Source organism: Microcaecilia unicolor, chromosome 2, assembly GCF_901765095.1.
Source record: "Microcaecilia unicolor chromosome 2, aMicUni1.1, whole genome shotgun sequence".
In the NCBI taxonomy this organism is placed as follows: domain Eukaryota; kingdom Metazoa; phylum Chordata; class Amphibia; order Gymnophiona; family Siphonopidae; genus Microcaecilia; species Microcaecilia unicolor.
In genome coordinates this window covers 292865793-293008735 of record NC_044032.1, presented here as the reverse complement: position 1 = coordinate 293008735, position 142943 = coordinate 292865793, and the positions used below count along the sequence as shown (strand labels likewise).

Sequence of the window (142943 nt, the reverse complement as noted above, 5' to 3'; positions counted from 1 at the left end):
GTCCTTACGGGTTCAGCTTTTCCGCATGGAAGCTCTCTAATCGATTATCGCAGTGTTACAGCCAGGGGAGTTTTTGACCTCTCTTGATCTCAAAGAGGCCTATTTACACATTCCAATCTGGCCTCCCCACAGGCGCTTTCTTCGCTTTGCAGTGATCAGTCATCATTTTCAATTCAAAGCGGTGCCCATCGGCCTAGCCACAGCGCCTCGGACCTTTTCCAAGGTCCTGGTAGTAGTGGCGGCCTATCTCAGGAAGGAAGGGCTTCAGGTCCATCCCTATCTAGACGACTGGCTTGTGCAGGCGCCTTCTTTTGAGGAGAGTCGGCGGGCAACCGACAAAGTGGTCGGGTTGCTTCAGTCGCTTGGTTGGGTGATCAGCTTCCCAAAGTGCAGCCTAACGCCTTCCCAAAAGCTGGAATACTTGGGGGTGTGCTTCGTTACCCGAACAGAGATAGGTTCTCTTCCTTCAGCTCGAGCACAGCAGTTACAGGCTCAGTTACGAGCGCTGTTTCAAACTCCGAACCCGCGGGCTTAGGACTATGTACAAGTTCTAGGTTCCATGTCCTTCACCTTGGGCGTGGTAATGTGGGCCAGAGCTCACATGCGCCCTCTCCAGTGGCACCTTCTGAGCCATTGGTCTCCGCTCTCGGAGAATTACGAGGTTTGGGTGCCATGTTCGGCCCGTTTTTACACAATCATGCACTGGTGGTTCAGTCAAAAGAATCTGGTGTCGAGCATTCCCCTGGCAACCCTGGACTGGAAGATAGTGACCACGGATGTATCACTGGCTGGGGGGCTCATTGCCTGCAACACACGGCCCAGGGCGTTTGGACTTCGACAGAGGCGTCATGGTCCATCAACCGCTTGGAGTTACGGGCGATTTGTCTGGCCCTTTGAGAGTCTCTGTCTCTTCTCCGCGGTTGCCCAGTTCGAGTACTTTCAGACAATGCGACGGCGGTCAGCTACGTAAACCGTCAGGGGGGGCACCAGGAGTGCACTCCTAGTGCGCGAGACGGCTCTGATCTGCCGTTAGGCAGAGACTCATCTCTCGTTCTTGACAGCAGCTCATATAGCGGGGTCACAGAATGTGCAGGTGGACTTTCTCAGTCACCACCAGTTGGAGCCGGGGGAGTGGACGTTCTCCCCTCTGACCTTCGATCATATAACTGCCTGTTGGGGGATGCCTGTGATGGACTTAATGGCCACCGCATTCATTGAGAAGGTTCCCCGTTTCTTCAGCAGGGGACGAGAGCTGGGCTCAGAAGGCATCGATGCCCTTCTTCAACCTTGGCCCAGGGGCCTGCTCTATGCCTTTCCCCCGTGGCCAATGGTGGGCAGGTTACTGACTCGAATTGCCAGTCATCCAGGTCGAGTGATCCTAGTGGCCCCAGATTGGCCATTTGACCCTGGTATGCAGATGTGATCAGGCTTCTGTTTGATCGTCCTTTTCTGCTACCGGCGCAGGACGGTCTCCTGTTGCAGGGGCCAGTCACGATGGAGGATGCCTCCCCCTTTGGTCTTACGGCCTGGCCCTTGAAAGGGTGAGGTTGAGAAGAAAAGGGTAGCTGGACGCAGTTATCGCTACGATGCTGTAGGCTCAGGAAAGATCCACCTCGATAGCTTACCTTTGATTCGTGGTGTACAAGTTTGGGATTGTCAGCGGCTTCGGCTTCAGTGTCGGTTATCCTCGCGTTTCTTTAGGAGGCTATACAAAAATCACTCTTGTTGAGTTCTCTTAAGGTGCAGGTGGCAGCTCTGGCATGTTTTAGAGGCCGGCTTCAGGGGGCATCCATCGCCTCCCACCCGGATGTGGTTCGTTTCTTGAGGGGCGTAAATCGTTTGCGCCCTCCTCACATGCCAGTTCTGCCATCCTGGAACCTTAATCTAGTTCTCAAAGTGCTTCAGCGTCCTCCTTTTGAACCCTTATCGGGGATTACGATTAAGGATCTCACCTTGAAGGCGATTTTCCTAGTAGCCATTACTTCCGCTCGGAGAATTTCAGAGTTGCAGGCCCTTTCTTGCAGAGACCCCTTCTTGCATTTTACAGAGGCGGGGGTATCGATTAGGACAGTTCCTTCGATTTTGCCCAAGGTGGTTTCTCGTTTCCACTTGGGGCAATCCCTGCATTTGCCAGCCTTCCGCCGGGAAGATTACCCTGAGCAATTCCGGGCTCTTCGCTGCCTCAACGTGAGACGGGCTGTTCTCAGGTATTTGGAGGTGACAAATGGATTTTGTCTTTCTGACCATCTCTTCGTCCTTTTTGGAGGCAGTAAGAAGAGTCATATGGCGTCCAAGGACACCATAGCCCGTTGTTTGCGGGAGGCCTTCTCTTCGGCATACGTGGCATTGGGCAAGCAAGCCCCTTTGCACATTTGTGCTCATTCTACGCAAGCTCAAGCTTCCTCCTATGCAGAGTCCCGTTTGGTTTCTCTGGAAGATATCTGCAGGGCAGCTACATGGGCTTCGGTCCATACATTCACTCGTCATTATCGGGTGGATGTGGCAGCTCGTCAAGATGCGGTGTTTGGCTCGTCGGTGATTTCTGCCGGGTTGGGGATGTCCCACCCTACTTGAGGACTGCTTAGGTACATCCCACAAGTCTCTGGATTGATCTGTGGGACGCCGTGGAAGGAAAAGTTAATTCTTACCTGATAATTTTCTTTCCATTAGTCCCAACAAATTAATCCAGAGACCCCCCCCCCCCTGGGTTTACTGTCTGTGGTTTTGTTGCAGTTGGTTAGTTTTTTTTCGGGTTCCATTCTGAATGTTCCTTCGTTTAATTAAAAAAAATAAAATAAATATAGAAGTGGTGGAAGTATGTTGGTCAATTGGTCTGACAATGTCAGGAGAGTTTTCTATTGTTTCCATTCCACTGCTTTGGTATTGTTCATACTGAGGTTCAGTTGGCTGCACAGGTCCACATATAGCAAACCTTGAAGGTTCTCTCTATCTTCACCTGCTGGTAGAGGGACACAACCCACAAGTCTCTGGATTGATCTGTTGGGACTAATGGAAAGAAAATTATCAGGTAAGAATTAATTTTTCCATATTCTAGGATAAGCAGCATAAAATTGGTTTTACTGTTCTGGAATCTTGCCAGGTTTTTGTGACCTGGATTGGCCACTGTTAGAAACAGAATACTGGGTTTGATAGATCTTCGGTCTGTCCAAGTATGGCAATGCTTATGTTCTTATGAATGAATAGACTTGAATTTCTTGTTTACTCTTTTCAAAAAAGGACTAGGGGGCATGCAATGAAGCTACTAAGTAGTAAATTTAAAACAAATCATAGAAAACATTTCTTCACTCATAGTGCAATTAAACTCTGGAATTCAATGCCAGAGAATGTGGTAAAAGCAGTTAGCAAGGTTTTAAAAAAGGTCTGGATAATTTCCTACAAGAAAAGTCCATAAACCATTGTTAAGATGGATTTAGGATATCCTTCTTATTTCTAGAATAAGCAGCATAAAATCTGTTTTACTCTTTTGAGATCTTGCCAGGTACTTGTGACCTGGATTATCCCTTTTTGGAAATAGGATACTGAGCTTGACAGACCTTTGGTCTCAGTATGGCAAAGCTTATGTTCTTACAGTAGAAGTCCGGAAATACGGGATACCTGAGAATCCAGACCCTTTAAATTTACAAGCTGACCACCTGAGAATCTAGCCTCCCACCCTCACATGGTCCAGTGTCTTCCCCCTCCCCTGTTCTACAGCACCAGCCTTTCCTGAATTTTCGGTGCGGCAGCAGCAGCCTTACTTACTGCCTATCTCCGGCATGCAGTAGGCCTTTCCCTTCTGACCTGTCCTTCCTTTCTGACAACAGGAAGTTACATCAGAAGGGGTGGGATTGAAAACCCCACTTCCTTCCTGCAAGGTCCTGATTTTTGGTTTCATTCTCGGTCAGGATGAACAAACAGGAACGTAAATTGGAGCACCAGACATTGATCAAGTTTGCATTAGTCTATAATAAGTACATAAGTAAGTACATAAGTAATGCCACACTGGGAAAAGACCAACAAGCTCATTTTCAAAGCGCTTAGCCTCCCAAAGTTCCATAGAAACCTATGGAACTTAGCCTCCCAAAGTGCTTTGAAAATATGCCTCCAAGGGTCCATCGAGCCCAGCATCCTGTCCACGACAGCGGCCAATCCAGACCAAGGGCACCTGGCAAGCTTCCCAAACGTACAAACATTCTATACATGTTATTCCTGGAATTGTGGATTTTTCCCAAGTCCATTTAGTAGCGGTTTATGGACTTTTCCTTTAGGAAACCGTCTAACCCCCTTTTAAACTCTGCCAAGCTAACCGCCTTCACCACATTCTCCGCGTTGGGTGAAGAAAAATTTTCTCCGATTTGTTTTAAATTTACTACACTGTAGTTTCATCGCATGCCCCCTAGTCCTAGTATTTTTGGAAAGCGTGAACAGACGCTTCACATCCACCTGTTCCACTCCACTCATTATTTTATATACCTCTATCATGTCTCCCCTCAGCCGTCTCTTCTCCAAGCTGAAAAGCCCTAGCCTCCTTAGTCTTTCTTCATAGGGAAGTCGTCCCATCCCCGCTATCATTTTAGTCGCCCTTCGCTGCACCTTTTCCAATTCCACTATATCTTTCTTGAGATGCGGCAACCAGAATTGAACACAATGCTCAAGGTGCGGTCACACCGTGGAGCGATATAACGGCATTATAACATCCTCACACCTGTTTTCCATACCTTTCCTAATAATACCCAACATTCAATTCGCTTTCCGAGCCGCAGCAGCACACTGAGCAGAAGGTTTCAGTGTATTATCGACGACGACACCCAGATCCCTTTCTTGGTCCGTAACTCCTAACGTGGAACCTTGCATGACGTAGCTATAATTCGGATTCTTTTTTCCCACATGCATCACCTTGCACTTGCTCACATTAAATGTCATCTGCCATTTAGCCGCCCAGTCTCCCAGTCTCGTAAGATCCTTCTGTAATTTTTCACAATCCTGTCGCAAGTTAACGACTTCAAATAACTTTGTGTCATCAGCAAATTTAATTACCTCGCTAGTTACTCCCAGCTCAAAATCATTTATAAATATATTAAAAAGCAGCGGTCCTAGCACAGACCCCTGAGGAACCCCACTAACTACCCTTCTCCATTGTGAATACTGTCCATTTAACCCCACTCTCTGTTTCCTATCCTTCAACCAGTTTTTAATCCACAATAGGACATTTCCTCCTATCCCATGACCCTCCAATTTCCTTTGTAGCCTTTCATGAGGTACCTTGTCAAACGCCTTTTGAAAATCCAGATACACAATATCAACCGGCTCCCCTTTGTCCACATGTTTGTTTACTCCTTCAAAGAATTGAAGTAAATTGGTCAGGCAAGATTTCCCCACACAAAAGCCGTGCTGACTTGGTCTCAGTAATCCATGTCCTCGGATGTGCTCTGTAATTTTGTTTTTAATAATAGCCTCTACCATTTTCCCCGGCACCGACGTCAGACTCACCGGTCTATGTCAACTGCAGTCTGGATCACTCTCAAAAATAGTCATAATCTAAGGGTTTGAATAGCACACACAGTATATACAAATGCAATCCAATCCTTTGGTGCCCATCTCAGGGCTTCTCAGAGCTCTGCTATTCTCATCCAAACATAAAGAAATAAAGTCCTTACTGTTGTTTTACTCTGGTGGGGCACTTTATACCCCTCTCAGTCCTTATTGTGGTTTGAGGTGTTTCCCAATTTGAGTAGTCCTGAGACCCCTGACAGCATCTCCCCTTGGGATAGTTTCCCTCACCCACTAGGCACTATCCCCCACCCACTTAGCTGTGATCAACAAAGTAGCAAGTAAGACCTTATCCACAGCTGGGATTTAGTCTATTCCCTTCAAATTTCCATACCTTGTTCCCCTAGAGCTGCTGCATTGGTGCAGTCCATATATTCAGAATCAGACAATGGCTGATCCCTCAAATTGCTATTTCCATACTCTCTTCAAGCTGTTCAGGGAAAATAGCTCCAGACTGCCCTCCTTCTCCCTGGGTGAAGGCTTTTAACCAATTTTGCATGTGGGCATTCCTCCCCCTTCCAGCCTTACTTTGGTTCTAGCACATATTGCTTGGTAAACCAGGGAAACTGGCTCATCTGAATTCCACCTCCTTCTAGACGACTAAGGGCTGTGCTTCCTTAGAATCCTGACTTGCTACCCCCCCCCCCCCCCCCCCCCCCCCCCGAATCTTACTCTGAGGTGAAGGCAAGTATTCTGATCTTTCTTGCATACTGGCTTGTGTTTGCAGCAAAGTAGTGCACTCCCTACTAGTGCTATCCGATTCAGTCAAAAATGTTTTGATTCGATTTTTTTTAAATTGGTTTTTCAGTTCAATTTGATTCGATTTTTTTAAAAGAAATTGGTTTTTCGGTTCAATTTGCTTTTATTAGAATGAAATAGCGAGGCCCACATGCTAATATTATAACACAACGGGTAAAAACAAACAAACCAGGCAGCAGCAATTGAACAAAGGCAAACGTTAATATGAGCATGCCATGCTGTGTTACATCATGTGAAAAGTGAAGTTTGGTCAAGTCCTACATCTTCCAGTTTTTATTAAGAAAAATAATTTTGTCCACTTTGATTGGATTAAGACAACTGCGTCTTGCAGCTATAATTTGTCCAGCAGCAGAAACATGTTAAAAAACAGAATAACCCATTTGTGTATCTAAAAGGTAAACGTCTACAAAACAGATGAAGATGTGATTCCATGTGCCCCAATGAAAGGAGAGTTTAATTCTACTTCCATTTAATTTCAATATATTCTATCACCTTTATAACACCAGGCTTCCCAAGGCAGATTACAACAACAGTTAAGATGAACCCATCAGGAAACAAGTTAGCCTCACTGAAATCTGAACATCTGTATTGTATAGAACAGTGAAGAAAAATGAGCACAACCAACAGAGTTTATAATTGCGGTTTCTACCAGCTACAATAAATTTTTAATTTGTTTTAGTGATATTTAATTGTTATTTCTTTTCTCCTCCAAATGTAAGGCACTGCCTATCCAACTGAAACAGCTTTAGACTTCTCCACTCCCCCCCCTCGAGTCTTACATCTTTTGCCCTCTTTCTCCCGTCCGCGTGGTCATTTTCACTGCCCTGAAGTGTTCTCCCTCCAGCACCAGCGATTCACATAGCCTTCTGCCAGCGTCGGAGCCTCTTCTCAGGCACGTCCCACCTACTCTATTGCAACTTCCTGTTTTCCGCAGAGGTGGGACACTTCTGAGGAGAGGCTTTGAGCTGGCAGAAGGCTGTGAATCGCCTGTGCCAGAGGGAGAATGCTTCAGAGCAGTGAAAATGACCATGCAGAAATGAGAGAGCAGCGAAAGATGTAAGAGACCTCGGTCACTGCTATGGTAAGCGACAGCGGCTTGGGTGACAGCAGGAGGGAGGGAAGCAGTTGCTTGGGTGACAGTGGGAGGGAGGGAGGTGGGGAAATCCCGAATCAAGAATCCCGATTTATTTACAAAATAAATAGATTCAAATCGATTCTTCCAAAACGAATCGATGAATCGATTTGAATCATGAATTGGACAGCACTACTCCCTACTACTCTGGAAGTCACCTCTCCGGTTATTACAGGTGCCAGCCTACTAGGAATGCTGGCCTCCCAGATGTCCCAATAGCTTGTTTTTGTGCGGTTTTCCCTTGAATTTTTTTTTTTTTACTTGGTCACAAAAGAAAAATGCACTGAGCACAAATGGAAATGGCCATTTTCGAAACAAAAAGATAGACGTTTTCAAGTTCAGTAATGGCCATGTTCACCACTTGATTTTTGAACATCTTAAGCAAAACATCCAAAGTTGGATTTAGATGTCATATCGAAAATGCCCCTCTTAATCGGGCAGAAAACAAAACAGGATAAAAAGGTGCTGTTGGATAGGGGAGACAATGTTCAAGTCAAAAACAGACAAAAAGTTAAAAAGATGGGAAATCTGGGTGCATTTGAATAGAACACTTTTTATGGTGTTCCCCACAATAAGCTTATGGGGGATAATTTGGTTTAAGAAGGCAAGTACACCCTATGGACTTTATAGAATACCACGTAGCATTGGGATCCAAGCCCAGTTTTTGGCACAAGGATTTACACCAACTGAAACCTGGTGTAAATCTTCACGTGGATTCTCCAAATTCTATAATAGAGTGCGCATCTTTAGTGAATGCCCCTGACACACCCATGCTCCTCCCGTGACCATGCCCCATTTCAGTTGCGCTGTAAAAGATTTACGCGCGCATCTTTATAGATGCACTTAGCAAGATGCACATGTAAAATTAATGTTGCCAATTAATATCAATTATTGATTTTAGCACCCAATTATTGGCATTAATTGGCTCATTACTCTATTGTGCACACAATTTGGGTGTGTGCCTAAATTTGCATGCACAATTTTGATCCCCATATATAGAATCGGGGAGTATGTGTCTTCATAAGTAGCAGAAATCATGCCAAGATTTAATTAACTGAAAACACAACCCTGCACTCTTCAGTTCTCCAGTCACTTTAAAACAGTGGGTAAGTCCAATTATGTAGGAGCCTCAGCACCAGCTCATTTCACACAGGAATAAAATCCAGTGACTTGTCTGCATCGTAAAATATAATGTTTTGAAACCAAAAAGATAAGTTTTAAAGTTTATACTAATTTTTGCAGATTGAGGAGTTCAGATCCCAAGTGATCTAGAATAAAGATATGCTGCTGAAATCAGTCACAGAGAAGAGAAGTACCTGGGACTCCAGCTGTTTGGAAAGAATTAGAAAGAGAACTCAGAAAAGTAAGTGAACCTTTATCTTAGGTGCACCCCAATTCCACATCTCTCTTTCTCTCAAGAGACCTGTGCAAAGCAATAATACAGAGTGAACCCTTCAGTTATATAGGCTATTTAAAACTTCAAAATAATCTATTATTATTTGTCAAGGCAGAAAACTCTTTCAGGGGCCCTTTTACTAAGCCGTGTATGCGTCAAAGCATTCCCAACGTGCCAAAATGGAGTTTCCACATGGCTACTGTGTGGCTCTTGCGGTAATTTCATTTTTAGTGCGCGTCCGAAAAATAATTGGCGGCACCAATGAAAGCGGAGGGAGGCCACCTCCCTCCTCCACCGAAGGCAGGGAGTGGGGAAGGGCCGCTAAGACCACCAGGGGTGGGGTGAGGATGGGATTGATTCGTGGCCCACTGGGCAACCAGGGCTCCATTCATGGGAGGAAAAGCCGGGGGGAGTTAGGGGGGCTGTCATGGGGACTGGAGTCCCCCATGTTGACTCGGGGTGGGGGTACTTGGGGGTCTGGTGGTCCCATGGACCTTCAGCCTCTGTGTTTGACAGGTCTTGGCTTTTAACAGCCTAGACCTGTCAAACAAGTGCGGGAGGATTGTGCCACGTAAGATTTTGCTTTTGGGGGGGGGGAGGGAACTGCCAAAACGATAAAAAAACCTTCTCTCTCCCCTGATAGACTCTCCTCAACCAAGGTTCTTTTATAGCAAGCTTTACCAACATTTTTCCACTGTGGACCACATTTTATATTTTGTAACATTTGGAGGGCCAAAACATGTGTTTGCACATGCACTCATGCTCTTTTTCTAAGAATCACATACGTGCTGTCTCTGAGAACACCCAGAACAAAATTATAATTATGCATTATTTACTTGTAAAAATTTATATATTTAATGCTATACAATAACACTGAAAGAAATACATAATAAACAATCCTAAATTGAACATTTAGGAAATAAATAACATTTCAATGACTAACAACAAGAACAGACATCTTCCTGATCTCATGTGGCAGATTATTACAGTCCTCTTCTTAACAATACATTATCAAAGTGCTTTCATGCCCTTTCTTTTCTTACTAAAATCCATTTTATTTGGAAACAAACCAAAAACTCACATTTATTGTTAACTATTTGTATGTGTCTCATTCATGAGTTTAGCCAAGTTAATATCTGGCATTGCTTCTGTTTTCACAAGTGATCTATATCTGCTCCTTCTGATAAGCTAGCAATTCTAAGTATGCCAGATAAATGTTTATCTGAAAAAAGGGATCTTGATTTACATTTGACATGCTTCATTCATGTTCACAGCTAAGTACTCTAATAAGGACAAAAAATTCACTCAAGCTTAATCAAAGTAAATCAGATAATCAAACAAAATAGAAAATACAATGACCCAGGGACTCACAGACACCAGTACGTTAAAAGCACAGTTACAAAGTGGTGAAAAACCTCAGTTGAACCACCCAGCCAACCAGAGTTATAAGGAGAGAACGAACAGCAAAGGGTATAACTTACTCTATAATTTACTCTTATCATGTATGAACTTTGTATTTCTCACTCCGGGAATGGCGATCGCCACTACGGCATAATGTAAGCCACATTGAGCCTGCAAATAGGTGGGAAAATGTGGGATACAAATGCAACAAATAAATAAATATCAGTGAATATTTAATTAAAAGAAAAAGGCTAATATCTAGCACATTCTTTCTTACATACATCATTTTTTCTCACATATACAGTGGCCTTTCAGGGGCGTAGCCAGACAGCAGATTTTGGGTGGGCCTAAGCAAGAAGTGGGTGGGCACCAAGTGTTCTCCCCCCCTCCCCCACAAAACCAAAAGAATATCTCAGCTGGTGGGAATAGGCTTCTCTCCAATTTGGCAGTCTGCAGCAGGCATGTGCTAAAAACTGAGCATGCACTCACTTTATACTTCAACAATACAAAAATTAGTATTAGACTTCCCCTGATGGTAATAAAGCTCTCCACGATACTGGACCTGCGAATGCTCAGTTTTTAGCCAGATATTAACTTGGCTAAACTCATGAATGAGACACGTAGAAATAGTTAACAATGTTATTTATTTCCTAAATGTTCAGTTTAGGATTGTTTATTATGTATTTCTTTCAGTGTTATTGTATAGCATTAAATATATAAATTTTTACAAGTAAATAATGCATAATTATAATTTTGTTCTGGGTGTTCTCAGAAACAGCACGTATGTGATTCTTAGAAAAAGAGCATGAGTGCATGTGCAAACACATGTTTTGGCCCTCCAAATGTTACAAAATATAAAATGTGGTCCACAGTGGAAAAATGTTGGTAAAGCTTGCTATAAAAGAACCTTGGTTGAGGAGAGTCTATCAGGGGAGAGAGAAGGGTTTTTTATCGTTTTGGCAGTTCCCTCCACCCCAAAAAAACAAAATCTTACGTGGCACAATCCTCCCGCACTTGTTTGACAGGTCTAGGCTGTTAAAAGCCAAGACCTGTCAAACACAGAGGCTGAAGGTCCATGGGACCACCAGACCCCCAAGTACCCCCACCCCGAGTCAACATGGGGGGCTCCAGTCCCCATGACAGCCCCCCTAACTCCCCCCGGCTTTTCTTCCCATGAATGGAGCCCTGGTTGCCCAGTGGGCCACGAATCAATCCCATCCTCACCCCACCCCTGGTAGTCTTAGCGGCCCTTCCCCACTCCCTGCCTTCGGTGGAAGAGGGAGGTGGTCTCCCTCCGCTTCCATCGGTGCCGCCAATTATTTTTCGGATGCGCACTAAAAATGAAATTACCGCAAGAGCCACACAGTAGCCATGTGGTAACTCCATTTTGGCACGTTGGGCATGCGTTGACGCTTACGCGGCTTAGTAAAGGGGCCCCTGAAAGAGTTTTCTGCCTTGACAAATAATAATAGATTATTTTGAAGTTTTAAATAGCCTATATAACTGAAGGGTTCACTCTGTATTATTGCTTTGCACAGGTCTCTTGAGAGAAAGAGAGATGTGGAATTGGGGTGCACCTAAGATAAAGGTTCACTTACTTTTCTGAGTTCTCTTTCTAATTCTTTCCGAACAGCTGGAGTCCCAGGTACTTCTCTTCTCTGTGACTGATTTCAGCAGCATATCTTTATTCTAGATCACTTGTGATCTGAACTCTTCAATCTGCCTTTACTAATCTTACAGCTTGATAAAAGCCTAACTAATTTATAAATGGAAGCACTCCATGCTGGTGGCCTAAAAAATTTCACAAACTCGTCCTCAAAAATTGGCACACTTTAGACGCCCATCCTTGTTTTCAAAATATATGACCAGTGATAGCTTTCTTTAGGAGCAAAAAGTTAAGAGACAAACTAGTACCGCCCACACTACCAGATATGGACATTCAGGACCTGGAGAGACCAGGACATAATATACGTGGCAAATGTTCTGTTTGCATGCTCTCACTATGGATGTGTTTATACACCTGGTCACCCATAGGAGTTACACTCTGAGGAGTAAGACTGCAATTCCTCACATGTAATATGTATTATCTTTAGCCCTTGTAATCTTCTTTACATAGGTAAAACAAAGCGTATGATGCGGACAAGGATCATAGAACATAGGAGTTGTATAAGCAGAAATATACAAACGGCACCACTAGTCTCACATTGGTAACCATACAAAATAAGTACCTGAATATATGTAAACCACTTTGATTGTAGTTGCAAAAACCTCAGAAAGGCGGTATATCAAGTCCCATTTCCCATACCATTACATAAGTATTGCCATACTGGGAAAGACCAAAGGTCCATCAAGCCCAGCATCCTGTTTCCAACAGTGGCCAATCCAGGTCACACATACCTGGCAAGATCCCAAAAAAGTACAAAACATTCTATACTGCTTATCCCAGAAACAGTGGATTTTCCCCAAGTCCATTTAATAATGGTCTATGGACTTTTCCTTTAGGAAGCTGTCCAAACCTTTTTTAAACTCCGCTAAGCTAACCGCCTTTACCACATTCTCTAGCAAGGAATTCCAGAGTTTAATTACACGTTGAGTGATGAAACATTTTCTCTGAATTGTTTTTAATTTACTACATTGTAGCTTCATTGCATGCTCCCTAGTCCTAGTATTTTTGGAAAGTGTAAACAGACGCTTCACATCTACCCGTTCAACTCCACTCATTATTTTATATAAATCATGTTTATTAAAGATCAATAACCTGTACAAGTATCAACATAAAAATTGTAACAAATCATCACATCAAATTGCCATGCTCTTCTTGTACAGAGGTCCTCAACGCAAGTCAACAAGTTTTAACATAATTCTCCCTTACTAACACCCCTTCCCTACCCTCCCTCCCTCCCCTATAACTCCCCCCTCCCCACCCCCCACCCTTTGTCATCAGGTATAAACAAGACACCTCTAAAAATTTAACAGTTTGCTCCTGGCAGCTGGGGTCAGTGTATTTAAAAGTGGGCTCCAGGTATTTTGGAAGGTCCGTCCAGTTTTGGATTTAAAGTCTCTCACTCCCATTCTTTCAGTTCGCATGAGCGTTATCATACGAATCCGCCACTGAGCGTAAGATGGATAGTGATGTGATATCCACTCCGATAAAATCACTTGCTTAGTCACTATGATTGTTTTTTGTACAAATGCTGTAAATCCAGATGGTATGGGGTGGACAAATATTGGATGGCCTAACAACAATCCGGAATTATATTTCCACCTGGTCTGCCAAATGTCAGAGACGTATTGTATTATCTGTTTCCAGTATCGTACTATTCCTCTATATTTCCAAAGCATGTGTCCCAGGGTGGCCCCAGGTTCTCTACACTTGGGGCATTCTCCCCATGATGAAAGTCCTATGTGAAAAGCTCTTCTCGGTGAGATATATAGCCAAAGCGCCACTTTGTACTGCATCTCCCAATGTGAAATCATAACTGATTGTTTCCTCAAAGTTAATACGTGTGCTGTAAACTGAGGCAATGTAAGATCTATCGATATGTCTTGCTTCCATTGGGACAGTAGTTTAACATAGTCCAACTCCTGAGCAGTATCTCTGATGTGTCTGTGGTGGAATTTAAGTGGCACCCGTTGTTGCGCCGTTAAAGAATACGCCAAGGCCAATTCTTCTTGGACGTCTTCAGCCAGATCTTCCCAGGATAAGGATTGTATATAATGCCTGAGCTGACAGTAATGGAATTCATCTAAGGGGGATAGTCCATACTCTCCTTGGAGCTCCCGGAAAGGTTTTATCCGCCCCTCGAGATTGACAGCTTGTAGTAAGTACACCATTCCTTTTCGTTTCCAACGTTGGAATGCTGGGTATAGGGTCCCGGGAGGGAAAGCCGGATTCCCACAGATTGATTGGAACGGAGTAGTTTTTGCAGAAAAGTTATGCAATTTACAAATCCATTTCCACACAGCTTTCGCCGAGCCCATTATTCCTGTTCTTTTTAATATGTATGGTATAGGGGGCCCAGACGCGTGTAGGTAGCTGCTAAAATGTACTTCTGGGTACAAGCCCAACTCTATTGATGTATCAGTGTAATCCTGAGTTCCCCGGAACCAATCATTGATGTGGCGCATTCCACTAGCCACTGTCATGTGTTTTATGTTTAGCAAGCCCAAGCCGCCATACTCCACTGGGACACACAATGTAGCATAAGGGAGACGAGGCCTTTTTTTCTTCCACAAGAAATTTTGCACCATTTTAATCAGTTTCCGCTCATCCTTCCTCTTTAAATATAATGGAAGAGATTGAAAGGTGTATAACCATCTGGGGGCTATGACCATATTGTATAGGGCAATTCTACCCAAGAGAGAAAGTGGAAGGGGCCCCCAGGCCTCCAGTTGCTTGTTACTGTCTTGCAGCAGCCTTTGCATATTATGTTCATAAAGCTTTGACAAGTCCATAGTAATATATACTCCCAAGTATTTTAAGAAAGTTTGTGTCCATTGGAAAGGAAAGTTTCCTGACCATGTTGTCTGCACCTCCGGGGTCACCGGAAGGGCCATAGATTTGTGCAAGTTTAATCTGAAGCCAGAGTACTTCCCGTATCGCTCAATTATTTGTAGCAGAATCTTTAGAGTTTTAGAGGGCTCTCTCAAAATTACTAATAAATTATCTGCATAAGCTAAGATTCTAACATCCTGTCCTGCCAGACTAACCCCCCGGAGATCTGGAGCCGAGGAGACCCTTCGCAACAGGGGTTCCAGAGACAACAAAAATAATAGGGGAGACAAGGGGCATCCCTGTCTTGTACCACGATGGATCTCAAACTCCGGCTCTCTGGAGCCATTTATCAGCACAGCTGCCCTGGGTTGATCATATAGTGTTTGGGCCGCCCGACTAAACCACCCCTCTATGCCCATGGCTGCCAAAGTCTGAAACATAAACACCCACCCAACCTGATCAAAAGCCTTTTCAGCATCCAAGCTCAGTATCAGGGTGGGTGCCCCAGTCTGTTGGCTAGCAGCCATGGCCATCAGGGTCTTCCTAATATTGTGGCCCGATTGGCGACCTTTCACAAACCCAACCTGCTCTGAACCTATTAGTGATGGAAGGCATTCCGCTAACCGTTCAGCCATTATCTTTGCCAGGATCTTCGTGTCAACATTTAGTAATGATATCGGCCGATAAGATTCTACTTTATCTAAAGGTTTTCCGGGCTTTGGAATTAAGGTTATGAGCGCTGAATTGGCATAACTCGGGAATTCCCTCCTCTCCACCACCTCCCGGTAATATTCTAACAAAGAAGCCAGGGCCTCCCCTGTCAATAGTTTATAGTATTCCCCGGAAAATCCATCTGGTCCAGGAGCAGACCACAACTTCAACGTTTTAATCACGTGCTGTAACTCTGTCATTGTTAAGGGTTTGTTCAAATTCTCTAGCTGTACCTCTGTTACCCTCGGTAGCCCCACCTGGGATAGATATTCTCGTATTTCCGAATCGGGGAGAGGTGAGTTCTTTTGATAAAGTGTTGCAAAATATTTTGTGAATGCCTGTCCAATCTTTTGGCTATCAGTTAGTAGATTCCCGTTAACATCTGTCAGTGTGGTAACCGTCCTTGGGGCTCCCGTATTTTTAATCAGGCGTCCCAGCATTCTACCTGCCCGGTTACCATGCCTCTGTAGTTTATATTTATAAAAGAGAGCTGATTTCATTTCTTTTTCATGTAGGAGACTATTCAACGCCACCTGAGCAACTTTTAGGTTTTCTAGAGTTATTGCCGTCGGGTGGTGCAGGTGAATTCTTTTTGCCTTTTGCAATTGGCGTTCTAAACTCAGGATGGCTGCCGTTCTCTTTTTATTTTTAATGGTACAATAAGCTATAATAGCCCCCCCTTACAACTGCTTTAGAGGCGGTCCAAAACAGTTCAGGCTGGTGCATAGCATGCCAGTTATTGTATGTCATGTATTGTTCCCAACTTTTCCGTATGTGTACCCGCAGGCGTGAGTCCTGGTATAGGTGTGCTGGGAATCTCCACCCCCTGCTCCCCCTAGCCTCTGTGTTAATGTTAAGATCCATCCACACCAACGCATGGTCTGCCACTTCCTCTGGGCCTATTGATGTTTTTTCTACCAGGTGAAATAGAGAGCGTGTCAGCAAAATATAGTCTATTCGAGCAAATGTACCATGAGCTCTCGACCTGTGCGTGTAGTCTTTCTCTCCTGGGTGGTGTATTCTCCAAGGGTCTACCAGGTCAAGGGTCTTATTAAATGACTGAAATTCTCTAGCCCTTGTTCCCCTATATTGTGATTCTTTTGTACTTGAGCAATCTTGCCGAGGGTCAATCACCGCATTAAAATCTCCCACTACAATCATATTCCCATTCCTATTTTGCAAGCATTTCCCTGCTAGTTTTGGGAGGAAAGATGCATCATGATTATTAGGACCATAAAGAACCAAAAGTAGCAATTCCTTACCCTGCAACCATATATTTAACAATATGTAATCTCCCTTGGTTCCCTTATCTATCACAGTTGCTTTATATGGGAGTCCTTTCCTAAACAATACCGCCACCCCTCCTTTGCGGCTTTGAGATGATGCCGCAAATACCTCACCAACCCAATATTTTTGCAGTTTAGAATGTTCTAGGTCAGTAAGGCGTGTTTCTTGAAGGCAAGCAATATCGGCCTTATGCCTCTTTAACGCTGAGAGAATCTTAGATCTCTTGATTGGGGAACTAATACCCCCAACATTCCATGATATTATCCTAGTGGACATCTCCCAGGGCTTCTGTTTTCAGTGACCATTCTCCTCATTCCCAGCTTACTATGAGTACCCCCCAGCTCCAAGATCTCAGTCCCAAAACTTACCACTAGAAATCTCTTTAGTTCAAACAACTCCCCCAATCTGCCCTGCCTAAGTGTATTCCTACCCCACTGGTGCCCTGCTATTACTTTCATGTTTTTAACCCCTGTATCCCAACCTCCCTTCATATCCAACCCTATAGCCATGCTCCTAGGTCCAAGCCTGGAGCTGGCAAGAGATCACCTGAAGTGCTACGAGCCCTCAACTCCAATAAAACAATAACTTTAACATTATCTGCTCACCACTGCCATTATAGATTATAGTCTTATGGTCAGTAAAGTTACCATGCACTCTAGTCTCCTGCCAGGGCGTCCTGATCACGGAGACCAATTTTTGCTGCATCTGGTGTGTTGAATGACCGCCATTGTCCTTGGATTTGTACTTTCAAAGTTGCTGGGTATTGGAGAACAAAGCGGATTTGTTTTTGAACTAGCGTGGAACACAGAGAGTGAAATTTACGTCTCCGCTCCTGAACTCCTGTTGAATAGTCCTGGAACATCAGAATTTGTCGTCCTTCATGCTTTAACTCTCCTCTGCGGATCTTGAATCCTTGCAGTACTTCCATTTTGTGTCGATAATTTAACAGCTTTGCTATAATCACTCGTGGTCTTCCCTGGGGTTCTCTGCTGCGGCCCACCCTATGCGCTCTTTCAATGATCAGGGGCCCAAAGGAGTCTGATAGCGCCAGTTCTTTTGATAGCCATCCGGTAAGCCACTCCACCAAATTTTTATCAGGTATGTTTTCCGATAGACCTACAATCCGCACGTTGTTCCTGCGGGAGCGGTTTTCAAGATCCTCTAACTTGTCCGCATGTTCTTGGAGTTGTTGTTTGATATCATGTAAATCTACGCCATAGCCGCGGGAATCATCTTCCAGAGCAGATGCCCTGGTCTCAAGGTCCTCCGTTCGTGTCTCTAAGCCTTCCAGTTTTGTGTGGAAAACGTCCAGCTTTTGATCTAGTGCATCCCATTTGGGTTGCCAAGCCTTTGCCACCGCCATAGTTAGCTGCTCAAGTTGCGACGCCGAAAAAGTCTGGCCTGCTGAAAGCGGGTCCTCCGCCATCTTGGATTCCAGAGTGGGCGCTTTAGTCTTGTCTTTTTCTTTTTTCCCCGTTCGTAGCGCCATTCCAGGGGGAGATTGCTTAAGATATTTGTCCATACAGGTATATTTCGCCCGATTTCGGTCTCCGGATTTTATGCTTTGCAGTGGTTATATAGATTTAGGAGCGAGGGCTCTCGAGCTGCAGCAGAACACGTCTGTTCAGCTCATCGCGTCACGTGATCTCCTCCACTCATTATTTTATAGACCTCTATCATATCTCCCCTCAGCCGCCTTTTCTCCAAGTTGAAGAGCCCTAGCTGCTTTAGCCTTTCCTCATAGGGAATTCGTCCTATCCCCTTTTTCATTTTCATCGCCCTTCTCTGTAACTTTTCTAATTCTACTCTATCTGTTTTGAGATGCGGCGACCAGAATTGAACACAATATTCGAGATGCAGTTGCACCATGGAGCAATACAAAGGCATTATAACATCCTCATTTTTGTTTTCCATTCCTTTCCTAATAATACCTAACATTCTATTTGCTTTCTTAGCCGCAGCAGCACACTGAGCAGAAGGTTTCAACTTATCATCATCAACGACGACACCTAGATCCCTTTCTTGGTCTGTGACTCCTAACGTGGAACCTTGCATGATGTAGCTATAATTCGGGTTCCTCTTTCCCACATGCATCACTTTGCACTTGCTCACATTAAACGTCATCTGCCATTTAGACACCCAGTCTCCCAGTCTTGTAAGGTCCTCTTGTAATTTTCACAATCCTCCTACGATTTAACTACTTTGAATAAGTTTGTGTCATCAGCAAATTTAATTACCTCACTAGTTACTCCCATCTCTAGGTCATTTATAAATATGTTAAAAAGCAGCGGTCCCAGCTGGGGAACCCGACTAACTACCCTTCTCCATTGAGAATACTGACCATTTAACCCTACTCTCCGTTTTCTATCTTTTAACCAGTTTTTAATCCACAATAGAACACTACCTTATATCCCATGACTCTCCAATTTCCTCTGGAGTCTTTCATGAGGTACTTAGTCAAACGCCTTCTGAAAATCCAGATACACAGTTTCAACTGGCTCACCTTTATCCACCTGTTTGTTCACCCCTTCAAAGAAATGTAGTAGATTGGTGAGGCATGATTTACCTTCACTAAATCCATGTTGATTTTGTCTCATTGATCCATGCTTTTGAATATGCTCTGTAATTTTGTTCTTTATAACAGTCTCTACCATTTTGCCTGGCACAGACATCAGACTCACCGGTCTATAATTTCCTAGATCTCCTCTGGAACCTTTTTTAAAAATTGGCGTTACATTGGCCACCCTCCAATCTTCTGGCACCATGCTCAATTTTAAGGATAAATTACATATTACTAACAATAACTCCGCAAGTTCATTTTTCAGTTCTATCCTATCAGTACTCTGGGATGAATACCATGCGGTCCAGGAAATTTGCTACTCTTCAGTTTGTAGAACTGCCCCATTACATCCTCCAGGTTTATAGAGAATTAATTAAGTTTCTCCAACTCAGCTTTGAATACCATTTCTGGCACCGGTATCCCATCCAAATCTTCCTTCGTGAAGACCAAAGCAAAGAATTCATTTAATCTGTCCGCTATGGCTTTGTCTTCCCTGATCGCCCGTTTTACCCCTGGGTCATCTAGTGGTCCAACAGATTCTTTTGCCGGCTTCCTGCCTTTAATATGCCTAAAACATTTTTTACTATCGGGCTCATTTTCGAAAGAGAAGGATGCCCATCTTTCGACACAAATCGTAAGATGGGCGTCCTCACAGTGTCGCCCAAATCGGTATAATCAAAAGCCAATTTTGGGCGTCCCCAACTACTTTCCATCACAGGGATGACCAAAGTTCACGGGGGCATGTCAGAGGCGTAGCGAAGGCGGGACTTGGGCGTGCCTAACACATGGACGTCCTCGACCCATAATGGAAAAAAAAGGGCGTCCCTGATGAGCACTTGGACAACTTTACCTGGTCCTGGTTTTTTTACGACCAATGCACAAAAAGGTGCCTGAACTGACCAGATGACCACCGTAGAGAATCGGGGATGACCTCCCCTTACTCCTCCATTGGTCACTAACCCCCTCCCACCCTCACAAAAAAATCTTTCAAAATATTTTTTGCCAGCCTCAAATGTCATACTCAGGTCCATCACAGCAGTTTGCAGGTCCCTGGAGCAGTTTTAGTGGGTGCAGTGCACTTCAGGCAGGTGGACCCAGGCCCATCCCCCCCTACCTGTTACACTTTTGGTGGTAAATGTGAGCCCTCCAAAACCCACCGGAAACCCACTGTACCCACATCTAGGTGTCCCCTTCACCCATAAGGGCTATGGTAGTGGTGTACAGTTGTGGGGAGTGGGTTTTGGGGGGCTCAGCACACAAGGTAAGGGAGCTATGTACCTGGGAGCAATTTATGAAGTCCACTGTAGTGCCCCCTAGAGTGCCCGGTTGGTGTCCTGGCATGTCAGGGGGACCAGTGCAGTACGAATGCTGGCTCCTCCCAAGACCAACGGGCTTGCATTTGGTCGTTTCTGAGATGGGCATCCTTGGTTATCATTATCGCCAAAAATCAGAAACGACCAAGTCTAAGGATGACCTAAATTTCAGGATTTGGGCGTCCCCGACCGTATTATCGAAACGAAAGATGGATGTCCATCTTGTTTTGATAATACGGGTTTCCCCGCCCCTCCACCGGGACGTTTTGCAAGGAAGTCCTCAGCAAAACTTGGGCGTCCCTTTCGATTATGCCCTTCACGTGTTTTTGCCTCCAACACAATTTTTTTTCGAAGTCCCTCTTAGCCTTCCTTATCAGCGCTTTGCATTTGAGTTCTGGAGCAGTGCAAAGGCAGCATGTGTACGCTGCCGGGAGCCCAGATAGATTGAAGAGTGCAGCGCCGGAGGAAGGGAGGGGGTAGACAGAATCTCGATCGGCAATACAGGTGGTGGCATGCCCCCTTTACCCCCCAAACTACGCCCATGAGAAAGGATAATAGATGTCTGGGTCTCCAGAAGAAGCAGTCATGAAATGGGTCCCCGTCGGGACCTCCGCACAATAGATGACTCGGTAAACTGGCGAGTAAAGCAACTGTGCACCGCTTATTAAGTACGCTCTATCTGCCTGTTTAGTGGATGTCAATTTAGAGAATAAAGTTGTTAAAAGTTTTTTTGGGATCCATTAAATGATACATTACTTTGGGAGGTTTTTCTGACCTATGATTATTTATGGACCGACCACATGTTAAAATGGCTGCAATTCAACAGGAGTGATTGTGGATTCTGGTTGTTATGAGGTCTTTTCCTCCCTATTTTTGAAGAACTATATCTTTGAAGAACCCTATTTTGTCCCTGCACTTCTACAGTACATTGTTTATACCATTGTTCACTTTAGATAAGCTCTTTTTTTATTGATGGTATATTGATCCTTGATGTTTAGTGGAGGGCTAAATCACCCAATTAAGAGGAAGCAGATACTGAAATGTGTATGTGATAAGCAGTTGGATATTGCTGTACTACAAGAAGTTAAATTGGAACCAGGGGAAATGCAAGAATTAAAATACAGGTATTGGAATAGAATATACTACTCTTCAGGCAGTTCCAAAACAAAGGGAGTTGTCATACTGACAAATAAAAATATTCCCTTAGTAGAATATGATACTGGGAAGGATGATATGGGAAGATACGTTTGGTTGGTGGGCAGAATCAATCAGTGGAAATTTATGATAATTAGGCCCCTGTTTACTAAGGCACATTAGCATTTTTAATGCATCTACAATTAGCGTGCGCACTAATGTATGCACCTATAGGGATATTATAGGTGTGTACATGGTTAACGTGCGTTAAAAACGCTAACGCGGCTTAGTAAACAGGGCCCTTAATGTTTATGATCCAACAGGTAATAAGGGTTCTTTATTTTCTGACTTGTTAAAAATTATTCAACAGAAAGGGAAACAAGATATTATTGGGGGGATAACAATGTGACTGGGGAAATTTGACAGGCCTAAAAGTAGGAGTAGAGATGAGATTAGGGAAGGGAAGCATTTAAAAAGATGCCTTCACTTATTTGCTTTGGAATATGTATGGAGAGTACACAATTCGTTAGAGAAGCAATTGGCATATTACTCTGGTACACATTACTCCTATTCTAGGATTGATGACTTCTTTGTGGACAAAAAATCTGTAGGCCTGTGGTCCAACCTATGTATTTATTGATTATTATCTCAGATCATATAATTCTTACAGGAGAGGTGGTGGTAGGGAAGGGAAGAACGGTTCATTTATTAAATAACCCTGCTACACAAAAGGTTATGATAGAAAAATGGAGAGAATATCTGACACTAAGGGGCTCATTTTCGAAACAGAAAAAGCGGCACAAAGTGGCATTTGGATGTTTTATTTGGAAAAATGTCCAAATCACTATTTTTGAAACACATTGTTAAGACTATTTTCTATGCAATTCATCTGCAGTGTATCCAAATCACAAGGGGGCATGTCTGGGGTGGGATTTGTGCATTCCCAGAACTTGGACATTTTTCTGCCATAATGGAACAAAACAAAAATATCCAGGGCTACAATTTAGATGTTTTGGTCTAGACTTGTTTTTAGTTCTGCAAACTGAAGAGTAGCAAATCTCCTGGACCGGATGGTATTCACCCTAGGGTACTGATAGAACTAAAAAAATGAGCTGATAGACCTACTGTTATTGATTTGTAATTTATCCTTAAAATCAAGCATGGTACCGGAAGATTGGAGGGTGGCCAATGTAACGCCGATATTTTAAAAAGGTTCCAGAGGAGATCTGGGAAATTATAGACCGGTGAGTCTGACGTTGGTACCGGGCAAAATGGTAGAGACTATAATCAAGAACAAAATTACAGAGCATATTCAAAAGCATGGACAAATGGGACAAAGTCAACATGGATTTAGTGAAGGGAAGTCTTGCCTCACCAATCTGCTGCATTTGTTTGAAGGGTTGAAGAAACGTGGACAGGGCCGGTCTTAGCAAGTGCGGGACCCCATCCAGCTTATAATCGAACGAGAATAACGCCCAAGTTCCGACCTAAATCGGGAGATGGGCGTTCTTCTCACAAAAACAAATAAAGCGGTATAATCGAAAGCCGAACTTTGGACGCTTTCAACTGCACTCCGTCGCGGGTGCGGACAAAGTTGACGGGGGCGTGTCGGAGGCGTGGTGAAGGCGGAACTGGGGCGTGGTTATCGGGCGAACAGAGATGGGCGCCCTTCGCCGATAATGGAACAGTTTTGAGCTAGAATTTAGGACACTTTTCCTGGACCCTGTTTTTTCACGAATAAGGCCCCCAAAAGTGCCCTAAATGACCAGATGACCCCCAGAGGGAGTCGGGGATGACCTCCCCTGACTCCCCCAGTGGTCACTAACCCCCTCCCACCACAACAAATGATGTTTCACAACTTTTTACTTTCACCCTCAAATGTCATACCCTCCTCCCAAGCAGCAGTATGCAGGTCCCTGGAGCAGTTGTTAGGGGGTGCAGTGGACGTCAGGCAGGTGGACCCAGGCCCATCCCCCCCCTACCTGTTACAATTGTGCTGCTTAATGCTACTAGTCGTCCAACCCCCCCAAACCCACTGTACCCACATGTAGGTGCCACCCTTCACCTCTTAGGGCTATAGTAATGGTGTAGACTTGTGGGCAGTGGGTTTTGAGGGGGATTTGGGGGGCTCAACACCCAAGGGAAGGGTGCTATGCACCTGGGAGCTCTTTTACCTGTTTTTTTTGGTTTTGTAAAAGTGCCCCCTAGGGTGCCCGGTTGGTGTCCTGGCATGTGAGGGGGACCAGTGCACTATGAATCCTGGCCCCTCCCACGAATAAATGTCTTGGATTTATTCGTTTTTGAGCTGGGCGATTTCATTTTCCATTATCGCTGAAAAGCAAAAACGCCCAGCTCACACCTTGACGAATAAAACATGGGCGTCTTTTTCTTTTAAAAAATACGATCCGCCCCGCCCCTTCACGGACCCGTTCTCGGAGATAAACGCCCATGGAGATAGGCGTTTCTGTTCGATTATGCCCCTCCATGCAGACCAATTTGGTGGGGCCCCATCCTAGCCCAGCCCTGCCCATTGATAAGATTATTCCATTTTTAGAAAATTTTTTATTTATGAAATTTCAAATAAAGACAAATGAAGCTAAACTTGTACAGAAAAACTGATTTAAATAATAAGCACAATGCTATCATGAAACCCCCCCTCCCAAGAAATTATTCAGTTCAAGTCCACAATTAGTAGTTCAAATTCTCATAACCCCGGGGGGTCAGAGGTGCGGACACACAATCTCTCCACTGCAAAACACTATACACAAACTTGTGCAAAAACACAGAACCTTACCAAACCATAACAGCACTAATTCCAAGGACAGGACGAGCTACAACCTTATGCATGGAAAGGCAGAACTGTAATTACACCAGGCTCTATAACACCAATACACTACCTTGTGAAAAAAAAAAAAAAAAAGGGCTGCAAATACTACACGCTAGCAGGATACTGTACCTTGATCACACATGAAAAACACATGACACAACAAATATGAAGGCAAAATACTGAATGGAAAGTTACCTCAAGAAGTCAGACTCAGCATGCAGCAATACTAGAAAAATTGAAACTTACATGCAAAATATCACAGATGCACATTTCTAAAAGCTGACATATTCCAATTAATAAATTCTGAATAAATACTTTTTTTCTACCTTTGTTGTCTGATCATTTAGTTTTTCTATTCGCTTTGGTCCCAGTGTCTTCTGTTTTATGCAGTCTTCTTTCCGTTTGATATTTTTTCTCTCACCATGTCCAGCATCCTCCTGTGTCCTTATGTGTTCTGTCTACCATCTGTAGCCCCCTGTCCCTATCCTTTCTCCAGTTTCAGCATCTGCCTTCAAAGTGTTCCGATCCAGCCCTTAAATTCAACAATAAGTACATAAGTAATGCCATACTGGGAAAAGACCAAGGGTCCATCGAGCCCAGCATCCTGTCCACGACAGCGGCCAATCCAGGCCAAGGGCACCTGGCAAGCTTCCCAAATGTACAAACATTCTATACATGTTATTCCTGGAATTTTGGAGTTTTCCAAGTCCGTTTAGTAGCGGTTTATGGACTTGTCCTTTAGGAAACCGTCCAACCCCTTTTTAAACTCTGCTAAGCTAACCACCTTCACCACTTTCTCCGGCAACGAATTCCAGAGTTTAATTACACGTTGGGTGAAGAAAACTTTTCTCCGATTTGTTTTAAATTTACTATACATCCACATCCAGCATTTCTCCTCTCTCCCCTCCACTCCATTTCCAGCAATTTCTCCTCTCCCTGGGCCCTGCCATCCCATCCAAGTCCATCCTTGGCCCTCTCTACCCTTCCCTCCTCCATCCACATCCAGCAATTATCCCCTCTCCTCCATTTCCAGCAATTTCTCCTCTCCCTGAGCACTGCCATCCCATCCAAGTCCATCCTTGGCCCTCTCTGCCCTTCCCTCCTCCATCCACATCCAGCAATTCTCCTCTCTCCCCTCCCCTCCATTTCCAGCAATTTCTCCTCTCCCTGGGCCCTGCCCTCCCATCTGTTCCTCTCTCCCCTGCCCCCCTCCATTCACCCATGTATCCAGCAATTCCCCTCTCTCCCTGGGCCCTGCCATCCCATCCAAGTCCATCCTTGGCCCTCTCTGCCCTTCCCTCCTCCATCCACATCCAGTAATTGTCCCCTCTCCCTTCCCCTCCATTTCCAGCAATTTCTCCTCTCCCTGGGCCCTGCCCTCCCATCTGTTCCTCTCTCCCCTGCCCCCCTCCATTCACCCATGTATCCAGCAATTCCCCTCTCTCCCTGGGCCCTGCCATCCCATCCATGTCTCTCTTTCCCCTGCCCGCCCTCTTCTCTCCCCCACGATGCACAATCGATCATCGATCCCTTTCCTTTTTTGCTTTTACATTTACCTCCAGTCCGGCAGCGTCAGTGAAAGCGCTCCCAGCCAGTAAAAGCGCTTCTCTTCGCTGTGTCCCGCCTTCTTCTGACGACGTGGACAAAGGGGAGCTGGTTGATATTGTGTATCTAGATTTTCAGAAGGCATTTGATAAGGTCCCTCATGAAAGACTACAGAGGAAATTAGAGGAACATGGGATTGGAGGTAGTGTCTTACTGTAGATTAAAAACTGGTTGAAACATAGGAAACAGAGAGTAGGGTTAAAAGGTCAATATTCGCAATGGAGAAGGGTAGTTAGTGGGGTCCCTCAGGGATCGGTGCTGGGACCTCTGCTTTTTAACATATTTATAAATGACCTAGAGATGGGGGTAACTAGTGAGGTAATCAAATTTGCCGATGACACAAAGTTATTCAAAGTAGTCAAATCGCGGGAAGATTGTGAAAAACTACAAGAAGACCTTACGAGACTGGAAGACTGGGCATCTAAATGGCAGATGACGTTTAATGTGAACAAGTGCAAAGTGATGCATGTGGGAAAGAGGAACCCAAACTATAACTACGTCATGCAAGGTTCAGCGTTGGGAGTCACGGACCGAGAAAGGGATCTAGGTGTTATCGTTGATAATGTGCTGCTGCAGCTAGGAAAGCGAATAGAATGTTAGGTATCATTAGGAAAGGGATTGAAAACAAAAATAAGGTTATTATTCTGCCGTTGTATCGCTCCATGGTGCAACCGCACCTCGAATATTGTGTTCAATTCTGGTCGCCGCACCTCACAAAAGACATAGTGGAATTGGAAAAGGTGCAGAGAAGGGCAACAAAGATGATACAGGGGATGGGACGACTTCCCTATCAGGATAGGCTGAAGAGGCTGGAGCTCTTCAGCTTGGAGAAAAGGCGGCTGAGGGGAGATATGATAGAGGTCTATAAGATAATGAGTGGAATGGAACAGGTCGATGTGGAGCGTCTGTTTATGCTTTCCAAAAATACTAGGACAAGGGGGCATGCGATGAAGCTGCAGTGTGGTAAATTTAAAACGAATCGGAGGAAATATTTCTTCACTCAACGCGTAGTTAAACTCTGGAATTCGCTGCCAGAAAAGGTGGTTAAGGCGGTTAACTTAGCGGACTTCAAAAAAGGGTTGGACGGCTTCCTGGAGGAAAAAGCCATAGAATGTTATTGAATGGACGAGCGAATAATACAGTATTTCTAGGATGGGCAGGACAAATTGCTGGTTCTTTTGGCCGCTGTCGGTGACAGGGTTCTGGGCTCGATGGACCCTTGGTCTGTCCCAGCATGGCGATGCTTATGTACTTATATACTTATGACTGAGTCAGAAAAAGGGGCCCTAAATGACCAGATGACCACTGGAGAGATTAAGGCATGACCTCCCTTACTCCCTTACTGACCCCCTCGTACACCCAAAGATGTGAAAGAAACAGTACATTCCAGGCTCTGTGAGAACATCAGATGTTATGGCCAGTCCTATTAGAGCATCAACCAGGTCCCTGGAGTAGCCTAGTGGTTGGTGCAGTGCACTGTAGAGAAGGGGACCCAGGTCCATATCCCACTCTAACTGGTACACTTGTGGTGGAAAGTGTGAGCCCTCCAAAACCCACTAAAAATACACTGTACCTACAATACAGGTGACACCTGAAGGCAAAAGGGCTATTGTATTGTGTAAAGTAGATGTTTTGGAGGGCTTACCACACAATATAAGGGGTAATGGTGAGTTGCGTATCTGGGACCTTTTATGTTAAATCCACTGCAGTGCCCCACTGCTCTGCTGGAATGTCTGTGTGGCCAGTCTACTAAGAATACCAGCCCCTTCTACATCCCAATAGCTTAATTTTGTGCATTTTTCACTTGGATTTTTTTTAATGGTCCAAAAAGGTAGACACACTGAGCACAACAACATCTAGCAAATGGCCTTTTGGGGGAAAAAAAAAGTTGGATATTTTTCTGTTTTGAAACTCGCCATGTTTGCTACTGAATTTTTGAGTGTTTTCCACAAAATGTCCAAAGTCGGATTTTGACATGGTATCAAAAATGGCCCTCTAAATGTTACAGCTGAAGTCTCCTTGGGAGTGATATGGGATGCTGGGAAAGCATACATAAAACGAGTTCACAATATCAATGTCTCTGGTAACATTCAACTGCTAATAAACACAAACCAGGACTCCAAAGCCACCTACTGCGAGTAAGTGTAGTAATAAACAGTTATTTCACCCGTATGTGATCAATAATTTTTATGTGTAGACATGTGTAGACCATGACAGGTATATTAATTCAACTTGCCTCCAGAGCTCGAAAAGTGCAAATGCAAAAAAGACAGACTCTTGTAGAAAATGTAGTGTTTCTTCAAAGAGTTCATGAGAGGCACCACTTGGAGCTACTTATGAAAAGAATAAAATCCCTTAAACACTGGACTGACAAACTGAACACTAATCAGATTGAATATCTGCCGCAGAAGACCAAAATACATTATTTAGAACATGGTAATAATTTGGAGAAATTATTAACATGGCAGCTGAAAAGACAACAAACTGATAAGTAGGTTAACAGAATCATTTCTAAAATGGGGGAGGGTAAGACTGCTCATGAAGACATTGCAAAAGACTTTAGATGTTTTTATGAACAATTATGTACTTTGGAACTTACCTGTCCCAGAGAAGAAATTTAAAACTATGTGGAAGGTTTGGGTTTCCCCAAGATAGGTGAGAAAGATCAAGAGACATTGATTCTCCCATATTAGAGCAAGAAGTAGTCCAAGTGATGCAGGATCTTCTGTCAGGCAAAGCCCCAGGATAAAATAGGTTCCCAATGGAATATTATAAAGTTATGAATCACAGAGTCTCATGGGTTCTTGCTAACCTCTTTAATGATGTTTTGCTAGGTGTCCCACTTCCCAAATCTATGTATAAGGCAAATGTGGTTGTCCTACCAAAGCCAGGAAAAGACCCATCCTCATGCGTTAGCTATAGACCAATAGCTCTGCTAAACAAGAATATTAACATTTTTGCAAAGATACTAGCCAACAGATTGGGTAGAATTCTCCCAAAACTTATTCATAGCGTTCAAACTGGGTTTGTTCAAGGAAGGCAACTAGGAGATAATGTTAGAAGGGCTATAAATGTAATTTGATATCATTGCTAAAAGACAAGAAAAAGCCCTCTACGTCACTACAGATGCGGAAAAAGCATTTGACAGGATGGAGTGGCCATACTTATTTGAAGTTATGAATCAAATGGGATTGGAGTGGGGGAGAATTATTGTATGTGGGTCAAATCCCTCTATGCAAGACCAAAGAGTGCTACCCTGGTTAATGGTTGTAGGTCAGAGGAATTTCCCCTTACCAGAGGAACTAGGCAAGGTTGTCCTATGTCCCCACTCTTATTCACCATTGCAATTGAACCCTTGGCTATTAGAATTAGATCCTCGATTCATACTGCCCCTATAGAAGTTAACAGAAGACAACATAAGATTCTATTATAAGAACATAAGAATATCCATACTGGGTCAGACCAATGGTCCATCTAGCACATTATCCTGTTTCCAGCAGTGGCCAATCCAGGTCACGGGTACCTGGCAGAAACCCAAATAGCAGCAAGCAAGATTCCATGCTATCAAGCCAGGGCAAGCAGTGGCTTCCCCCATGTCTATCTCGATAACAGACTATGGATTTTTCCTCCAGAAACTTCTCCAAACCCTTTTTAAACCCAGATTGAGTTCCAGAGTTTAACTATTCTTTGCATGAAAAAAAAATATTTCCTCCTATTTGTTGTAAAAGTATTTCCCTGTAATTTTGTTAAGTGTCCCCTAGTCTTTGTACTTTTTGAAAGAGTGAAAATTTGATTTACTATTACCCATTCTACACCACTCAGGATTTTACAGACCTCAATCATATCCCCCCTCAGCTGAATCTTTTCCAAGCTGAAGAGCCCTAATCTCTTTAGCCTTTCCATATGAGGAGGAGTTCCATCCCCTTTATCATTTTGGGCGCTCCTTTGAACTTTTTCTAATTCCGCTATACCTTGTTTGAGATATGGCAACCAGAATTGAACGCAGTACTCAAGGTGAAGTTGTACCATGGAGCGATACAGAGGCATTATAATATTCTTGGTCTTATTTTGCATTCCTTTCCTAATAACTCCTAGCATCCTTTTTGCTTTTTTGGCCGCCACCACACACTGGGCATAAGATTTCAGTGTATTGTCTACAATGACACCTAGATCTTTTTCCTGAGTGCTGACTCCTAAGGCCACCTAGCATCAGGTGACTATGATTCGGATTATTTTTCCCAATGTGCATCACTTTGCATTTGTCCACATTAAATTTCATTTGCCATTTAGATGCCCAGTCATCCAAATCCTGCGATTTTTCACAATCTGCATACGTTTTTACAACTTTTAATAGTATTGTGACATCTGCAAATGTAGTCACCTCACTAGTGATTCTGTTTTCCAGATCATTTATAAATATGTAAAATAGCATCTGTCCCAGTGCAGATCCCTGCGGCACTCCACTATTCACCCTCCTCCACTGAGAAAAATGGCAATTTAACCCTACCGGTGAAGTAGCCACGGGAAGCCTTGGGAGCCTGGGCCCCCCAATTTGGGTTCTGGTCTCCCAAAATCTACTGGTTTGGCTGTCAGGGGTCCCCAAGCCCTGACAGCAGACATTTTCCTGCGGCGATATTTGACACCACTTGCCTGTCCTGCTTTCCCCCTCCCCGTGCACATGCTCATTTTTAGTGAAACTGAGCAAGCACGAGCTTCACACATGTTCAATTTCACTAAAAATAAGCATGTGCACTGGGGCGGGAAAGCAGGCCAGACAATGGAGTGGTAAATATCACCACAGAAAAGCTTCAGCTGACAGGGCTTGGGGACCCCTGCCTGCCCAGGTATGTGGGGTTATAGTGGGGTTCAGAGCAGCAGGGAAGCAGGGCAAAATGTGCCCCCCCCCCACTTTGGGCTCATGCCCCCTCCCAAATCGAGGTCTGGCTACACCTCTGAACACTTCCCTCCGATTTCTGTCCAATAACCAATTCCTAATCCATAGAAGGACATTGCTTCCTATCCCATGACATTTTACATTTTCTCAGGAGTCTCTCACAAAGAACTTCGTCAAAAGCTTTCTGAAAATCTAGATACACTACTTCAACTGGCTCACCTTTATCCACATGTTTATTTACACCTTCAAAGAAATGAAGCTAATTGGTGAGGTAAGACTTCTCTTGGCTGAACCATGCTGACTCTGTCCCATTAAACCATATTTATCTATGTATTCTGTAATTGTATTCTTTATAATAGTTTCCACTATTTTCCCTGGTATTAAAGTCAGGCTTACCAGTCTGTAATTTCCAGAATCACCCCTGGAACTCTTTTTTAAAATTGGTGTTGCATTAGCCACCCTCCAATCTTCAGGTATTACGAACGATTCTAACAAAGGGTTACAGATCACTAACAGATCAGCAATTTCATGCTTGAGTTCTTTCAGTACCCTGGAGTGTATACCATCTAGTCCAGGTGATAGACAAGTAAAATAATAATAATTCACCTGGACTAGATGGTATACACCCCAGGGTACTGAAAGACATTTGACTCAGTACATCTTCCAGTTTCACACAGATTTCTTTCAGTTCCTCTGCATCATCACGCTTGAAAACCATTTCCGATACAGGTAGATCTCTTACATCTTCTTCCATAAAGACAGAAAAAAAGAATTAATTCAATCTCTCCATTATGGCCTTTTCCTCTCTGAGAGCCCCTTTTGATTCTTCATGATCTAACAGTGCCACAGATTCCTTCACAGGCTTTCTGCTTCTGATGTATCTGAAAAAGGTGCTACTAGGAATTTCTGTCTCAATGGCAAGTTTTTCTTCATACTTTCTTTTAGCCTAGCTTGACAGTGCTTATGTTGCTTCTTATTTTTATTTATTTATTGCACTTGTATCCCACATTTTCCCACTATTAGCAGGCTCAATGTGGCTTACAAAGACCTGTTATGGCATCACCATTCCAGGTTAAATAATACAGTTGGTGTTACAAAGAAGTCAATGAAGGTAAGAGGATTTGGTCAATCAGCTGTAGAAATCTTCATTTGGATCTTTTTCCATTATTTGAAGGATGCTCTTTTGGCTCTAATAGCCTCTTTCACTTCACCTTTTAACCATGCTGGCTGTTGTTTGCCCTTCTTTCCATCTTTGTTAGTACGTGGCATACATCTGGTCTGGGCTTCCACGATGGTATTTTTAAGCTAAATGCCGATGCCAGCAGCCTGGTCCCACCCTGGGTGAGGTGGAGCCCATCCCAGTTCATTATAAATCTAAAACCCTCCTCCTTGCACCATTGCCTCATCCAAGCATTGAGACTCCAGAGCTCTGCCTATCTCTGGGGACCTGCGTGTGGAATGGGTAGCACTTCAGAAAATGCTACCCTAGAGGTTCTGGATTTGAGCTTTCTACCTAAGAACTTAAATTTGACTTCCAGAACCTCTCTCCCATATTTTCCTATGTCATTGGAACCCACATGTACCAATACAGCCGGCTCCTCCCAGCACTATCTAAAATCCTATCTAGATGACACGTGAAGTCCACCACCTTTACACCAGGCAGGAAAGTGACCAGGCAATCCTCACATCCACCCACCACCCAGCTATTTACATGCCTAATAATTGATTCACCAACTACAACAGCCATCCTAACCCTTCCCTCCTGGGCAGTAGCTCCTGCAGACACATCCTTGGTGCGAGAGGATATTGTATCTTCTGGTGTGGTGGTCCTTTCTACAGGATTACTTCCAGCTGCACCAGGGTGATGCTCTCCTTTTAGAACACCTCTGTCCTCCAAGGCAGCACAGGGGCTGCCAGATTGGAGATGAGACTTCTCTACAACGTCCCTGTAGGCCTCCTCTATGTACCTCTCTGTCTTCCTCAGCTCCTCCAAGTCTACTACTCTTACCTCAAGAGAACGGACTCGTTCTCTGAGAGCTAGGAGCTCTTTGCATCGAGCACACACATTTGACCTCTCACCAACTGGGAGATAATTATACATATGACACTCAATGCTTACACAATATCCCATTGATTGTCCTCCTTCCACCAGGTCTCTGAGATGCCTATTATATCTACCTCTTCATTTAGTGCTATATACTCCAACTTGGCATTTGTATATAGACAGTTCAAATTGTGTCTTTTCCTAGCATCTACAAGCTGCTTTGAAGTTGACTTTGATCATTTGCATCCTATACTCTATTCTCCCATTAAACACTCTTGGCTCTCTTTCAGCATTATTGAAACTTCTCTATTGGGATTCCTTAAAGACACTGTTTCAATAGTATCCTTTGAGGATACTCCACATCGAACCATGCGTTCCTGGGCAATGGCAATGGCTCCCCACCCCACCCCCACACACATATTTTAGTTTAAAAGATGCTCTATCTCCTTTTTAAAAGTTAGCACCAGCAGCCTGGTTCCGTTCCTGTTAAGGTGGAGCTCATCTGTTCGGAACAAGCTCCCCCTTTCCCAGAATGTTGCCCAGTTCCTAACAAATTTAAATCCCTCATTCCTGCACCATTGTCTCAGCCATGCACTGAGACTGCGGAGCGCTGCCTGCCTCTTGGGTCCTGTGCGTGGAACAGGAAGCATTTCTGAAAATGCTATCTTGGAGAATCTGGATTATATGCAGACGACACTCTTATATTTATGTCTAATCCGCAGCAGTCATTACCTTTTTTGTTGTCTGAATTGTCTTGGTCTGGCTTTAAAGTTAACAACAACAAAACGTAAGCTTTACCCTTTAATATTAAAATTACAGGCCTTCCTACATTCCCCTTTAAAGTAGCTGATAGGGAGTTCAGATACTTAGGTATCACTATATTTGGTAACACAAAAGACTTGTTCCATCTTAATTATGACAAACTTACTGAACAAATTCAAGCGGACTTGGGCCAGTGGCAAACTCTTACATTAAAATGGTAGGGTAGAACAGAAACACTTTGAGATGATGATCCTCCACAAATATTTTTTTTTTTGTTACATTTGTACCCCGCACTTTTTCCCACTCATGGCAGGCTCAATGCAGCAGGCAATGGAGAGTTAAGTGACTTGCCCAGAGTCACAAGGAGCTGCCTGGGCTGGGAATCGAACTCAGTTCCTCAGGACCAAAGTCCACCACCATAACCACTAGGCCACTCCTCCATTCTTATTCACACAATAACCAACAGCTATTCCATCTAATCAATTCAAACAATGGGCCAAACTACTGAGAGGCTTTGGGGAAGGAAAAGACACAAAGCATGGTGGGCCACATTACAACAGGATAAACTGTCAGGCAGTTTGGGAGTTCCTAATCTTAGGAGGTACTACCAACCTGCCATTATAAAGGCTGTTAGAGATCACTATGTAGAATGTCCCTCTACACAATGGGTTCAGCTGGAGAAACACTGCATACATCCCTACTCTATATTTGACTTTAATAAAGGACATGAGTGACAAAGTTGACTGGATCAGTGAACACATGTTTCTTCAACCTCTGTGGGACACTTGGGACCAGGTAAAAAGGGCTTATCAGATGGCAGGTAGAATGCACCCATTCTGTGCACTGAAAGACTATCATCCATAGTCAGTTACACCTTAAGAAATCCTGCAGTGGAAGATCCCATTTTATCAGTACTTCCAAGGCAGGGATTTTCTACTGAGCAGAGATACTAAAGACAATTTGGAAAGGGTTCCCACTAGAGTAGAAATGATTCTGTTCAAATCAATACAGCAAAAGAAATTGATTTTTTTAAGGTAAATGCATCATTAGACAACTTGTATCCTATTACCCAATCTCCTGTAAAGAAAATCTGGGAAGAGTGGTTGGGCAACCCTCTGAGTGATGATGAATGGGTATGCATACCAATATGCCCCAAAATGCACTACTGTTACAAATTATAATCAATTACAATATCAAATTATACAGAGAAACTTATGGGGCAGAAAGTAGGAGATGGAGGTAAGGGACAATGCTGGAAACAACATGGACAGAAAGGTACATTTCAACATTTATTGTAGGACTGCCAAAAAAAATCTAAAAATATTGTTTTTGTATGTGAAAAAATAAGAGCTTAGACTGGTGAGGATTAGACTTTGAGTAAACATGCATGTTTGCTAAGGGGATGTTTTACGTAGGCGCGCTGGCGTTTCTAGCATGCTTTAAAAATAGGCGCGCACTAAATGCTAAAGACGCCAATGCATTCCTATGGGCACCTTTAGCGTTTAGTGTGTGCCTATTTTTAACGTGCGCTAAAAACGCCAGTGCGCCTACGTTAAAGACCCCCTTAGTTTGTTACCAAATTGGTCTATCAATGCTTGGCCACCCAAAGGAGTGTCTCATCTACTCATACTGACTGCAAAAATTGAAACTGCCCGAAAATGGAAAAATTACTGCGGTTCATTGCTGATACCGTGGCAAGGGATCATAAAAGAAATCCAGTTACTTGACAAGTTATCTTTGTAAATCCGTTGTTGTGGGCATGAAAACACTAAGACATGTGAAGCTGTGCAGTTTTGACCATGTTTCTGAGAGATAAGAGAATAAACTACTGACTTGTATGAAGTACATTAGTGCACACAGGGTTACCTAACCAGAGATAATTCAGACGTGGAAACTGTTCTTGTTAGTGACCCCTCTGTATATAACTTTATTTTATTATTGTTACTATTACTTTGAACATTATCTCCTTCTGTCTTTTTTTTTCTCTTTATCTACCAGTAAATGTATTACTTTGATAACACGTTTGGTAATACTTTGATGTAAAATTGGCATGGATTGCATACAGTGCAGTGAGAGACTGATAGGATCTTGCAAAGTGCAGTTTGGAAAGGAAGAACAGCCCCTCTCTCAGTAATGTCTGTTAAGTGGAAAATGGGTATGGGGCTTCTGGGAAATAAGTTTTGAGTATTTAAGTCCTGCTAATGGGGGGTTACATTTTCAAGAGCGGAACCATGCCAAAGGCACAGGGCCAGTACAAGAGTATCAGATGCCCTAGGCAAACCTTCAGCCTTATACATCCCTCAATATTCAGGTGCCAAGCCCATCATTTTCCCCCTTCTCAATTATATTTAAACTTAAACTCTATATAATCCCCATTATAATGGGGATTACTAAAGATCAGAAGAGAACTCTCCAGAGTTACTGAGGGGAGGGCTCTGAGATTGTGAGTGGTAAAGGATCCAGCCCAAGAGGGTGGGTTCCTAGGCAAGTTGCAGAGGAAAATGTTTCTGGTTGTTGAATGACAGTAGGGGATGAGTTAGGAGTTAATAAATGTGATGGTTGGAGACAGCACAAGGTCTTTGGTTAGGTCAGCTGTTGTAGTTGGTAATTTGATCATGAGGCATGTAGATAGCTGGGTGGCTGGTGGACGTCAGGATCGCCTGGTCACTTGCCTGCCTGGTGAGAAGATGACGGAACTCATGCGTTACCTAGATAGGATCTTAGATAGTGTTGGGGAGGAGCTGACTGTCTTGGTACATGTGGGTACCAACGACATAGGAAAATGTGAGAAGGAGGTTCTGGAAGCCAAATTTACGATCATAGGTAGAAAGCTGAAATCCAGATCTTCCAGGGTAGCATTTTCAGAAATGCTCCCCGTTTCATGTGCAGGACCCAAGAGGCAGGCAATGTGTGGTTGAGACAATGGTGCAGGGATGAGGGATTTAGATTTGTTAGGAACTGGGCAACATTCTGGGAAAAGGGGAGACTGTTCCAAAAGGATGGACTCCACCTTAACCAGGATGGAACCAGGCTACTGGCGCTAATTTTTAAAAAGGAGCAGCTTTCAATAAACAGATTTAAACATAAACTAGAATGGGGGAGAAAGCCGACAGTCACCCAGGAGTGCATAGTTCGGTGTGGAGTGTCGTTGAAGGATACTATTGAACCTGGACATTTAGGGAATCCCAGTAGAGAGGTTTTAACAATGCTGAAAGTAAGCCAGGTGTGCTTAATGAGAGAGCAGGATAAAAGATGCACATTATCCCCTTCAACTTCTAAGCAGATTGTAGATCAAAGGAAAAAAACACAATTTGAAGTGCCTGTATACAAATGCTAGAAGCCTAAAAAATAAGATGGGAGAGTTAGAGTATATAGCACTAAATGATGAGGAAGATATAATAGGCATCTCGTAGACTTGGTGGAAAGAGGACAATCAATGAGACACTATCAGGTGAAATTTTAAAAGAGAAGGGTGCCCATCATTCGACACAAATTGGGAGATGGGCGTCCTGCTCGCAAGGTTGCCCAAATTGGCATAATCAAAAGCCGATTTTGGGTGCCCTCAACTGCTTTCTATCATGGGGACAACCAAAGTTCACGGGGGCATGTCGGCAGTGTAGCGAAGGCGGGACTGGGGCGTGCTTAGGAGATGGGTGTCCTCGGCCGATAATAGAAAAAAGAAGGGCGTCCCTGACGAACACTTGGCTGACTCCTAGACCTGATTACTCAAGTGACCCTGAATTACCCTAGGCTGGTGATAATGGGAGACTTCAATCTACACATCAAAACCCCAGATACCACCACAGCTGCCTTTCTGGACATGATGACAGCACTAGGATTTACACAGGTGATCAATTCTCCAACCCACAGAAAGGGTCACATACTAGACCTGGTATTCTACAAAGGGGTGGATATCCCAGAATTCTGGGTTAACAGTATTGAAATAACACCCCTATCATGGTCAGACCATTTTCTAATTAAAATTCTCCCTAAGTGACCACCTGAAACAAATGGCACCTCCCAGAGTTTGGAAGGAGATCAGAGACAAAAAAAAGCTGACTGCTGAGAATTTCCTAGAGGCCTTGGACTATCCACATGTAGATGAAAAGACAACAGTGTCAAAACAAGTTGACATCTGGAATACACATTTAGCCAAAACCTTAGAGAAAACAGCACCACTAAAAAAGGGCTTATGCCTCACTCACAAATGCTCACCTTGGTTTTCTCCAGAACTTCGGATCCTTAAACGCGAAGGATGAAAACTGGAAAGGAGATGGAGCAAATCTCACCTGGATGAAGACAGGCTAAACTGCAGGAAGCACATGGCAAAGTACCGCCAAGCCTTAACAGCAACAAAAAAAAAACCACAGTATTTCTCTCAATGCATCGCACAGGCTGCCAATTCAACCAAGCAGCTGTTCAGTATAGTAAACAGCCTTCTGCAACCCCCACAACAAAACCAGCCTGCCCAGTCTAAACTAAACTGCAATGATTTTGCTGCATACTTTGCCAACAAAATTAAAAGTCTCCACCAGGAGTTACAGGCAATTCCACCCAGTGCCCAACCAGTCAACCAGGGGTGCACAAACTGGCCCCTCCTAACAGAGATAGATGGAACACTTTTAACCTAATGACAGAGGAGAGCCTTGACAAAATCCTAAGAGACCTTCGACCAACTACCTGCTCCCTTGATCCCTGCCCATCAAAGATAGTGTAGCAGGCAAGTATGGGCCTTATAGAAGGCGCCACAAAAATTGTGAACACCTCCCTTTCTAATGGGCAACTACCAACAGAATTAAAAAGGGCAGTGGTTCGCCGTCTGCTGAAGAAAAACAACCTTGACCAGGACAAACTTTGAAAGTTACAGGCCAGTATCCAACATCCCGTTTCTAGGGAAACTCATAGAACAAACAGTCTGTGTTGAACTTAATGAATGGCTAGAAAAGAGTAACTGGCTGGATCCATATCAATCTGGATTCAGACCCGGTTATGGAACAGAAACGGTCCTTGTATCCCTGCTAGATGATCTTCACAGAAACCGAGACAAGGGATTCGCCTCGATGTTAGTACTGCTAGATTTCTCAGCAGCTTTTGACACTGTGGATCATGATATCTTGCTAGCATGACTGACAGAAACAGGTATCTATGGTACTTGCTTGGTTCAGATCCTATCTATCAGACAGGCAACAATCCATAATGTTTGGCAGCAACTCATCACCACCATGGACACTGACCTGTGGGGTTCCACAAGGATCAATACTATTCTGTTCAATATCTACCTCAAGACACTAGCTGAGCTGATTCGGTCAATGGACACTCAGTTCTACATCTATGCGGATGATGTGCAGCTACTCATACCCATTGAACCTGACTTACATACAGCCTTGAATTAACTGATTACTTGTCTAACATCAATTCAAGAATGGGCTAAACACAACAAACTTTGCCTGAACCCAAGTAAAACCAAGCTTCTCTGGGTCCCTAACACAAGTGGACATTAAAATCCCTTTTGGGAAGTATGAACTTCCCCTCAAATCACAAGTCAGGAACGTTGGAATATGTCAGCAATCATTGTCTAGGGTTGGTCCTGGATCTAGTTCGCAAAGGCAGTGGGTTCTCAAAGAATGCACAATCCACACGGGGTTGGATATGTAAAGTATATTATATTTGCATATAGGTATAGGCTCACAAAGGGTACAAGACTGTCTCTGTGTGTGTGTTTAGAGAAAGAAAAAGAAAGTTCAGCCAGCAGAGCCATGTGCTCTGGTGGCCAAAGATGGAGGTGTGCAGAGAGAAAGAAAGAGAGAGAAGCTGCCAGCCCCCCAGAGCCCTGTACTCTGGGGCTCAAGATGGTGGTGGGCAGAGGGAAAGAGAGAGACGTAGTGCCCTGGACAGAGAGAGAAGTGCCCTGAGCATGTGCTCTGCATTTATACCTCAAGAACAGAAAGAGATCAAAACTATCTTTCTTCCTAGCCAAAACTCCATTTGCTTTCTTTGAAGCCAGGAAAGGTGAGCAATTTCACAGGTTGTCCTTTTTGAAGTCACTAGTCATGGAGCCTCAATGTCTGACCTCCTTTGTTCTTAGAGAGAGCCCTGCTCTCAAATGGAACAAAAGGTATGCTGATCAAGAGCAATTAAACACAGGGCTAGCAGGCCCTCAACACAATTTGTTCCATTTCATCCTCAGTGATTCCTGAGGGAAGGGGGAGAGTTCTCAGAGGTCAGAAGCTGGTTTAATATTATGTCAAGCTGGTTTCATATTAATATAAGTATGTCCAGCAATAATTTTGACTTCCAGCAATCCTGACAGAATACAGTTAGATTCAACACTTACTCTGATTCCCCAAATCCAAGCAACCTTCAAGAGCTGCTTCTACTATTTGCGACAGCTATGCTGCCTCTCTCCTTACATTGAGAAAGTAAATCTTATCCCAGTTGTGCATTCCACGGTAACATCAAGACTGGATTCTGGATTACTGCAATGCACTATACAATGGTCTGACTACAAAGGGCCTGCATCAGCTCCAGTTGATTCAGAATGCAGCAGCAAGACTCATAGAAGGTTGCAAGCGACGTGACCACATCACACCATTTTTGCAAAAACTTCATTGGCTACCAGTATAATACAGGGCTAAATTTAAAACTATATGTCTGATCTTCAAGGTCCTGAAAGGAAATGGCCCCGAGTATCTGAAGAATAGGATGATCCTCCACACACCGCCAAGGACACTAAGGTCCTCCCAAGGACTTTCACTGACTACACCCTCTCCAAAAGACATTACACGATTTGATACCGACAAGCAAGCCTTCTCCAGAGTAGCCCCCACACTCTGAAATGCATTGCTTGAAAGGCTGCGCTTAGTACAAGACTATCTGTACTTCAGGAAGCAGGTGAAAGCTTGGCTCTTCAACCAAGCCTTTAATGGAAGAAGTAACTAACTTGTTAGTCTTACTCACTCACACAAGGATTGACTCGGGCTGCACATACTGCAGCGGGACATGTTTATCCACTCCTACCCTAGCTGAGATGATATTTAACCATCTCCCTGATCTCATGTGCAACTTTCTTCAAATCAGTCACCTTACTTTCTAATTCTTCCTACTTTTTTACTCATCTGTATGTTACAACTTTGCCTTACCCTTCACTACCAATTATAATGTTCTATACTTGAAAATCTAAAGGTGGGACCGGACGGGATCCACCCCAGGATATTGAGGGAGCTCAGAGAGGTTCTGGCGGGTCCTCTTAAAGATTTCTTTAATAAATCCTTGGAGACGGGAGAGGTTCCGTGGGATTGGAGAACAGCGGATATGGTCCCTCTTCACAAAAGTGGTGATACGGAAGAAGCTTGAAACTACAGGCCGGTAAGCCTCACTTTGGTTATTGGAAAAGTAATTGAAGCGATGCTGAAAGAAAGGATAGTGAATTTCCTGGAAACCAATAAGTTGCAAGATCCGAGACAACATGGTTTTACCAAAGGTAAATCGTGCCAAATGAATGTCATTGAATTCTTTGACTGGGTGACTGGAGAATTGAATCATGGACGTGCTATAGACGTAATCTACTTAGATTTCAGCAAAGCTGTTGACACGGTTCCCCACAGGAGGCTCTTGAATAAACTTGATAGGCTGAAGATAGGGCCTGACGTGGTGAACTGGATTAGGAACTGGTTGACGGACAGACGCCAGAGGGTGGTGGTTAATGGAATTTGCTCGGATGAGGGAAAGGTGAGTAGTGGAGTGCCTCAGGGATCGGTGCTGGGGCCAATTCTGTTCAATATATTTGTGAGTGACATTGCTGAAGGGTTAGAAGGTAAAGTTTGCCTTTTTGCGGATGATACTAAGATTTGTAGCAGAGTGGACACGCAGGAGGGAGTGGAAAACATGAAAAAGGATCTGCAGAAGCTAGAAGAATGGTCTAAGGTTTGGCAATTAAAATTCAATGCGAAGAAATGCAAAGTGATGCACTTAGGGAGTAGAAATCCACGGGAGACGTATGTGTTAGGCGGTGAGAGTCTGATATGTACAGACAGGGAGAGGGATCTTGGGGTGATAGTATCTGAGGATCTGAAGGTGACGAAACAGTGTGACAAGGTGGTGGCCATAGCTAGAAGGTTGCTGGGCTGTACAGAGAGAAGTGTGACCAGCAGAAGAAAAGAGGTTTTAATGCCCCTGTATAAGTCGTTGGTGAGGCCCCACCTGGAGTATTGTGTTCAGTTTTGGAGGCCGTGTCTTGCTAAGGATGTAAAAAGAATTGAAGCGGTGCAAAGAACAGCTACAAGAATGGTATGAGATTTGCGTTACAAGATGTATGAGGAGAGACTTGCTGACCTGAACATGTATACCCTGGAGGAAAGGAGAAACAGGGATGATATAATACAGATGTTCAAATATTTGAAAGGTATTAATCCACAAACAAACCTTTTCTGTAGATGGGAAGGCGGTAGAACTAGAGGAAATGAGATTGAAGGGGGGCAGAATCAAGAAAAATGTCAGGAAGTATTTTTTCACAGAGAGAGTGGTGGATACTTGGAATGCTTCCCCGCGGGAGGTGGTGGAGATGAAAACAGTAACGGAATTCAAAAATGCGTGGGATAAACATAAAGGAATCCTGTTCAGAAGGAATTAATCCTCAGAAGCTTAGCGGAGATTGGGTGGCAGAGCTGGTGGTGGGAGGCAGGGCTAGTACTGGGCAGACTTCTACGGTCTGTGGCCTGAAATGGCAGATACAAATCAAGGTCAGGTATACACATAAAGTAGCACATACGAGTTTATCTTGTTGGGTAGACTGGATGGACCGTGCAGGTCTTTCTCTGTCGTCATCTACTATGTTACAATGTTACATATTGTGTAGTCATTGCATGTAGTATGCCATGCCATACTTTGTATTGTTACTTTAATATTTTTACTGCTGTAATTGCCTATTGCTCATGTTTGATCTATTCTTACTGTACACTGCCTTGAGTGAATTCCTTCAAAAAGGCAGTAAATAAATCCTAATAAATAAATAAATAGTACAAGAGGTAATGGTGGTAGGTTACAGTGCTCATAACATGATCAACTTGAGCTACTATCTGGAATGAAGCCACAAAGGACATCTACTGTAGCTGCATTTAATTTTCGAAATGGTGACTATAATGAAATGAGGAAAATGGTTAAAAAGAAGCTAAAAGGATCAGCTGCAAAGGTTAGACCACTAAGAGGGGCATTTTCGAAAGAAACGTCTGTCAGAATTTGGACGTTTTACAAAAACGTCCAAATTCCAAGGCGGGGAGAAGGTCATTTTTGAAAAAGATGGATGTCCATCTTTTGTGTTTGAAAATACCATGGACGTCCTTGAATTTGGACGTTTTGGACGTCTTTGATTTTCAGCCATTTTTGAAACAAACACGTCCAAGTCTAAAACGTCCAAAGTCAAGCCATTTGGACATGGGAGAAGCCAGCACTTTTTAGTAGACTGGTCCCCCTGACATGCCAGGACAGCAACCGGGCACCCTAGGGGGCACTGCATTGAAATTCATAAAATGCTCCCAGGTACACAGCTCCCTTACCTTGTGTGCTGAGCCCCCCAAAACTCACTACCCCCAACTGTACACCACTACCATAGCCCTTACGGGTGAAGCGGGCACCTATATGTGGGTACAGTGGGTTTATGGTGGGTTTTGGAGTGCTCACAGTTTCCTGCACAAGTGTAACAGGTAGTGGGGGGATGGGCCTGGGTCCACCTGTCTGAAGTGCACTAAACTACTCCAGGGACCTGCATGCTGCTGTCATGGATCTGAATATGACATCTGAGGCTGTCATGGAGGCTGGCAAGTAATGTTCTTCAAACCTATATAAATGGAAGCACACACCTAAATACCCCAAGTCTAACAAATCAGCTCATACAACTCCTTAGGCTCAAACAAATAATATTTTTTTTAATTTTCTCTTAATGCAATTTAAAAACAGTTCTACACAAAAAATTTTTGTATATCAAAATGTGCTCAGTCCATGCCTGGTGCAACCATTATATCCCAGGGAGATTATGTGGTCATGTCACAGTTGGAACCATCACTGCACATTCAATGTTCCACCTCCTTAAATGTATGTACATACACCCAGACCAGATATAAGGCCTTCACCATATATAAGATAGTATAATAAATTTAAATTATCACATTTTCATATTTGTTGACAAAACATTGACCAACCTTCTTAGACCCTACTGGCTCACTCCTGCACTAAATATATGGAGGTACATGCATATTCAGTGACACTGATATAACTGTCCCCACAAACAAAACAAACAAATCTGTAAAAAAAAAAAAAATCTACAGCAAATATTATTATAATCACTTCCCTTAAGGATATCTCGTGCTCTTGTTGGTGCTCAAAACATACTCATACATTCATCCATTCTTTCTCTCACTTTCAGTACTTGTTCCCTTGTTTGAGCCTAAGGAGTTGTATGAAGTAATGTTCTTCACCACATTTTTTGGGGGTGGGAGGGGGTTAGTGACCACTGGGGGAGTAAGAGGAGGTCATCTCTGATTCCCTCCAGTGGTCATCTGGTCATCTGGGGCAACTTTTTGTGCCTTATTCGTAAGAAAAACAGGTCCAGCTCAAAACGTCCATGTTTTAGTGCTGGATGTTTTTGCTTTGTTCCATTATGACTCAAAGACGTCCAAGTCTTAGGAATGCCCACATCCTGCCTTGAACATGCCTCCGATATGCCCCCTTGAGATTTGGACGTCCTTCCGACGGACTTCCAAGAAAGACGTCCAAAATGCGGTTTTGATTATACCAATTTGGACGTTTCTGTGAGATGGATGTCCAAGTGCCGATTGATGTCACTTTTTGGACATCCATCTCTTTCGAAAATGAGCCTGTAAATCAGGCAGGCATGGACGTTGTTCATAAACACCATCTTGAAAGCCTAGACCAGATGCATTCCACGTATTTACAAAGGTGGAATTTGTACAGCGCTGCGTAACCCTAGTAGCGCTCTAGAAATGTTAAGTAGTAGTAGTAGTAAGAGAAAACGACAGCCAGCATAGTTAAAAGGTGAAGTGAAAGAGGCTATTACAGAGAAAAGAATGCCCTTCAAAGAATGGAAAAAGGACCCAAATGAAGAACATAAGAAGCAACATAAGCACTGGCAAGTCAAATGCAAAGCATTGATAAATAAGGCTAAAAGAGAATATGAAGATAAACTTTCCGCAAAGGCTAAAACTCATAGTAACAACTTTTTCAGGTACATCAGAAGCAGAAAGCTTGCAAAGGAATCTTTGGGACCATTAGATCATGAAGGAGCAAAAGGGGCACGCAGAGAGGACAAGACCATAGTGGAGAAACTGAATGAATTCTTTGCTTCAGTCTTTACAGAAGAAGGTGTAAGAGATCTACCTGTACTGGAAATGGTTTTAAAGGGAGATGATGTGGAGAAACTGAAAGAAACCTTGATGAACCTAGAAGACGTACTGAGCCAAATCAACAAATTAAAGAGTAGTAAATCACCTGGACTAGATGGCATACATCCAAGGGTACTCAAAGAACTCAAGCATGAAATTGCTGATCTGCTGTTAGTAATCTGTAACCTGTCATTAAAATTGTCCATTGTACCTGAAGACTGGTGGGTGGCCAATGTAAAACCGATTTTTAAAAAGGGTTCCAGTGCTGAACCGGGAAATTACAGACCAATAAGCCCGATGTCAGTGCCAGGTAAAATAGTGGAAACTATCATAAATAATACAATTATGGAACACATACATAAACATGGTTTAATGGGACAGAGTCAGCATGGGTTCAGCCAAAAGAAGTCTTGCCTTACTAATTTGCTTCATTTCTTTGAAGGCTTGAATAGACTTGTGGATAAAGGCGAGCCAGTTGATGTAATGTATCTAGATTTTCAGAAAGTTTTTGACTAAGTTCCTCATGAGACTCATGAGAAAATTAATGAGTCATGGGATAGGAGGCAATGTTCTGGTGTGGATTAGGAATTGGTTATTGGACAGAAAACAGAGGGTAGGGTTAAATGGCCATTTTTCTCAATGGAGGAGGGTGAATAGAAGAGTGCCACAGCGATCAGTACTGGGACTGGTGCAGTTTAACATATTTATAAATTATATGGAAATTGGAATGAGGAGTGAGGTGATTACATTTACAGATGACATAAAAGTATTCAAGGTTGTTAAAAACACATGCAGAATGTGAAAAATTATATGACGAACTTAGAAGACTGGAAGATTGGGCATTCAAATGGCAGATGAAATTTAATGTGGACAAATGCAAAGGGATGTACATTGGAAAGAATAATACGAATCATAGTTACATGATGCTAGGGTCCACCTTGGGGGTCAGCATCCAAGAAAAAGATCTAGGTGTAGTTGTAGATAATACGCTGAAATCTTCTGCTCAGTGTGTGGCGGCTGCCAAAAAAAGCAAACAGGATGCTAGGAATTATTAGGAAAGGGATGGTAAATAAGACTGAAAATACTATAATGTCTCTGTATCGCTCCATGGTGCGACCTCACCTTGAGTATTGTGTTCAGTTCTGGTCAACGTATCTCAAAAAAGATATAGCGGAATTAGAAAAGGTTCAAAGAAGAGTGACCAAAATGATAAAGAGGATGGAATGCCTCTCATATGAGGAAAGGCTAAAGAGATTAGAGCTGTTCAATATGGAAAAGAGACGGATGAGGGGAGATATAATTTAGGTCTACAAAATCCTGAGTGGAGTAGAATGAGTAGAAGTGAATCCATTTTTTACTCGTTCCAAAAGTACAAAGATAGGGGACACTCAAAGAAGTTACATGAAAATACTTTTAAAACAAATAGGAGGAAATATTGTTTTACTCAACAAATAGTTAAGCTCTGGAACTCTTTGCCAGAGGTTGTAGAATGTTAATGTATCTGGGTTTAAAAAAGGTTTGGATAGGTTCCTGGAGGATAAGTCCATAGTCTGCTATCGAGACAGACTTGAGGGAAGCCTCTGCTTGCCCTGGGATTGGTGGCATGGAATGTTGTCACTATTTGGGTTTCTGACAGGTACTTGTGACCTGGTTTAGCCACTGCTGGAAACAGGATACTGGGCTAGAAGAACCACTGGTCTGACCCTGTATGGCTATTCTTATGTTCCCCCGCCAGGACCCTTGAGAAGAGGGGGTTGTCCTGGATGGGTTCAAGAAACTAAGGCTGACCAAAGAGGAGTGCTCCAGGTGGGAAGTAGGGGATTCCAGCCTGGGAGCAGGAACAGGAGAGAGCCTGTTTGGAGCCAAAGGTGGTAGCCCAGAGAAGTAAGCCTTTTGCGGAGAGTGTGGACAGACATGGAGGTTTGATCCAAAGAAAGATCTGCTTGCTGAACATGCTGCAGTCACAGCCTTAGATTGTTGCACCCAGAAGGGATGGGTCTGGACAGGAGGACCTGTAAATATGTACAAACTGTACGAAAATAAATTGCATTGAAGAAGATACACCATATCCCTAAGTTTGCTCTGGATTTATAGTTTGCATCTGCTATCAAGCTGGATTACAAATTGACTGTTTCAGAGAGGATTTGAACTGTCTATTGCAGAATTTTCAGTAAAGTTTGGTTATTTTGCATAACTTTCTGGACTAAAGTATTTTCTTTGACTGAGAGTGAAGCTTATCTACTCCCAGACTGGTAAGGGAAAAGAGATCAGAGAGTAAAGACAAAAGAGAAATAAAGCCCAAGCTCAAAATCCTATGGCCTTCTGGATTTTGATCCAGCCATGGCCTCTGCCCAGCTCATTCATTGTAACCAAGGGAGGTTCTTGGTTTGGAAATATCTTTGTGGCTCTAGTCTCGGGTGCTGACCTGCGATGAGTTGCTGGCACCTGCACTGTGTGTGGCGAAACCAGGGTTACATCTACAATTATGATTAGTCTACAACAGTTCTATATAAAGGCAGAACTGGATATCATGCTTTTAAATATTAAACTTTGTGTTGCAATTAAACAATGCTGATGGGTCTTTAATTTTGATGATTTTGCTGTCTCTTGGAAGCTGCTGCCCTAGGCCAATGCTTAGTCTCAACTAATGGTTAGGCCAGCCATGAAAGGCAACATCGCTGTGGATTCTGTGGATGCTTGATGACATCTCAGATCCAGGACCATACCAAGCTGGAATCGTGCCCTGTGTGGCATGTTCCGCCCACTATACCACAGCCAAGAGAAGACATTGGACGGGGAGCAATTTTGGTGCCCTGTGCCTCCCTTGTGCCCTGTGCAGCCTCAGCGCTCACATAGCCTTCGGTACATCCCTGATCAGATATGCCTCCCATTTCACCTTCACAGTTTCCTGGGCCCACAGCAACTGAGTAAAAGAGCTGAAACCATGTGTTGGTAAGCCCATACTGCTGAGAAAAGCAACAAAAATGGTATGGGGTTTGTGTCACAAGACATATGAGCAAAGAGTTGAAGACCTGAAGATATATAACCTAGAGGAAAGGAGAGGAGAGGTATTAATCTTTTCCAGAGACAGGAAGGTAGTAAAACTAGAGGACATGAATTGAAGTTGCAGAGGGGAATAACCTCAGGAAGTACTTTTTCACGGCGAGAGTGGTAGATACCTGGAATGTCCTCCCACAGGAGGTAGTGGAGACAAATTCCCTTTAAAAAATGTGTAGGATAAACAGAAAGGAATCCTGTATGGAAGGAATGGAACCAAACAAACTTAGTGATGCTTAGCTGGCAACTTCTGTAATTGGGAAACAAAGGTTAGTGCTGGACAGACTTCTATGGTCTGTGCCCTGATTATAGCTGGACAGATTTGGATGGGATGGAGTGGGGCTTCAATTACAGCTTCAGTAGTTAGGGAACAAGGCCAGAATCAGGCAGACTTCTAGTCTGTGCCCTGAAATGGAAAGGACAAATCAAGATCAAGTATGCATATGTACTATCACATCATACCTTATGCTATGAGTTTATCATGTTGGGCAGACTGGATGGACCGTACAGGTCTTTAACTGCCATCATCTACTATGTTACTATACTGTATTTCTGGGCTTAGGTAGTGATACAGAAGGAGCTGATCCCTTGTGGTGACCCTACCTCACTTCTGCACTGGCAAAGCAGCTGTCTTATATAAAATGTTATTTGTGAACGTTCACTGCATTCCTGTTGCATTTTTTTGTCATACATGTTACTTATTTCAAAATAAAAGAGAAGGAAGTGGAATTCTGTTATGCCTTTTTGCCAGCTGGTTGTGAAATTGTACCAAAAAAAAAGTATGTGTTTGTGGTAGTGCTTATATTTTATTAGGGTAGAGGAATAGATAGTTAACGGGAAGGAAGACTGTAAGACCGGGAAAGAGAATGTGCAGTCATGGGATTTAGGAATGTCTCCTGGTGGTTGTGCAACAGCTCTGGGAGCTAGTAGCAGCAGAGCTTTGCCAAAGATTGCTGCAATTGCTCTCAGGACAGTTAGACAGGAATGAGGGTTGTTTTCCCAAAGAGGAGGATAAAAACAAATAATGCATACAGAAATAGTTTGGGTTGTTGGCCAACGCAACCGTTTTTATTCATAAAGCATCACCAGCTGGCTCACCCAGCAATGAACATCACTTAGATTGCAGCACCTAACCGTAAAATGTTCGATTCCTTCTACAAGCTGACATCTCAAGGGACAAAATATTAAGGAAAGCAGAGCGTAAGTGCTAAGCATAGCTAGGGCTGGCAGAAGACTCCCGGTTATGAACTACAAGCTGAAAGCCAGTGCTAGGTTTGGGTGGTTGCACGCTGGGAGTTGTAGTTTGATTTCCCCTTTAATAAAAGCCTGGGACGCCATCTCCCAACATGCAGCGGAGGTAAAGCCGGGGTCGCTTCAGCGTGTTAGTTCTGGGCTGGGGGTATCATACCCGCCTCCTCTTCTGACGTCAGCCGGTGGGGGATGGGAGGGAGGTATTGCCTACAGCAAGGTTAGGTGATAGAGAGCTTTGCCGGACCCCCTGTCCAGGAGGTGCCCTGAATCTGGGAGTGTGAAGACGAAGCTGCGATGAAGGGATTCCGGGGCCGGGCAGCAGCGATCCGGCGGGGTCCGAGCTTTCGCTGACCTCCAGGGTGCTCGGGGGGCGGGGGAGGGGAAGCCGAGACTCGGGAAGCGCAGGGCTGGCAACTCCCCGCCCCGGGCCGGGAGCAGAGCTGCACAGCACCGAAGAGCAGACAGCCCCTGATAGCAGCAGCTCCCTCTCACCCCATCTGGCCGGGCTCCTTCATGGAGTGCGAAACACAGCAGAGCTTCGGCAGCGCCGTGAACTCTGAGCTGGCATCAGCTTTGCAAGATTCTGGCTCCTCCCAGCACCCGCCGTCGGGATGCAGCTGAACCGGCCGAAAGGAGCCGCCACCACCCCAGGTGCTGGGGGGCCCTACTCGCAGCAGTTCGGAGCCCGGCGCTTCTCCTACCACATGGGGGCCTCTGGTGAGTGATCGGCTTCCTCCTGCATGTCTAGAAACTGTAGCTGCTCTCTCGATCCTGTCGCTAAACCGGATTACCCCCTGCATCCCATACCTTTACTTCTCTGTTCCCTGCATTTTTTGCTGCAGTCTTTGCATATCTAGCTGGTGTTTAGTACCCGAGCATTCTGCTCAGTGCTGAGTTACTGCAGAGGGATATTTGTCTATACATTTATGTTCTGCACAGCTGGCCATTCAGCGATGGTGGGAAGGAAGGTTCCCTGGTGAGCTAATGCGAACTTGTCTTGAACAGATCTTCCTCTGGAGCCCAGTGTGTGTAAATGGGCTGCGAGTTTATGTATTGGCTGCAGTTTTGCTGTGCTGATGCCATGGCTCCACTAGACTAGGTCTGTCCTTTTAGTTTCAGTACTGCAAAGGGTTTTCTTAGGGGCTCCAGCAGCTGGACAGACTACAGCCCTGGGCTTGAAGACATCTGCTTTGGGTTGGTTTTTTTTTTTTTGGGGGGGGGGGGGGGGGAGCGGGGAGGTCCTTCTCCTTCTCCTTAGAATGATTCCTTAGTGCTGTAGGAAGAATTAACAAGGATTCTTTGGTATTTTTTTTTATCATTTGGAGATGCAGGTAGTTTCTGGGTGTCTTGTAGTGAGTTTACACCAGCTCTCACCTAGTGCAGCAGCCTGAGAAGCCTGAGGAACAGGGTTTGAGACCCACTGCAGCTCCTTGTGACTCCGGGCAACTCGCTTAACCCTCCATTGCCCCAGGTACAAAATAAGTACCTATATATAATATGTAAACAGCGTGCTGTGGGTGGGATAAAACAAGAATTCTTACCTGTTCCTGATATAGTTGGACACTTTGAATGGCAGTTCTGATTTCAATTACCCCAATATTGACTGGGTAAATATAACATCAGGGCATGCTAGGGAGGTAAAATTCAAGGACTACATTATGGAGCAACTAGTACAGGAGCCAACAAGAGGAGGAAAAATTCTAGACCTAGTCCTTAGTGGAGTGCATGATCTGGTGCAGGAGGTAATGGTGCTGGGGTCGATTGATAACAGTGATCATAATATGATCAGTGTGGAGTAAATACACACAGGAAATCCAATACGTTAGCATGTAACTTTCAAAAAGGAAACTGTGATAAAATATGAGAAGAACGGTGAAAAAAAAACTTGGGAGCAGCTGCGAGGATCAAAAATTTATATCAGGCATGGATGCTGTTGAAAAATACCATCCTGGAAGTCCAGGCCAAATATATTCCATGTATTAAAGGAGGAAGGAAGACCAAACCACAGCAGGCATGGTGAAAAAATTAGGTGAAAGGAGCTATTAGTGCTAAAAGAAAAGCCTTCAGAAAATGGAAGAAGGATCCGACTGAAAATAAGAAACGGCAAAAGGAATGGCAAGTCAAATGCAAAGTGCTAAGGAAGGCAAAGAGGGACTTCGAAAAAAAGATTGCGTTGGAGGCAAAAACACATAGTAAAAATTTTTGTTAGGTATATTAAAGCAAGAAGCCGGCAAAAGAATCAGTTGGACCACTAGATGACCAACGGGTAAAAGGGGCACTCAGGGAAGACAAAGCCATTGTGGCGAGATTAACTCCCCTGTTTACTAAAGCTTAGCTCGAGTTATCTGCAGCAGGGCCCATTTTATTCCTGTGGGCCCTGCTGCAGATAACTCGAGCTAAGCTTTAGTAAACAACCCCCTAAATTAATTCTTTGCTTCGGTCTTCACAGAAGGAAGATTTGGGACAGATACCGTTGCCAGAAAAGATATTAAAAGCTGATGAGTCAGGGAAAATGAATGAAATCTCTGTAAACCTGGAGGGTGTAATTGTGCAATTTGACAAACTGTAGGAAATTGCCTGGACTGGATGGTATTCATCCCAGAGTACTGATAGAATTGAAAAATGAACTTGCAGAACTATTGTTAGTAATATATATTTTATCTTTAAAATCAAGCATTGTACTGGAAGATTGGAGGGTGGCCAATGTAACGCCGATTTTAAAAAAAAGGTTCCAGAGGAGATCCGGAAAATTATAGACTGGTGAGCCTGATGTCAGTGCCGGGCAAAATGATAGAGACTATTATAAAGAACAAAATTACAGAGCATATTCAAAAGCATGGATAAATGAGACAAAGCCAACATGGATTTAGTGAAGGGAAATCTTGCCTCACCAATCTGATAAATTTCTTTGAAGGGATGAACAAACATGGATAAAGGTGAGCCAGTCAATATTGTGTATTTGGATTTTCAAAAGGCATTTGACGAAGTACCTCATGAAAGACTCCAGAGGAAGTTGGAGAGTCATGGGATAGGATGTAGTGTTCTATTGTGTTTTAAAAACTGGTTACAAGATAGAAAACAGAGAGTAGAGTTAAATGGACAGTATTCTCAATGGAGAAGGGTAGTGGTGTTCCCCAAGGGTCTGTGCTGGGACCATTGCTTTTTAATCTACTATAATAAAACTCACCCTCAACATTCTGAGGACACTGACGTCAGTGAAGCCAAGCCACTGACTTCAGTTCCTTCAGGTTCGAAGGTTCATGGTGGTGAAGCCACCGGGCCCGCCCTCGCGTCAAACGTCATGACATCGAGGGCGGAGCAAACGTTGAGGGTGAGTTTTATTACTGTACCTGTGCTCCGCCCTCGCGTCAAAACACGATGACTTCGAGGGCGGCCCAGGAAAATCGCCACCCACACAGAGCTACAACGCTAGCAACAGCGGCAGCGCACGAACCAGCTACAACCGTGACCAGCCACGGGGCGGCCCAGGAAAAGCGCCACTGTTCTCCGTATGTGAGTCACCCCCCCCCCCCCCTAAAAAAAAAAGCTAGCGCCCGTTTCATTGCTCTGAGAAACGGGCCTTCTTTCCTAGTATATTTATAAATCATCTAGAGATGGGAATAACCAGTGAGGTAATTAAATTTGCTGACGACACAAAGTTATTAAAAGTTGTAAAATTGCAAGAGGATTGTGATAAATTACAAGAGGACCTTACAAGACTGGGAGACGGCATTTAATGTGAGCGAGAGCAAAGTGATACATATGGGAAAGAGGAACCCGAACTATAGCTACGTAACGCAAAACTCCACATTAGGAGTCACCAACCAGGAAAGGGATCTAGGTGTCATTGTTGATAATATGTTGAAACCCTCTGCTCAACGTGCTGCTGCGGCTAAAAAAGCAAATAGAATGTTAGGAATTATTAGGAAAGGAATGGAAAACAAAACTGAGGACGTTATAATGCTTTTGTATCGCTCCATGGTGCATCCGCATCTTAAATATTTTGTGCAGTTCTGGTCACCGCATCTCAAAACAAATATGGTAGAATTAGAAAAGGTACAGAGAAGGGCAATGAAAATGATGGGGATGGAACGCCTTCCCTATGAGAAAAGGCTGAAACGGCTTGGGCTATTCAGCTTGCAAAAAAGACGGCTGAGGGGAGATATGAAAGAGGGATATAAAATACTAAGTGGAGTTGAATGGGTAGATGTGAATCGCTTGTTTCCGCCTTCCAAAAATACTAGGACTAGGGGGCATGCAATGAAGCTACAAGGTAGTAAATTTAAAACAAATCAGAGAAAATATTTCTTCACTCAACATGTAATTAAACTCTGGAATTTGTTGCCGGAGAATACAGTAAAAGCAGTTAGCTTAGTGGGGTTTAAAAAAGGTTTGCATAGCTTTCTAAAAGAAAAGTCCATCAGGTATTATTAAAATGGATTTGGGGAAAATCCAGTAGTTATTTCTAGGACAAGCAGCATTAAATGTATTGTACTGTTTTGGGATCTTGCCAGGTACTTGTAACCTGGCTTGGCCACTGTTGGAAACAGAATGCTGGGCTTGATGGACCTTTAGTCCGTCCCAGTATGGTAATGCTTATGTACTTATGTCCTTTTCACATTGGTTTGTAATCACAGAAAGGTGGTATATCAAGTCCAATCCCCTTCTCTCCCTCCCCCCCCCCCATTTCAGTAGTTGGAACGAACAGTGTATAGTGTAAATCTCTGAAGGATATGATGAGGAAAGTGTCTCTGTGGTCTTATAGCCCTTAGGGTCTTGGTGCCTATAGGCCAGGGGTTCTTAACCAGTGCTGCCTGCACTCTAAAAAGGTCAAAAGGGATGTGGAGAAGGGTTTGAAATCACAAACAATCTGTTGAAACCTTCTAGACTGGTTTTCATTCATTTTTAAGCTGGGGCCACTTTGGATTCTAATGAGCTGAATGGGAGCATCCAATTATCTTTCCATGCAGGGCCATGACAGTGCCAACCAGTATGTGTCAATGACGTCCATCCAGTACAAAGGGAGTAGAGGCTGACCGTGGACTAAACCATCGAGTTAGTACGTGGAGGAAACTTTACTTGAATCTCATAGAGTTTACCTTTGGTTATAATTCTGGTTTACATGTGTACTCTGTGAACATCCTTTGTGACCCCTGAGGCAGACGCCTTTGTGCGTCGAAACACGGGCTGTCAGGTCCCTTGAATATTCAATTAAGTGTTTTTATACATCATCTCCCGAGTTGTTTTAGTCTACGGTCAGCCTCTACTCCCTTTGCACTGTGGATTCGTCGTAGAGGTTTTTCCTGTTTTGCTGTTTCTGATCAATGATATCCATCCCCACTAGCCCACCTTCAAACTTCATTGGGGGGTATTTGTAAGGCTGTGAGAATTTACAAATGCATTCTCTTTTGTCTAATGAGAAACGCCTTGTCCTTAAAACTCTGATGCTGTATGGAACAACGAAGATGACTCAAAAATCAGTGGATGACGCACCAGATGATAACTGTTTATTAAAGGATGAACGAGACTCGACACAGCTGTGTTTCAGCCGACTAGGCCTGCATCAGGAGTCTCTTGTACTAAATAAAATCATCCACTCGAAATATTTGTCGTTGTCCATGAATAAAACAAGAAGTCTTGTGCTCTGTGCCCCAAAATAGGAAAGAGGCTTTTGTAAGCAGTAAAATTTTGAGAGTGAGCTCGTAGGGTTTTTTTTGTTCTTGTTTCAACAAGCTCACACTCGAAGTTTTACTGCTTGCAAAAGCCTTTGTTCTATTTTGGCGTACGGAGCGCATGACTTGTTGTTTTTATTAATGGACGACGACAAATATTTTGAGTGGATGATTTTATTCAGTACAAGAGACTCCTGATGCAGGCCTAGTCGGCTGAAACACAGCTGTGTTGAGTCTCGTTCATTCTTTAATAAACAGTTTTTATCTGGAGCATCGTCCACTGACTTCTGAGTCATCTTCGCTGTTCTGCTACATACTGTATATTCTTGCGGAGATTTGTTTCTTCTGTGTATACATCGCTGTATGTAACAGCGCCAGAAAAATAGTACCGGAGCAGCATGGCAGAACAACTCTCTAATGCTCAGTGCTAGTGGTATACAAATATAGGTGCACTGTTAGCATTGAGCATTAGGGAGTTAAAGGGGGGAAGATTATGCCTGGGGCATGCGCAGAAGAGCTCCATGTCACCAGAATCTAGCTGGTGGGATAGCTCAGTCCTTTCCATACCTTTTCACGGCTCTCAAGTACAGAACTACTCCATAATCCTCCTTGGTAGACACTCTTAACGCCAGCTCCGACCTGGCATAGGGTTTCCAGCACTAAGGGTACCCTTGTCCAGTACGCTGGTCTCTGATCATCGGAAGGAATCGGAAATGACCTCATTTACATTGCATTAGCGTGCTATTTGCGCTGAACTTGGGCATGCTCATTGTTTCCTGTGGTACAGGTCTTTCAGCATTGTGCACTGGTAAATGTGGGCGCAAATCCGGCGCCCTCCTTTGCTGTGCGCATCGGGGCCTGAGCCTGGGTAGGGAGGCAGAGTAGCAGGGAAAAACAAAACAGGCCTTGCATTGAAGAGCACTGTGTAGTATAACTGTATACTACTGTAATTTTAGCGACCTGTCAGTAGTTAGCACTGTTAACAGCCAACAGGTAGCTGTCAGCACTACAGTCACTAATGGACACATAGGTTAGGAAGGGAGTGTGAGGGTTTTATTGATCTGTTAACAGGGTTCAAGAACCAAAAGAGGTTTAGAACCCCTGTCATAGGCAGAGATCTAGAGGGATTCTCCATGGATTAAGATAGAGAATACAGTGCCCCAGATTTTAGGTACGTACAAAATTTGGTACCTTAGGCATGTGACTGTTTCTTATGCCTAAATCTAGTCCCATGTGACCTGTCACCTTTGGCCTGCTATGCTCATCCCTTTAGTCCAGGTGTGGGCAACCACAGCCCTCGAGGGCCACAACCCAGTCGGGTTAAAAGAATGTGTATGAGATTGATTTGCATTGTATTCAAATAGATCTCATGCATATTCATTGTGGATATCCTGAAAACCCGACTAGGCTGTGGTTGCTCACTCTGGTTTAGCCTGAGCACCCCATCAGTATGCCTGTGGCACCAGCACCTAATAAGATCCTTCTGTAATAAAACTAACAGGCAAACAATTACAGTCACTTTCGGTACTGCCTGTATGTGATGCTTGGATCTGTTTCAGTTTTCCAGCTACACATCACTTTCTCACCCATACAGAAAGCTTGCGCACAGCTTCTAACATATAACGCCCAATTTTTGGTTGCTGATGCAGAAAACAAATTATATGCAAGTAGGACCTGCGCAAAACTCATTACTAACCTGGGAGCGCACATTGGATTTACGTGCACAAGATTCTGAGCTAAGGACAGCTAGTCCTGTGCGCGTGTCTGACTATCGGCTCACGTCTGCTGATGTGCTGGAATGCTATTCTGTGCATAAAATGTTTGCAGTGCTGATATTTAGGAGCAGAATAGCTTTCCCGCATACATACAATTTTTGTCTGTTCAGACCTGTGTGCAGTTCTAACTGCCCTTAGCACAAAACTGTCAACCCCCCTCTTTTTTTTTCTACCCATGATCTTTATGGAGGCCATAAAAAGGTTGACAGGACCCCTATGCTGGTAGGAAAAAGAACAGGCATCAAATCCTCACAGATGCTACTGCAGAAAAACAAGGTAACCCTCTACATTTCCTCAGACTTGGTATTAAAGCCACAGCGTTGTGCTCAGCCTTTGTCTTCTGCACACTTCTCTGCATCGGTGCAGAAGAGATGATTAGCCTCATTATCATGGTTTTAAAATATTCTGTGCCCAAGTATCTAAAGTGAGGCTTTGCACATAGTTTGTGTTCAAAAACCCTTTTTGTATTGTGTGCTAAGCTGTGCTAACCCTGCACAAAACAAAGCCTGAGCATTTCATTGTTTCAGCCCTCACTTATTGTGGAGAAGAAATGGATGAGGAAGCACAATACGAGGCTCATTTTCAAAGCACATAGACTTAAAGTTTCATATCTTACAATATAACTTTGTAAGTCTATGTGCTTTGAAAATGAGCACCAGTTTGTATTTTGGTGCTGGTTTTATTCTCCTTCCAGTGACAAGTTTCCTTGTAAAAGTGATCCCTTCAGGTGATGTCTGTGCATCTCTGCTTTATCATTCCTGATTTGTGTCTATTCAGTTAAGTGCTTACACCTCAAGTGCACATTCAGATCCTGCATAGTAAAACTGCAGTAGGAAGCAGATGAAGTGGTTTTCATTACTTAGTTGATAACGATTGGGTAGTGTTTGTCTTGTTAATTCTGTTTTGCCAGTGAACTTGATTGGTATTTATTAGCTACTGTGGTGGGGAGAAGCATATCCTGATAGGGGTACTTGGAGCTGCATAAGATACAGTTATAAATTTTATTATGATGCTGGCTCGTTTCTGAAAACTGGGCTCATGGGAGGGAGGGGCAAAAGGGCATTTCCATCCCCCTCCCGATTCTCATCTGTACAATATAGCCTCGATTATCCAACCTAAACGGGACCGACCCATTGCTGGATAAGTGAAGAGTCGAATAATACAGAAAACACTGTGTAAACCCCTCAAACAATGCATAAACAAAGGCATACGAGTTCTTGATTTGAAAAAATTGCTCTAAAACAAAGATTTTTAATAGAAATAAATGCGATGATGTCACTGGGGGGAGGGGTCTGTTGGATATGCTGAATGGACAGATTATTGAAGATCAGATAAGACTACTGTATAACCCTTCCTATTACTACCTGCTCCATAGAAAGCTCTGTTGGGTAAAGCAAAAAATTACTTTGTCTTCTCTTGGAGAAATTCTGGGCTAGTGCCACCTGTTTGAGGATGGACCCCCCCACTGACTCTGATTCTGCTGAAAGCAGGGATGGGCTTAGATAGAGAGTCATGGATTTTGCTTCCGCACCTGCAGCAGCTCAGGGAAAGAGGGAGTCCTTTCTTTGACTGTTATTCTTGTACAGGTGGGTCAGGGCAAGGAGGTGTGAATAGTTAGGGCAGGTCATAGATTTCTCTGGTTCTGACAGGTGCATTGGTATGTGAGAGGAGGGAGCATGCAGTTCTGGTACCCAGGAGGCAGGGGGAAGTCTAGTGGTACTGTGCAGAAAATAGGGGGGGGCCGCCCAGTGGGATATAAGGGAGGATGCAGTGTATCCAGTGCTGGTTTATGGGGGCAAGGAGCCATGCGATTCTGGTACACAGAGAGATGAGCAATGCTTGTATTGGGTGGAGAGGGGGCATGCATTACGGGGGGGGGGGGGAGGGAGGAGGGTTGTCCAATGTTAGTACAAGGGAGCTAGGGACTGTACAGTGCCGGATATTAAGGAGTAGGGACTGTGCAGTGTGATGGATAACCCCATGGGGGTGCTTCGTTCCACTACAATGCCACACCTACAGGAGCCAACCTTTAAAAATGGTGGTGCTGAACTCAAATCAAATTTCCCTTTGTTGGACACAGTAAAGGATCTTGCTCAGTATGGTGGGGGGGGGGGGGGGGGGGAGGGTGCACAAGTGGGCACATTGCCACACCCACCATTGAGAGTGTGGGAAGCTGATCACTGGGACACAGAGCGACTCTGTTCTCGGCCCCTTCTATCTGTTTTTCTTGGAAGGACTACCTGAATGCTGGAAGGTGGAAGGCAGGGCTTAGAGGCCAAGAAAATGAGTGGGATCCTTATCCTAGGAATTTGCTGTTGTCCTCGGTCATACCAGGCACAGTCCTTTCTCAGATGCAACGTCTATCCATGAGGAACTGGAAGCATGTGCTACTGAACACCCTTGTATGCAGTTCTGTAGGTCACATCTGTGTAAAGGTGTATGGAGGTGGGGGTATGATAAAATAATCACACATCTGTCAGGCTTTGGTACTGTATAAGAAACTGTAAAATAGTGACTCCCTGTGGCTCTTGGGGGGGGGGGGAATGAGGGAGTACTCAGGTAGTCATGAATGGACATGGAATTGTAGCCCAAATGATTTTGGCTCTCAGCAAGAGGGAACCAGCAGATTAAATAAATACAACAAATAAAGTTGAAGAAGGAAGCATTTTGCATAGTAGCTGCAGCTCAAGAACAAAGGGGTTGTAATCTGGAGGGGGAGGGGAGGATATGTGAGGAAATAGGTATTGATTTGAGGTGTAGTGGCTGGTGAAAATGCTCTTTTTAACAAAGGAATAAAAGATACCAGGTCAGGGATAGCTGTGGCCTCCACATACCTCTTCCAGCTTCAGTGAGCTAGCATGGCATAAGAAATGCCATTTTGGATCAGGCCACAAGTCCCTCTAGCCCAGAATCTGTCTCCAGTCAGGTCACAAGTACCGTGTAAAGATCCCAAGGAGTAGATCCTTTCATTGTTCTCACCCAGAGAAAAGTCTTTCGCAAGTTGAAATGGACCCTTTCTTTGGGAACTTGTCTAACCCCTTTTTAAACCGAGCCACACAAACTGCCTGAAACACCTTCTCCAGCAACAAAATTTCACAGTTTGGTGTCCATTAAGTTAGAAAACAAAACTTCTTTCCTTGATTTTGTTTTTAAAGGTCCTTCCTATTAGGTTCCTGGAGAGTCTCCTAGTCTTAGTACTATTTGAAAGGGTAAATAGCCTTACCCATACTCCTCTGTTTTCCAAGCTGAAGAGCCCTAACCTTGTTTAAACTTTCTTCATAAGGGTGCTGCTCTGCAGGTCCATCCCTATTACAGGAAGGTCTGGGTGAATCATACAACGCATTCCAGTGGTAAGTCTGAAGAGGAAGGGTGGGTGGGGGGAGGCATTTGATAGGGGATCAGAAACTGATAATACAATTTTATGGTTCATAATGCATTAGAAAGCCCAGTTCTGTGTTCAGCTCTTTGTCAGTTTCAATTTGTCTGATCATTTTAGCATCAAACATTTAGCATGTCTGTATTCTTTAACATTTGCCTTCTAAGTATCCTGATCATAAATAAGGTGGTTGCTGCAAGGATCTTGTCATCTCTGAGTTCTGGGATAGAGCGGATCACTTTTCTCTCTTCCGGCTTCTGAAATTTGTCGATGAGTTGGCTCGCTACCCTTGGCCTGTTCTTGTCTCTCTGCAGCCTGTCATTATATGACAAGGCTTGTCTATTTTAGGCTGGTTTGTGTGTGCCTGGGCTACCACACTTACTGTCTAAGGGGGTCTTTAGGCTCTGTGATGCTGTTGCACAACTGTATGCATGCCTCTGTGCTTACTTGCCTCTTTGGTTTAAAGGAGTTGGAAAACTGCCTTCACTGCTCCACGCCCTGGCCCCCTCTGTTCCTGCAGGGAGCTGTTAGGCTTGTATTATCTTTAGTGGGCGTAAGGAGGGGGGTGTGGTTACAGCGTTTGCAGTCCAACCCTTCATCTTCAGGTTACTCTAGTGGCTTGCATTCCCCCACGTCCTCCTTCCACACACTGCGCTTCCCAGACTGTAACTGACATCCTTCGCACTTCCATGCCCACTTTCACTCTGGCCACTGTATTTCTCTCTAGTGGTTGTAAATTCCATGTAATTTCCCCCAGGACTAGGATCACTTTCCTCCCCCTTCCTCCCCCAAAGCCATCTGCAGTGAGAGAAGGTGCTTAGTTCCTTCAAAAGTAAGAATGCTAGAGCCTCTCCCTCTCTTAATGGCTGCACCAGATGTTCTAGTCTGTTGCACATCAGGCTTGGTGCTGAGAGGCAGGGATTGAACAGAAGGAAGAGAAAGTGGAAGAGATTAGGGAAGGCAAAGGGAGGGGGGAAAATGAGGCCAGACCAAATCCTCATGCTCAAAGCCCAGCAAATGCTTTACATTTGACTTAAAAATGGGAGGTGAATTCCCTGCTATCTACAGGAACCCCAGTAGAAATCAAAGTGCACCATGGGGTCAGTGTAATAGCATGCTAGAGACTTGGTGCAGGTTTCTCGTGCACATTTTTGCACGAGTTTGACCACGTCGTCCCATGGTGAGAGACGTTTAGCACATAAGAAGACTATTCACAAAGATCTGCGATTAGACATCCAGTGCACTTTTGATTTAAATCCAATAATAATACGGTATTAGCTCTAAAACTCAGATGCAAAAGCACACAGAAGACCTAAATACGTAATATATGGTTTTCAAACACTGAGGCTTTAGTGTATAGTCTGAGGAGTAAAACAAATTAGCTTGTTCTTTTGCGGTTAGCATTACTGATGATTTCTTCTTGTTTTGCAAGCATGAAATACCCCACAGTACTCTTCTTGCCTTTAGAAGGAGATGCTTAAAAATATTTCTTAAAAATGGCAGGGAGGTGAGTAGCTGAAGTGATTGTGTTGCTGAATGCAGGGTTAAAGGGGAAGTGCCATGGCTGTGAATTAAAGGGTAAATCAGACTGCAGACATTTAAATGATAACCAGTATTTTTCTGTGCGGAACAGCATTCCAGACATGCCCATATGCATAATGTATGCACACAACTCCAGGTTCCGATGCAATTTTCTTTATGTGCAATATATTGATTCTGCTACTAGTGCCGGTCTTGTGCATGTTGGCATGCTGTCTGCTCTCTGCATATTCATTATGTGTAAACTATTTGCATATGATTTGGTTACTGCATCAGGTGCAGATATCTAGATTTATAAATGATCTAGTGATGGGAGCAACTAGTGAGATAATTAAATTTGCTGATGACACAAATTTATTCAAAGTTGTTAAATCGCAAGAGGATTGTGAAAAATTACAAGAGGACCCTACGAGACTGGGAGACTCGGCGTCTAAATGGCAGATGACATTTAATGTGAACAACTGCAAAGTGATGCATGTGGGAAAGAGGAACCTGAATTATAGCTACGTAATACAAGGTTCCACATTAGGATTCACCGACCAGGAAAAGGGATCTAGGTGTCATCGTTGATGATACGTTGAAACCCTTTGCTTAGTGTGTGGCTGCGGCTAAGAAAGCAAATAGAATGTTAGGTATTATTAAGAAAGGAATGGAAAACAAAAATGAGGACATTATAATGCTTTTGTATCACTCCATGGTGTGACTGCACCTTGAATATTGTGTTCAATTCTGGTCACCGCATCTCAAAAAAGATATAGTGGAATTAGAAAAGATGCAGAGAAGGGCGACAGAAATGATAAAGGGGATGGGACGACTTCCCTATGAGGAAAGGCTAGAGCAGCTGGGTCTCTTCAGCTTGGAGACAAGACGGCTGAGGAGTGATATGATAGAGGTCTATAAAATGAGTGGAGTGGAACGGGTAGACGTGAATCACTTGTTTTAAGATTTCCAAAAATACTAGGACTAGGGGGCACACAAGCTACAAAGTAGTAAATTTAAAATACATTTGAGAAAATATTTCTTCACTTAACATATAAACTCTGTAGTTTGCTGCCAGAGAATGTAGTAAAAGTAGTTAGCTTAGCTGGGTTTAAAAAAGCTTTGGATGGCTTCCTAAAGGTAAAGTCCATAGGCCATTATTAAAATGGACTTGGGGAAAATCCACTGCTTATTTCTAGGTTAAGCAGCATGTATTGTACTGTTTTGGGATCTTACCAGGTATTTGTGACCTGGATTAGCCACTGTTGGAAACAGGATGCTGGGCTTGATGGACCTTTGGTCTGTCCCAATATGGCAATACTTATGTACTTTTACACATGTCTCTGCTACATGGCTTACTATGTACAAACATACGCTATAAATGACAACTATGGACAATTGCAAATCTTTATTATTATCAAATATGCAAACATTATACTATAAACACACTACTTTCTCACCACGCATAAAACTTAAAATATACATCAACTCCTATCGTCAAAACGTTTTTAACAGTATAATCAATGGATCTTATCATCTAATAGTGGACATGACTAGCAGTAAAACACAAAAAGACTTGCGCTGTATCACTAGCAATTGTTCCGCCTTCGACTGCTACCACCATCAGCACACTCGTTGAAATACTGTCAATATGTTACCAGTTCTACTGTGGTTGTCTGTACTATTGCAGATGTAACTGATTAAGCAGCTTTGAAAAGTCCCGCAGTGAATATCGCAAATTGCTCCACATAGGCCAGCGTCAAGTCAACAGATCACTTGATAATCTTCTATCCCTGCCAGCAACGTGTCTCCTAAAATATAACTGTTGCCAATCAAAGGACCACTGAAGTTCTTCAGATTGCCATAGTGCTTCAATTCACCACAACTTTCAGCTGTGACCCTACACGGTCCGTGTTTTGCTCATCCGAGTGTCTTCAGGGGTCTCAACGAGTGACCGGGAAACCAAATCAAGGTCCCATATTGGGCTGCGGGCAGAGCGGTATGGGACCCTGATTTAGTTTCCCGGTCACTCGTTGAGACCCCTGAAGACACTCAGATGAGCAAAACATGGACCGTGTAGGGTCACAGCTGAAAGTTGTGGTGAATTGAAGCACTATGGCAATCTGAAGAACTTCAGTGGTCCTTTGATTGGCAACAGTTATATTTTAGGAGACACGTTGCTGGCAGGGATAGAAGATTATCAAGTGATCTGTTGACTTGACGCTGGCCTATGTGGAGCAGTTTGCGATATTCACAGCGGGACTTTTCAAAACTGCTTAATCAGTTACATCTGCAATAGTACAGACAACCACAGAAGAACTGGTAACATATTGACAGTATTTCAACGAGTGTGCTGATGGTGGTAGCAGTCAAAGGCAGGACAATTGCTAGTGATACAGTGCAAGTCTTTTTGTGTTTTACTGCCAGTCATGTCCACTATTATATGATAAGATCCATTGATTATACTGTTGTTAAAAAGAATTTTGACAATAGGAGTTGATGTATGTTTGAAGTTTTATGAGTGGTGAGAGAGTATAGTGTGTTTGTGGTATTTTATGTATTTAGTAGTATAATTACATATTTGATAATAAAGATTTGCAATTGTTCATAGCTGTCCTTTATAGTGTATGTAGTAGCAAGTTCTACAGCTATATTGGAATATTGTTACCTGATTTTGTTTGTTACTACTTACAAACCACAGTACAGTTTGGAAGCCAAATTGTTGAGATCCCTTCCCCAGGGCACGGGTAGAAAAGGAAGAGCAGCTCACACAGGGACAAACAGGGCCGCACGTATATTGCAGGAACAAATTTATTTGACATTTATACCACACATTATCCCAAACAGGCTCGGGTTCAAATTGGCTTACAAGCAATAAAATAGTGGCAAATAAGCCAATCAGGATTACATTGAACAATGAAACATGTATATGGACACAGAGGAGCAATCCCAGACATGGGAGGGGATGTATGGACACAGAGAAGTGAAGATGCTAGACATGGGAGAAAATAGGAACATAGAAGGGAGATGCTGGACTTGCACAGACTCTACAGCTTAGGTGTAACTGAGGGACAACGCTCCCTTGATTCACCTCTGCTGAAGCACTCAGTTTGGGAACGAGCATCCTTTATACACATACATTTTTAGCAAGAGTCATGTGAGGTTTTTCGCTGCAAAATCCAACTGCACCTGTCCCCAGCATCTCCCTGATATACTCTGTGTCTCCCTGATGTAAGCTTTGGGTCCAGGAAACCACCTTCCTTCTTCACTATATCTATAATCGCCTGCCACTTTCTGTGGAGGGTCATCATGCGCCAATATTTTTTTTTACCCTCGGTCATCTAAGTTCTCTTTCTCCCTTCATTATTCACCTCACATAGGGCTTTCTTGTTACTATGGCTACTCGGCTCTTATGCTTTCTTTATGCTCTCTTATTACCCAAGCGAGCTATCCCAGGATGCTGCTCCAAAATGCCAGATTTTCATGGCTTCCTGCAATACTACCCAATCCCAGTACTTGTTAGCTGTCGTCAGCCGATCGCGTACCTCCCCACCCCCCAAAAAAAATTCATTGGCGCAGCAGATACCCAGTATTACAATACACATTTATGTGCTACTAAACTCATTTTGCTTATAAGCATAGTATTGCCCTTAGACCTACCACCAAATGCTCCCTTTTTATCTAATAACTGTTGTACTGTGCCCACCACCCCTCCTCCCATCAGTGTATTCATATATGTTGTAATTGCCACCCAAAAACCCTGTACTTTGGGACAACTCCAAAATGAATGAAAAAAGGAATTGGGCTGACCTCCACATTTGAAACAACTAGTAGTCAGCATTCTCCCCCCCCCCCCCCCCCCCCCCACATGCTATAGTTGAGTCTAGGCAAAGTAAGCTCGGTGTATCACCAAAATAGCATTCCCTCAATCTCACACAAGGTGCGATTCCTGGAATGTTAGCCAAACTCGCCAAAATATCCCACATTGTTAAGGTCCTGCCTAAGTCAACCTCCCATCTATGCCACAAATTATCTAATTTCTTTTTGGGCTCCCATCTTATCAAGGCCTGATGTATTCCTAATATTGACAGTCGCTCCTCTGTAATATCATTAAAAATCCACACACCTTGTCCTTCCTATTATCCAATAACTCGGCACCCAGTGAGGCTATATAATGTTTCACTTGACTATAAGCAAATCTGTTCCCCCAGATCACTCCAATATGTGCCGATCTAATACCGCATAGAGAAATTCCCAGTGAACACGGTTGAATGCTTTTTCAGCATTAAAACTTATTAAAAGCGATTGCACATCCATCGCCTTCTCAATTCCAATGTTGCCACAATTTTTCTCATATTCTTGGCCACCGAGCGACCCCCGGTGAAAGCCTACTTGAGACTCATGAATGAGAGTCGGAAGCACTCGAGCTAAATGGTTTACCATTATGTTTGCAAGCAACTTCACCTCATAATTCAATAAGGAACTAGGCCGATAGGATTCAGGTAGAACGGAATCACGCCCCGGCTTAGGAAGCACAACAATTTACGCTAAAGTTAAGCGATGGCCAAAGAGATTCAGACAAAACTTATCTCCTCCTAGCAACCTATAAAACTCAGCTCGAAGTCCATCCGCACCAGGGGATAGACTCCCTCACCCCCCCCCCCCCCCAATAGAGGGGACTGCGTTGGATGGCCCAATATCCCTCATCCTCCTGTATTTCCTTTTTCAATAGTTCCCTGTCAGACTGCAACAAATCAGGCAAATATAAGTTATCCAAATATAAGTTGCCCAATAATCTTCCTCCTCTGGGGCTGCATAGAGCTGTCGGTAATAGGCCCGAAACAGTTCGCATATGCTCTCATCACTCGTGGCCTGGCCTCCTTTCCCATCACTCAGAGTCAGAATCTTTCGGCGACCCCTTCTTTGAGAAACCAAGTGAGCTAACAGCCTCCCAGTTCTGTTTCCATGTCGATACAGCATGCATCTATAATAAAATTGTGATTTATATGCCCGCTGGTGAATAAGTTAATTTAGTGTCGCTTGTAGTTGCAATACCTGATGTTTATAGTCCTCCCCGTGCATAATCCCCAACCGTTGGCATACCTGTCTCAGGTGCCCAGGCATAGTATCTCTTTATCTTGAGCCCTCTGAGCATGATATTAGCTGATAATGTCTCCTCATAACACCTCTTTTGCGGCCTCCCAATAAATGACAGGATTAGTTACATGATTAACGTTGTGAATTTTGTATTCCTTCCAACTTTTAATCAATCTGTCCCTAAAGACTAGAGTTCCAATGGAAAAACCCATTTCCAACCCTTCCGGCCTGTCCCCCCTGGAGCAGACCAGTCCATCCACATCCATGCATAGTCTGAGATGACATATGGACCTATCTCCACTCTAGCTACAGTACCAAATAACCTTCTTGAGAGCAAAGGGTAATCTCTGCAGTACTGCATGGAATGTACCCTTGACAGATGTGTATAATTCTGCTCTGAGGAATGGAGCCACCCGCCAAGCATCAACGAGGTCCAAAATTTTGCACATGTTGGGCAGGCCCCGACCATCGGCCTGGAAACCTGCGGGAAGGACCTATCCATCTTGGGATCCCACACCTTATTAAAATTCTCCTCCCAACCACTAAATTTTGACTTTGGTAGGGCAGAAGAAGGTTAGTCACTGTTTGATAGAACTTGCGATCAAATTGATTAGGAGCATACATATTACCTATAATCAATTCACTATGATCTACCACCACCTTACACACTACAATTCTACCCACTGGATCTTTAAAGAGGTTACTAGTGTGCATTGCCACCCCTTTCCTGATTAAAATAGCCACTCCTCCCCTGTGCCGCTGTTGTTATGCAGCCCCTCACCCACTTCATACGAAGTTTGGCTTGTTCCTGGGCGGAGAAATGTGTTTCCTGTAGAAGGGCTATATCAATCTTGCGGCGTTGTAAATGTTGTAGAGTTTTTGTTTGTTTATCCCCCCTATATTCCTTTTCACAGCTACAATTTTTACAGATCCCCCAGGTTAGGTCAATCACGTGTAACATAACTCATTTGTAACCCCAGGGGTTGCCATTCCAGCCTGTGCCCCCCCCCCCTCCTGTAGCATGTTATAATGAAAAGAAACCCCTCCCCAACCTCTGCCCTGTCTAAAATTAGGAAGTCTACCCATGTCTGTCCGCAAAAAAGCACTGGTCTGTCTACCTTAAACCACCTCCCCTTACCCCACCCTCTCCCCCACAGACTCCTGTGCCCCCTGCAGTTCCACCAAAAGAACTATCACATTTAACACCTCCCCTTCTTTCTTCTCCCCCTATTGCAAGTTTCCTAAAATAATGACATTCCCCCCCCCCCCCCCGAAAACACCCACTTTTAACCACTGATACTTGTGAACTTGCTTAGTCCAATGTCTCTGCTGTACTTATTAAGACATGTCCCCCAATAATGCTGATACAAAGCTCGGCAATGAGAGGAAAAAAAACCCCTACACCTTGTCCCTTCCCCCCCCCCCCCCCCCCCAAAAAAAAAAAGGTTAATCAACTGTCAACATGCCAAACCTAAATACAGGTTTGGCACAACTAGACCAATCTCCCATCCCCAGCTGGTCATCTGCATCCAGCGTCAGTAATAGGAATATCATTAGTCTTTGACCACACCATTGCCGACTCGACACCCAATAACCCAGCAGTGGCCTGGACTCAGCGTGCGAGTGATGTGCTGCATTTCATCTGTTCACCATCACCAACAGATTTTGATATCATCCAGCTACCAGGTCTCCCCAGAAGTAAAATCTTCATTCATCCCTTCTTAAATGCAGATTCCAGGTGTCCCAAGAGCCTCATTTCAGTGTCCAGTCTCGCATTATAATCCAAAATATGATACCAAAATAAAAAGGTAAAGGCAACTGCCAGCCAGTTTTTATCTGTTTACTGGCTTAGATGGTCCCTCCCCTCCAGTGCGAGCCACAAACTTCTGGGCCTCAGTCACAGTGTGATACATGTGGTTGGCACCATTGTGGGTCACTTGTAACGTAGCAATGTACATAAGAGCAAGGCGGATCTTGGCAGCAAATAGGTACTAACAGATTGGGGGAAAGGTCTTCTGTTGCGCAGCAACTTTAGCAGAGTAATCTTGAAAGCATAAAATGTGCTTATTCTCCATATGTCAAAGCTTTCCCCAATCTCACTGCTTGCATTATGGTCTTTTTATGAGCAAAATTGAGTACCTTTAATATGACCACCCTTGATCTGGTAGAGGATATGATCTGTCATATCCTCAACCTCTCTCTCTCCACTGCAACTGTCCCCGACACCTTCAAGCATGCCGTAGTCACGCCACTCCTCAAAAAAGCATCACTAGACCCTACCTGTCCCTCCAACTACCGCCCCATCTCCCTCCTACCCTTCCTCTCCAAGATACTTGAGCGCGCAGTCCACAGCCGCTGCCTTGATTTTCTCGCCTCTCATACCATCCTCAATCCGCTTCAATCCGGTTTTCACCCTCTTCACTCGACAGAAACAGCACTCTCTAAAGTCTGTAATGACCTGTTCCTTGCCAAATCCAGAGGCCACTACTCCATCCTTATCCTCCTCGATCTATCCGCCGCTTTTGACACTGTCAATCATGACTTACTTCTTGCCACACTGTCCTCATTTGGGTTCCAGGGCTCTGTCCTCTCCTGGTTCTCCTCCTATCTCTCCCACCGCACCTTCAAAGTTCACTCTCATGGATCTTCCTCCACCCCCATCCCCTTATCTGTTGGTGTTCCCCAGGGATATGTCCTTGGACCCCTTCTCTTCTCAATCTACACCTCTTCCCTGGGCTCCCTGATCTCATCTCATGGTTTCCAGTATCATCTCTATGCTGATGACACCCAACTGTATCTCTCCACACCAGACATCACCGCGGAGACCCAGGCAAAGGTATCGGCCTGCTTATCCGACATTGCTGCCTGGATGTCCAACCACCACCTGAAACTGAACATGTCCAAGACCGAGCTTATCGTCTTTCCATCAAAACCCACTTCTCCTCTTCCTCCACTTTCTATCTCAGTTGATAACACCCTCATCCTCCCTGTCTCATCTGCCCGCAACCTCAGAGTCATCTTTGACTCCTCTCTCTCCTTCTCTGCGCATATCCAGCAGATAGCCAAGACCTGTCGCTTCTTCCTCTTTAACATCAGCAAAATTCGCCCTTTCCTCTCTGAACACACCACCCGAACTCTCGTCCACGCTCTCATTACCTCTCGCCTGGACTACTGCAACTTACTCCTCACCGGCCTCCCACTTAGCCATCTATCCCCACTTCAATCTGTTCAGAACTCTGCTGCATGTCTCTCATTCCGCCAGAACCGATATACTCATATCACCCCTCTCCTCAGGTCACTTCACTGGCTTCCGATCAGATACCGCATTCAATTCAAGCTTCTCCTTCTTACCTACAAATGCACTCAGTCTGCTGCCCCTCACTATCTTTCTACCCTCATCTCCCCTTACGTTCCCGCCCGTAACCTCCGTTCACAGGATAAATCCCTCCTCTCAGTACCCTTCTCCACCACCGCCAACTCCAGGCTCCGCTCATTCTGCCTCGCCTCACCCTATGCTTGGAACAACCTTCCTGAGCCCTTACTCCAAGCCCCCTCCCTGCCCGTCTTCAAGTCTTTGCTTAAAGCCCACCTCTTCAATGCTGCGTTCGGCACCTAACCCTTACCGTTCAGTGAATCCACACTGCCCCAATTTGACTGCCCCTATCGGACCGACAGTTCACTTGTCTATTAGATTGTAAGCTCTTTGAGCAGGGACTTGTCTCTCTTTGTTAAATTGTACAGCGCTGCGTAACCCTAGTAGCGCTCTAGAAATGTTTAGTAGTAGTAGGTAGTCTGCTTAGGGCCCGCTCTGTGTGCCCTCTCCACTCTCAGGGGCCCAAGGCATTCTGGGAGTTATAGTTAATGTTTTAGCCACAGTTCAAGGAATTTGGGTTAATTTGGGTTTCCCGACTACACATAAATTATTTAATCTAACCCTATTTTTTAAAATCTTTCACTCTCTTCCAGCATATTTGCTGCCTTAATTGTGACTGGAGTTCTTCCGCCGTCGAGATCCGATCTTCCAAAGCTCCAGTCCTTGCCTGAAAACCTGTGTAGTCTTTTGAGAGCTTCCAATTGTGTCTGCACCCACTCCAGCTTCGATGCAATTGGGCTTAACCTCCTTTCCAACATCTTCTCCAGTGCCGATGTCCTTTCTGCTACCCAGGCAGAGGATATGGATTGTGTCGGCAGCTAGCAGGCACCGCCATTTTATCTTCCCCTGCTCTGCTGCGAAGCTGTTCTTTGATGGTAAATTTCCCTGTCATAGCACCTTCTAAGACCACAATTGCTGTTCCGGGATGGTCTACCTCTGCTCACATGTCCACTGCTCCAATTAGGGGAACCAATGCTATTTTAAAATCGGGGGTTTTCTGAAGGGGAGCCAGAGGAGCGCTCTTCAGCAACCTCCTGTGGTCATGGCATCACGTGATCTCCCCTCTCACTATTTTTAATTAAAAAAAAAATATCTTCAATCTTGTTGCTTCTTTCCTTCCCCCTTCCTCAGTCACCCCGCCCTCTTGAGCTTTCTCCAATTCTTCCTTACATCTTCCCCCTAACCCCTCTCCACAGTCTCTGGTCACTTCCACCATGTCTTCTGCCATTGCTTCTGCTACATTAAGTCCTTCCCCCTTTTTTCTGACAGCTCTTTCTGGTCATCGTTTCAGCTTCAGACACCCTTTTTCCCTCTCCAAGATTATTTCATCCATGCTCTTTAGATCCTATTCCATCCTCCTGGTTCAAAACCTCATCTTGGCACTGTTCCTGGAATACTGCTTATCATGAATACTAGCTTGACTATTGGTCAATTCCCGACTCACTGGAAATCTGCTATAGTTTGCCTGATTCTCAAAAACAACCCTTAGATCCCCAAGTCCTGAAACATTATTGTCCAGTTTCAACTTATGCTTCTTGTCTAAAATTCTCAAAAAGATGGTTTTTGTTCAGATTTTTTCCTTTGTTGAAATGTCCCTTGCACTTCCACTGCAACAGTCTGTTTTCTGTCTGCACTTTAGCACCAGGACAGTCCTTACACCTCTCCTTAGTGAAATCCATTCCCACCTGGACAAACATTTTGCTGTTCATGCCATCTCACTTGATCTTTAAGCCACGTGAACCATGATCAATTCCTTTCACGACTCTAATTAGGTATATTGGCTCGGTTTTGGTCTGCTTCATCATTCCTTTCTGACTGCTCATTCTAAGTTATCACCGTTTTTTCTGCATCTTTCCCCCCAACGTACCACAGGGTTCTGTCTTGTCCTCACTTTTATTTAATCTCTTTCTTAGCCCTCTTGCCACATTCATTCAGTCCTTTGGGATTTCATTCTACCTGTTTGCAGATGATATCTTACTGATTTGACCTACTAATGCCTTTTCTCCTTCCATTACTTCCCTTCAAGATCATTTGAATGCAGTTTTGAAATGGTTTGCTGACCACAGACTTGTCCTCCGTACTCAGAGAACAGTAGCCTGTTGGTTCACTGGCAGTCTAACTACACCCAGTATTCCTCTTAATCTATTCAACTCTGTTATCCATCCGGTTAAGTCTTTTTGATGCCTAGGTATAATATTGGACTCATAGCTTTCATTTTCCGCTCAGATCTCTCATCTATGCAAGACAGGTTTTTTGTATTCAGACAATTGTGCTCAATCCAATGGTGGGGGGTTTTCTTTGTTGTTTTTTTTAACCATGATTCTTTCCATGCACTTATCCTGTTTTTATTTACAACAAGACTTGATTATTGTAACACTAGTAAAAGAGGCCCGTTTCAGAGCAAATGAAACGGGCGCTAGCAAGGTTTTTGTCGCCAACACCCCCCCCCCCCCTCCCTCCCTCCCTGGCCAACCCCTTCGTTGTTCTGCCATTGCTCCGCCCCCACCGTCATGACGTTTGACGCGAAGGCAGGGCCCGGAGCGATTCCCCCCCCCTGCCTCCCTCCCTGCCAACCCCTTCGTTGTTCTGCCATTGCTCCGCCCTTGAGGGCGGGGCCCGGAGGGATTTTGGTGGCTTCACCACGAACCTTCGAACCTTTTTGAAGGAAGTCAGGTCTTGGCTTCACTGACGTCAGTGTCCTCAGAACGTTGAGGGTGAGTTTTATTATAGTAGATAGTATACTTATGATGTAATCAGTCACTTCAGAAAAAACTGCAATCCCTCCAGAATACTGCCATGAGACTCCTTTGCCAATTCCATCATTTGGATCATATCTCTCCATTGCTTAAGATGCATCACTGGCTTCCAGTTGAGTAGCGCATTCTCTTCAAAGTTCTTATGCTCACTTTCAAAACTTACAGATCTGGCAATCCACCCTATCTAGCATTTTCGACCATCTCCTATTCACCTTGCTGTGACCACTGCGCTTTAAATGACTATCGGTTAGTTCTTCCCAGTCCAAAAAAATGTCTCTCGAATCTACGAGTCACTGTGCTTTTTACTTTGCTGCACCTCCTCTCTGGAACTCTTTTCATCCGTTCTGAGTTTTCTTTGCAGAAATTTAAATCCCTGATTCAAACCTGGATTTTTCATCAACCTTTTCCTGCTCCTTAGAGGTTAGATTCTCTGGATTTTATTTTGCACTCTGATTTAACCTCAGTCCTACCCCTAAGCATTTTCCCCTCCTCCTCCTTTTCCCACCTAGGCGTTTGTCTAATCTCTCCCAGTAGTTGTATGCTTGCCTGTATTTCACTTTCCTCTCCATTGTTGTTGTTCCTTTTCCTTACCTTGAATCTATGTTTAATAATTATGATTACTGTACACCGCTTTGAACTGCTTGTTAGCAGAGACGGTATAGAAAGTCTCTAAATAAAAATTTACCCTGGAAGGCCTTACCTTTTAAAAGTAGAGGCAGTCCAAAGCAGCATACATTTTGTGTTTATTGAGTAATCACTTAATGGGTAAACGGACAAGACGTACAGACAAAAAGAACACAATGGGTCAGAACAGGAAAAGGTAAAATATAACATCAGGGGAGGGAGCAGGTCGTTGGCTCTTACTGGCGGACAGATAGGGTTTGTTCAATGAAATGAGACCCAAGGATCTAAATATGTACGTACTATAGGAGAAAAGGGATATCGTATATCAAAGGCATAAGTAATGTACAACAGTTAGTTTTTGAAATGTATGAGAACTTAAATAACTACAGAAGATCCCTTCCTTGTGTGATGTGTATTTAGGGGGAGGTGTCTTTGGCACTGCAGCAGGAAGGGATGGAGATGGGCAAATGAAAGGTGACCTGCTGCTATATTCTCTGTTTCTGTACCCTGCATCTCTGGGGGGGGGGGGGAGAGACCCTTTTAGCTTTGGAGGGCAGAAAGGCTTCCATCTGTTCAGGAAATGGGAGAGGCTATCTTGGGTTTGGGATGGTGAAACCAGCTGAGCCTTTCCAAGACAAATCAATGCTGAAGGCAAGGTGGAGACATCTGTCTGTAGGGATCGGTTTCTGACCCAGAGCATTGTCAGGGGGAAGACTAAAGAACTGTCAGCTGTAGTCCTTCATGCTTTCCTCACAAACCTCTCTTTCTTCCTCCCATCTCTTTTTCTCTCTCTTGCTTTCCCTACCCTTTTTAATCTCCTTATCTCTCTTTTCCTCCATTTTCTCTCTTCTCTCTCTCTCTTGTTCTATCTCCCTTCCTCGGCTTCCGTCCCTGTTGGTGTCTGCCATGTCTATATATAGCTACAGTTGGCTTGGGATCAGTCCAGGCTGCTGCCTCTCTGCTAACCACTGACTCTCATCTTTTCCCAGACCTTGGTACAGTGAGCAAACTCAGGGAAAACTTTAGAAAGCCTGACTGTGCTGCCCTCATCCAACCTCACCAGCTCTACACTTGCTTTTTCTTTGCAGAACTAGATGTAGAACTGCTCATATGTGTTCCACAGCTCTGCCTTTGGCTCTGTGACTTCGGGGAAGTGCAGGGCAATTGCCCTAGGCCCCCATTCCACAGAAGATGCCTGAACTTGAAGGAATCATAGCCTAAAGGTGGGTTTTGGGGCCTCTTCCCCACTTTCTGCCCTGGGCCCCTGCATGTCTACTGCTAACCCTGATGGAGACACTTTATCTCCCTGGTGCTTCAGTTCCAAACTCCAGCTCTGCCATTGACTGTGTGACCTTGGGGAAGTGCAGGGCAATTACCCTAGGCCCCCATTCCACAGGGGATGCCTGAACTTGAAGGAATCATAGCCTAAAGGTGGGTTTTGGGGCCTTTTCCCCACTTTCTGCCCCTGCATGTCTACTGCTAGCCCTGATGGAGACACTTTATCTCCCTGGTGCTTCAGTTCCAAACTCCAGCTCTGTCACTGACTCTGTGGCCTCAGGGGAGTCCAGGGCAATTACCCTGGACCCTTTTTCCACAGAGGGCCCTAAGCCTGCTTGAAATTTGAAGGAAATATAGCGTACAGTGTTTACCAATTTTTCTGCAGCTGCAACCCCAAATTGTGCATCTGCAGAAAGTGTGCATCCACCCAGGTCCCAACCCACAGTTTGGGCAGCTGTTGCCTAAAGGCAGGCTTTGGGGCCTCATCCCTATTTTCTGCCTTGTGCCCCTGCATGTCTAGACATTTTATCTCCCTGTGCCTCAGTTCCAATCCCTGGCTCTGTCTCTGACTCTCTATGTGACCTTGAGGGAATCACTTTATTGCCCTGTGCCTTAGCTCTGTGTCCAGTCACTTGAGCTCCCACTGTGTTGTTATGGTATTGCTCTCTTTTCCCTCTTTGGAAGCTGTTGTGCAGTGGCCGCCATTAGAGAGGGCTGCAGCATCGTGCGCCTTGAGATTGACTGTTTGCACATATCTGACTTGGTTTACACCCAGTATGCAGGGTACAGGTTCCCGGATTAGGCCAGAGTGCTGTGGGGCGCCACTCTGGAACAATGCTCCCAGAGGCTGACCTTTGCTGGAAAAAGGGTTTCTTTTGTTACAGAACCTTTGAAGAGAGCGGTGGGTAGTTTGAGTGTGTGAGAGGAGATTTCTGTAAGGCATGGTTATACCAAGCAGCAAGGTACAAAATGTAAAGAGAGGGACCAAGAGCACTTTTCCTGAACTGGTCTTCTACAGAAATAGAACCTGAAGAGGGCGGCCATTGTTCATAAAAGGTTACAGATACAGGAGGCAGTTCCTGATGGCGTCTGGAGTCCTGGGGGTGGCTTCCTGAATGAGGAAAGCAGGCAGGCAGGAACCTGTGTGCCACACCATGCTCAGCCAAAGTATTTCATAGCATAGCATACTATAATAATACAACAAAGCCTCAGGGTCTGGGATGGAGATTATTTCAGCACTGGGGTATAAAGGCTGCATTGTAGGCAGTATATAAATAATAATAATAATAATAATAATAATAACCATAATTTTTTGTTTGGGGGGGGGAGTTGTTTCACTGCTAGGGGATACTGGATGTCTGGATCTGGCTTCTCCCTTGCTTTTCTGGATTGCTAGATCAACGGGAATGAGTTATTGAGCAGGCTTCTCCCTTTGTCTCTGGAATGAAACATCTGTGGGGATTTGGTATTTGCTGGATAAGGGGAGGAATTGGCGGGTGGGATACAGGATATGACAGTGACACTGGAGGGGGGGAGCAGTGGCTGGTCCCGCCTCTCCATAGACCCAGTCACTCCTCTCTATTCCTCAGCCGCTCCTCCTGGCTAAGGCCTCAATTACTGCTGTCACCATGGCAACTCTGCTCTTCCAAAGGGAAAGGAAGGGGGTTTTCAGGCAGCTAAAATTACAGAGGGTGCAGAGATGCGTGTGCAAGCTGGAGTCTGCAGAAGGGAGGAGGAAGAGGGCTGGCAGAGGCAGGAAGGGGCTTGCACAGGGCTCATTGGCCCTGCTACTGCTGCTGCTACTCTTGTGCCTTTTGCAGCAGGCTTTTTGCCTTTCAAAGAGGGGGAGGCCAGGGTGTCCTGAAACCAGGATTGCTCTTACTTTTGGTGTTTTTTTTTTTTTGTTTTTTTGTTCTTTTCTCCTTTCTTTTTCCATGATGGTAGGATCTGTTGAGAGCTGAGTCCCTTTGCTGGCTCATGGGAACTTTAGGTAACTATTGACAGTGAGGCTGGCACTCTGTCATGGATATAAAAGGTGAAGGAAGGAAGAAATCCTGCCCCCAATCTCGACCCCTGGAATATAAAGAAAGCATCTGAACTGCACCTACCGGCCTCCCTAACTCTCCTGTGTTACTCCTGCCACCATGGCAGCCCCTGGATACCCAGCACAGCCTGCCCAGGAGACCACAGACCTACGGGTGGGTCTTCAGCACCAGTGACTGGCCCAGGATTTCAGCATCCAGCAGATCTCTGCACTGCACAGTGCCAGCATGGACTGCCAGAACTAGCAGGAGGCATCAGGGGGGGGGGGGGGGGGGACTGTCACGGAGCCTCATTTGTGGCCAGAATCCTGATGCACATGGATGAGAAAAACACTTGGGGTAAGGGGGTTTCTTGATTTATTGACACAGTTCTCACCAGTTTGTATACAGTGTGTCAGCTGTTCTGCCACCTTTCATAGTCCAGTGGGCTGCTGAGAAGCCTTTGCATGGAAAGGCAGAATCTCACAGCTGTCGGTGACCTCCTCACCCTTCAGGGCATTGGAGGTTATATCCCAGTGACAGATTCTGCTGGATTGGGGGGGGGGGGGGAGGAGTGAGGAAACTGCATGACTGACTGAGCCCTGCACTCTCTTTGGAAAATTACAGGCCAGCTCATCACCACCTGTATCAGAGACTTGCAACCACTATGTTGAGTAAGCTGGCATGACCAGGAGAAAACATAGGAAACAAAGGGGGGGGGGGGGGGCACCCATGCCTTTTTTCCTAGGATACTTCTGCTGTCTGTGTGTTTGTGGCTTGTAGTAAATGTCCTGACCTGGTTTACCTGCCAGAGAGCCTGTAAAAGACAGGCAGGAAAAGAAGAGGTAAGTGAAGCAGAGAGAACAGAGCTGGGACAGGCTGAGGAGGTTCATGTTTAAACAAAGCTTTTGCCTGTCTGTTACAAATGTGTTCTACCAAATCTATAGACTGAGCTAGGCATGTGAGCAACTACAAAACAGACAGATTTTGTGTACTGATATCCTGCAGAGATACAGTGTGTGATAAGAGGGGCCCTGGGCACAAGGACGGGGGCCGCATGCCCTCTCCGAGAGGGGCCCTTGGTGCAGGAATGGAGGCCACGTGCCCTGAGGGTTCCTGGGAGTAGTGACCGGGGATAGAGAAATTCGTTACAACACAGAATGATGTGTGCCATGAGAGGGAAAAGTGTCTTGACACAGAGAAAGGGTAGTTGGGTAGTGGAAAAGGTGGGGTTTCCCTGACACCAAGGAGGACCTTGTGTGCAGTAACAGGGGATGTAGTGCATCCTGTGTACAGTGTCAGCGCATGCTCTGTATTTTGCTGCAGTCATCAGGTTTGTAGCAGAGGGCTCTAGCTTTGGGAGGTATACCTGAGCTGGGTTTCAAATCAGCTGTCTCTCTCTACTGAAAGAGATAGGAGTAAAGGGGAGCTGAAAGTCTCTGGCTGTAGCTTTGACGTACAAGTTAGTTATTTGGGAGAACAGGAAGTCCTTTTCACCTTGAGCTGACTACCTGCAGTCCCTCCCTTCCTTCAGGGTAGAGGCAATGACAGAGCACGTTTCTTTGCCTGCGGGCAGGATCAGGAGTTTGAGGTTACAAGTAATATTTAAAAAATGTATTTTTGCAACTGCTGTTCTTTTCACAGCACAAATCTTTGCTTTCCATCTCTCCAGTATTAGAAAGAAATTGAGAGCCCACCTTTGCAATTTGTGTGGGTCTTTGGCTCCTCCCTCGATTTGTTTGCACATGAGTGTTCAAATGTGTATACATTTACGGGATGGACTTTTTTCTTTGTGTGTGTATTCATGTGCTCTCTTTGTATATGGTTATAGCTTTTGGTTGAGGCTGTGTGAGACTGTGACTGTTGTGATTAACACTGATGAATAACTTTGAACTGAACCTTTTTTAATGGCTGCTGCTGGTAGCTACAGATAAATGTATATCTTGGACCTCGGAGAAAGCTTGCCAAAGCACACACGCAACTGGTGGTTCCCGGGTCCCCGTGGTTAGCTTTGTTCAGCCCAGCTGTCTCACCTAGCCACACCTGAAGGCCCTCCTTGCCCATGGCACACTCCCACTGCTGCTTTTTGACATGTTGTGTGAAGCGTTGCTAGGAGAAAGGATTTGTCTTAAAAAAAAAAAAAAAAGTTCCACTCTGTTCTAAAACCAAAACCTGATCCCACAGATGAGAGAAAAGGCTAGAGGTGTCAGAGCTCACCATTCACTGCACTAGTGACAGCTGTGGTAATTGGCTTCTTTTACAGGAGAATAAAGGGCTGCAGGTAGAGGATATGGGGGGGGGGGGAACCGGTGAAGGTAGCAGGTAGAGGATATCAGGGTAGGGGGAGAGAGGTGAGGGTTGCAGATAAGAGCTAGTGGGGGGGGGGGGGGGCATCTGCATCACTGAGTGAGCCTTGCAACTCTCTACCATATACATACCAGGACAATTACAGGCCAGCTTCACCGTGTTGCCACCACCTGCACCAGAGACTTGCAACTACTAGGACAATAAACTGGCATGACCAGGAGAAAACACAGGGCTAATAAAGGAGGACACCCATGCCTTATACTGCTACTGTGTCTTTCTGTCTGTCTGTGTGGCTTGTAGTGAATGTCCTGACCTGGCTTGCCCACCACAGAGCTTGTAAAAGGGCAGTATGGAAGGAAGGGGTAAATGGAATTCAGGTAGAGGATGGGGAGGGAGAGGTGAGTGCTGCAGGTAGATGATGAAGGAGAGAAAATAAGAATAGCCATACTGGATCAGACTAATGGTCCATCTAGCCCAGTATCCTTCCAACAGTGGCCAGTTCAGGTCACAAATACCTGCCAGAATCCCAAATAGTAGCAAGATTCATGCTACTGATCCCAGGGACTAGCAGTGGCTTTCCCCATGTCTATCTCAATAGCAAAATGTGGACTTTCCGCTACGTTTGACACTGTCAATCATGACTTACTTCTTACCACATTGTCCTCTTTTGGGTTCCAAGGCTCTGTCCTCTCCTGGTTCTCCTCCTATCTCTCCCACCGCACCTTCAGAGTACACTCTCATGGATCTTCCTCCACTCCCATCCCATTATCTGTTGGAGTTCCCCAGGGATCTGTCCTTGGACCCCTTCTCTTCTCAATCTACACCTCATCCCTAGGCTCACTGATCTCATCTCATGGTTTTCAGTATCATCTTTATGCTGATGACACCCAGCTATACCTCTCCACACCAGACATCACCGCGGAGACCCAGGCCAAGGTATCGGCCTGCTTATCTGACATTGCTGCCTGGATGTCCAACCGCCACCTGAAGCTGAACATGTCCAAAACCGAGCTCCTCATCTTTCCACCTAAACCCACCTCTCCTCTTCCTCCACTCTCCATCTCAATTGACAACACCCTCATCCTCCCCGTCCCATCTGCCCGCAACCTCGGAGTCATCTTCGACTCCTCCCTCTCCTTCTCTGCGCATATCCAACAGACTGCCAAGACCTGTCGCTTCTTCCTCTTCAACATCAGCAAAATTCGCCCTTTCCTATCTGAGCAAACCACACGAACCCTCGTCCATGCTCTCATTACCTCTCGCGTTGACTACTGCAACCTACTCCTCACCGGCCTCCCACGTAGCCATCTATCCCCCCTTCAATCCGTTCAGAACGCTGCCGCACGTCTTATATTCCGCCAGAACCGATATACTCACATCACTCCTCTCCTCAAGTCACTTCACTGGCTTCCGATCAGTTACCGCATACAATTCAAGCTTCTCCTCCTTACCTACAAATGCACCCGGTCTGCGGCTCCTCACTACCTCTCTACCCTCATCTCCCCCTATGTCCCCGCCCGTAACCTCCGCTCTCAGGACAAATCCCTCCTGTCAGTTCCCTTCTCCACCACTGCCAACTCCAGGCTCCGCTCATTCTGCCTTGCCTCACCCTTTGCCTGGAACAATCTTCCTCAACCCCTACGCCAAGCTTCCTCCCTACCCATTTTCAAATCTCTGCTTAAAACTCACCTCTTCAATGCCGCGTTCGGCACCTAACCTCTCATGAGATATAGTATTACCTACCAGACGGACTCTACACTTGTCTTTAGATTGTACACCTATCTTTTTAGATTGTAAGCTCCTTGAGCAGGGACTGTCCTTCCATGTTAAATTGTACAGTGCTGCGTAACCCTAGTAGCACTTTAGAAATGTTAACTAGTAGTAGTAGTAGTAGTACTTTTCCTCCAGGAACATGTCCAAACCTTTTTTTTTAAACCCAGATATACCACATCCTCTGGCAGTGAGTTCCAGAATTTAACTATTCATTGAGTAAAAAAAAAAAATATTTTCTCCTTTTCATTTAAAAAGTAGTACCATGTAACTTCCTTGAGTGTCCCCTAGTCTTTGTACTTATTGGAAGAGTTTTTAAAAAATCGATTTACATTTACCCGTTCTACACCACTCAGGCCCAGATGCATCAACCATACGTAAAAAAAATCTAAAATGTTAAAGTCCTTAACGAATTTGAAAAAGCGAAGCATGCACCAAAAAAACAAGTCGCACATGTTCGGTACGGTATTGAAAACTACAATGTATCAAAGATTCGTAATCGGCCCCTAAAGCATGTGCAGAGCAGCCAAGCGTTATGCTGGCTGCTCGGCGCATGCCACAAACGTCCAAAACAGCAACAAGAAAAAAAACACAAACATGTGGCTCCCCGCTTCCCTCTGCATCAATACAAAAATAAACATATATCAAAAAAGGATCTGGAGGGGGCAAAGGCGCTCGTCAGAAGCGTCCAGTATGGACGGCCTTGGTCCCCCCCCCCCCCCCCCCGAGGTCGCCGCTGCTCCCCGCTTCCACTCGTATAAAATAAAAATTAAAACAAAACTAAAAAGTTTAGCAGCCCCGGTCCCCCTCCATTCCTGTCTCTGTACTCCTCCCATAGCACCGCCCCCCTGAGCTCGTCGCCGCCGCTCCCCCCCTCTACCGGACCCCCCCTCCGCTTTACCGGCCCGCACAGCGCCTCTCACCTCTGTGTGAAGGCGCTGCACGGGATGGAACAGCTGATTGGCAATCACTGCTGCCTCCTCCGACGTCTCTCTGTTCTTCCTGGGCCCGCCCTCCTCCTGGCCCAAATTTATACTTAATCTCCAATTACCCTTTTTTTAAATTTTTTAATTTTTTTGTTACATTTGTACCCCGCGCTTTCCCACTCATGGCAGGCTCAATGCGGCTTACATATTGTATACAGGTACTTATTTGTACCTGGGGCAATGGAGGGTTAAGTGACTTGCCCAGAGTCACAAGGAGCTGCCTGTGCCTGAAGTGGGAATTGAACTTAGTTCCTCAGTTCCCCAGGACCAAAGTCCACCACCCTAACCACTAGGCCACTCCTCCACTCACTTATTGCCCCCATCTTTAACTGAATCACAGTGGGATTTGTGTTTCCAGGCTACAGCTGATGCAATCATCCACTTTTCCAGTATTCTTATTCTGGGAGATTTTAAATCCATGTTGACACTCCAGATCAGCCGTAGGTGAAGAATTTTCTACCTTTTTCTATCTGACCTTGACCTCAAACAAAGGATCAGTTTCCTGACCCATGAAAGTGGTCATACTCTAGATCTTGTCCCTATTGCCTTCTTCCCCTCCCCCCACCTTTCTCTTCTTTTCTGGTCCCTTGGTCTGATCATCTTGTTGCCTGTCTTAATGTTTCAGCTACAGTTTCGGTTTCTACTACACAGGTCACGCCTAAATGGACTAGATATTCATCTCTGATTGACCCTCACAAGTTATCCTCATCCCTCTTCAATATTCCCTCCAATTTTAACTCTGTAAACGTAGAAGAACGCTTGCTGGGGTGATGGACCAGATTACTCAGTAAATTCATCAGCATCTTCTCTTTCCCACCAGGGAAGGTCTTGCTATTGTATTGGTCTACGTTTATTAAAGTGTCAACTGTGAAAAGCCAAATGGCACTGGAGGAAAACAAAGTTTCAGTCAAGCTTAGCTTGCTACAAATTGAAGCTCGAGGATTATAATTATTATCTTAGGAAAGACAAAGGGCTTTTCTTTACTAACCAAATAAAAAAGGCCTCTAATCCATCCAGGGAGCTTTACTCCATCTTTTGCAATTTAACATCTTCTAATCTTGCTGCTACTACCTCCTTAGGCCCTTCTTCTGAGAACCTTTATATACTTCTTCTCTACAAAAATTTCAGACCTTGTGAATTCTCTCCCAGTCCCTCTTTCTTCTGCCCTCACCCCAACTACTCCTAGTTCTTTGGTGTTACATCCCTGTCCTATTCTACCATTCCCATTGTGCCTATAGCTGTCCTACCTATGCAGCTTCAGAACTATTATCATGATCTTCGTTTCAAGTTCAGACCTTTCATTCCCTTTCCAAGACATTAGCAACCTTGAAGACTGCATCTTGTTCGCTTGATACTTTTCCGTCTTCTTGGTTAATGTCATCAGAGTTGGGTCTCCGGCCTAAAATCTTGGCTATAATCAACAAATGGCCTTTCTACCAGACAGGTCCCGATCATTTGGAAATCCGCCATAGTTTATCCTATTTAGAAAAAGCCCCTGTTAGATCCTCAAGTTGCAGCTTTTTATCATTTGGTTTTCAACTTATGTTTCCTATCAAACATTTTGTGAAAAAAATTGTTCTTTCAAACATCCTCTTCCGTTGAAAAATCATTTGCGCTTCATCCTAAACAATCTTTAGTTTCCGTGCTAAAATGCACTCTAAAATATCTTAGTGGCTCTTCTAAGTGAAGTTTATTCTCATTTATGTAAACACATGTTGTCTCACTAGACCATGCCAATGCATTTGACTTGGTTAACCATTCACTTTTGCTCTCCCATGTTTCCTCTCTTGGTTTTACTGGAACTGTTAGCTTGGTTCGCCTCCTTCCTGTCACGTTGTTCATATACAATTACTACTCCTTCCTCCATGTCCTTCTCTTGCTCTCTAACTTGTGGAGTCCCTCAGGGTTCAGTATTGTCCCCTCTCCTGTTCAATCTGTTTTTAAGCCCCCTTATGCGGATTACATTCTGCTTTTTCCAACTAATCCTTTCTCTCCTGATCATTGACCGTTTCCAAGATTGCCTAAACTCAGTTACAAATTGGTTTTAAACAAACAATAAAACTAACTTTCTGGTTCACAGGTGGGCTCCTTAGTCCAAACTTCCCTCTGAACCTTTTTGGAGCTGATGATCAGCCTGTTGGATCCTTTCAGTACCTTGGTGTCATCCTTGATTCCCACCTTACCTTTATACCTCCGATATCAAATGTGTATAAAACTGGTTTTTATGTTTTTTGTCAACTATGTTCCGTTAGACGCTATTTTGACCATGACACTCTCCACTCTCTTCTTAAGAACATAAACATTGCCATACTGGATTAGCCACTGTTTCCAACAATGGCTATTCCACATCACAAGGGAGTAGGAGGAGTGGCCTAGTGGTTAGGGTGGTGGACTTTGGTCCTGGGGAACTGCGGAACTGAGTTCGATTCCCACTTCAGGCACAGGCAGCTGCTTGTGACTCTGGGCAAGTCACTTAACCCTCCATTGCCCCATGTAAGCCGCATTGAGCCTGCCATGAGTGGGAAAGTGCGGGGTACAAATGTAACAACAACAACAAGTACCTGGCAAGATCCCAGAACAGCAAAACAGATTTTATACTGCTTATCCTAGATTATGCAGTGGATTTTCCCAAATCTATCTTAATAATGGCTTATGTACTTTTCTCTTAGGAAATTATTGAAACCTTTTTTAAACCCTGTTAAGCTAACAGCTTTTACCACATTCTCTGGTAACGAATTCCAGAATTTAATTACTTATTGAATGAAAAACATTTTCTCTGATTCGTGTCTTTACCTGCCCCTTAGTCCTAGTAATTTTTGGAAAGAGTAAACCAGCGATTCACATCTACCTGTTCTACTCCACTCAGTATTTTATAAACCTCTATCATATCTCCCCTCATCCATCTGTTCTCCAAGCCGAAGAGCCCTAGCCGCTTTAGCCTTCCCTCATTGGGAAGTTGTCCCATCTCCTTTATCATTTTCATCTCCCTTTCTGTATCTTTTCTAATTCCACTATATCTTTTGTGACCAGAACTGCACACAGTATTCGAGGTGCAGTCACACCATGGTGCGCTACAAAGGCATGATAACATTCACAGTTTTGTTTTCCATTCCTTTCCTAATAATTCCTAACATTCTATTTGCTTTCTTAGCTGCCGCTGCACATTGAGCAAAGGGTTTCAGTGTATCATCAACGATGACACCTAGATCCTTTTCCTGGGCCGTGAATGTGGAACCTTGCGTCACGTAACTATGGTTTTGGTTCCTGTTTCCTACATGCATCACTTTGCACTTTCTCACATGAAAAGTCATCTGACATTTTGGATACCTTGTCTCCCAGTCTCGTAAGGTCCTCTAATTTTTCACAATGCTCTTCTGATTTAACAACTTTGAATAACTTTGTGTCATTAGGAAATTTAATTACCTCACTAATTATTCCCATCTGTAGATCATTTCTAAATATGTTAAAAAGCAGTGGTCCCAGCACAGACCCTTGGGGAACCCCGCTATATATCCTTTTCCATTACTGATTACTGCAACATAGTTTACTTAGGTTGCTCACAGTTAAATTTAAAGATATTGCAATCTCTCCTAAACACTGCTGTCAGACTTCGGTTTGACCATGTCTCTGTTTTATTTCAGGATCACCACTGGCTTCCAGTGGAACAGCATCTTATATTTAAGATCCTTATGCTCACGTACAAGTCACTTAAGATAGGTACATCGAAAAGCCTATCTTCTCTTATAATAGCATACTCTCCAGCCCATTCACTCCGCTGTTTTAATGATCGTCTTTTTTTTTTTTTTTTTTAATTACATTTGTACCCCGCGCTTTCCCACTCATGGCAGGCTCAAAGCGGCTTACATTGTGCTACCAGGTCCTATGCAAGCCTGTCTGGATTCCACTAGGCATCAGACTTCCTGTTTTGCAGCTCCATTCTTATGGATCTCGTTGCCTGTTGTTGTTCGGACTGAAGTATGTTTTTTAAAAAAAATGTAAAACTGCATTAAAAACCTGGATTTTTCAACGTGCATTTACTCCTCCTCATGTTGGTTTGCGATCCTGTATTATTGGATATTTGTTCCACCCTCCACCTGTTCTGTTTCTCCTCTCTCATCCCTATCCCCTCTTCGCAACCTACACTTTTACTTTCTCCTAAGATTTACCTAGTGTTGTGTGAATGCAATTGACTCTGTCCTGTCACATTTTGAAGTTCCTTTCTCTGATATGTTATGATTTTAGATCCTTGTAAAGGGCCAATATCAGGAAAGAAAGGATTAGTTGGAAAAAGCAGGAATATGTCATCTGCATAGAAATGACAAGCGATACCTCTTGACTGAATAACAGTGGCAAAGGGGCTTCGAAACAGATTGAACAGGAGAGGGGACAATACTGAACCCTGAGGGACTTTGATCTGCTAGTTAGGAAAGGCAGTATAACAAATCTGTCTCCAAACTTAGCTGCATCCCCTTTAATCTTGCCTTCCATATCATCAAGCTGATCAATCCATAGACTGGTGGGTTGTGTCCATCTACCAGCAGGTGGAGATAGAGAGCAAACTTTTGCCTCCCTATATGTGGTCATGTGCTGCCGGAAACTCCCCAGTATGTTCTCTATCTCAGCAGGTGGTGGTCACACACAGCAGCAGCTCTGGCTAGGCCTCCAAGCCTAATCCTTAGGTTTTGAGCCTGGTTGAGGGCTCTTTTGAGCAAGTGCAAACCTGGTGGTGCCAGGTCCCTCCTTTTCTCCCCCCTCCCGCTGGCTCCGTTTAAAAAAAAAAAAAAAAAATTTTAAACGTCTTTAAAGGCGTTTAATTCGACGTTTCTTTAAACGTTCATTGCAGCTACTCACTGGGACACCAGTTCGTTACAGCTCGGAGCGGCAAGCAGGTAATTTACCTTTTTATAGCGGGCAGGGGGTTCCCCGATTCTTCTCCTCGTGGCATATGGCGTCGGAGGGCGAGGGCGCAAAGGGTCGCTCCCCGGATCGCTGGAGCGCTTCTAGAGGGGATGCGGGGGTTTTACAACCTGATTCGCCCTTGATGGGTAACAGTTTAGTGACCGATGAATGTCCCGGTCGTTCCTCCGGCGTGGCGGTTTTTTCCCGCCATAAACGCCCATCCCCCGCTCCTCGCCTCCGCCATCTTGGCCGGCCACGCGGCTCGGACGGCTTCTTCGTGGGCCGCCCTTGAGGTTGGAGACATTAATGCCATGAACGCCCTTAATTTGGGCGACGGCACAAGCGGCTAAAGTTAAGCGCCGTTCTTCCCGCGCGGCTCCTTCGCGGAGTTTCGCGCCGGACGCCATTTTGGATGTGCAGCATGTCTCTCCCCCGCTATTGCGAGCGCCGGTTGAGAGTGCGTCTAGGGCTGTTGCCCAGGCTGCGGAAGTGCACAGTCTGGGGGGTTTCTCCCCCGAGTTTGTTTTGCTGCTGCATCAGGCTTTCCTCATGCAAAACGCTGCCCCTGCTCCCTCTTCTGATAAAGAGGTTGAGGTTCCCAGAGGTAAACGCCCTCGGGTTGATTTCCAGGCCTTGGAGGACTTTGTCTCCTCCGAGGTAGATGAGGGCAGCGTGTCTGAGGTCTCCCAACGGTCCTTTGCGGATTCCTTGGAGGAGATAGATCCCCGCTCGGATGGAGCGGATGACCCCTCTGCAGCGCGGTTTTTTAGCCCAGAGGATTTGCCCAACCTGTTTTTACAGGCCATGGACACTTTGAAGATTTCCTCTCCGGAGGACGTCTCTCCCTCAGCCCCTGTTGGCTCTGCCATTATGCTGGGGACGAAGCGCCCGCCTAGATCCTTCCACGTGCATGATGCCATGCACACCTTAATTGCGGCTCAATGGGATGTCCCGGAAACGAGCCTTAAAGTGGCTAGGGCTATGTCCCGCCTCTATCCTTTGGCTGTGAGTGAACGTGAGGCCTATCTGTGGCCTACCGTGGATTCTTTAATCACTGCGGTGACTAAGAAAACGGCGTTGCCGGTGGAAGGTGGCACGGCCCTAAAGGACGCCCAAGACAGAAGATTGGAGGCGGCCTTAAGGTCGTCCTTTGAGGCAGCTGCTTTAAGTTTGCAGGCCTCAGTTTGCGGCTCCTATGTGGCCAGGGCGTGCCTGACTATGGTGCAGCGGGCTTCCCCCTCGGATCTTTCCTTGAGGGCTGATTGGCCGGCCCTGGAATCGGGCTTAGCCTATTTGGCAGACTTGCTGTATGAGGTCTTGAGAGCCTCAGCTAAAGGCATGGCTCAGACAGTCTCTGCGCGGCGGTGGCTTTGGCTGAAACATTGGTCTGCTGACCACGCCTCTAAATCCCGCCTGGCTAGATTGCCTTTTAAAGGCAAGCTGCTCTTTGGGGTCGAGCTGGACAAAATCGTGACCGATCTCGGCACGTCTAAGGGCAAGAAATTACCAGAGGTCAGGGCTCGGGCTAGTACTCGTCCCGGTACCTCCAGAGGACGGTTGCTGGAAGCCCGTCGGTACCGCCCGGGCAAGTCGGGTTCCCCTGCCCCCTCTTCCTTCAAGAGGAATTTCTCCCCCAAGCAGCATTCCTTTCGCAGAGACCGCCGTCCCGGAGGTGCTCCCTCCGGTCCTCCCCCAGGGTCTCGTACCCAATGACGGGGCCTTGGTCCACGCCCCAGTGCAGATTGGAGGACGGCTGTCCTCGTTTCTGGGCGAGTGGACCACTATAGCTTCAGACGCGTGGGTGCTGGAAGTCATCAGAGACGGCTACAAGCTAGAGTTCTGCCAACCCTTAAGAGACGGGTTTGTACTCTCTCCCTGCAAGTCTCCGGTCAAGCTGTGGCAGTGCAGCAGACCTTGGACAACCTGATCCGCCTGGGTGCGGTTGTTCCGGTGCCAAAAAATCAGATTGGCAAGGGACGTTACTCCATTTACTTTGTGGTTCCAAAGAAAGGAGGTTCTGTCCGGCCTATCCTCGACCTCAAAGGGGTCAATCGGGCCTGGAAAGTGAGGCACTTTCGCATGGAGACTCTCCGCTCTGTTATAGCGGCAGTGAAGGCAGGAGAGTTCTTGGCTTCCTTGGACATCAAGGAAGCGTACCTGCATATTCCCATCTGGCCTCCTCTCCAACGCTTTCTGCGTTTTACAGTCCTGAGACGACACTTCCAGTTCAGAGCCCTCCCTTTCGGGTTGGCTACTGCTCCGCGGACCTTTTCCAAAGTAATGGGGGTCATAGCGGCCTTCCTGCTAAAGGAAGGAGTACAAGTCCATCCTTATCTGGACGACTGGTTGATCCGAGCCCCCTCTTATGCAGAGTGCGGCAAAGCTATGGACCGGGTAGTTGCTCTTGTGAGCTCCCTGGGATGGATCATCAACTGGAAGAAGAGCCAGCTGCGCCCGACTCAGTCCCTGGAGTATCTGGGAGTTCGATTCGACACCCAAGTGGGCAGAGTGTTCCTGCCAGACAATCGGATTGTCAAGCTTCAGGCTCAGGTGGACTAGTTCCTAGTAGCCTCTCCTATTCGGGCTTGGGACTACGTGCAGCTGTTGGGCTCTATGACGGCCACGATGGAAGTAGTGCCCTAGGCCAGGGCTCATATGAGACCACTACAGCTATCTCTGCTGCTTCGCTGGACTCCGATGTCGGAGGATTATGCTGTGCGCCTTCCCGTGGACCCAGCAGTGCGCAAGGCGCTGAGCTGGTGGACGCAGACAGACAAGTTGTCTGCAGGATTGCCTCTGGTGACCCCGGAGTGGATTGTCGTCACGACAGACGCCTCTTTGATGGGCTGGGGAGCCCTCTGCTTGGGAAGGACAGCGCAGGGGCTCTAGTCTCCTGCAGAGGCAAGTGGTCTATCAACCTCCTGGAACTCAGAGCCATTCGGTTGGTGTTATTGGAGTTCATCCCGGTACTGGTGTTGTAGCCTGTACGGGTCCTGTCGGACAATGCCACGGCTGTGGCCTATATCAACCGCCAGGGAGGTACCAAGAGCGCCCCTCTAGCCAAGGAGGCTATGAGTCTTTGCCAGTGGGCGGAAGCGAACCTGGAGCAGCTTTCAGCGGCCCACATTGCCGGAGTCATGAATGTCAAGGCGGACTTTCTCAGTCGCCATACCTTGGAGCCCGGAGAGTGGCAACTATCTGCTCAGGCGTTCTTGGACATCACGAAGCGCTGGGGCCAGCCGAGCCTAGATCTGATGGCGTCATCGGCCAATTGCCAAGTGCCGCGCTTTTTCAGCAGAGGACGGGACCCTCGATCCCTGGGAGTAGATGCTCTTCTCCAACAGTGGCCGACACAAGAGCTCCTCTATGTGTTCCCGCCCTGGCCCATGTTGGGCAGGGTGCTAGACCGGGTGGCAAAGCATCCCGGCAGGGTAATCCTGGTGGGTCCGGATTGGCCCAGACGTCCCTGGTATGCGGACTTGATCATGCTCTCAGTCGACGATCCTCTGCGGCTGTCAGTGGAGCAGGGCCGGTTACATCAGGGTCCCGTGGTGATGGAGGATCCCTCTCCCTTTGGTCTTACGGCCTGGCTATTGAGCGGCAGCGTCTGAGGAAGAAGGGCTTCTCAGACAAGGTCATCGCCACTATGCTGAGAGCGAGGAAACGCTCTACTTCTACTGCTTACGCCAGGGTTTGGCGTATCTTTGCAGCATGGTGTGAAGCAGGCTCTCTTTCTCCCTTCACTGCTCCAATTTCTTCAGTGTTGGCGTTCCTGCAAGAAGGTCTGGAGAAAGGCCTGTCGCTCAGTTCCCTTAAAGTCCAGGTAGCGGCTCTGGCTTGCTTCAGGGGCCGCCTGAAGGGTTCTTCCCTGGCTTCGCAGCCAGATGTGGTGCGCTTTCTCAAGGGAGTTAATCACCTGCGCCCTCCTCTGCACTCAGTGGTGCCTGCGTGGAATCTCAACCTGGTGCTATGAGCATTGCAGAAGCCGCCTTTGGAACCCTTGTCGAGGACATCTCTGAAAGACCTGACGTTGAAAGCAGTCTTTTTGGTGGCTATCACTTCAGCCAGAAGAGTTTCCGAGCTCCAGGCGCTCTCATGTCGAGAGCCTTTTCTGCAGTTCACTGAGGCAGGAGTGACTATTCGCACAGTGCCTTCCTTCCTGCCCAAGATTGTTTCTCGCTTCCATGTGAATCAGCAGCTCTGTCTCCCTTCCTTTCGTAGGGAGGACTACCCAGAGGAGTACTCTGCTCTTAAATATATGGATGTGAGACGAGTCATCTTCAGATACTTGGAAGTGACCAATGATTTCCGGAAATCGGATCATCTGTTTGTCCTGTTTGCAGGTCCTCGTAAGGGTCTGCAGGCTGCTAAGCCTACAGTGGCAAGATGGGTCAAGGAAGCCATTGCAGCGGCTTATGTGGCCGCGGGGAAGGTGCCGCCTATCCAGCTGAAGGCTCACTCCACGAGAGCTCAGGCGGCCTCGATGGCAGAGGCCGGATCCGTCTCCTTGGAAGAGATATGCAAGGCGGCAACTTGGGCTTCGGCTCATACATTCTCCAAGCATTACCGTTTGACTGTGGCTGCACGGGCGGAGGCCCGGTTTGGAGCTTCAGTGTTGAGGTCAGGGATTTCAATGTCCCGCCCTGGGTGAGTACTGCTTCGGTACATCCCACCAGTCTATGGATTGATCAGCTTGATGATATGGAAGGTAAAATTATGTATAATCATACCTGATAATTTTCTTTCCATTAATCATAGCTGATCAATCCATAGCCCCTCCCAGATATCTGTTCTGTTTTTATTCTGGTTGCATTTCAGGTTCAAGTTTAGTCTTCAGTTATTTCAGAAAGACTTCGTGTTCAAGTTCTTTCACTTGGATTCTTCAAGAGTTGAGACGAGTTTGTGTTACAGTGAGCTGCTGCATTCCTCTCCCCTCCGTTTTACGGGGCTGGATTGAGACATAAATTCTGCCGGCACTCCCTCCCGCTTCGTGCGGCTGTAGGGCAGCTTTGTACCCCTCCCGCTTCGGCGGTGTTAGGGTCAGTCAGCTCCTCCCGCGGTTGCGGTTGCAGGATAAGCCAGATCCCCCCGCATCGGCGGGTGTGGTGTCCCTCCCCCGCTCCGCGGGGATGAGCTGGACGGATTCCCCTCCCCCACTTGTGTGGGGATGAGCTGGGTTAATTCCCCTCCCCCGTTTCGGCGGTGGTGAGCTGGGCAGAGTGTCCCTTCGTGGGTGTAATTCTCTAAGTGCTGAGTCCTGCGGATGGAGCTTTGATATCGACATACTGAGGAGTTTCCGGCAGCACATGACCACATATAGGGAGGCAAAAGTTTGCTCTCTATCTCCACCTGCTGGTAGATGGACACAACCCACCAGTCTATGGATTGATCAGCTATGATTAATGGAAAGAAAATTATCAGGTATGATTATACATAATTTTACCTTGCTTTCATCATGCTCACAGAATGTAACCACACATTTGAGTGTTTCTAATACATCAAATGGGTTTCAGAGGCTTTCTTGCTCTGTAGTTGTTTTCCTGTATGTGTACATGGTCTGCTCCAGGTCTGTTGGGTACTGCACAGTAAAGAGGCTATGTGGTACTTGCACCTTGGTCAGAAGCAGCTACAGCAGCACATGGGTTATCTCTAGGTTTCTACCACTTCATGGTGTAACTGGGACAGGGTGATTTATCTATTCTGCTCTGAACCACTGCCTTCTGTTCTCTCAACCCTCTGTACCCTTGCTAACAGCTTCTCGCACCCTGGAAATGTGAGCCAGAGACTTGACTATGCCTTGTTCAATCTCTTCTAGGTTCCCCTCAGGGACCCCACCTACTCGAGAAGAGCCTCTCACTAGAGCCCTGCTCCAGAGGAGAGCTTCGGGAGACCTCTCAGCGACTGCACTCAGATCCAGGACCTGCCAGTAGTACAGGCTGCAGTGTGACTACAGAGGACTTGAGATTTGCATTTTCTAAACGCCCTTTGGGCCCCAAACCACAAAGTGAGTCCTTTAAAATGTTGATCTGGAGAGTAAAGAATGTGTTTTGAGCATGGCAACTGAGACAACCTGCCAAGTGCAACAGAATTGGGGGAGCTCACCTGTGTCTCTGTAACCTCTGGGTTCTAATCCTTAGCTCTCCCCTGTGTTTCTGTAACCTCAAGAGTGCTAATCCTTAGCTCTGCCCTGTACTGCAGCATTGGTGGAGTTCCCACATGTAGAGTACATAATCAGCACCCAAGTTTGTTTGAGCTAAATTAGACCACAATTGTAAGAGAGGAAAAAGACCTCTGTTTAAAAATGTTATTAATGTGCAGTGTAAGAATCTTTTTTTTTTTTTTTTTGAAAGTTTGTTTACTTGCTATTTTTTTTTTCAGTTATCTCAAAAGCAAAACCATAACGGCAACTAAACAGCACCCTAACAAACACACTCCCACCCCCTTCCCCCCAAAGAGAAACCGGTGCTTAAACTATCAATAGCACCAGGGACTGGGGCAAATGCGCCAGGTCTTAAAACGTCATGAAATTTTGGAAAAAAGCAACTAACCATCCCCATCGCAGTACAGTCAACTTAGATATTTGCATAGAATTTGAAGAATGGGTGGTAGGGACTGCTGTTGTCAAGCCAGGGCCAAGGCCAACTTCGCCGCCACAAAGAAATGAATCGCCAGTTTATGTTGTTCCACCGTGATCTTGGCAGGCTTAAAATGGAGAAAACAATATCCACCCCAGGATATTGAGGGAACTCGGAGAGGTTCTGGCAGGTCCTCTTAAAGATTTGTTTAATAAATCCTTGGAAACTGGAGAGGTTCCGTGGGATTGGAGACGAGCGTATGTGGTCCCTTGTCACAAAAGTTATGATAGGGAAGAAGCTGGAAACTACAGGCCATTAAGCCTCACTTCGGTTATTGGAAAAGTAATGGAAGCGATGCTGAAGGAAAGGATAGTGAATTTCCTGGAAACCAATAAGTTGCAAGATCCGAGACAACATGGTTTTACCAAAGGTAAATCATGCCAAACGAATATCATTGAATTCTTTGACTGGGTGACCAGAGAATTGAATCAGGAAAGTGCTATAGATATAATCTACTTAGATTTCAGCAAAGCTTTTCACACGGTTCCCCACAGGAGGCTCTTGAATAAACTTGACAGGCTGAAGATAGGGCCCAACGTGGTGAACTGGATTAGGAACTGGTTGACGGACCAGAGGGTCCAGAGGGTGGTGGTAAATGGAATTCACTCAGACGAGGGAATGGTGAGTAGTGGAGTGCCTCAGGGATTGGTGCTGGGGCCTATTCTCAATATATTTGTGAGTGACATTGCCGAAGGTTTAGAATGTTTGCCTTTTTGAGGATGACACCAAGATTTGTAACAGAGTGGACACCCCGGAGGGAGTGGAAAACATGAAAAAAGATCTGCAGAAGCTAGAAGAATGGTCTAATGTTTGGCAACTAAAATTCAATGCAAAGTGATGCACTTAGGGAGTAGAAATCCACGGGAGACGTATGTGTTAGGTGGTGAGAGTCTGATATGTACAGATGTGGAGAGGGATCTTGGGGTGATAGTGTCTAAGGATGTGAGGCGATGAAACAGTGTGACAAGGTGGTGGCCGTAGCCAGAAGGTTACTAGGCTGTATATACAGAGGTGTGACCAGCAGAAGAAAGGAGGTGTTGATGCCCCTGTTCAAGTCGTTGGTGAGGCCCCACCTGGAGTATTGTGTTCGGTTTTGGAGGCCGTATCTTGCTAAGGATGTAAAAAAAAATTGAAGCGGTGCAAAGAAAAGCTACAAAAATGTTACGGGCAGATCTTTAATGGCCTCATAAATTTCCTCCACGTGAGTTTGTTTGTTCAGCTGAGTAACCTTCCCCTGCCCTGACTAGGAAGGCAGCAAATCCTCCCAAATAGGCTAAAATAGCGGCTCTGGGACATGTTCCGGGCTATAAAGAGTATCATAAAAGCAAGAAAACTCCTGTTGTATCTGAGCCATAGAAGTTCACGCTTCTCCAGTCCTTGTCTTAATAGAGTAAATAAAATTATGCCGAGTTTTCTTTTTAAGCTTAAAGGCTAGCAAGGCTGGTGGGGACTCCCTGTTGATAGTCTAGGGATCACGGCTCTGGCGTCTTGCTGTATTGCACAGGTTCAGGGGTTGGCAGAATCCCTCCATTACAGTGTTTGGGTGGGGTGATCTGCTGGCTGCCTCTAGGGTGTCCATGCAGGGGTTCATGTTTTTACTCTCAGTCCTTTCTCCTTCATGTTTTGCTGGTGTTCGGCTCTGTGGTGGCTGTCTGTTGCTGGGCATTCTTTCGGCTACTCCCCTCTTGTATTGCATACAAGTGCTGGCCAGATGTTTCGTTGTTTTATGTTGGCTCTATACGGTCACTATAGCTGCTGGTTACATCTTTTATCTGACAGCTAGTTGTTCCTTTTCGTTGCGGGGACTAGTTCCTTTGCAGGTCGGCAGTGGCCGCCTGGGAGGCATATTGCCTCGGATCCATGAAGGAAAGCAGCAGTGGCCGTCTGGGTGGCATATCGCTTCGGCTCCATGAGTACCTGTGAGACCTATCTGCTCGGTTCCATGTGTGACGAGCAGTGGTAGCTGTCTGGGAGAGTTTTCGACTCAGCTCCTTGAACGCCTGGTAGCAGTGGTGGCTGTGTGCTTCAGGGTATTTGGCCTCTTGCTGGTGACCTTGCCTGAGATCGGCTGATGGTCGCAAGGACAGCAACCGGGTGTACGTCGCACTTGATGCGCCTGTCTCTAATGATTTTCCTTTGGCATCTGGTATGTCCAGCTTCCTTATCTACAAGTGTGGTGTTTGGCTGCCTAGACTCCTCAGTTCTGGGGATGGGCTTCCACACCTGGTTCCTGACTCACTGGTGCACTGTAGGAGTAACGTGCTGTTCTTGCTGACATTCTTTTGTGGCCTGTTTGATCTGGCTCTGTTCTTGCCTCTCACATTGCCTCTCATCTATGGTAGCACTGGTCGAGTGTCCACTGGACAGTGCCCTTTTTAGTCTCCATCCCTTGAGTTGGGTGCTGGAGTCGCGGGTACTGTTTTGCTGGGCTCCTTTCTGCAACTTTCAGAAGTGGGTGCCATCAGAGTCACCAAGTAACAAAACATAGAGTCCAAGGTCATGATTTTCCTAAGGTAAGCAGCTCACCAATAAAGTACAATGAAAATATGGACTAGGCAAGCAAGTTCAGGTCTTAGCTTTCTGGGATAATAGCCATTTGTCAGAGGATTGCCATTACAGACAGCCACCACCATGGGACACCCGGTGCCATTTCAGCTATTCTGGCCCTTCCTGCTCACCTGGCCAGCAGTTTCATCCACTGCCAGGTTGTCTCAAGCTGGAAGCAACTCCTGGGCATCATCCAGAGAACAGATACAGTGTAACTTGCCATCTTTATAGAAAACCAAGGCAAAAGAATAATCCCAGTATCACGCAGATTGGGTCAGTATGTGAAATTCTCTATGTTTCAGGGTAGTAGTGGAGAGATCCTGGAAAATATCAAATTTGTAAGTGTCCCGCCCTACTATTGGCCCTTGCTTTTGCCAGCATAGCTTCCTTCACCTTATAGACCTTCAAATACGCTATGATACCTTTGGGGACATTAGAGCCCCAGGAGCCCAGTGCTCTGTGCGCTCTCTCTAGGGCAATGGTCATGGAATCAACAGATCAGAATTAACAGACAAAATGGCAGCTGCCACACGCTGTACCACCGCTTCACAATCCATATACTAGGGCGTTTTGGGCAGCCCACGCAGTTGTAGGTTGGAGCGATGACTGCGATTCTCCAAGTCCTCAATTTTTTCTAACAAGTATTTTGTGATCTATGTGGAGTCCATCAGCTGTTTATCCAAACCAGCAATCAATTCAGCCTGTTCCTCTGGCCCACCTCCGTATCGGCGACACACTTGCCCAAGTCAGCAATTTTCCCTCGCAAGTAGGCCCCGAGGGCAGCAAGTTCGGAGCACACCGCACGGAGGTCTGCTGGTATTTCCTGCAGCCAGAGGCATACCTGCTGCATTATTGAATCCACCAGTTCCTTATCAGCATCTGGGGAATGTGAGGCCGAGGCTACTGGCACGACTGACGCCATGGGCTCAACATTCACACCGCTCTCCTCCCCGCGGTCTAAGCCCAGTGCTGCCTGCCTATTGCTGGTAAGCAAAATCCTGCAAATTAACCACCTTTGGACTTGACATACTCTGTGCAGCTGCTCCCCTGGGTTATTAAGAAGGCTGTCAAGAAAAGTTAGCACTGCAGAAACAGGGACTGCCAATGTTTAATACAATGGTGAGAATCTCCCAGCTCAAGCAGCCATCTCAAATGGTGACATCACTTCCTCCTCAGAATTTTATGGAGCACAATTCTGCACTAGCATCATGATTAAAAAAAAAAAAACCTCTCATTTTTTAATAAGACCAATGAATGATAAAGTAACTAGTTGTAGAGAGACTGTATGAAGCCTTTCAGTGTAACTACTGAGGTCTTTTTCCTCTCTTAAAATTGTGAAGTGGTCTACTTTAACTCAAGGAAACTAGGGTGCTGTGATTGATTTGTGTATTCTATATTGGTTTTGCACCTGAATATTTTTACTGGAGAGTTTTTCTATTTCACAGAGTTTACATGTGTCTTTGTAACGTCTGGGTTTTAAACCCCAGTTCTGCCCTTTGCTGCAGCTTCAGAGGAACTCCCTTATCATCTTGTAATCTCAGGGCTCTAAATTTTAGCTTTGCAGCAGTCTAGGTTATCCCTGCCATTGTCCCTTCCTGCCTGGTGATGTGGTGCTGTGGTAGCTGTCTCTGATGCTGACTGCACTTAGGCTCCTAGAGGTGGAAAATGTGAACCACATGTGTAACGTGGCAGCTTTATTTAGCTGCTGGCACTTCCCCTTCTCCTTCCTGGGGGATAGATGTCTTTTGCATGCTGGGCGCAGGGAAGAGATGCTTAGAGACAAGGAGCTCTGTACCTAGCAGGTACTGGATGGGAGGAGACCTTGCAGGGGAGTGGATGCTCTAGAACTGGTTTGGGACTGGTAGAGACACACTAATGGCAGGGATCCTGTGCCCACATGCAAGCAGCAGCAGAAAGACAGCTATAGGTGAAGAAGAGAGTCAGTGTTGGTATTCTTTCATTAAGTGAGGACCTATGATCCTCCCCATCACCCTTCCTTCCTATTTCTTTTTCCTTCCATTCCCCCTTTCTTTGTGTGCATTTTTTTTTCTTCCTCCCTCTATCTTCAGGAATATGAGCACAGGTTTTCAGCCAGTGCTCAGTGATTAGGATTTCTGTGCCTTCCCATCAATATACTCAGCACCATACAAGGGATGTCACAGGGTTCCTGCCCCATGGAGCTTCCAGTGCTGGGGTCACTGGGTGAGTAGTGATCTCTCTTCACCACTCCATACAGTCCTCAAACATGCAGTACATGTAAGAGGTGCTGTTATGCTAATTAGAATGTTGTCTGCTTAGGTGGTGTGGATTTTTCAGGGGCAGTGCAGTTTGTTTTTTTTCAGTGGGTCCCACGTCCTCTCCCCATATATTTTGTGTTGCATCTGATTCTTTTTTGTTTTTTTTTCTCAGTTCCTCCCAAGCCAGCACACCTGCAAAACGTGAAACTACCAAGACCATCAGACCCCATCCCTCCTCCCCCATCTCGCCCACTGCCTGCAGACCCTCGCCTGGGGAGGAACCCACTGCCTCATCCAGACAGCAAGGAGACTGTAGGAGCCTGCGCCGTGTCCTCACTCATTGAGAAATTTGAAAGGTGAGGGGGATAGGCTGATAAAAGTGAGGGAAGAGATCAAAGGAGGGCTGAGGGAGAACCCTGAGGCGGTAAGAGGTGAGTAAGGGAAAAACTGGAAGGGGATAGAAGCAAGAAAGGAATAGGAGGGAGAGACTGGAGAGAGGAGAAGAGGGTGAGGGAAAGGGAGAGACAGCACATGTTTCTTCTCATTCTACAGGAGAGGATACTGCAGTGTATCCAATATGTTAGACTTAAAAAGCAGGAATTTTTCCAGTTCTCTGCATGTGTGTATGTGTATCTTTGTATGTGCTTTTTGACCTGGAGACGAGAGGGAAAGGGTCCTTTGAATGGAGAAGTAGCCAAACATTCTGTTTTGGAAAGAATAATAAAATTAAACTAAGTGATATATGTCACTGTCAACAAATTTCAGAGGATAGATTTTATGGGGTGCCACTTTCGCATGGCAACATATATTAATTGACAGTACACATAGCAGCAAGCATTAAGGAAGCTGGCTATGATGGGTTATAATTTTGTGGGTCCTATTGTCCTTCTACAAGGTTCCTTGGAAATGGTATGAGATGCAACTTCAGTTATACAGACACAAGCATAAGTTATCACTGGGGGAGTTGGCGGACTCCTGGGTGCAAGTGATAGGCAAAATGTTGACTTAGCCTATTGGGTCCTATTCAATTATAGATGCCTACACATATAGCAAAATGGAACGTAGGAGGAATAACGTCCCCGGTGAAACGTTCCAAAATACTTACAGCTTTGAATCGCCATAAGACTGATATAGCCTGCTTACAAGAGACACGATTCACTGATGTAGAACACACTAAATTACAATGCTCATGGGTGGGAGAGGTGCAATTCGCCTCCCCTCCAGGTAGGAGAGGTGGAGTAGCGGTCCTATTTAGGAAGGGACTCGCTTATAAAGTGTCCTTGTTGGTAAAGGGAGGTCAAGGGAATTACTTATTGTTACATCTCTGGTTGCAGGGTACAGAGCTTCTCTTGCTAATACTGTATGGTCCTAATCATTATGACCCCCTCTTTTTTCATTCCTTGATTAGGCAGCGTTTACTACGTTCTACGATACATTTAATGGTCCTTGGGGACTTTAATTTAGTTTCTGACCTGTTATTAGATTGTTTGAATCCTTCTTCCCTTCACTATAAAGGCCAGAGTGCGGGCATTTTTTTGTCTTTTGCCAGCTCTCTCAGCTTGATAGATGTGTGATGTGTGCTTCACCCAGGAGAGCGTGATTACACACACTGTTCTAGGGCACATGGAACTCAGGCTAGGCTAGACTATATTTTAGTAGAACGCTCATTGTTCAGTGCTGTTCTCTCCGCAACAATAGGCCCATAAGAGATTTCTGATCACTCCCCAGTGTGGATAGATTTTGAGACAGTGGCAGATAAATATAAAAGTCCTGGCTGGTGATATCCTTCCTATTTATATGATGACACTGATTTCTTTCTTTTTTTTTTTTAATATTTTTATTTTTGAACTTTTGCAGAATAGTAAATCAAGATAGCCAATTGGATAATTTCTCCAATTAGATTGAACAACAAACAGATTACAGATACATAGATATCCACTCCAACCCCCCCCCCCCCCCCCCCCCCCCGCTAACCTCCCCAAATTAAGGCATTATCTCCTAGTATTTTAACTACGTAACAGCATAGAGGGGCCAGGTCCAGAAGACCATTGTACAAATATGTCCCAAATGCGATGATAGGGTAGTAAATTTCCAGATCGCAGAGCTGTTAATTTACACATCAAGTTGATATAATCCATCTTGCGCAAACCTGCTCAAGGCCTGGCATAGTCGGTTGTTTCCAAGCAGCCGCAATAGTCAGTTTGCTGGCGACAAACACATAAGCAGCCAATTGGTGTGTAATGGACTTCACCTCCCTTGGTCTAGCGTGAAGAAGACAATGTTCCATTTTCAAAGGATATTGAATCTTTGTCACAGGTAACACAAATTTTAATATTACAGTCCAAACCTCTTGAGCACGTGGACAAGATCACCAAATATGAAACATGTCACCCTGTAAACCACAATTACGCCAGCACAAGGCTGAACTTGTGGAAAACATTTTAGAAATATGTTTAGGTGTATAGTACCAACAATATAAAATTTTATGACCGTTCTCCATCAAACTACTAGATATTGACACTCTAAGCAAAGATTTAAATATATGTTCCCATTGCCAATATTCAAAGGATGTACCCATTGCAGTTTCCCATTTTGGCAAATATGTGACAGGTTTATGGTATGTTAACAAGGCTCTATATAATCGAGAGACACGCCCCTTATTTGCTCCACTCACCATTGCCCATTCCAAGGACGACTCAGTTAAACTCAGCTCCCCCTTAGCTCATCTAAGAATAAAATCTCGCACCTGCTGATACTGAAATGCATAAAAAGCTGGAAGTCCAAACTCCTTCTGAATATCTTGAAAAGCTATAAATTCTCCCTCCTCCCATATCTATCCCAATGTACACAGGCCCTGCTTTTCCCAAAAACGGAAGCAGGGCTCTATAGCCCTCGGGGTGAACTTCTCAGCAAAGCGAATATACATGTGCAAAAAGTACTTTCGCCCCGAAAAAAACTTTTTCCGGACTGCAATCCAGACCAACAGAGGCCAACGAAGGTGTGGTGTGGCTCTATGGGCTGACATATTCAAGAGCTGATCTGGCAACCACGGAATGGCTCTCAGTGGATAAGGAGCTAACCAGGATTGCTCAAGGGATTGCCAAATCTTATTCGAGCTGTGAAGCCACTCAGCTAGAATATGGAGATATGCTGCTTGATAGTAATCCACAAAAGAAGGAACACCCATCCCCCCTTGCTCATGTCTCTGGAACATCACCTCCGCACGCACTCGAGGAGGTCTCTTTGTCCAAATATAGGAGAAAATCCTGTGCTGCAAGCCCCGAAAAAACTGGTCCGGCAAGGAGATAGGGAGAACCATAAACATATAAAGTAATTTGGGAAGTAGAATCTTCCTTGTCATCAAGCAGATGAATCCATTACGAGTGGGTTGTGTCCATCAACCAGCAGGGGGAGATAGAGAGCACTGAAAAACCATAGTGCCTCATGGCCAGCTAGCTCCAACCATCTGCCTCTTCAGTATTCTCTATCTCCTCAACAGGGTGGTTGCAGCTTTTTCAAGCACCTTCAGAAAATCTGACTGGGGTGGCTCCTGTGCTTTTGCCAGTTGTAGCAGGGGTGTTGTGGCTGATGGTGGCCACTTTAAAGGCAAATAGGTTAGCCCTTACCCAGCCCCCGATGTGGAAGTAGACAAATAGGCAAGCCCTGTCCCTGTCTTTGCCCACGCTGTGGATGCAGGCACATAGGTTCGCCTTTTCCCTGCCTTTCCCATGCTACTGATCCTCCGGAGTTGGAAATTTGCCTCTTTCACTGTTGCCTCAAACTTTCCTCACAGCGTTAAAAAAAAAAAAAAGTTGCGTTGCGCTTTGGTGCTGTGATCCCAGAAAAGAGGTTTTTCTTCTGATTGTGCAGCATGACCGGAGCTCGGAGACTCGGTCTGGTGAGGTAAGAGCATTTTGTAGCTCCTCCAGGGAGGGCCCGTGTTCGGGACGATTTTGGCATGAATCCGCCGTTTTCGGCCATGGCTGCTGAGAAAGTAGAGCGCTGTTCCGTTTGTGGCAAGCGCAAATCTGCAGTGGGGCCCTGTAAGGCATGCTTTTCAGACGGTAGAGCCGGCCCGAGCATGGCGAGCGATGTTCCTTCCCACTCTGTGGAGCTGGCAGCAGGCACCATTTTGGAACAGCATGGCGCGACCCCTGCTGAGGTGGAGGGGTTTGAGCCTGGAGGGGCGCCTCGTGTAGAGGCTAATAAAAGAGCTGTTTCCCCCGGACTGGAACCAGGAGGCCAGGGTGAGCCATTTTTCCCTGAATTTGTTTTATTGCTGCATAATGCATACATGTTAAAAAGAGCTCTTCCGCAGGGGTCCTCTGTGGCCTTGCTTTCTGTATCCCCTCCAGTGGAGTCTGGCCTTGGATTACCGTCAGGCGCGTTTTCCCCTGACAGATGGCCACAAGACAAGCGCAGAAGGGTGGATTCCCCTTCAGAGAGTGGCGCACCCCCCCCCCCCCCCCCCCCCCCCGTGGTCAGGATGTGAGGACTCTGAGGGGTCTGGCAGGCCTTCGTGGTCTGGAGAGCCAGAAGAAGGTGCAGGATTGCCACCGGATCCAGATGATCCTTCCGCGGTGAGGATTTTCCGCCGCAATGAGCTGCCAGCGCTTATTATTGATGCCTTGCAGGTCCTCTCTATAGAAGACCCTGGGAATACTGAGACCTCCTCTGGTAATCCGAGGATGGCAAGTACTAAGAAGCCTGCTCGAGCCTTTCCTATGCATGACTCCATCCAAGAGCTTATCACGGCTCAGTGGGCTGACCCCGAGGGGCCTTTGAAAGTCGCCAGGGCTATGGGGCAATTATACCCTCTAAGTGAGGAGCATTTGGCGCGCCTAGCAGTGCCTAAAGTGGATGCCCTAGTCACGGCTGTGACAAAGAAAACTACCCTCCCAGTGGAAGGAGGAGTTGCCCTGAAGGACATGCAGGACCGACGCCTGGAGGCAGCTATGAAACGGTCCTTTGAAATTTCAGGCCTATCCTTACGGGCGTCTGCATGCAGCTGCTACGCTGCCCGAGCCTGCCTCGCTTGGTTACAACAGGCAGTGGAACAGCCTGGAGATGGAGCGGAGCCCCTTACGGAGGTGGCACCGCGAATGGAGTCTGCTTGTCATTTTTGGCTGACACCCTTTATGATCTGGTCAGAGCTTCGGCTAAACAGATGGCTGTAGTGGTGGCGGCTCGCCATCTTCTGTGGCTATGGCATTGGGCAGCTGACATGGCCTCTAAGCAAAGGTTGGTGGTTGCCCTTTCAAGGTGAGGAGTTGGAGAAAATTGTAAAAGGCCTGGGGGATGCCAAACCCCAGCGCTTACCCGAGGATAGGCCGCGGCCTTCTTCGAAGGGTCAGGCGGTTCCCTCCTCTTACAGACCTCGGTTCCGTGAAGCTAGAAGGTACCACCCGGGGCGTTCTGCTGGGTTCACTTCGCGTGGCCGTTTTCAGCAGAGGAACTCCTTTTGCTCGGACAAACGTTCCGCAGCAGCAGGCTCAAGACCTGGAGTTCAAGGGCGACCCTCTTAATGAGGGTACGCCGGCCCCCTCCTCGATTCCTGTGATAGGAGGACGACTTTCCCTCTTGAGGAGTGGGCCAAGATTTCCTCAGATCAGTAGGTCTTGGACCTGATCAGAGAAGGGTACAGAATAGAATTCAATGCCCTGATAAGGGACGTGTTTGTGGAGTCCCGATGCGGTTCTGCCGCCAAACAGGCGGCGTTAGAGGAGACCTTGCAAGGCTTGCTTCACATTGGGGCGGTTTCCCCCGTGCCTCCTGCCGAATGCGGCTGTGGCCGTTACTCCATTTACTTCGTGGTGCCGCGAAAAGGAGGGTCTTTTCAGCCTATCCTGGACTTAAAACAAGTCAACAAGTCTCTGAACGTGCGGCATTTCCACATGGAAACCCTGCGCTCCGTCATAGCGGTGGTACAGCCAGGAGAGTTTCTCACATCTCTGGACCTGAAAGAAGCTTACTTGCACATACCAATTTGGCCCCCGCACCAGAGGTTTCTGCGTTTTGCGGTGATGGGAAAACATTTCCAGTTTCAGGCCTTGCCTTTTGGCCTCGCCACAGCTCCCCAAACCTTTTCCAAGGTAATGGTGGTAGTAGCTGCTTTTCTCAGGCGAGGGGGTATCCGGGTTCACCCGTACCTAGACGACTGGCTCATCAGAGCAGACTCTGCAGAAGAGAGTCATCAGGTTACAGCCAGAGTGATCTCAGTACTGCAATCTCTGGGCTGGGTCGTCAATATAGCCAAAAGTCACCTGAACCCCTCTCAATCTCTAGAATATTTGGGGGTCCGGTTCGACACAGCCTCGGGGATGGTCTTCCTACCCGAGCAAAGGCGGTGCAAGCTTCAGAACCAGGTCCGTCTGCTCCTGAGGATGCCTCGCCCGCGAGCTTGGGACATAGTCCAGCTGTTGGGGTCGATGACGGCCACTTTGGAAGTGGTGCCTTGGACAAGAGCGCACCTGAGACCTCTGCAGTGTTCCCTGCTTCAACGGTGGTCTCCAATATCTCAGGATTATCAATGCAGACTCACGCGGCTCCCTGCGGCCCGGCTCAGTAAGGAGTGGTGGCTCTCAGACAGCATGCTGCGGCGAGAAATGCCGCTAGTGCTCCCCGATTGGTGCCTGGTGGTAACAGATGCCAACCTGAAGGGCTGGGGTGCACATTGCTGGGGAAGGCATGCCCAGGGTCTTTGGACACCCGAGGAGTCGGAGTGGTCCATCAATCGCTTGGAGTTGAAAGCGATTTTCCAGGCGCTTCTGGCCTTTCAATTGACCCTGGAAGGATTGGCTGTCAGAGTTCTGTCGGACAACACGACAGCAGTGGCCTACATAAATCGCCAAGGAGGCACTCAGTGCATAGCACTAGCAGCACAGGCCGCACAGATTTGCCACTGGGCCGAGCTTCATCTGCAGTTTCTGTCAGCAGCTCATATTGCAGGTCAGAGCAACGTGCAAGCCGATTATCTGAGCAGGAATCAAATCAACCCAGCGGAATGGGAACTTGCAGACGAAGTATTCCTGCAGATATGTGCCAAATGGGGAAAACTCGTAATGGATCTTATGGCATCAAGCACAAATGCCAAAGTCCCGTGCTTCTACAGCAGATGGAGAGATCCTCGCTCAGCAGGGTTGGATGCCTTGTCTCAACCCTGGCCTCAGGGCCTCCTGTATGTGTTCCCTCCGTGGCCCTTGATAGGGCGAGTACTCCTGCGGATTCGGCTCCACCAAGGAGAGGTGGTTCTCATTGCCCCAGATTGGCCCAGGAGGCCGTGGTATGCGGACCTCCGGCGGATGCTGGTAGAGGATCCCCTGCCATTACCTCTGGTACCGAACCTGTTGTCACAGGGCCCGGTGACCATGGAGGACGCCTGCTGCTTTGGTCTTACGGCATGGCTATTGAGAGGGCGCAATTCAGAGACAAGGGATATTCTAGTTTAGTCATTTCCACTCTCCTACAGGCCCACAAACGTTCCACTTCCATTGCTTATGCCAGGATTTGGCGCCAGTTTGAGGGTTGGTGTGCTTCTAAAGCGATTACACCCATGCGGGCTTCTGTCTCGCCGATACTTGACTTTTTGCAGGATGGTTTACAAAAAGCCTTGGCCTATAATTCCCTGCGTGTTCAAGTGGCAGCCTTAGCATGTTTTCGAGGGAAGGTCGCTGACCTCTCTGGCTGCTTGCCCGGATGTGACACGATTTCTTAGAGGGGTGCTTCGGCTCCGTCCTCCCGTGCGGGCTCCGTGTCCGGCCTGGAACCTGGGGTTAGTTTTAAAGGCCCTTCAGTGTTCGCCCTTCGAGCCACTTAGGCGAGCTTCGGAGAAAGATGTGACCTTAAAGACGGTCTTTTTGGTGGCCGTGACATCGGCGAGACGGGTATCTGAGCTCCAGGCGCTGTCCTGTCGAGACCCATTTTTGCAATTCTCAGAGTCCGGAGTAATGGTACGTACGGTGCCTTCCTTCATGTCTAAGGTGGTTTCAGCGTTTCACCTAAACCAGCCTATTTTCCTGCCCTCCTTTTCTAAAGAGGAGTTTCCAGAAGCCTATGGGCAGTTCCACCTTCTGGATGTGCGAAGGGCTCTGTTGCAATATCTGCACATGTCAAATGCCTTCAGGACCTCTGTCCATCTTTTTGTTCTTTTGTCAGGTCCGCGCCGAGGGTCTCCAGCGTCTAAGGCCACTATAGCCCGTTGGCTCAAAGAAGCTATCTTTTCAACATATCTGCTATCTGGCTGGCCTCCGCCTGAAGCCTTTAAGGCATCTTCCACAAGAGCGATTTCCTCTTCTTGGGCTGAAACTGGAGCACTCTCTCAAGAGATATGTAGTGCAGCTACTTGGGCTTCTAAGCTCTCGTTTGCCCGACATTACAAGCTGGATGTGGCTGCCAGGAGGGACGCGCATTTTGGAGCACAAGTTCTGGCGCGTGGTGTGGCTTGTTCCCACCCTATCTAGGGATTGCTTTGATATATCCCACTCGTAATGGATTCATCTGCTTGATGACAAGGAAGGGAAAATTAGGTTCTTACCTTGGTAATTTTCTTTCCTTTAGTCATAGCAGATGAATCCATGAGCCCTCCCTCAGTGGTTCATTATGTGATTTATGTTACTGTTATGTTCAGTTTTTCCTGTAGATATGTTCCCTCATTGGGAGAAGTTGGAAAACAGTCTTCAGGATTTCTGTTCAGTTACAGGAGGATGAGTTCATTCCCTCCTTTGAATTATAGCTCCAGTTTTGGGGCGTTCATCCGCTGTGAGGAAAGTTCATGTTATTGTGCTTTGCAGTGTAACATTGCTTTGGAAGCTTCAAATACTGAAGAGGCAGATGGAGCTAGCTGGCCATGAGGCACTATGGTTTTTCAGTGCTCTCTATCTCCCCCTGCTGGTTGATGGACACAACCCACTCGTAATGAATTCATTTGCTTTGACTAAAGGAAAGAAAATTACCAAGGTAAGAACCTAATTTTCCCAACTTGACCGCATTGACGCGACCCATCCAAGATAGCGTTAAACCCTCCCACCTATCTAATTCAGAAAAGAGCTCACGCAGTTTTCCTGGAAAATTAGCATCATATAGATGAAGACACGCGTCAAATATACTCCTAAATATTTAACAGAGTGTACCGCCCAACGGAAAGGGTATTTCAGTTTCAGCTCTTCTACCAGACCTGCAGATAAATTTATATTCAAAGCTTCCGATTTTTCCATATTAATTCTAAATCCAGACAACTGTTCGTAGTGTTGTAACACAAACGACAACGTGGAAAAAGAAACTTCTGGGTTAGTTAAAGTCAACATGATATCATCTGCAAATAATAGGGCTCTGGTTTCCAACCCACCCATATTTACTCCTCTAATGTCTGGATGTTCTCAAATATAACAGATCAAGGGCTCTACCAGCAAAGCAAAAAGCAACGGTGACAAAGCACGCCCCTGTTCAGAAAAAATATGTCCAAACTCTGCCCATTAACCTTAACTGAGGCACAGGGAGACTGATAAAGAAGATGTAGCCAAGAGTGAAAATGATCCCCAATACCCACCTTATCTAAAACTGCAAACATGAAAGGCCAGTGCACTCTGTCAAATGCTTTTTCAGCATCTAAGGAAAGCAAGCCTAGGGGAACGTCAGCAGACTTAGCATGATATATAAGGTGAAGCACCCGTCTTATATTATCAAAACCTTGCTGATCACTGATAAAGCCTGTCTGGTCCTCATGAATCAAAGAAGGAAGATAGCGTTGCAACCGGGTAGCCAGTATCTTAGGAGTTGATTATAAAATTTTTTACTAACAATGAAATAGGACGATAAGACCCACACCTTAATGGAGATTCTCTCCTTTATGGGTTTCCAGGGCTGGTACTTGAAGGCAATGCAATCCTTGCATAATAAGCCCACAGCCAGTCTGTTGGTTAATGGTATTAGGGAGGCTGAATTTTCAATAGCATGGGGTACAAAGCAGGGGTGCCCACTTCCCCCCTACTATTCATACTCTCTTTAGAGCCTCTTTTAAGGAAGCTTATGTTGTCAAATTCTGTTAAGGGGATATCCTTAGCTGGGCAGGACCTCAAAGTATTAGCCTATGCTGATGACTTGCTGGCGGTGGTGTCAGCTCCAGCCACATCCTTGGATTCGTTGTTGATGTGTTTACAATAATTTGGGCAATATTCAGGATTTAAGTTGAATCTTACTAAATCACAAGTCCTAGCGGTTGATACAGTGGCAGGGGGATTTCCCTCTTAGTTGGGCTCCAGGAGTGCTCAAGTATTTAGGAGTACTTATACTCATTGAACATACAGTACTTATTGCAAGAGACCCAAACAAGGTTGCAGGCGTGGGGAGCTTTGCCTATTTCTTTATTGGGGCATATAGCACTGTATAATATGTTTATCATTCCAAAATAGTTGTATGTCTTTCAGCTATTGCCATTGTATTTGAAACTGTCAGATGAAAAGAAGCTAAATAAACTACTGAGATGGTTCCTCTGGAAAGGGGGAAATGCTGTCTTTCACTGTCCTCGTTGCATATCCCAATGGAACATGGAGGCTTGGGTCTAATAAGTATACGGCATATCACAGTGGCCAGTGGTATGCGACATGTGAACGACTGGTTTCACTTTTGCAGGATTATTCTAATACAGCTTTGGAGCTTCAAATGACTCCAGCCATTCATTTCAGCAACCTTTTGCATACTTCTGGAGTCGTGATACCTGGGGTGTTGAAGGTCTCCATCATTGCGACCACAGCTAAAGCAGTCTGGAGGTGGATCTGTCGCCTACATCACTTCTCTCCCATAGTAACACCTTTTTTTATCAATCTGTAATAACCCCACATTTGCGCCAGGTTAAATATATCCAGCTTTCCAGAGCTGGAGGAGACAAAGTGTGGTATATTTTACTATATGTGGTAACTTCTGAGGGACGCATTAAACCCTTTCCTGATCTCCAGGCTGAATATTCTATTCCACTGGCGGACGCCTTTCATTATGCTCGGTTGAAACGCTATGTCGATGCCTTGCCATGGGAACACCTGGCTGAGGACACTCAAGAGGAACTTGCTACAGCCATTTCTCTGGAGGCGCAACAATGAGAGCTGCTTTCCTTTCACCATCGGCATGTCAGAGACACAGCATCTGAATTAGATTACTCTCATCTCTTGACACAGTGGAAGGGGGATTTGCAATTTACATTAAAAGCACATATCCTTTCTATTCGTAAATTTACACTGGGAACTACAGTATAAGTTTGCTCTACGTTTATATATATATATATATATCCCCACCGCGAGGTTTTCATATGGGGGTTGTCTCCCTGGGGGTCTTGTCCCAAATGTGGTTCTAATGGAGTAATGCTAGGACATATGTTTTGGACCTGTAGTGGGATCATTGGACTGTGGGATGGCACTATGATCCAGCGCTTTTGTTTCGGCATCCGATACTGGGTACTCCAACTTCCAGTGGAATGAAAAATTTCTTGTCTAAGGCCATAATAGTAGCTAAACAGACTATATTGGCAGAATGGTAAACCAATAACTATCCCACGATTCAGCAACGGCGCTCTGGCACCTTGTGACTCTGGGGAAGTCACTTAACCCTCCATTGCCCCATGTAAGCCGCATTGAGCCTGCCATGAGTGGGAAAGCGCGGGGTACAAATGTAATTAAAATAAATAAATAAATGATTGTTCTGCTGCGCTTAGAAAGGATGGGAATTAAAGATTTCACATCGGTGCAAGGACGAATATTTTATCAGTGCTGGTGCCCATTTTGGAACACCTTGACCCCTGCAGCTCGGAGTCGCTTGTTGAATAGATAGACTCCGTTTACTTCAATTTTGAACTTATGACTAAGTTTGATATCGTAGAAGTGGAATGGGTGGGTGCTAAGGGAAGGAATTGGGGAGGGCAAAGGGTTTTTTTTTTGGGGGGGGGGGTTAGATTGCTGTTTGTGGATTTCTATGGTATTGCTCTGGCGTAATTGAATGTGTAATAAGATTGCAACATAAGGTTCAATGACATCTGGTTTGAGGGAGGAAGTGGGTAGTTTGGGAAGGGAAGGTAGATGGTGGGGTGGCAATGGGAGTTTCTACGTTATATACAACATTTGATGACTTCTATATTCCAGTATTGCCTGTATTATATTTGTTCCTTTTACATATGTCATCAATAAAAATGATTTAAACATAAAGTAGAATTTTGTTAGCATTCAGTTGCTGATGCACCATCCCCCTTTCCCTTTGCAGGGACCCCATGACTCTAGCTCAAGACAGGAGTGGCCCCAGCCCTGGGATAGTGTCTCCGGCAGACACAGGCTCCAGCAGTGACCTGTCCCAACGCAGCAGCAATGGTGGGCAGCCAGATCCTGGGTGCAGTATGACTGAACTCCACCACAAGCTGCTGGACATCATGGAGCTGAGAGAGCGGGAGGACCATGCCCTAGAGGATCTACAGGAAGCACCTGCAATCTTGCCAGCCCATGACCCCAGTAGTAAGGTTGCCAACAGGGACAGTGGTATTGGCAGCATCAGCTCCCCATCCAACAGTGAAGAGACTTGTTTCATGAGTGAGGAGCCAGTAGAGGCTGGCCCACTGATCTCAGCTGTCCACAAGAGGTGCTCCCTCAGGGATTCAGAGGCAGATAGTGACCTGGAAGAGGGCAGTGGTGGTGAGGGGGAGTTCAAGGAGCAGCCCAAGATGGAGCGGAAGCACTCCTGGGAGGTAAGCCCTGCAGGCGGTGTGGATTTCCAGGCTTCCTCACTGTTTGCACCCTCTCCCTGGATCTCTCGCCATGCCTCGCTCTGACTTCCTGCCCCCATCCAGCATGGATTTCTCAGTATCTGCCTTTTGGCAGCGGTTCCTTGGCATCCATCCTATGATATTTGCTCTTTGCCTTCCACCCTCTGGTGCTGGCTCCCTGGTGTCTATCCTGCAGCATTTGCTCCTCAGTATTTGTTGTGGTGTGTCAGCGTCTTGGTATCTGCCTAGTGGCACTGGCTCCTCAGAATGCTGTCTGATTTTCAGGTCCTTTTCTTGCAGTTCTCAGCCCATCAGAAAGTGTTTCACATTACTAATGAGCTGCTGCAGACTGAGAGAGCGTATGTATCCCGCCTGCACCTGCTGGATCAGGTAATACTGCCGTCGGGGTAATTCTATAACTGGGTGCATGAATGGCATATTAATTGACAGTTATGTGTGCAAATTCACTATGTGCTAGTCTAGTACTATCACCACCACTACTACTTATTCTCCGAGGACAAGCAGGCTGCTTGTTCTCACGACTGGGTGACGTCCGCGGCAGCCCCCACCAACTGGAAAGAAGCTTTGCGGGACGGTCGGCACGCAGGGCACGCCCACCGCGCATGCGCGGCCGTCTTCCCGCCCGTGCGCGACCGCTCCCGCCAGTTCCTTTTTTTCCGCGCCTGGAGAGAGTCGTGTTTTGCACTCTCTCTGTTCAGCCGCCGGATCGTTCGATCGCGTTTACGCTGATCGTGCTTTTTCTAATTTGTTTTTCGGTTTTAGTTACCGCCCGGTTTCCTTTAAAAAAAAAAAAAAAGAAACCCTGCGCGTGTGGGACACGCGCTCCCTTTTTTCCCTCGCTTCCAGCGGGGACGTCACGTTGCGGCCTAGTGGCCGCTCGGTCGTTTGTTTTTCGTGGTGTGTTTTTAGCCACCATTGACGACTTTGACTTCGCCGACGCGATTTTTCCGTCGATGTCCTCGAAGGTCCCGAGTGGATTTAAAAAGTGTGGTCGCTGCGGCCGGCCGATCTCGCAGACCGACACCCACGCTTGGTGCCTCCAGTGCCTCGGGCCGGAGCACAATCTCAAGTCGTGTTCTTTGTGTCTCGGTCTCCGGAAACGGACTCAGGTTGCGAGGCAAGTTCTGCGGGACCGTCTTTTTGGAACTTGCGCCGGCCCCTCGACGTCGACCTCGAAGGCATCGGTATCGACGCCCGGCCCTTCGGTACCGGTATCGATGCCCGAGACTTCGGCACCGATGGCAGCGACCCCAGGAGAACAGGTCCCGTCGGCCCGCCGGTCCTCCGGTGAGGGTAGAGGTGAGAGGCCGCGTGGGCAGTCGGCCCCGGTCACTCCCTCAGCCCATGGCCCACGGGACCGAACCCTGTCTGACCCGGGACCGAGGGGGATCGACCTCCTCCTCCTCCATGCCCTCCGGCGCCGGTGACGTGCATCGGAAGAAAGACAAGAAGCGTCGTCACCGGTCGCCTTCGGTGCATCCCGATGTCGGAGAGGAGACGACGCCGAAGCGTCATCGTCGTGAGGAGAGGTCCCCGTCGGTTGTGGAGGTACCGACGCGTCGGGGTTCCGGCACCTCGGTGCCGTCTCCTGGCCCCCAGCAGCTTCCGGCACCGACACCCTTACCGGCCCCACCGCCTTTCCCGGCAGCGGGCCTGGACGAGTGCCTCAGAGCCATCCTTCCGGGGATCCTGGAAGGGCTGATGCGCCAGGCTGTGCCGGCGCCGGGGGTGCTTGCGCCCTCGGCGCCGATGACTGTGGCGCCGGCGAGCTCTAGCCCGGCGCCGGGGCTGTCGACACCGCCGCCGCTTGCGGTGCCGGTCTCGACCGCCACGCAGGTGGAGTCCCCGTCGACGTCGATGGAGGGAGCTCCGTCCCCGCCGGCGCGGGAGTCCACCGCTCGACGCCACCGAGACCTCGGTGCCTCGACGTCGAGCCGGGCCCGGTACAGGACTCAGCTACATGAGCTAATGTCCGATACCGAGGATGAGGACTCGTGGGGGGAAGAGGAGGACCCTAGATATTTCTCCTCAGAGGAGTCTACGGGCCTTCCCTCGGACCCCACGCCTTCACCGGAGAGGAAGCTCTCACCACCTGAGAGTCTCTCCTTTGCCTCCTTTGTGCGGGATATGTCTATCAGCATTCCCTTCCCCGTGGTCTCTGTGGAAGAGCCGAGGGCCGAGATGCTCGAGGTCCTCGACTATCCATCACCACCTAGAGAGTCCTCCACGGTACCGCTGCACAATGTCCTCAAGGAGACACTGCTTCGGAACTGGGTGCGACCATTAACTAACCCCACCATTCCCAAGAAAGCAGAGTCCCAGTACAGGATCCACTCTGACCCAGAGTTAATGCGGCCCCAATTGCCCCATGACTCGGCGGTCGTGGATTCTGCTCTCAAGAGGGCACGGAGTTCGAGGGATACCGCCTCGGCGCCCCCGGGGCGGGAGTCTCGCACTCTGGACTCGTTTGGGAGGAAGGCCTACCAATCCTCCATGCTCGTGACCCGCATCCAGTCATACCTGCTCTATATGAGCATCCACATGCGGACCTATGTGCAACAGCTGGCGGACCTGGTCGAGAAGCTCCCGCCGGAGCAGTCCAGGCCTTATCAGGAGGTGGTCAGGCAGCTGAAGGCGTGCAGAAAGTTCCTGTCCAGGGGTATTTTTGACACCTGTGACGTGGCATCTCGTGCTGCGGCCCAAGGTATAGTGATGCGCAGGCTCTCATGGCTGCGTGCCTCTGACCTGGACAACCGCACCCAGCAGAGACTGGCTGACGTCCCTTGCCGGGGGGATAACATTTTTGGTGAGAAGGTCGAGCAGATGGTGGACCAACTGCATCAGCGGGAAACCGCTCTCGACAAGCTCTCCCACCGGGCGCCTTCAGCATCCACCTCTACAGGTGGACGTTTTTCCCGGGCCCGGCAGGCTGCACCCTATTCTTTTGCGAAGCGTAGGTACAACCAGCCGGCCCGAAGGCCTCGTCAGGCACAGGGACAGCCCCAGCGCGCTCGTTCTCGTCAACAGCGTGCGCCTAAGCAGCCCCCTGCGCCTCCACAGCAAAAGCCGGGGACGGGCTTTTGACTGGATCCACGGGAACATAGCCGCCCTACAAGTGTCCGTACCGGACGATCTGCCGGTCGGAGGGAGGTTAAAATTTTTTCACCAAAGGTGGCCTCTCATAACCTCCGACCGGTGGGTTCTCCAAATAGTGCGGTGCGGATACGCCCTGAATTTGGCCTCCCTGCCTCCAAATTGTCCTCCGGGAGCTCAGTCTTTCAGCTCCCATCACAAGCAGGTACTTGCAGAGGAACTCTCCGCCCTTCTCAGCGCCAATGCGGTCGAGCCCGTACCACCCGGGCAGGAAGGGCAGGGATTCTATTCCAGGTACTTCCTTGTGGAAAAGAAAACAGGGGGGATGCGTCCCATCCTAGACCTGAGAGGCCTGAACAAATTCCTGGTCAAAGAAAAGTTCAGGATGCTTTCCTTGGGCACCCTTCTGCCAATGATTCAGAAAAACGACTGGCTATGTTCCCTGGATTTAAAGGACGCATATACTCACATACCAATACTGCCAGCTCACAGACAGTATCTCAGATTCCGCCTGGGCGCACGGCACTTTCAGTATTGTGTGCTGCCCTTTGGGCTAGCCTCTGCCCCACGAGTGTTTACCAAGTGCCTCGTGGTGGTAGCGGCCTACCTACGCAAGCTGGGAGTGCACGTGTTCCCATATCTCGACGATTGGCTGGTCAAGAACACTTCGGAGGCAGGAGCCCTCCGGTCCATGCAGTGCACTATTCAACTTCTGGAGCTGCTGGGGTTTGTGATAAATTACCCAAAGTCCCATCTCCAGCCAACTCAGTCTCTGGAATTCATAGGAGCGCTGCTGAATTCCCAGACGGCTCAGGCCTACCTTCCCGAAGCGAGGGCCACCAACCTCTTGGCCCTGGCTTCGCAGACCAGAGCGTCCCAGCAGATCACAGCTCGGCAGATGTTGAGACTTCTGGGTCATATGGCCTCCACAGTTCATGTGACTCCCATGGCTCGTCTTCACATGAGATCTGCTCAATGGACCCTAGCTTCCCAGTGGTTCCAAGCCACCTGGAATCTAGAAGATGTCATCCGCCTCTCCACCAGTTGCCGCACTTCACTGCTCTGGTGGACCATCCGGACCAATTTGACCCTGGGACGTCCATTCCAAATTCCGCAGCCCGGGAAAGTGCTGACGACGGATGCATCTCGCCTGGGGTGGGGAGCTCATGTCGATGGGCTTCACACCCAGGGTCTGTGGTCCCTCCAGGAAAAGGATCTACGGATCAACCTCCTGGAGCTCCGAGCGATCTGGAACGCACTGAAGGCTTTCAGAGATCGGCTGTCCTACCAAATTATCCAAATTCGGACAGACAATCAGGTTGCAATGTATTACGTCAACAAGCAGGGGGGCACTGGATCTCGCCCCCTGTGCCAGGAGGCCGTCGGGATGTGGCGTTGGGCGTGTCGGTTCGGCATGCTCCTCCAAGCCACGTACCTGGCAGGCGTAAACAACAGTCTGGCCGACAGGCTGAGCAGAGTCATGCAACCGCACGAGTGGTCGCTCCATGCCAGAGTGGTACGCAAGATCTTCCGAGCGTGGGGCACCCCCTCGGTGGACCTTTTCGCCTCTCAGACCAACCACAAGCTGCCTCTGTTCTGTTCCAGACTTCAGGCACACGGCAGGCTAGCGTCGGATGCCTTTCTCCTCCATTGGGGGACCGACCTCCTGTATGCTTATCCTCCCATACCTTTGGTGGGGAAGACCTTACTGAAGCTCAAGCAAGACCGCGGCACCATGATTCTGATAGCGCCCTTTTGGCCCCGTCAGATCTGGTTCCCTCTTCTTCTGGAGTTGTCCTCAGAAGAACCGTGGAGATTGGAGTGTTTTCCGACTCTCATTTCGCAGAACGACGGAGCGTTACTGCACCCCAACCTTCAGTCTCTGGCTCTCACGGCCTGGATGTTGAGGGCGTAGACTTCACTGCGTTGGGTCTGTCTGAGGGTGTCTCCCGGGTCTTACTTGCCTCTAGGAAGGATTCCACTAAAAAGAGTTACTTTTTCAAGTGGAGGAGGTTTGTCGTGTGGTGTGAGAGCAAAGCCCTAGAACCTCGTTCTTGCCCTGCACAGAACCTGCTTGAATACCTTCTGCACTTATCAGAGTCTGGCCTCAAGACCAACTCAGTAAGGAATCACCTTAGTGCGATTAGTGCTTACCATTATCGTGTGGAAGGTAAAGCCATCTCTGGAGAGCCTTTAGTCGTTCGATTCATGAGAGGCTTGCTTTTGTCAAAGTCCCCTACCAAGCCTCCTACTGTGTCATGGGATCTCAACGTCGTCCTCACCCAGCTGATGAAACCTCCTTTTGAGCCACTGAATACCTGCCATCTGAAGTACTTGACCTGGAAGGTCATTTTCTTGGTGGCAGTTACTTCAGCTCGTAGGGTCAGTGAGCTTCAAGCCCTAGTAGCTCATGCTCCATATACCAAATTTCATCACAACAGAGTAGTGCTCCGCACCCACCCAAAGTTCCTGCCGAAGGTGGTGTCGGAGTTCCATCTTAACCAGTCAATTGTCTTGCCAACATTCTTCCCCAGGCCGCATACCCGCCCTGCTGAACGTCAGTTGCACACATTGGACTGCAAGAGAGCATTGGCCTTCTACTTGGAGCGGACACAGCCCACCAGACAGTCCGCCCAATTGTTTATTTCTTTCGACCCTAACAGGCTAGGGGTCGCTGTCGGGAAACGCACCATTTCTAATTGGCTAGCAGATTGCATTTCCTTCACTTACGCCCAGGCTGGGCTGACTCTTGAGGGTCATGTCACGGCTCATAGTGTTAGAGCCATGGCAGCGTCAGTGGCCCACTTGAAGTCAGCCACTATTGAAGAGATTTGCAAGGCTGCGACGTGGTCATCTGTCCACACATTCACATCACATTACTGCCTCCAGCAGGATACCCGACGCGACAGTCGGTTCGGGCAGTCGGTGCTGCAGAATCTGTTTGGGGTGTAAATCCAACTCCACCCTCCAGGACCCGAATTTATTCTGGTCAGGCTGCACTCTCAGTTAGTTGTTCTTCGTAGGTCAATTTCTGTTGTTTCCTCGCCGTTGCGAGGTTCCATTGACCTGGGTTCTTGTTTTGAGTGAGCCTGAGAGCTAGGGATACCCCAGTCGTGAGAACAAGCAGCCTGCTTGTCCTCGGAGAAAGGGTATGATACATACCTGTAGCAGTTGTTCTCTGAGGACAGCAGGCTGATTGTTCTCACCTACCCTCCCTCCTCCCCTTTGGAGTTGTGTGTTTCATCTTTTGCTAGTCATTCAACTGGCGGGAGCGGTCGCGCACGGGCGGGAAGACGGCCGCGCATGCGCGGTGGGCGTGCCCTGCGTGCCGACCGTCCTGCGAAGCTTCTTTCCGGTTGGTGGGGGCTGCCGCGGACGTCACCCAGTCGTGAGAACAATCAGCCTGCTGTCCTCGGAGAACAACTGCTACAGGTATGTATCATACCCTTTATTTCTGTAGCGCTACTAGATGTATGTAATGCTGTACACTAAACACATATCAGACAGTCCCTGCTCGATGGAGCTTACAGTGTAATCAAAATGGACAAACAAGGGATTGGGGAATTACTTATGATGGGAAAGAGTAAAACAGATGGGTACTGAACAAGAAAATAGGAATTAGGAGTTCAAAGCAGCCTCAAAAAGATGGGCTTTTATCCTAGGTTTGAATACGGCCAGAGACGGAGTTCGATGTACTGACTCAGGAAGTCTATTCCAGGCATATGGTGCAGCATGATAAAAGGAACAGAGTCTAGAGTTGGCAGTGGAAGAGAAGAGTACAGATAAGAGAGATTTCCCAATAAGTGGTGTTCCCGGGGAGAAGTATAGGGAGAGATAAGTGGAAAGGTACTGAGGAGCTGCAGAGTGAATACACTTGTAATTACAATTACAATATACCGCTAAAACCACCAGGTTCTTAGCAGTTCACAATAAGTTTTTTTTTTTTTTTTAAAAGGCCATATCTGGGGAAGAATAATACAAACCCAAATAACTGACATTGAACTAATTCTAAACAAATCTCTTAAAAAGATGGGTTTTCACATTTTTCTTAAATTGAGAGTAAGACGACTGTACACTAAAACAAATATAAAAATCACTCCAAAGCCTAAATGCTTGAACTGCTAAAAGTCTGTCAAATATTGTTAATCTCTTTACACCCTTACTAGATGGAAAAGCAAAAAATAAATCATGGCACGTTCTTCTGTCTCTAGTTTTAGAGAGAGATTTTACCAAATAGCTTGGACATTTCACCATGAACCATATCCTCTCCTCAACAGGCAACCAATGCAATTCAGTGAGGTATAAAGAGATTTTCTCCTGCTTCTGTAAAGAAAAAAAATCAGTCTTATTGCAGTGTTCTGAATTGTTTGCATATGCCGGACAAATTATTTAGGTTCGCCCAAGTAGATATGGTTGCAGTAATCCAATTTGGACAAAAGGTGCGCCTGTACAACTAATCTAAACTGTTCAAATTCAAAGAACCTTCTTGTGCATCTTAAATTTCGCATAAGGAAGAAAGTACTGTTTGTCAGAGCAGGAATTTGAGGAGTTTGAACTGTATGCGGAAACAGAGAGCCCATGAAGTGACTTCAGGAGAGGGCTAATGGGAGGATAACGACTTTGGTGGAACATAAGTCATATGACAGAATTTGAAAAGATTGAAAGGGAGAGAGATGGTTTAGTGGGAGACCTGTAAGAAGCATGTTGCATCAATCTAAGCATGAGGTGATAAGAGTGTGCATAAGGGTTTTGGTAGTGTGTCCAGAAAGGAAGGAACACATTTTGGTGATGTGTAAGAGAAAGAAATGACAGGTTTTAGCAGTCTGTTGGATATGTTCAGAGAATGAGAGGAGTTGAAGCATGTAAGTTCTGTAGCATGTAACTGGGGGTAAAGTATGGGTGGAACATAGGTAGTGGTCTTATGGGTGCAAATTCTAGAATACCATAAGTTCTATGCACTACGTGGTGCACTTAGGCATGCCAGCTTACAACTGCCATAGATCCTGGCATAAGTGGTCATGCCTAAAAGTAGGTGCATTTGCGGTTGACTTATGCTAGTAATCTATAGCAGAGTCTTGGTGCCAAAATGCCATTATGGAGACGCCAAGTTATAGAATCCTCCTGTGCATGTAAGTGTGAAGGTTGTATGTATGTATGTGTGTGTGTGTGTATATATATATATATATATATATATATATATATATATATATATATATATATATATATATATGTGTGTGTGAGAGAGAGAGATCTGTGTTTATGTACATGCGGCTTTCTTTTCAGCCTTGTCCTCACTCTCTGCAGGTGTTCTGTGCTCGACTGATGGAGGAAGCCCGTAATAAAAGCTCCTTCCCTGTGGAGGTGGTAATGGGGATCTTTTCCAACATCTGCTCTATCTACTGCTTCCACAAACAGTTTCTGCTGCCTGAGCTGGAGAGGCGCATGCAGGAATGGTGAGAGGGAAGTGGAGGCAGGGAGCACATAAACAGAGTGGGCAGGGGGGCATAGGATCGGTGAGGGGAGTTGAATGACAGGGAGCACAGGAATACAGGACAGTTCAGTTGGGTGTGGGGTAATTTTTATAGAGCTGCTGATTTTATAGGGTTCTGGCAGGAGAAGAAACCTGAGGTGAAGACAGGAACTGGAGAAAGCCAGCTCTTCTCTGCAGTTATTAGCAAGAGGCAGAAACCTCTCTTTCTCCAGGACCGTGCAGGGCAGTCAAAATATTTGGAAAGGTTTTGCTCTGGAGGAAAGGGACTGGGTTCCTAGTACATACCAATAAAAATAGGCCTGGCTTTTGCTTGCCAATCTACGAAAAGCTTTTGAGATTGAAAGTGCCTTGCAGGGCGTAGAGTCTCCTAGCATCGTATTATATGGATTGAATGAGGAGAGACAGAATATTTGTTAGCACAGGTGTATTCCAGAGCTGAAGCCTATGTATGTGTGGCATTTGCAGGCACAGGGTCAAGAGTGAAACGGCAGCAGCATACCAGTACAGATCAGTGTGCTTCCAGTTGAACCATACTTGGCTGCCATTTTGTGACTGAAGCTAACATTCACAAGTTAGGTTAAGTACATACCACTCTCCCTCCAGCGGTCAGCTGCTGAGTTAGGAAACAGCCCACCAGTTTCCTTTACCACCTATCCATTCATCCTGCAGCCTGTACTGTGGTAGAAACAGCAGTGACTACAGTTCACTCTAGCTGTAAAATGGCGAGCAAAAGAAACTCACAGCCACATATATCCTGCTCTGACAGAGTCCTAGAGACTCGGTCTGTTCTGCCTGTCCAACCCTAAGGTTTAGCCACTTCTGCTGACTCAGATATTGGGAGCCCAGGTATTGCAGGATACACTATATACCAAAACTGCATCATGCTTGAAGCTTTCATACCAAAGCAGGAGAACAGCAGCCGGTGTTGCTCATTTTCAGCATGGGAATTTCTGATATGGGTTAGTGGATGTTCTCAGGGGCAAGAGCTCAGGAGCAGGGTTCAGTGGATGGATGCTCCTCTAAGGAAGGAGAGCAGGAACACGGGTGAAATCGGGAATAAGCTTTTAAAGTGTGACTGTGTGGAGGACAATCCCCCCCCCCCCTCACTGTGTTGATGTTTTATTCTTCCACCTTTGTAGGGACAGTAACCCCCGCATCGGGGACATCCTGCAGAAGCTGGCTCCCTTTCTGAAGATGTATGGAGAGTATGTGAAGAACTTTGACAGGGCTATGGAGCTGGTTAACACCTGGCTAGAAAGATCATCTCAGTTCAAAGTCATTGTGTATGATGTGCAGGTGAGAAGGGGGAGGAAACTGCTGCTGGCAGGAGATATACAGTCTGGACCATTCCCTCAGAGTGTGTGTGTGGCTGTGTTTTCAGAAGGAGGAGGCCTGTGGGAGCCTGACCCTGCAGCACCACATGCTGGAACCAGTACAGAGGATCCCACGCTATGAGCTTCTGCTGAAGGACTATCTGCTGAACCTGCCTCAAGACTCTCCTGACCGCGGAGATGCTGAAAGTAAGAACTTTTCCACTAGGAGGGATGGGGAGGAAGGAGCACTTATGGTGGCAGGAATGATTCAATGCAGTTAAAGTTTTGTCCTAGAGAGGGGGCTACTCCCACCCTCACTCCAGGCACTGTCTGTCAGTTGCCTGACATGGCACTAGGTATCTCTGTTACAAAGCTGCAGGCCAAGAGAGGTCCCGTGCAGTGGAAATGTTAATGTTAAAATCCAGTCTGCAGTGGGAGGCCTCTGGTGGTGATTCCTAGCTTGTGGTGAGCTGGAAGCTTGATGATCCCAGGAACTAACTTTTCCTTCTTTTCTGCTGTACAGAGTCCTTGCAGCTGATTGCAACAGCAGCGGAGCACTCCAATGCAGCCATACGCAAGATGGTAAGAAGGCAGCCCCTTTGTGCGGGGGCTTCTGGTGTGGCTGTGGTGGGGATTTAGGAGGGCAGCCACTGTGGGGGAATGAGGTTTTCTGGTGATGCTTCAGTGGAGCTGCTTTGCTCTTCCCAGCACTGCCCCTACACAAATCACTTTGGTATGTGCATGGATCCTGTGGGTGGAAAGTGTTGGATGAAATGCAGGCCGTGCTCTGTCGCTAATGGGTTGTGCAGCAATGTAAGCAAACACCAAAAAGGAGAAAAGTTCCCTACAAAAAAGTAGAGAAGAAAAGGAAGGTAGAGGAGGACCAACAAAAAATAGAAAAAGGAAACCTTGGAATCACAGCTTATTATACTTTTTTTTTTAAAAAGCCGCTAGGTCTACGTAAAAAAAAAAATAAATCCCCCGAAACAGTAGGAGTTCAGGAGGAGGCCTCGATATATAGTAACATAGTAGATGACGGCAGACAGACCTGTATGGACCATCCAGTCTGCACAGCAAGGTAAACTCATTACACAAGGTATCGTGTGATACTTCATATGTATACCTGATCTTGATTTGTCCTTGCCATTTTCAGGGCCATTTTAGAACAAGGACGTCTGCCCAGCACTGTCCTTGTTCTAAAACATCTGAAGTTGTCATCGAATCCCCTGAAAAGCTCCACTCCAGCCCATTCAAATCTATTCAGCCACGATCAGGGTACAAACTGTAGAGGTTTCCCTAGCACTGGCCTTGTTCTCCAACTTCTGAAGCTGAATCTGTTCAGCCACATTCAGGGCACAGACCGTAGAAGTCTGCCCGGTACTGGCCTTATTCTTCAGCTTCTGAAGCTGAACCTGTCCAGCCACGATCAGGGCACAGACCGTAGAAGTCTGCTCGGTGCTGGCTTTGGTTTCCAATTGCTTCCTAGTCTCTGCTAAGGTTCTTTGGATCAATTCCTTCTAAACAGGATTCCTTTGTTTTTATCCCACATAATTTTGAATTCCATTACCATTTACATCTCCACCACCTCCCACGGGAGGGCATTCTAGGTAACTACCACCAGTGAAAAAATACTTCCTGACATTATTCTTGAGTCAGCCCCCTTTCAACCTCAATTCATGTCCTCTAGTTCTACCACTTTCCTGTTAAAAGGTTTGTTTGCGGATTAATGCCTTTCAAATATTTGAACATCTGTATCTGTATAAATGTTCAGGTCATCAAGTCTATCCTCATGTGTCTTGATACACAAACCCCATACCATTTTTGTTGCTTTTCTTTGAACCGCTTCAAGTCTTTTTACATTCTTAGCAAGATACGGCCTCCAAAACTGAACACAGTACTCCAAGTGGGGCCTCACCAATGACTTGTACAGGGGCATCAACACCTTTCTTCTGCTGGTTATATCCTTTTCTATGCAGCCTGGCATTCTTCTGGTTGTGGCCACTGCCTTGTTGCATTGTTTTGTCACCTTGAGATCCTCAGACACCATCACCCTGAGGTCCCTCTCCTAAGCAGAGCTTACCAATCTCTCCCCTCCTATCTGGTACATCTCTTTTGGATTTCTGCACCCCAAGTGTATCACTCTGCACTTCTTTGCATTAAATTTTAACTGCTAGACCCTTGACCATTCTTCCAGTGCTTTGAGATCGCTTCTCATGGTTTCTACGCCCTCAAGGGTATCCACTCTATTGGCAATCTTCATATCATCCGTAAAAAGGCAGACTTTTCCCTCTAACCATTCAGCAATGTCTCTCACAAATATATTAAACAGAATCTGCCCCAGCACTGACCTCTGAGGCACTTCACTGCTTACCTTTCTTTCTCCAAGCGGATTCCATTTACCACTATCCTCTGCCTCCTGTCGACCAACCAGTTTCTAGTCCAGTTTACCACTTTGGGTCCTAAGTTAGTACTCTCAGCTTATTCACAAGTCTTCTGTGAGGGACCAAATCAAAGGCTTTGCTGAAATCTAAGTAGATTACATCTGGCATGTAGCGTTTATCCAGTTAAAAAAAAGTCAATCGGATTTGTCTGGCAGGATTTTGTTTGGTAAACACATAGAGGGGCATAATTGAACGGCGCCAGCCAAATAGATGGCCGGCCATCTTCGGGGCCGGCTGCGCAAAGGGGCGGAGCCAACCGTGTTTTCGAAAAAGATGGCCAGCCATCTTTTCTTTCGATATTACGGTTGGGGCCGGCTCAATCTCAACATTTAGGTCAAATGTTGAGATTGTCCAGGTTTAGAGATGGCCGACTTCGGTTTTCGGCCATAATGGAAACCGGGACCGGCCATCTCAAACCCGGCAAAATGCAAGGTATTTGGTCGTGGGAGGAGCCAGCATTTGTAGTGCACTGGTCCCCCTGACATGCCAGGACACCAACCAGGCACCCTAGAAGGCACTGCAGTGGACTTCAAAAATTGGTCCCAGATGCATAGCTCCCTTACCATGGGTGCTGAGCCCCCCAAATTCCCCCCCCTAAAACCCACTCTCCACAACTCTACACCACTACCATAGCCCTAAGGGGTGAAGGGGGGCACCTACATGTGGGTACAGCGGGTTTTGGGGGGGGGGGGGGAGTTGGAGGGCTCCCATTTACCACCACAAGTGTAACAGGTAGGGGGGGATGGGCTTGGGTCCACCTGCCTGAAGTGAACTGCACCCACAAAAAACTGCTCCAGGTACCTGCATACTGCTGTCAGGTTGCCGGGTATGACATTTGAGGCTGGCATAGAGGGTGGCAAAAAAAATGTAAAAAAAAATTTTTTTTTTTGGGTGGGAGGGGGTTGGTGACCAATGGGGGGAGTAAGGGGAGGTCATCCCCGATTCCCTCCGGTGGTCATCTGATCAGTTGGGGCACTTTTTTGAGGCTTGGTCGTAAAAATAAATGGACCAAGTGAAGCCGGCGGAATGCTCGTAGGAGCCGGCTTTCTTTTTTCCATTATCAGGCGAAGCCGGCCATCTCGTGACCACGCCCCCGTCCCACCTTCGCTACCCTACCAACACGCCCCCTTGAAGTTTGGCCGGCTCCGTGATGGAAACCAGTGGTCGCCGGCCAAAATCGGCTTTCGATTATACAGATTTGGCTGGGTTCAGGAGATCGCCGGCCATCTCCCGATTTGTGTCGGAAGATGGCCGGCGATCTCTTTTGAAAATAAGCTGGATAGTGCCATGTTTCAACACAACAAGTGTCTGTTGAGGGTAAAATAATCCTGAAAATGAAATTATCATTATATGTTCTTTCTCTGCTAAACACGCTGAAGAAGTTTATGTAGACCTGGCGGCTTATTTTTTTTTCCATTTTTTTTTTATATTATAATAAACTTCAACTCCAAGGTTTCCTTTTTCTACTTTTTGTTGGTCTTCCCCACCTCCCTTTTCTTCTTTATGCAACAATGTAAGAGTAAGACAAAGAGAGAGTGTAGAACCTGCCCCCTCCCATCTTTTCCTCTTTCTTTTCTATTTGCAGGAGAGGATGCACAAGCTGCTTAAGGTCTACGAGCTCCTGGGAGGGGAGGAAGACATTGTGAGCCCCACTAATGAACTCATCAAGGAAGGCCACATTCTCAAGTTGTCTGCCAAGAGTGGGATGACCCAAGACAGATACCTGATCCTGGTGAGTGCAGGCAATTCCACAAGGGAAGGGGGGGGAACCCCCATACGCACTACCTCAGTACATCGAGTGAGGGACATGTGACAGTGGGGTGGGGTGTTGGGTTCCAGGTGGGAATTTTGTATGTGCATCTGCCTAAGAGGACAAATGAGTACTGGGCAATCTGGATGTGCTACGTTTGCCTTAATCTGTCATCTTTTAGCAACATAGCACCCAGGGCAGGGTAGGAGAATTTACCCAGTGTGGTAGGTAATCTGGCATTGTTGGCAGCGGAGGAGGGAGAGAGTAGGGTGATCTTAGTAATATGGGACTGTGTTCCTTGGGGAACTCCACATTCTTCATACCCCCTACGCATGTAAACACCATATGGACAAAATGTAGTGGAGGTTGAGTTTCAGTGTGGCAATCTCTGCTTGCAGTTTAATGACCGTCTCCTGTACTGCGTGCCGAAGCTGCGCCTGATTGGTCAGAAATTCGGCGTGCGTGCTCGCATTGATGTGGATGGCATGGAGGTGAGTCCCTTTCCCAGAGGCTTAGCCAGGTTTTGATCTCAGGGGGAGCAGACTTTTATAAAATAGGCGCCAGTTGGTGTCAGCTAGACAGCATTGTCTGTGTTGTTGCTCAGGGGCTGTGGCGGGCAATGATTAATATAGGCTGTCTCTGTTGCGTCCTGCCTACAAGGAAACAGTAAGTTACATCAGTAGGCAGGACGCAGAAGAGGTCCCTGGACTGGCCAGAGCAGGCAACCTGTCTTCTTAACTTCAAATAAAAATATTCAAATCATGACCATCACCTCAGGAATAGCACACCCAGTCCTTCCACTGCTAGACACCTTGTTTAAATCAGATGGGCTTTTGTTTGTGTGGTGGCTCTACAGGATATGAAGAACACTAGTCTTGAGCATTTTTATCTTGGGTGACCTTTGGTGGCCCTTGCCCCAGAGCCTACTTTCAAATAGGGCTAGACACTTTGTGAAATAACACAAACCCCTGCAAAAAGACACCCACAACCTATACTGAAAACTTACCACACCAAAACAGCCCTAACCCAAATCAATGTCATGCATATTTATTGTGGATATCCTGAAGACCTGACTGGCAAGGGGGTACTCCAGGACTGCCCTAGAACACAAAACTTACCACACCATAACAGCCCTAAACCACCTATCAGAAGACAGTGTGTGTATGTATATATATATATATGGCTCTGGAGTACCAATATACCTACTATTGGGAAACTGGAACAAGTTGCACTGTTACACATTCCTACACAGATACTACATGCTGGCAGAATCCTTCACCTCAGTCACACATGCAGAACATGGATAGACCCTCATCTATCTATATAACATAAGAGTAGCCATACTGGGTAGAACAATGTTCCATCTAGCCCATTATCCTGTTTCCAATGTGGCCAACCCAGGTCACAAGCACCTGGCAGAAACCCAAATTGTGACAACATTCCATGCTACCAATCTAATGCAGAATAGGGAGCCACAAAAAAAATCCCAAAAAAAACAACAACAAAAATTGAAATAGAGACAATGAAGCCAGACTCTAAACAGTGCAATACTGGTAAAAAAAAAAGAGACAGAAATGCATTTTCTCCTGTACTTTGGAAAATAAAAATACAAAAAATGTACATTTTACAAAGCAGGTACATCTCAGTGCTTACAAAGTATTAAATAAAAATAATTTTTTCTACCTTTGTTGTATGGGAATAGTCTTTTTTTTTTCCACGTTCCATGAGTCAGCCTTACAAATTCTTTTCCAGGTTGACCTTTCCATTTCTGCTCTCGCCTCTTGTCTTCTTCTTTTCATTCTCTACATCTGTTTGGCACTGATCTTTAGTTTTATGTCCCCACTATCAAATAGCTGTGTATAGTGCTGCCAAGTGATCCAGTTCCAGAAGGGAGATTTTTCAACCAGTCCTAGTGTGAACTCACATCCCAAATTCATGTGGGATTTGCAGTCCCTGATTCTACCCATCAAAATCTGTGCTGCAGTACATCCAAAATGACTTGAGAAAATGCACTCGGACCCCTCTACTGTTGTTTGAACAATTTATTTTCTCATTTGCTTTGGTCCCACTGTCTCTTTTCTGTTTTTCTCTGTTTCTTCTGCCTTTACAGGGTGTCTTGCCCATCTGACATTTCTTCTGTCTTCAAGTGCACCATCCTTTATTCCTCTGCACCACTATTTGTCCTGTCCAGCATCTCCCTTCTGTGTCCCTTGTCCCTATCCTACCCCCAAGTTCAGCATCTGTCCTGTGTCCCCATCTCCCCCCCCCCTTTTCAGCACAAGCCTACCTGGTCTCATCTCCCACTTTCTAGCATCTGCTGTCCTGGTGTCCCCTCCTCTCCCTTTTTCTAACATTGTCCTGTATCCCCATCTTCCCCCTTTTTCCAGCATTACCCCTGTTACCATCTTCCCCCTTTTCCAGCATTACCTCTTTGTCCCCATCTCACCCATGTTTCACCATTGTCCCCAAATCCCCCTTCCAGTGGTGCCCCTCTCTGTCCTTGTCTCCTCCTCCCCTTTCCAGTAGTGCCCTCTTTGTGTCCCTATCACCTTCCCCTCCCATGTGATAATCTTTCAATAACTGTCTATACTTATGGCTATGATTTCTGAACATGTGGTATCAATAAAGCACAAACTTTTAAATGCCCAGTTGGGTATATATGCTAATCTCAACTTTGTTAAATGTTTCAGACACATCCATCTATTTATTCCCATAACTAAATTCTATTATTCTGTCTCACTGTATTTTCAAATATAAGCCACACTGAATCTGACTTTGCTTGGGATAATGTGTGATATAAATATAAAAAAATAAATTCTTTATCCTCCACCTTTCAAGACACTACCTAACCTGCTGGATAGTGATGGCACAAGGAAAGCAAAGTTTGATCCTGTGAAGACTAACTCAAAATATTCCTTAGCTGGGCCCTAGTATTACCATATTGTACTGCAACAATAATTTTTTTTGTATATATCATCTTTATTAAACAAATCAATCGGTGCATATTGCTTGCCATTTCACATATACCAACAAGAAACGCTTCCACTCCGGTCAATTAAACCTCCCCCCCCCCCACCCGGCAGCTTTCTGCCTTCTGCCTGCCAGCGTCGGGGCCTCTCCTCAGGCGCGTTCCCACCTCTGCGGAAAACAGGAAGTTGCAATACAGTAGGCGGGACGCGCCTGAGGAGAAGCCCCATGCTGGCAGGCAGAAGGCTGATTGAATCGCCGGTGCTGCACGCAGGAGGGAGAGAAGGCTTCAGTTAAGTACAAACAAAGTGACCACGCGCGTGGACGGGAGACAGACGGGCAGAAGAGACTGGAAAACATTGACTCGGGAGGAAGGGAGCAGACACATGGGGTGCATAGGCGCCATTTTTTGAAAACAGCTGTTTGGGGGAGCGACCGCTCCCCCTGCGCCCCACCTAGCTACGCTTCTGCCCTTTCCCTGCACTGCCATGGACTACAGAAGACTCAGGAAGAGAACCCAGGGCTTTTCCTGGGCAAATGACTGTGGCTAGAACATCAGAGGTTATTAAGGAAACAGAAAATGTCATATTACACAAATACCTGGTGTGTCTGAGTCTAGTCATCTCAGCCTCATAAAGGATGTGGTATTCTTGAAAAAAGGTATGAAGAGGTGACAGAAAGAAGATCCAGGGGACAGTTTGTGTATAAGGGGAAACTCAAAATGTTAAGATTACTCCAGTTCTGAATAGACGAGGGAAGATGTGATAGGAAGGGTATAGAGAAAATGGTTATTTACTGTATCTGTGATAGAGGAACTAGGGAACAGTCCATGAAACTAACAGAGAGGAGGTTTTCACAAACATGAGGAAGTACCTTGTAGCACTAACTACCATCAGACACTGGAGGCAGAGTATTATAATAAGGTTCAGAAAGAGAATAGATCAATTTTATGGAGAAAGTCAATAACCGGTTCTTTAATACAGGGTTCAGGAATATCTCCCCAGATTCAATGTACCCCTTAATTATGACTGCTGGAAAAAGGGGGAGGGTGTAACAGAGGATGGACAGCTCTACACCTGCCCTGTCCCTTCTGCATTGGCTCTGGGCTTCTGTCATTTGCTCCCTCAGACAGAACTCTGGGCTTGCTGGACCTTTAGCTTAATTCAGTGCAACCAAACTTAGGTTCTTATTAATCTGGGCAGCTTCCAGCTTTACCCCTGCTTGCCTCCCATCCTCTGGTGCATCTTGGGAGTTGTAGTCCCCAAAGCTAGGCAGAAGGGTGAGGAATGACTGTTGACTGGGAGCTGCACAACATTAACTGCTATCCTTATTTGGTCCACAGCTGAAGGACAGCAACAGCAGTCTGAACCTGCCTAGGACCTTCCTGGTACGTGGGAAGCAGCGCTCACTAGAGCTGCAGGCCAGGTAAGTATTGCCTCTCTCACTTCACCCCATGGATTCAAGCAGGGATGTACCCAGCGTAGTCCTCTGCAGTGACTTTGTGGAGCTTAGCTGGTCCTGCACCTATGTTGCAGAGGTGATGTACATTTTTTTTTCTTATTCTCTCTGCAGGACTGAAGAGGAGAAGAAGGACTGGATTCAGGTATAGTGCTGCTGACACAGGGAGCCACTGCCCCCACTTTTGTCTTTCTGACCTCTTACATAAATGGTTTCTCCTTCCCTCCCCAGGCAATCCAAGCCACCATCGCCCGGCACGAGCAGACCCTGGAGACCTGCCGACTAATAAACTCATCACACAGGGAGGAAGACCAAACCCCACCAAGCTCTCCGGTATGTGTCTGAGGCTTTTTTGCTGTAATTTCCATTGCAAGCATCTCTGTGTGCATCTGACAGGGTGCCTATGAAGAGGGTAGGGAGAAAGGATGTGTGTATATATAAGAAGGGGCTAGTTTGGGTTGGGCATGCTGTGCAGCCACACAGTGCCGTACTTGAGGGAGTCGTAGCACACTGCTATCGTCAGCTTCTTTCAGAATTATCTCAACCCCAAAGCCCCAGCACGATCCCTACCCCAGGCTGCCGAGAATTAGCTGATGAGGGCTGGCAGACATCTTCAGAAGATGGTGCACCAAAAAGAGAGAAAATCAGCATGAGTCTTCCAGCACACACTACGGACCACCCCCAGCCCCACCCGGCACCTTTCTCCTGCGTGTGTCCTCTTAGCAAGGAAAACTGTGAGAGGGGGGCACTTCGGGCTGAATTTTTATTCCTTGATGAGACTGCAACTGTGGCCTTGACTACCTTGTGCTAGCTACTACTGGGCCTGGCATCAGCCCCATGAGGGGTGAGCCAGGAGGGGAGAGCTGGAAATAGTGGGATAAAGGGAAAGGACCCGGGGAAAAGTAGTGGATGGCACTCTCATTCTCCCTGTCTCATCAGCTCGTAACCGTGGGATCATCTTCAACTCCTCTCTCTCCTTCTCTGCTCACATGCTCACATTCAGCAGATTGTCAAAATCTGACGTTTCTTTCTCTATAACATCAGTAAAATCCGTCCCTTCATCTCTGAACACTCTACTAGAACCCTCATCCACACTCTCATCACCTCTCGCCTAGACTATTGCAACTTGCTTCTCACCGGCCTCCCACTTAGCCATCTCTCTCCTCTTCAATCAATCCAAAACTCTGCTGCACGACTCATTTTCCGCCAAAGTCGCTATGCTCGTATTAGCCCTCTCCTCCTGCCCGACTCATTTTCCGCCAAAGTCGCTATGCTCATATTAGCCCTCTCCTCAAGTCTCTTCACTGGCTCCCTATCCGTTTCCGCATTCAATTCAAACTTCTCTTACTAACCTATAAGTGTATTCACTCTGCTGCTCCCCAGTACCTCTCCACTTTTGTCTTTCCCTACACCCCTCCTCGAACACTCCGTTCTGTTGACAAATCTCTCTTGTCGGCCCCCTTCTCCTTGACTGCTAATTCCAGATTCCGTTCCTTCCATCTCGCTGCACCACACGCCTGGAATAGACTTCCTGAGCATGTACGTCTAGCCCCATCTTTAGCCGTTTTTAAGTCCAAGCTAAAAGCCCACCTCTTTAAGGCTGCTTTTAAGTCCTAACCACTGCTTACTTGCCTGTACCTTTATCCCCTCCTCTTTAATTCCCCATGCCTCTTAGTTGTTCTGTCTGTTACCTGTCTTATTAGATTGTAAGCTCTTTTGGGCAGGGACTGTCTTTATGTGTATGGTGTACAGCGCTGCATATGCCTGGTAGCGCTATATAAGTGTTAGTAGTAGTAGTAGACAGGGGCGTAGCCAGCCTTCCGTGGGGGAGGGGTCCAGAGCCCGGGGGGAGGGGGCACATTTTAGCCCTCCCCCCGGCGCCGCCCCCCCCACCGCCGACATTGCCGCCCCCCCTCCCGCCGCGAACCCGCCGCCGCTGCAGCCTACCTTTACTTTTGCTGGTGGGGGATCCCACTCCCCGCCAGCCGACGTCTTCTTCTCAGTCGCTTCCTGCTCTTCAATTTGTTTGCTGACAACGTGCAGGACGTCAGCAAACAAATTGAAGAGCAGGAAGGACTGAGAAGACGTCGGCTGGCGGAGAGTGGGATCCCCCGCCAGCAAAAGTAAAGGTAGGCGGGGGCGGGTTCGTCGGGAGGGGGGTCCTGGGGTGAATCTGCAGGGGCCCCGGCCCCCTCAGGCCCCACGTAGCTACGCCACTGGTAGTAGATGGGGTAGGCAGGAACAGAGCTAAAAGTAACTGTATAGGGGGTGGGGAGGGTAAAACCAAGTGAACCATGGGAAGGGTACGGGGAAGGTGAGGATCAGGGACACTACTATACACTGGTCTACAGATGTTGCTGTGTTTGCATTGGCCCACCAGCAACTGCATATTTAAGGGGATCGTATGAGATGTTTTTGCCCTTACATACAACACTCACTCTCCAGGCATAAATAGTACTTGACAAAACTGGATATAAATATTCACACAAATAAAGACTCTTCCTATCCAGTCCAATATTAATTCATTTATAGTGTTCAATACCCCATATTCTTCAGATCTTCAATATGGTATTATATATTTCCCATGAACCTCAGTGATGTGCAATCACCAGCAATTTCTCAATCTGGCGATAATAGCAAGCATCGACCTCTTCATTGGTTCATTAAAATGTTTTTAACTTATTCATTCTATTTATTCAAACCCATAGTTTAAATTGAACTTATCTTCTTTCTTTAATTTTATCAGACCCAGGGGGTTAGGCTGCCCGACATGCACGTTTCGCTCCGAAATGAGCTGTCTCAAGGACATCCCCCCATGATCTTACTAGCGTCCGCTCAGCAAAAGTTATTCAATAGCCAATGGCTAGTAAGATCATGGGGGGATGTCCTTGAGACAGCTCATTTCGGAGCGAAACGTGCATGTCGGGCAGCCTAACCCCCTGGGTCTGATAAAATTAAAGAAAGAAGATAAGTTCAATTTAAACTATGGGTTTGAATGAATAAGTTAAAAACATTTTAATGAACCAATGAAGAGGTTGATGCTTGCTATTATCGCCAGATTGAGAAATTGCTGGTGATTGCACATCACTGAGGTTCATGGGAAATATATAATACCATATTGAAGATCTGAAGAATATGGGGTATTGAACACTATATATGAATTAATATTGGACTGGATAGGAAGAGTCTTTATTTGCCCTTACATATGCATGGGTTCATGGGCTGACTCCCAGTGTTGACAGCCAACACAGTATGTAAAGCTGGTGCTAAGTATTAAAACACTTTAGGCAAACTTTCAGCTTTGCATCTCTCTTGGTTCTCTTTCAGGCCCCTCACCTCCTTGCCTGAGAGTTTTTGATAATTAATTGAAATTATTTTTTTTTATTCAGCCATTAGCAACAATGTCAACATACAAAATGGCAAAGAACATATTTCCCGTTAACATTCACTGTTCTCTGTACAGCTGTTTTTTTCAGTACATAACAAACCTCTGTCACCCATCCCTATCCCACCCCCTTCCCATCATTCCCAAACAGAAGATGCTTAACCAAGTCCAAGGAACTCATTGATGACATATCTAAATCATTTAATATCACAGAACAAGCTCTTTAGAATAGGGTTCCCAAACTTTCAAAAATCTCTTCTTCACTAATTGTCCCCCTGAGGACTGCTGTCATCCTCTCCATCCTTAAAAGCTCAAACATCCGCCTGTGTCACTGTGCGATCGTGTGTGGGTCTTACTTGATCCATTGTAACAGTACACAGCACTTTGCCATTAAACAGACCTGTCACAGAAGGAGCACTGAAAAGGCCACTCCCTCTGTTATATCCTCCATATGATCAAGGAGAGATCTCTGAGGAAATGCTGCCAGGGTTCTTCAGCACATTATGCTGAGATGTGGCCATAGAGTCACCCAAAAATGTTGTATTGGAGGACAGTCCCATATGCAATGACTATATAGGGTGTCTGGTGCAGAACATTTTAAACACATACCTATAGTAGGATAATCCATTTTCTTAGCTCTATGAGGATGAATATACATTCGTAATGAAAACTTGTAATGTAACTCCCTGTATTTTGCACTTTCTATCCATTGATTGCTTAATTTTAAATTCAACAGGAGCTGATTCAGGGAATAATTTCCAAAATCCTGAGTCCACCTGGCAAGATTTTGATAATTAAACTCGTACCAAAACACATATAAGGAGGGCAAATTTCTGAAAAGCTATTTACCCTGGTAAATGAGCTATTTGGAAATGACTCACACCCACCTTCCTGCAGGTGAAGATACATACAGATGATTTTTGAGTTTGTGTGGTTGTCATGCCCTATTTTTCTCTGACTGCATCTGCCCTATCCACTTACCGAAAGCTTCCATCCCAGGTGGTCCACCTAGAATGCCTAATGGTTAAAAGTCAGCCCTGCCTGAATCTGATTAAAATTTTCTGGGACTGTGTGTGTTCTGCTTTTGTCCCAGCACCTGCACCCAGCACCGTATAATGTTCCCTGCAGCATCACCCTTGTAATATACAAAATATTACTCTTTGCTGCTGTTTTTGTACTTAAGTTTGTCTTCCCTTTTCCAGAACACAGATCTGGGTAAGCGAGCTCCAACTCCCATCCGGGAGAAAGAAGTGACTATGTGCATGAGATGCCAGGAGCCATTCCACTCCATCACAAAGCGCAGGCACCACTGCAAGGCCTGTGGCCACGTAAGCAATAACCCCTGTCCCCCAACCGTCATGGTGATGGTATTCTCCTATTCCTTATCATTAATCCCTTCTGCTGACATTATCTGGCTCTTCTCATCTTCCTCCCCTCGCACTGCCAGTGCTGTTCCCACTCTCAGTGCTGATTGTACTTACCCTTACCTTGAGGGGCACAGTAACTGTGCCTAGGTCATAGCCTTTCCTTCTATCTCTTTGCATGCTGATGGTGCTCAGCTTACCCCCAGTCCCCTTTCCTCATTCTGAAAGTGCTCGGCTGATTCATCTAATGTTCTTCCCATTAATAGCACCTTCCCTGTCACCTCATTTTTATACTCTACACTCCCACCAGTTTGGATTGCTGCCTCATGGTTGATTCTACATTGCTGTGGTAGTAATGCTGCAGAGTGGTTATGGTTTCAGTTGCAGTACTGATGCAACAGGATTTCTCTCCTGCAGGTGGTGTGTGGGAAGTGTTCTGAATTCCGGGCGCGGCTTTTTTATGACAATAACAGAACAAACCGGGTCTGCATCGAGTGTTTCACTGCCCTGCACGGGTCCCCTGGCTACCAGCAACAAACCCCACAACGCAGGAGGTCAATCTTAGAGGTATAGCTAAACCCACCTCTACCATTGGTTGGTGCTGGGGAGCATCATCCTGGTCTTTCTCCTTCTCATCACGCTACACACACATGTGATGCTTGGTTTCTGTTCTTTTGTTCTACAGAAGCAGGCATCTGTGGTGGCAGAAAATAGCATTATTTGCAGTTTCCTGCATTACATGGAGAAGGGTGGCAAGAGCTGGCAGAAGGCCTGGTTTGTGATCCCTGAGAATGAGCCTCTGGTGCTGTACATTTACGGAGCCCCCCAGGTAATATTACAAGATCGCACTCCATATTTTTGCCATGCTATATTGTGGGAGATGTAGTCCTTATTAGAATCCAACTGAATTTCAGCTTTGGCTCCGAAATTGGCCCAGTGCATTTTTGTTTGAAACCAAAACTCCCTCCTATTGACAAAGTACAACCATTTTCTACTCTCTGCCCCCCCAGCCACAAGCCACCATCCATAGGCCCTTCCTGGGACTACCTTAGAAACCCTGGTGGTCTAATGGCCTCATGTTGGCTCTGCATGCAAAATGGGTACTGCAGGAGGCCCCGGCAGCCATTTTGAATGTGGAGCTGGCATGGGTAGGCAGGAGCAACTGGGGATTGCTTCTGCCCCAACAAGGCCACTAGACCACCAGGGCCCAGTTTTGGTCGCTCTCTATTCCTTATTTCCTTTAAGTGCAGGTCTAGACAGTACATAGCAGTGGAGGGTAGGGAGGGTTATGGGTGGGGAGGAAAAAGTTAAATTGTTGATGATATGATTGTTCTTATGTTCATGTTTGGACGATTTGGCCTTGTAACATGCAATTTGTGGAGCCTGTTGCTTATTCACTTTCAATTTCATCAATAAAAAATGTTGAAACTAAGTGCAGGTCTAGAAGTCTTGCATATGCTGGGTACTTAGACCTAGGCCAGAGACATAAGAGCCCTAGGCCTGGGCCAGTCACCAGGCAAGAGAGAGAGAGAGACAAAACTGTAGGCTTCAGTTTGAAATTCTTAATGGTTCTCTTTGTACTGGATAGGATGTGAAAGCACAGCGCAGTATCCCCCTCATTGGTTTCGAGCTGGGAGCCCCAGACACTGGGGATCGTGTGGAGAGGCGACACACCTTCAAGATAAGTCAGAGCCATCTGAGTTTGTACTTCAGCGCAGAGACAGAGGAGCTACAGAGGCGCTGGGCCGCCGTCCTGGGCCAGGCAGGCAGGGGCCTAGAGTGTCTCCCTCCCCACTGCATCCTGGAGACTGAAGAGGAGTGCCAAGGCTCTGAGACAACCTGACGGAGGGATAAGATAGACCCCTCCCTTCCTCCCCAGATGACATCTTTAAATAAAGCCGCTTGCGGCTTCAGCAACCTTTCAACGCGTTACTTGAACTTATAACAGGCACTTTTATTTTGTAATAATCTTGCTATTATTATTATTATTATTTTATTTTTATTATTTTTTAATATTTAGCAAAAGCAATTTTTTACATTCTTAAGGTTTATGTACAATGTCTGTTGCTGTCAAATTTTCTCTGTAAGTAAAGATGAAAAAAAAAGCCATCCTTTCAGAGGGCCAAATGGATGGCGATTCAGTACCTTGCGTCATTAGTGTTTTAATGGTTGTCATGGCATGGCTCTGGTAAGTGTGTGTGTGTAGATGGGGGGAAAGGGGGTGCTCTGACCATCTCCTCATGTGCTGCTCAAATTTATACATAAGGGGGTTGATTTATTTAAAGAACAGCTGGGTGCATAAAATAACTGGGAAATACTACACTGATCCATAGGCAGTGGAATTGGGTGGCCTGCTCGATCATGGCCCAATCCAGGTTTTGCCCAACACAGCATTAGCAACTAGAAAGTTTGGGGATGGGGCTAGAGCTTGGTGTGTTTGGACCTTCCAATACCTTTATCTTTACACAGATGCACAACTACACAATCTGGCTCATTGTGTCATTTGACTTAATTGGCTCAATTTACCTGTACAACTTGAGTAGATCTAGGCCTGCCCCTTGTGCAATTTTTCTAGCAAAAAAGGTGCTGGTACTCAAATGCCATCCTTCAGGGGTGGGGTGATCACTAAGGGACCTCTCCACACTAGGCCCCTTGCAACTCACCACAGCATCTTACACTCTGGGCTTTTTCATTAATAGTTGGGGCTCATGGCGTCAATTTTAGCAGGCAATAGAAAAACTACTGGTACTCAGTACCCCCTAAAAAAAAGGCCTAGTCCTGCCATTTGTAAAGTTTGGTTTACCTGACTGAATTTAGCCCAGTAACAGTGATCACCTGGTTAGCATGATAAATTAGCAAGCAAGCCTCTTCTATCCATCTCAGTTTATGTGGTTTTAGCAGCACAAACTTAAGTAGTTGAGGGGCATATTTTTAAAGTGATAAATTTACCTGGCTAAAACCTAATTTTAGCTACATGAATCTTTTAAATATGGACCTCTATGTAGTAAAAAAAAAAAATCAAAATAGCACTGACCATAAGACAAAAGTATTTCTGGTTAGATTACCAAAACCACATATTTTTCAGTAGTTTCTCCGTTCATTCTTTAGCAGAAGTTTCTTAATTGTTCTCTGTCAATTTTTGAGAGGGATGTTTTTGGGCTAATCTGCAGGTTCTATGTGAAGACTGACTGCATAAAAGATTGACAGTAGAAAAATGGCTTCCATCTGTCACAGGCCATGTTGTGTACAACTCCAGGCAGAATCTGCATGGAGGGAATTGCTGCCCATAAGAAGCGGAATCAGCCTGAAGTAGGCTGGAAAAAAGAGCGTCCTGCCCCCAGCACTCAAGAAACTAGTGTTGGACAAAATTGATACAATGGATGTATTTCTTCATTTTCCTCTCTCTCTTTATGGTAGCACATATACAAACACCCAGGAGTGTCCAGAAAGCTGTTTGAGTGTCTGAAGCACTTTGTGATAGTTTTGTAAAAGGCTGTGCTGATAACAGCAGACTAACCTACAGAGACTGAGATTAATACATAGGGCTGCAGCCACAATAAACGCCCCCCTTCTTTTTTTTTTTTTTTTTTCCCCTCTCTCTAGCTGCCTCACAGATCTTGCTAGTAACATTATGGATTATTGGGGATGAATGGATAGCTAGTGGTTGCATATCTTGAAAGGTAGGAGCCTTAGCTGTGTCTATAGAAAAGGGTGTTTTCTTAAAACAGTGGAGAGGGAGAAGAAATGATAAGGCCCAAGTCAGACTTAGAAGGTGAATTTTGTGGGTCAGAGGACTTGAGAAAATCAGGGAAAGAGATTAGGCTGCTGTTCTGACTCAGAGACACATCTGTAAGGCAAGATTCCTATTGAAGTGGGTCCAACCCTAAGGGAAGATCTGAGTGAGTGCCAGGTGAGCTTATCTTTGGCTCAATCTTATGGTGTTCCAGTACAAGTGATCAAAGACTGCACAGAATACAGGCAGAGGTATGCAAACACCCACTCAGAAATACTTTTCCTAATTCTAAAGACACACCCCTCCCTCCCTCCATCCATGCATTCTTTTATATGTCTATTCAGAAATCCACCACATGCTTGGTTCATGTGACACCTTCAGTGCTGCACAGCATGACGTCTAACACTCAGGGAGGTAGAGCCCTCCTCTCCTTCATGTTTTGTGTTCTTGAGTGCTCTTCTAGCCCAAGCTCACTTCTGGCCACTGCAGGATTTGGCCTTAATTACCTGGATGCCAATACTGATGCTACTTTCTCATCCCAGGAGCTTTGTCATTAGGGAGAGGTGACTGCTGGTGATGCTGTCATGTGGGTCTTCCCAGCTGTTGCTGTGTGAAGGGAAAGGGTTGAGCAACAAAGCCTTTAAGGGTGTACTTCTGTGGGGGGGGGGGGGGGGGGGGACCCTTGTGTGTTTCTCCAGCTGGGTTGTGGTGAAGTTTAAAGGAGAATGGGTGCAGCTTGGTGGTAGCAGTAGGATCAGTGGCTGTTAGTGTGGATAAGGAAAGGTGAGCTCTTGCTTAGTCCCTGCTTTGTTTTGGGGGGGGGGGGGGGGGGGTTTCCCTTCTCTTTAAACTGAATGACACTTTGTCGTATGTGTTCTTCATTGCAAGACCAGGGGCCAGTGGCAGCCCCCTTCAAATGTAAGAATGTTCCTCTGACTCTCACTATACAGTGTACATTCACCCTTTCCTTAGACTTGCTGCTAGTCTAACAGTTATTCTGTTAACATCTGTACCAGACTGCTGTTTGAGAGTTTGAGCTAGGTGCTGCCGAAATCCCACTGTATCCTCTCAAGACAGAGAGCACACCTTGTAGTTCAAACTGGTTGTGAGCTATGCTGTGCTGGAAGAAAACACAACAGCTGTGGCACCATGAACAAATCTCCAGAAAGAATAGGGGAGGATTAAAAACTGGATACGGGAGGGGAGAGCCACCTTGAAAGTGATGGAGATGGAAGACTAGATGGTGGAGGTTGACATGGTGTCTGGTGATGGTCTTGGCTCTTGCATTGACCTTTTTTTGACAAATTGCCCCCCCCCCCCCCCATTTGGAAAAAATAGTGAAGATCTCTGCATAATAAAAGAAAGCAAGAGAATGATTATATTTGCACAGCAGACATTAATGAGTGTTTATTACTGTTAGGACTCAGGCTGACAACTGGGTTTTTCCCCCCCCCTTCTGATTCAGCAGTTTTCTCCTGTTCATCTCTGTTTCCAGTTCTGTCAGAGCTAAGCCTGGGATCTAGCACCATGACCCTAATATCTTCCCGCTCGACTATTTCTACTCTGACCAGACTATGTATATTGGGAGCAGGGCCTTTGCAACAGAGTGCTTTCTGAAACCTTGTGATCAGAAGCCCTGATTCTGATTCCTAGGTGTTGATCCTTAAGCAGTGACCATTACTCACTCCCTCCCCCAAACCTTTGGGACTGTGAATTCTGTCTTAAACACACCCGGGAAGTGAAAGGCCTCTCAGCCTGTGAGAGGAGTCAATGGGATTGTTGGATCATCAAGGGGTAAAAGGAGCATTCAGGGAGAATAAGACATTGCACAGATACTAAATAAATTCTTTGATTTAAGGGTGCTACCCATGCCAGAAATGGTATTTAAAGGTGATGATACAGGGAACTGAAACGCATCTTGGTGACCTTGAAAGATGTAATAAGCTAAATCAACAAGTTAAATCATCGGGACTGGATGGTATACACCCCAGTGTACTGAAAGAGCTAAAATTGAAATTTCTGATCTACTATTAGCAGTGTGTTTTTTCTAGCAAAAAAGGTGCCGGTACTCAAATGCTAGGCCACCCTTCAAGAGTGGGGCGATCATTGAGGGACCCACCCCATAATAGCCAGGCCCCCTGCAAGCAGTCACAGAATCTATGACAACCAGAATTGGTGTGTAGAGCCTGAGCTCTATCATTAACATTTGGGTTCCATGGGTCAATTTTAGGAGACAATGGAAAAGGTGCCGGTACTCAGTACCCCTCAAAAAAAAAAAAAGCCCTGACTATTAGTAATCTGTAACATCCTTGCTAGGGGCTCTCAACCCAGTTCTTTGAGCACACCCAGCCAGTCAGGTTTTCAGGATATCCAAATGACTATGCAGGAGAGGTATTTGCACTGTCTCCATGGTATGCAAATCTCATGCATATTCAGTGTGGATATCCTGAAAACCTGACTGGCTGGGTGTGCCAAAAGGGCTAGATTGAGAAACACTGACCCATAGTACCTGAAGACTGATAGGTAGGCAATATAATACCAATTTTAAAAAGAGCTGCAGGAGTGACTCAGGAAATTACAGATCAGTAAACTTGACATTATTGTTGGACAAAATGATAGAAACTATTATAAAGAACAAAATTACTGAACCCATATAGACATGGTTTGTTTTATGTTTTTTCTCTAGGTAGTGTATCTGTTTTAGGGCATGGTGTAATATTTACAGTGCTGCCTTTCATGCATAAGGTTGCTGTTTTTCGAGTATTGGGAGTTAGTGCTGTTAAAGTGCGCAAGTTTGTACAGTGTTTTGTAGTGGAGGAACTGTGTGTTGGTCTCACTGAGGTGACATCAAAACCTTTAATTTTAGTTTGTCATAACATCAGACAGGGCTTTAAAAAATGTTGCAGAATCTATTGTTTGTTGAGGGATCTTTAAATACTGTTGAATTGTTTCCATAGGTTTGTATGTAACTAAGTGTTTGAAATAATTGAGTTTAAAATATGTAACATGTCCATGAAGGCATGTGATGGCATTACTTGTCAATAAGCGTAGTTAGCAGTAGCAGGCCTTCCTTGGGCTTCAGTCCCTTCACCACCATTTCAAATTTATAGACTGAATGCACTGTGTGAAAAAGGTCACTCATTGACCTTCAGTTTCACTGTTCTGGAAGGGCCACCTTTGTCATTTCTGTACTATGGTGTGGTGTATTCTTCCCATGTCCATCAGTTTCCTTAACCCCCCCCCCCCCCCCCCCCCCAAACACTCTCTCTCTCTCTCCTAACTACACTGTGCAGCCAAGGAGTTCGCAGACAGTGAGAGAGTGGCAAGCAACTGGGAGAAGGTGAGAGAGGAAGCCGACTGGCTGTTTTTTAATCCACTTTAATTCAGTTGCCTAACAGACCTATATGTATTTATTTAAGTTGTTTTTATGGTTTAATTTGTTGTCACTTTATTCTTTGGTATTTGATACCTTGTATTACATTTAGATATTAACATATGTGCTGATCTTTCTGCATGTTGTCAGACAAGTAAGGACTAAGGCCCTGCCCTGCCTAACCCCATCCCCACCCAAACAGCACTGTTCAGAGGTGATATGCAGGTATAATGTGTCCCTGCCCAAACAAGTTTGCACTCTGAGTGACTTACCAATGCGATCTGAACCTTAACTTGGGGTTCACAGTCCATTGCACTAATCACTTGGCCACTTCTCATCAGTCATCTTAGGGTCCACAGCAAACAATCATGGGAAACAATGTTGGCCTATGAGGGATTGCCACTGGTGAGTTTCTGATTTTGCTCTGCAGGGGCCACTGCTGACCATGTGATGCTTCAGGGCTAAATTTGGCACCCTTTACTTCAGCTGCATCGGACAAATTTTTGTTTTTCTGGTTTTAAAGGAAAAGAGAGCTTTGCCTGCTAGGATTTTCTCTCCCTGCCTGCCACTGGGATTGTATTTGGCACAGGGAGAGGGATAGGGTAATTTGGTTTCTCTGTATGGCAGGATGAGTAAAGCTGCCTCTGTTGGGTTCACCAGTGGCAGGAGTCTGCTCACATAGCTCAGACAATCAGCTATTTCCTGCATACTTCTGTGTGCCAGTGTCATTCTGTTCTGCTCTGGACTGTAGCTCTCAGCAGAGTAAGAATTTTACAGTTAATGGTTTATTTGAAAGTGTTTCTTATCAAAAAGATTTTGCTTGCTATATTTTGAAACACTGCTAAATAATTTTGTGCCAGTTATCTGTAGTTGTTGGGGATATTTTGGGGGGTTTTTTCATCTAAGAGTTTAGTAGGAAATATTTCGCTCCTTTGCTAAGGATGATAAATTCACTGTAAGACATATAATTATGTCTTTAGGCCACTATTAAGCATAATGCTGTGTAACAGAAATATGTTCCACTCTATGTAGCATAAGTACATAAGTACATAAGTAGTGCCATACTGGGAAAGACCAAAGGTCCATCTAGCCCAGCATCCTGTCACCGACAGTGGCCAATCCAGGTCAAGGGCACCTGGCACGCTCCCCAAACGTAAAAACATTCCAGACAAGTTATACCTAAAAATGCGGAATTTTTCCAAGTCCATTTAATAGCGGTCTATGGACTTGTCCTTTAGGAATCTATCTGACCCCTTTTTAAACTCCGTCAAGCTAACCGCCCGTACCACGTTCTCCGGCAACGAATTCCAGAGTCTAATTACTACTACTACTACTACTACTACTTAACATTTCTAGAGCGCTACTAGGGTTACGCAGCG

General features: G+C 45.9%; 1 protein-coding gene and 1 long non-coding RNA gene across 3 annotated transcripts; one reads left to right on the top strand and one right to left on the bottom strand.

Annotated features, from left to right (window-relative positions):
• Positions 1-20886: 20886 nt before the first annotated feature.
• LOC115462426 lies at positions 20887-29556 on the bottom strand. The gene is made up of 3 exons (XR_003940841.1): positions 29474-29556; positions 23626-23629; positions 20887-20918 (listed from the first exon to the last, which is right to left on the bottom strand). It is a non-coding gene; the product is annotated as an uncharacterized LOC115462426 (long non-coding RNA).
• A 20074-nt stretch (positions 29557-49630) lies between these two features.
• FGD1 (FYVE, RhoGEF and PH domain containing 1) lies at positions 49631-136602 on the top strand. 2 transcript variants are annotated; one of them, XM_030194277.1, is made up of 18 exons: positions 49631-50288; positions 92839-93027; positions 98615-98798; positions 110683-111157; positions 111476-111565; positions 119594-119742; positions 120920-121076; positions 121162-121300; positions 121617-121675; positions 125120-125266; positions 125683-125775; positions 129594-129676; positions 129824-129854; positions 129941-130042; positions 134297-134422; positions 134876-135025; positions 135144-135287; positions 136047-136602. In XM_030194277.1, exons 1-18 carry the CDS (start codon positions 50183-50185, stop codon positions 136299-136301), a joined length of 2679 nt encoding a protein of 892 aa, XP_030050137.1. In that variant the 5' UTR covers positions 49631-50182; the 3' UTR covers positions 136302-136602. The 2 variants fall into 2 exon arrangements, with proteins under 2 accessions (XP_030050137.1, XP_030050138.1); XM_030194278.1 differs by lacking the exon at positions 49631-50288 and adding an exon at positions 76992-77421.
• Positions 136603-142943: the final 6341 nt, after the last annotated feature.

Bases quoted from the DNA above. Each gene is read 5' to 3' on its own strand.
- FGD1 (XM_030194277.1), top strand. From the start codon at position 50,183: ATGCAGCTGAACCGGCCGAAAGGAGCCGCCACCACCCCAGGTGCTGGG. The intron at 121,301-121,616 runs GTAAGAACTTTT...TCTGCTGTACAG, and splicing joins TGACCGCGGAGATGCTGAAA to AGTCCTTGCAGCTGATTGCA. The intron at 129,855-129,940 runs GTATAGTGCTGC...TTCCCTCCCCAG, and splicing joins AGAAGAAGGACTGGATTCAG to GCAATCCAAGCCACCATCGC.